This window comes from Anguilla anguilla, chromosome 17 (genome assembly GCF_013347855.1).
Source record: "Anguilla anguilla isolate fAngAng1 chromosome 17, fAngAng1.pri, whole genome shotgun sequence".
Classification (NCBI taxonomy): domain Eukaryota; kingdom Metazoa; phylum Chordata; class Actinopteri; order Anguilliformes; family Anguillidae; genus Anguilla; species Anguilla anguilla.
This window is the reverse complement of record NC_049217.1, coordinates 475,533-619,711: the sequence shown is the minus strand read 5'-3', so window position 1 is coordinate 619,711 and position 144,179 is coordinate 475,533. Positions and strand designations below refer to the sequence as shown.

Below are 144,179 nucleotides of genomic sequence, written 5' to 3'. Positions count from 1 at the left end.
CTCAAATATGATGCACCTAGCATTGTTTTATGCATGAGTCTAATTAAAAGTTTATATTTTCAGCGTCGCCAACATCATATAAAAATGTGCTGTGTGAAGAGCAGAGTACAGGGTCTGTATCACTGTTAGGGATCGCGCTTCACTCCGAGTTTGCACTGCGCACTCCGATGAACTGCTGGAGGTAATGATTCCCTCACTAACTCAGTAGCGCTCATAAAGATAACTGTCTGAGTGCCAAACGATCTTGATGGTCTCTAGAAACACGTTCCCTTCTAAGTGCTCTTCTTACAACGATGGCAGAAAATCTTTATTTTATCCCAAAATGTCAACAAACTAACTGGGTTAACACAGTTAGCCACGTTACGTGAAATGCCCAGGACCCTAATCTATGCAAAGTCCTAGTGCTGCCACATGCCTTCCACTTATTAATGATGATCTTGATTGTGTTCCAAGAGATATTGAAGTCCTTTGAAATCTTTTTATACACATCTCCTGACTTGTGTCTTTATACAACTTTATCTCAGAGTTCTTTTGAAAGCTCCTTGCTGCTCATGGTTGGTTTTTTATTACCCAGCCTACAGAAACAGTGATTCCACTCAATTCAGTTGAAAGTATTCTTTGGTTATCCACTTCAGTGACCTTCTGTGGTCTGTCAGGTTGTTTTGCTATTGCACTTTCACCAGTGCGTTCTTGCTTACTGAAAATGCTTGATTTTGACACACCAAATGTTTTGGCTATGTCTCTGATCCTGTTTTTATTTCAGGGGGATGTTTCCACCCTATGATGGTGCACTTTACTGGCAATGACATTAATTTGGTCCTCCAATGGAGAACACCACGAACGGTGAGAGAGGACAGCAACAGACTCCAAATGCACATTCCACACCGAGCATCAACTCTGTAACTTCTGTTAGCTTTCTTGTGCATGACCTAATGACTGTTCCATTACTTTCGGTTAAATGGGGGACTTTGTATGAAAAGCAATTCCTACATGGATAACCAAATATAGATGTAAATACCCTCAGATTTAAGCAGACAGACTGTACTTCATACTCAATATTCATCGTGTTATTTCAAATCCACTGTGTTGGCTTGTTCCAAGCCAAAACGAAAACTGTGTCATGCATTTCACTGTAGTATGCCAGGCAGATACAGTATAAGTGGGAAAGTGTACAGCCACCAGTGCCAGTTATTTCAAATTAAGTTCCTTCAGGATAAAGCAGCAGCTCATTTTTAAATAACGGACACCGCTGGCCGTACACGGCTCCTTACTTATGTCCAGACTACTCTTAGAATAATTGCCAAGTCCTGTATTTTGTGTCAAAACCAACTCCGGTGTCTACATCTACAAAATACATTTTCATTGGGACAGAATGCCTCTTATCATTGAGGTGTCTTTTGAATTGGAGAATAATGTGTAATGGCAGGGCATATCTATACTTATGAAGTATCGGTCACAATATATAGGACATAACCTAAGGTTTGTATTAGTATAGTCTTATCTGCAGCATGAATTTTCTGAATCCAGTCTCCACAATGGGGGAAGAGGGAAGCATTATAGGTCACATGACTGCTTGGGGTGGGGCTCCGTTCCTTTTATTTTGATTATGTGACACATTACAAATGTGAAAATTGGAAGAAAAAAAAAAAAAAAAAACAATCACAAAAGCTCTAAATCACACAACACAAATCACAGGTGATATGTCCATAGTCTAGAGCAGAGATACTTAATTCTGGCCTTCAAGATCAGTAGTACTAATGGTTATCTTTTCCTGCTGATACTCCATAGTTCAACAATGCCACTGAATGGCTAGAGTTTACACTCACCTGGTGACTCACCACTGATTGGCTAGTTTACACTCACCTGGTTGCTCACCACTGATTGGCTACAGTTTACACTCACCAGGTGCATCAGGTTTAAATCAGATTAGATGATTAGAGAGGATGAAAGAAAATCAGCAGTACTGGCCCCAGGGGCCAGATTTAAATATCTAGAGCTTTATCAAAGTGGTTACCACTTAACAAATTTGAAATTTTTTATAACTGAAGATTAACCTTCAGCAAAGAGGTTTTAGGAGTCAATAATGGAATTAAACATGTATTACTGTACTTTATTCCAAAGTGCTTCCCATTTAAAGCAGTATTTTTCCCTTTGGCCCATCACAGTGAAACCCTGGGTTCAGAGAGTCTGATATTGACTGGGTGTTGCTATATAGAGCCTGTATTTCAGTAGGGTAGCATGTTAGAAGAACAAAAAAGGATGAGTCGTTTGGGTTTCATCCGAAGGAAATGAAATGTAGCTCCACAGTGGATTTCTTTTCTTTCCCCCCTAAAAAACACTATTTCACTCAACGTTTTATTGTAATCTGTCTTGAATACAGCACTGTGGATCAATTGCATCACTTCCCATGGCTGGCGGTGAGAAGCGAGTGAGTGTCCTTTCATATATTCAGTGTGCAAAATGAAAAAGACTCCCTGAGATTCTTCCACTACTGCACATTTCTCCAGCTGCAATATACTAATTGTTGAGGCTTAATCAAGAAGTCAGTTGTTACTGCAAGATTTTCAGCTGATAACACTTCCCATGAAATTGGTGTTTGGGGAAAATGCTAAGCCATGCTCAGCTTATCAGGGGCTTCTTGTTTTAAACAGCTTTAATGGTTAATTAACTCCAGTCTCCTTAATGCATTTCCATGTGACACTGATTTATAAAAGCTGAAACACTTTAAAAAATAATAAACTTAACTGAACGCAAGAAAGACATGAGGAAAAAAGCAGACAGTGCCACATACCAGGTTACACAGGTAAAATGGCAGAGACAACGGCATGACTGACATACATCAAATAACAAACAGCAACTACACAGATGAGGCACTGCAGAATATTCTGGAACGGAGGGGGAAGGTGGGGGTGGGTTAGTCCTCAAATTTCCCCTCCAGGATGCTCTGGAAGGAGAATGGCAAGAACTTGTACCCTTGGCCCACGTAGAACTTGTTCTGAAACTCCACCCTACAGGAAAACGAGAGAGGAGAAACATGCAGATTAACTTAAAATCAGGAAGAGTGAAAGTAAAACTGAGTCCAGGTGGAATTGTTTCATTGCTGTAGTCAGACAGGGACTGTTTTCTTCCACGCCATGCATGTTTAATTCAGGTTTAATGTGACGCAGGTTGTTGGCTAAACGCTGGAACAGTTCAATTCGAAGCAAACATGGATCAGCACACTACCACACATGCTCCCTGGTAGCAAAAGCGCAATATGGATCAATGCACAACATTATCTTCCAAGCGCTGGAGACAACACATACACACGTGTATGTGCTGTTCCTCCAGCCCCATGGTTCCCAAACGCCAGCGCCAGTCCCTGGCAACATGGACGCAGGTCCCCAGCAGGCTCGTCCTGCTCTTAGCAGACACAGATTTAACAATACCGCAGTCTTATCGGCCAGTACCTAGCAACATGGACGCTGGTCCCCAGTAGGCTCGTCCTGCTCTTAGCAGACACAGATTTATCAATACTGCAGTCTTATTGGCCAGTCCCTAGCAACATGGACGCTGGTCCCCAGTAGGCTCGTCCTGCTCTTAGCAGACACAGATTTAACAATACCGCAGTCTTATTGGCCAGTCCCTAGCAACATGGACGCTGGTCCCCAGCAGGCTCGTCCTGCTCTTAGCAGACACAGATTTAACAATACTGCAGTCTTATTGGCCAGCCCCTAGCAACATGTACGCTGGTCCCCAGCAGGCTCGTCCTGCTCTTAGCAGACACAGATTTAACTGCAGTCTTATCGGAGGCCCCGTTAATGGCCTCCTCTGTCACGGCCCACATACGGTGAAGTCTCCCCCCAATCGCTACACCCTTTGCAGGAACTGGAGAACAGCGAGTGCGGTTCAAACAGACAAATCGAAAAAAATAGCTGCATAGCTAGCTAGCCATTGACAGGTAGCTGCTAGGGCTGGCAAAGAAAAAGACATCTGAGTGTGGGGAAAAAAAACATTTGACTATGAAAGAAAAAACACGCCGTGTCTTTGTTGCAGCGGTCTTCCTTTCCACTTGGGTTGTGTTAAACCAAAAATAAATCAAGGATTTTAGCGCCTCCTTTGCAGAGAATGGGCCGCAGGGTCACACAGGTAGTTGCGATGGTGATGACCATGGCCTTTTCATTTCATCCCGGGTTCCTTGCGCGGTGGGCCTGTGGTGTGTGTGTGTGTGTGTGTGTGTGTGTGTGTGTGTGTGTGTGTGTGTGTGTGTGTGTGTGCGCGGTGGGCCTGTGGTGTGTGTGTGTGTGTGTGTGTGTGTATGCTAACAAAGTGGTTGTAAATCTGATATAGTACATAAAAGTTTAAATAAATCTGTCTCGTAGCAGTTAGTGACGCGTTTTCCATCACCCATCAGTGGTTGGTCCGCCAGAGAGGGTAGGCGGAGCTAACGCAACAGGCTTGCTCTTCAACTCAATTGTGAGTGTGAGAGGCGTACTGTTTTTTTTCCGGTGTCTGCTAGCCTTGTGGAATCCTAAAAAGTTTTTGTGTAATATAAGAGGTCATATTATTTGTTGATGTAGATTTCGTATTACATTTGATGAAGTAGTTAATACAACGTTACTAACTTACATAGTTATTTGCACAGCTAACGCTAGCTACCGGACCACATCAAGAAAGGAAACATTAGTTTAGACAACGTTGTGCACAGTCAGTAGCCATCTCTCATATCAGGTAACGTTGCTTTAGCTAGCTAGCTAGCTAATGTAATTAACACAATTTAATGTCAGCTAACAATTAGAAAAAACACTAGCTAACGCTACCGACCGGTACCGACTTCGCAAACCGTCTCTCGAATGCAGTGCTACCTTGTTGCAACGTAGCTAACTGAAGGCCAGTTCAGATCAATGATTCGCAATGAGACTGGATGCAACTTGCAAAATTCCAAGACGTCTTATTGTAAACGTTCTAAAACTGCACTTGGCGATTTGACAAGGTGGGTCTTTTGAGACCCCAGGCAAAGGCTTCAGACGCTCTGCAACTAACCAGTTCACACCGCTGCAATTTTCTCTGCAACATTCTAAAACCGTTTTGTCTCGTTGCGAATTTAATAATTTAAATATATTCTACAGAATCTGTGAAAGTTATTAAAAGTTGCTGTACCCCCTAGAAAGTTTGAGGTCCCCCCACATTTTCCCAGACTCATGTTGGAAACAATGCATTGGGATATTTAGTTTGTTAAATAAATGCCAACATTGATGGGACACTTCTAAGAGCTGTGTTAAAAGTATAAGATTAGTGATAATTATGAAATAAATTCAGGCTCTGAAAATTTTGGGAACCGCTGCCCTAGCCTATCAGAGACATGGGTCAGGGCACACATCTTTTTTACAGCCTATCAGAGACATGGGTCAGTGTACACATCTTTTTTACAGCCTATCAGAGACATGGGTCAGGGTACACATCTTTTTTACAGCCTATCAGAGACATGCGTCAGTGTACACATCTTTTTTACAGCCTATCAGAAACATAAGTACAGTTGAGGTCAAATGTTTACATAAACCTAGGCTAGATATTCAAACTCACTTTTTCACAACTCCGCATATTTCATGTTACCATACATTTCTTTTGATAAGTCAATTAGGGCATCTACTTTATTCATATCAGAAGTCATTTTAAAACAAAGGATTAGAGACAGATTTATTTCAGCTTTAATTCACAATATCAGAATTCCAGTGGGTCAAAAGTTAACATACACCAAGTTGACTGTCTCTTTAAACAGTCTGGAAGATTCCAGAAATTGATGTAATGACTTTATAGAAGCTTCTGATTGGTCAGTTGTCATAATTAGTGAGTTAATTTGGAGTTAATTGGCACCTATGGCTGTATTTAAGGGCCTACCTTTAGAGCTTCCTTTTTGCCCTTGATACCATGGGAAAATCCAAGCAACTAAGCCAGGACCTCAGAAAAAAAATTCTGGACCTCCAAAAGTCAGGTTCCTCCTGAGGAGCAATTTCTAAAAAAAAAAAATGAAGGTACCACGAGCATCTGTACAAACAATTGTATGCAAATATAAAAATCTTGGGACCACACAGACACTGCATTGTTCAGGAAGGAGGCACAAATGAACTCCCAGGGCTGAATTAACTTTGGTCCAAAAGGTTCAACTGAACCCCAAGACAACCACCAAGGAACTGGTGAAGGAGTTTGAGGCATCACGTGCCAAAGTATCTACATCCACCATTATGAGAATCCTACATCGCCATGGCCTGAAAGACTGTCGTACAAGGAAGAAGCCCCTATTCCAAGACCGGCATAAAAAGCCAGAATGTTTTCAGGTGATCACCAGGAAGAAGACCTAACCTTTTGGAGTGTTCTCCAGTCAGATAAAAGAAAAATGTGAATGTTTGGCCATAATGATCAGCGCTATGTATGGAGGAAAAAGGGTGAGGCTTTTAATCCGAAGAACACCATCCCAAATGTGAAGCATGGGGGAGGTAGCATCATGTTGTGGGAGTGTTTGGCTGGAAAAGGGACAGGTGCACTTCAGAAAATAGATGCCAACACGGGGAAGGAGGATTATCCAGAAATACTGAAGCAACACCTCAAGGCATCAGCTAGAAAGTCTAACTTGGTAGCAACTGGGTCTTCCAGCAGGACAATAATCCTAAGCATACCTCCAAAGTTGTACCAAAATGGCTTAAAGACAACAAAGTGAAAGTATGCAAGTGGCCATCACAAAGCCCTGACCTGAATCCCACAGAAAGTTTCTGGACTGAACTGAAAAAGTGTGTCCGAGCAAGGAGGCCCACAAGCTTTACTGAGTTACACCAGTTCTGTCAGGAGGAATGGGCAAAAGATTTCCGGCAAAGTATTGTGAGAAGCTTGTGTAGGTTTTCACTCCAGCCCTAACAAAGCACACCTCATTCAACAGTTAGAAATCTTGTTGAGATAATAATTTGTAGAATCGGGCATGCAAAATTAGGATTGGAATGAAAACTTACAGGACGATAGGTCTCCAGGAGCAGGGTTGGGCAGCCCTGACCTACAGGATGATAGATCTCCAGGAGCAGGGTTGGGCAGCCCTGACCTACAGGATGATAGATCTCCAGGAGCAGGGTTGGGCAGCCCTGACCTACAGGATGATAGATCTCCAGGAACAGGGCTAGGCAGCCCTCATCTAAAGCAGTCTCATGCAGTCACCTTATTTATGGTTATCACTTTTAAACGGAATATGAACAAATATTTGTGCAGGGGTTTAAACAGAAATCTCTTTCTCATGTTGCCTGAAAATTCAGGTCAAGCTGGTTTAAGATGTGTTTTCAACACTTTTAGCTGGTCAACCAGCTGAGCACCCTCTTTGGCCAGCTAGTCCACCAGTTTGACCACCAGCTTACCTTACCAGCTTAACCAGCTTTGTCCAGCCACAGACCAGCTCTGACCAGCCACAGAGTAGCTCTGACCAGCTCAAACCATCTTAAGCCAGCTCAGATTCCCAGCTGGTCTTAGCTGGAATTTTCAACATGGCAGGTAGGTCAGCTCTCAAATTCTCGCCTCCAAGCTGGTCGTTCCCTGTGAGAGACCTGCCGAATGCTCTCCTCAGATCTGGTGTCACATTCCAGGGACTGGAACCCCACAGGCCTTCCCAAATGGGAAGCTGATCCCAGGCTATATTTAGACCTCGCTTCAAACTGCAAAATGACCTTTCATCAAGGAAATGGAAAGCGGTAAGGGAGTCTGTCTGGGAGCGCGGACACCGCCATCACGCGCCAGTGGGGGGCTGCTGGGTCACTTTTTTACATTTTATCTAAATTATGTTTACATTAAACTGAACAAATGAGCAGAGAAACAACAAATCCAGATGCTTCCATACAGATGTACTGCATGATACAATTAACCATGTAACATCATATCATTCTCTGTGGTATGTACAAAAAAGCTGAGGCCAGCTGACTTTGATTTTGGATCAAGACGGCGAGAGAAAAAGTCCACTTTTCCCCTTAGGGAGAAGGGTCACTGCAAATCAATACAAAGTTATTCTAAGCGATCACCTTTTTCCTGTGATGAAACATTTCTATCCTGATAGGAGTGGTCTCTTCCAGGATGACAATGCCCCCATCCGCAGCGAACGAGTGGTCACTGAACGGTTTGATAAGCATGAATATTATGTCAATCATATACTATAGCTTTCGCAGTCACCAAATGTCAACCCAATTGAACACCTATGGGAGATTTTGGACCGAAGTGTTAGACAGCGTTCTCTACCACCACCTTCAGCACACCAAATGAAGGAATATATTTTGGAAGAATGGTGTTCCATCCCTCCAGTAGAGTTCCAGACCCGGCTCTACTCCACCTATACCCCGGCTTTATTCCGATCATTATAATAAATTGATGAACTTCATGGCATGTAAATAATGGTAAAGTTAAGGCCAGTTCAGATCAATGATTCGCAACGAGACAAAACGGTTTTAGAATGTTGCAGAGAAAATTGCAGCGGTGTGAACTGGTTAGTTGCAGAGCGTCTGAAGCCGTTGCCTGGGGTCTCAAAAGACCCACCTTGTCAAATCGCCAAGTGCAGTTTTAGAACGTTTACAATAAGACGTCTTGGAATTTTGCAAGTTGCATCCAGTCTCATTGCGAATCATTGATCTGAACTGGCCTTCAGTTAGCTACGTTGCAACAAGGTAGCACTGCATTCGAGAGACGGTTTGCAAAGTCGGTACCGGTCGGTAGCGTTAGCTAGCGTTTTTTCTAATTGTTAGCTGACATTAGATTATGTAAATTACATTAGCTAGCTAGCTAGCTAAAGCAACGTTACCTGATATGAGAGATGGCTACTGACTGTGCACAACGTTGTCTAAACTAATGTTTCCTTTCTTGATGTGGTCCGGTAGCTAGCGTTAGCTGTGAAAATAACTATGTAATTTAGTAACATTGCATTAACTACTTCATCAAATGTAATACGAAATCTACATCAACAAATAATATGACCTCTTATATTACACAAAAACTTTTTAGGGTTCCACAAGGCTAGCAGACACCGGAAAAAAAACAGTACGCCTCTCACACTCACAATTGAGTTGAAGAGCAAGCCTGTTGCGTTAGCTCCGCCTACCCTCTCTGGCGGATCAATCACTGATGGGTGATGGAAAACACGTCACTAACTGTGCGCCGCTTGTGATTTTTTCCCGGGAACGTTGCCACAGACACCCAGTTCTTTAATCGTAAATTATAATAATAACAATATAAATTAATATAATAATAGGCTCAATCACCATTGTGTTACCTAATTCAGCGATATATAGTGACTTAACAGACATTTATTTTAATGAAAATCTTTGAGATTGCCACTATAAGTCAATCAGGGTATCTACTTTATTTCCATAAGAGGTAATTTCAAAATAATAGCTACGAGACAGATTTATTTAAACTTTTATGTACTATATCAGATTTACAACCACTTTGTTAGCACACACAATAAACACACACCACAGGCCCACCGCGCACCCGCACACACACACACACCACAGGCCCACCGCGCGCACACACACACACACACCACAGGCCCACCACGCACACCCGCACACACACACACACCACAGGCCCACCGCGCACACACACACACACACACACACACACACACCACAAGCCCACCGCGCACACACACTAAACACACACCACAGGCCCACCGCGCACCCGCACACGCACACACCACAGGCCCACCGCGTGCGTGCGCACACATACACACACACACCACAGGCCCACCGCGTGCGCACACACACACGCACACACACACACTAAACACACACCACAGGCCCACCGTGTGCGCACACACACACGCGCACACACACACTAAACACACACCACAGGCCCACCGTACACACACACACACACACCACAGGCCCACCGCGCGCGCACACACACGCGCACACACACACACTAAACACACACCACAGGCCCACCGTACACACACACACTAAGCACACACCACAGGCCCACCGTACACACACACTGAACACCCACCACAGGCCCACCGTACACACACACGCTGAGGACCATATCTATACAAGGAAAACTGAAGAGCACATTTACAGAAACACATTCTTTTCAAAACTGTCTTACAGAAAAACAGCGGTAGTCAGACTGCTGACAGAATTTTCTGGGCAGACCGACTGGAAAAGGTGTTGGCGTTCAGACAGAGGCATTTACAGCGTTATCCGGCTGCAGAAAACCTCCCTGTGGTGACACACCCAGGCCACGTAAGGCCAGGCCATAAACCCAGCTGTTCAAAGTTCTCAACTTCTCCTGCAGGGGGAGCCAGAGAGCTGGAGTCACAGGCATCTGTCAGGAGCAAAATTTATTCTCTGAATAAACTGCAAATCTTTCGTCTCTGTCTGCAAAAGGCCATTTGAAGTGATGATTTCACTGGGAGCCACAGTATTTCCTGCTTCTCAGTGCATTTCAGCAACAGTGATTTATTCAAGCTGCTGATTGGCTACAGATCCACACACCAGGAATGGTGCCTTAACTGGATGAGCCACCCACCAAGCCCCTTGGTCCTTTATTTTAATTTAGAAATCTTTTAATCACAGTTCTTGCTGATTGGCTGTCATATCAATACCCAATAGAGGGTATGCACATGACGTCACAGTAGGTGCAAGTCACTGCGGTTACACACACCGAGTGGCAGAAAGACTACTGAGTGGCAGCGTTAGCGTTCAGCTTGCATGCCGTGAAAACACAAAAAACACATCTAAAATGGGAAAGAGCTGTTGTGCGATTGACTGTACAAATAGATTCAACAAGAAATTGGAGCTATCTTTTTACAGACTGCCGAAAGCTAAAGAAAAGAGAAGCAAATGGATCGCTGCAATTCGCAGAAACAACTGGAATCCAGGCACCAAAACATGGATTTGCGGTTGTCATTTTGTGTCAGGTATGTTGGATTTTTGGGTAAAATCATACCTTACGTTATGTAGGCTAGTGTATTGACAACTCATCAATTAAATATTTAGCATCTTTTATTTATATTCTGTGTAACTGTAAAGTTTTTGTCAGCATTTATTAAAAAACATCCATGATGATGAGCCTTGTGTTTTACAAACAAAGGGGGGATGGTTAGATAGTATTAGCTAGCCAAGCATATAAATTATTAAGGTATTAGTAAGGTATTATTAAGCTCCGATTTCTTGTTGAATGTCCATGGACCACTGGTTCTTTGGTAAGTTGTAAGGATCACTATCAAGTCCAACTGCCTTTAATTTAAGCAGATAATCGTTTGTTCTACTCCCGGTTTTGCAGTTTCCTCTACTAAAGGCAGCCATGTGGCAGCATGTTTTGCCACTCAGTCCGACTGAGGGGGCGTATTCCGGGTGGGAATGTGACGTCAATGCATACCCTCTATACAGATCAGAGATTATGTTTTTTTTCCATGAAATATTTCACGTGGCCTCTGACGTTTGATTGCATACTACCACTGGTACAATAAAAAAAGATGAAAAATAGCCAATACACCACATGGCAGTGATTATTCTTACTACGCTTAAAAAAGACACGATTAGCTATATCGGCAGCCCTAATCTGAACTCAGGAAACTCATGAAATGGCAGTATGAAATGCATCCAGTAAGCTGCCTCTGGCAAAGCCTGATATAGCTCAGTGCTGGGACCATGGTTATTACAATGTTATTACAGCGAACATGTCAACAATCTTATTTTTTACACCTGCAAAAGATAGGCCTAATTCAAAAACACAGAGCTCTTACATGTAATAATTAGAGAGCATTCCAGAGTTTCACCAAATATCAGCAAAACTCTGGAATGTAGGCAAGGAGGATTCCACCCTTGTGTCTTAAGATTGTAAAATGAATCATATATACATGTCAATCAAGCAATTTTGTGTTTCACAGACATAGATTAAACTTAGTTCTGAATAAAAGTTAAGTTTTTGTATGAAGAATCACCACTCAAAATATAATTAAGACTAGGCTTAATTGATGTCTGTGAAACTGGCACTATAAGACATTCTGATAATGCTGGCCCCACACTAGAGGATAATTGGGCCGATTTTGTGCCCGATTCGCTCTTCCCGACAATCGCGGGGGCGTTCCTGATCCAAGACTAATCTGAACCGATTATCTGCCCAAATGATCCTGTAGTGTGAGGGGTTTACAGACATAATCTTAATGTTACCGACTGGATGGGAGTGTCCCCGATCTCGAATCGTAAATATCAAACATGTTTGATATTTACGACTTGAAATCCTGTAGTGTGAAAGGAACAGCGATGGAATATTGAGCAGAAATCCGCAATAGCCAATGAGAGTGAGCTGACCGGGAAGCGCCACCAACCAACTTTTTTTCGGCTTCCCAAAACCGAAGTTCTCTGCGGACGATATTGTTTTATACTCGATGCGGTTAGGCAACTGCACATAGCAACAAAAGTATCAATATTATTGTATTATGTATATATGTAATTATTGTAACGTTGCCAGCAGTGCGGTCTCCATGGAGACGGGGAATCAGCTTGTGGAAATAAAAAAGTCCCTGGAATCGCCACTCTGAAATCGTTTAGTATAAACGCCAAGTGTGTGGTCCTTCCTCTTGACCGAATCGTCTGGTGTGTGCGTTCTTACGATTAAAATATTAAAAATCGGTTAAATCTGGTCTCCCACGTTTTTAAAATCGGTTAAGATTTGAAAATCCTCTAGTGTGCACCAGGCTTAAGTGAACGCAGCCTTTTCCACGTTTCGCTTGCCTTAAGCTCCCATAATTCATTGCAAAAGTCACTGTTTGAGAGATGGTGAAATTCTTGATGGCAAGTGTACTATAAATTTACAAATAGGAAAAAACACAACAGGAGAATTTCAACAGGAGAAACTAAAGGTTTGACCTTTAACACACATGTGAAGCTACATTTGGCATAGATTGTGTCCAGAGTTTTATATAAGTAAGATGGAAGCTGCAGGGCTATCCCAGCCGTTTTACAGGGCTAAGGTTAGGGTTAGCGCTCACCAGTGCAGGCGGAGAGCGTGCAGGAAGGCCGAGAGCCCCTCCATGATCAGCAGGATGCAGACGGTCATGGTGGCGAAGGCCAGGAAGATGAAGGACAGGACGATGAAGCCCAGGAAGCTCCGGAACGACAGGCCGATGTGCATCACCATGGACCATAGCACCTCCGACAGCTCTGTGTTCCCAAACAGACCAGACAAAGCAGTCACTCGCTGATCGTCCAGAAATTTATACCATTCAGCTCAGCTGCTGCGACCCCTGACCCTCTGTAGCGGCAAGAGCTGTGGGGTACACTGACAAATGACCAAGCAGCGCATCCAATCACCACACGCTAGACACCAGACACAGGACAGGGGAAACTGCAGCACAATGGGACAGAGGACAGGGGCAACTGCAGCACAGCGGGACAGAGGACAGGGGCAACTGCAGCACAGTGGGACAGAGGACAGGGGCAACTGCAGCACAGTGGGACAGAGGACAGGGGCAACTGCAGCACAGCAGGACAGAGGACAGGGGACGGGGGCAACTGCAGCACCACCCAACGCAGAGCAGCCCCCACCTGGGAGATGCATGGCAGACATTGTGTGCCAGGGTGGTCATCAGCACATCAGCACTGGTGGAGAGGGAGGGAATCGACCAGCCAGTTACACTGAGGCTCGACTCAGTGGCAGGCTGTGAATTTGAGTAGAACACCAGGGACCACCCCTATTACTTATAATACTGTGCCCTGGGATCTTTAGTGACTGCAGTCCTTCTGCGTTTCCCACAGTGCAGTGCCTGCAGAGTAGAGGACTCACGTGCGTGGGCCAGGCTCAGAGCCCAGAGCCGCAGGTAGGAGGCGGTGTTGGAGATGCAGCCCAGGCAGTACTCAATGGTGTGGATGGCCTGATGCACCGCCACGTCTCCAAAGTTAAACTGCAGAACAGAAGTAATACAGTCAGTACTGGGTCCCTGCCGAAACAGAGCAGACATCAGTACTGGGTCCCTGCTGAAACAGAGCAGACATCAGTACTGGGTCCCTGCTGAAACAGAGCAGACATCAGTACTGGGTCCCTGCTGAAACAGAGCAGACATCAGTACTGGGTCCCTGCTGAAACAGAGCAGACATCAGTACTGGGTCCCTGCTGAAACAGAGCAGACATCAGTACTGGGTCCCTGCTGAAACAGAGCAGACATCAGTACTGGGTCCCTGCTGAAACAGAGCAGACATCAGTACTGGGTCCCTGCTGAAACAGAGCAGACATCAGTACTGGGTCCCTGCTGAAACAGAGCAGACATCAGTACTGGGTCCCTGCTGGAACAGAGCAGACATCAGTACTGGGTCCCTGCTGAAACAGAGCAGACATCAGTACTGGGTCCCTGCTGAAACAGAGCAGACATCAGTACTGTCAGCACTGGGCACCTGCTGAAATGAAATGGCAGATACTACTCTATAGCCCCTATAGCCCTGTCCACTGCACAAAACAGTTCAGGAACAATCCGGGCTCAGAACTATCGGGACCCTTGGTAATTATCTCCGCCAGGCGGAGCCTGGAGTGGGTCATGCATTTGGTTGCGTGTGTTTGTGCGCGTGTGTGTGTGTGTGTGTTTGTGTCTCTGTCCAAAGCGAATCTCGCATACTACTGGGCTGATCATTTGTTGTGCATGCTGACAGCAGGCCAAGGACCTGAATTCTCGAATATTTTGCAAATTGGTCAACGACAAGTATTTTATTTAAATTAATTTCCATCATTGTTGTCCATTGAAATAGATTGAGTGCTAACTCCTAACCGGCCGCTAGGGGCCGCAAGTGATCAACAACTGCTTCCGTTTGGAATGCCTGGCGAAGATCTGCACTCTACTGAGTGCACTCTTCTAGTTCTCAGAATGCATCTGGTTTGTTTCCATTGAACTACAAGAATTGTGACAATGGGAATTTGGAAGGAAGTGGCAAGCCTGGCTACGTTCGATACTGGGTAAAAATCCAGCTCAGATGACTTAGCAGGGTTTTTTAAATAAGTACACGATAGCATCAAATTGCAAGCAACAACATCACAGGTTTTACATAAGTTATGGACATGGGTTTACATTTTGTTCCCTGCAAGTTTACAGCTGTGGTGTTACTGACATATCTAAGGCACCACTTAAACCAATGTGTCAAATGCATTAACATTTGCTAGCTTCAAAGAAATCTCTGTACACTGAGTTCTTTCCTGAATTAGCCTACCTGCTAAAGCAGCATACGACTGACTGAATGATAGCAAACAGTAGTCAAGTTATTTTTCTCCCTACGATCATTTACAATAGTAATTTAGTAAAGTTAGGTACTGGTAACAAAATGCAACAAAAACACAGGCATGTCCATACTATATAGCAGTGTTTTTCAACCCTGGTCCTGGGGACCCATTGCCCTGCATGTTTTAGATGTCTCCCTGCTTCAACACACCTGATTCAAATGAATGGGTCGTCATGAGGCTTCTGCAGAGCTTGATGATGACCCATTCATTTGAATCAGGTGTGTTGGAGCAGGGAAACATCTAAAACATGCAGGGCAATGGGTCCCCAGGACCAGGGTTGAAATACACTGCTATACAGACATGTTTGAACTTTGCTGGAATAATATTTTAACCAGCCATAGCATAATGTCTGAATAAATGGTTTCTGTTTTCCGGACACGTACCTCAGACAAAACTGGTTCTGTTGCATATCCTTAAAGCAGACCATTGAATGTTTTAAAGCACCAAAAGGGCCACCTATTCTGCTATATTTCTTTGCATACAAAGTCCGTATTTGTGACATCCCCAACGTTATTGACTATACCGTGCAAAAGCTTACTTTGATTGTTGGTGATCATGTCAAGTCATATTTGTATGTTTCATTTTGTAAGCCTGTCCTAAATTTATTTCTTTCAGATTTGTCAAATAATTTGTAGCTACTGGTTATTTTAAAATGGCGGTTGGTTTCCTTGGATTCACAGGAAGTCTGCTTTTCACACATCTATGTACAGGACCGCTAGATCCACCCTAGTTCCTGGTATATTTTTTGGTACCTCTCTAGATCGGCAGTGAAATTTAGTTCCAAGAACTCATTTACAGTACACTTCTGCAGGAAAAACCCATCCAGAACCCCTGATCATGGGTTCATGGTACAGTACGGTATGGTATGGTACGGTACGGCAGGGGAAAAGGGGGCTTGTGGGGTTTCAGGTTCAGGTTACCTACACTATGACGGAGGTCTCAACATCACAGGACTAGAAGACTGGAAAGGACTGGAGTATGACACAGGACATGTCATGGCACAACGAAGCTGTCTTTGCTTTTTCATAATAAACAAAACCTTCAAGAAATATTTTTGTGTAAAAAAATTAATTCAAAATTGAGGGAATCCCTTTCTCTCAGATAACATTAGGCTCAAACACTACCAATTCAACAATTTAATTAGTCTAATTAATTATTTCTTCCAGACCACTGCTTGAAATTAGCATCAAACATACAATTGAAAGAAAAACTTGAACAAAACAATTGTATGTAGATAAAACTTCGATAAAATTGAGTCTTCAACCCAACAGACAGTCAGATCTGGAGAGCTAGCTGAAGCTGGAGGTAAGCTTTGACAGGCAGGGAGCTGAACGGTTCTTACAGGGGGCGAGGGCACACAGCATGACTAATTCAGGAACTGCACCCCTCACCCCCACCACCCCCAACTGTCAGGCTCATGCCGGCGTCTGGCAGTGAAGACAGATTCCACGTTCCATTCAGTGCTTCTCTCACAAACACTCTTTGGGCTAAATATGAGACCTCAGAAAGGTCAGAGTCAACAGAGTTAACCCTACATACACAGTACCTCTATCACCAGCTCAGAGCTATGACTCCACACTCTCCACACTCTCCACACTCTCCACACTCATCACACTCATCACACTCACCACAATCTCCACACTCACCACTCATCACACTCACGCTCTTCACACTCATCACAATCTCCACACTCATCACACTCAACACAATCTCCACACTCATCACACTCACCACTCTCATCACACTCACCACAATCTCCTCACTCTTCACACTCTCCACAATCTCCACACTCATCACACTCACCAAACTCATCACACTCTCCACACTCACAACACTCTCCACAATCTCCACACTCACAACACTCACAACACTCTCCACAATCACAACACTATACTGCATCAGGAGCCGTTTTAGGTGTAACATTCACTGCCAGCTGCCATTTTATATGATATCTTGGATATGAGAGGTGGGTAGCTCCAAGAACAGGTCAGTATAGCTGTGGTTCTGTCTGCTGGCTGCAGGGGGCGCACTGTATCTAAACATCCATGTACCACAGGCCAAATTCACCCACAGACTATACAAAAATATGGACAAAGTCACAGTGAAGTCACCCATTGACTCTCCATGGGCTAGGTGAAAAGGGTTTTGAAGCCTGGGAAATGTAGTTCGTGGGTGCCGCCATAATATACAAAGTGGAGCCAGACACGGCGCAGTAGGGACTTGAAGTCCAGTCGTCCGCTAAGCGTGCGAGATACAGTGACTCGGTAGTAGGGATGTGACGGTACTCTCAACTGACGGTATGGTTCGTATCATGATACAGAGCACACGGTACGGTACAATCTCGTCCCCAGAGGGCATGGCTTCGTTCCTCTTGCTGGTAGCAAATGCAAGAAGTGAGGAGTCTCTGGGGAGGCGAGTGGGTACGGTTCGTAATAATGGATAATAATCAAACATTTAAGTGTGCTGTTTATTTTCAACAAGACATTTTTTTTTTTTTTACATGTCTCAAAGAAGTACTATTTTATCGACTACATTTTATGAGAAAACGATGTATCTACTTAGCCAATGTATATCAGATAGCACTTTCTCTTTCAAGCAGCCATTAGAACAAGTCACGGTAAAGAAATCAGCATCCAGGGCTAAAACAACCCATTTTGGGAAATTTAGTAAAATAAAATTGCCATATCAAACACATTCTTTCAAACTAAATGGCTTAGAATAAAATTGAAACAAAAACATTTTATTAAAAATAGGGAAAGAAAGTGCTTGGTTCTTTGGCTATTAAAAAGGCTGCTCTATGACAAGTTTTTTTTTAAGAAACAACAATATTTCCACGTTTTCAGGAGGAGCTGAGACCTTTTAGCTGAAACGATGTCCCGCAGCTGAGAAAACTTGTTAGCTTGGAATTGAAGTGGCTGGAATAGATAGAAAAGCTTCTGCGAGTGGGACAAGCAGTGGGAACTTTCCGCTGTTGTCTCTCCACAATTGTAGCGGACTTTTGTCTAGAGGGAGAGCAACGCCTTCCCCGTACCGACTAACTTCTTCGTTGATTGCGTTGTCGCGGTCTTCTACTTGTACTATTTCTCCGTGGCAAAATTCTCTGTCTATAGCCTACTTTGAAGCTGGAAAACTAAATGCAATTAAAATAAAATAATGTGCTAATATGAACTGCGGTTTGCCTGTTTTCAATTTCGGTACGAACCGTCAGCTGTTTTCGGTACGATTTTTCGGTACACAGGATTTTTTCACACCCTTACTCAATACTGATGCAAACTGTCCCTGATTCAAATAGAACAATAACTTAACAAAACGGCATATGGGGAGACAATATGGCCACTGGGGGAAACGCAGGCTGGTTTTGGCCGCTGAGTGAAACGCAGGCCAGTTTTGGCCGCTGGGTGAAACGCAGGCCGGTTTTGGCCATGGGGGAAACGCAGGCCGGTTTTGGCCATGGGGGAAACGCAGGCCGGTTTTGGCCATGGGTGAAACGCAGGCCGGTTTTGGCCGCTGGGGGAAACGCAGGCCAGTTTTGGCCGCTGAGTGAAACGCAGGCCGGTTTTGGCCATGAGGGAAACGCAGGCCGGTTTTGGCCATGGGGGAAACGCAGGCCAGTTTTGGCCATGAGGGAAACGCAGGCAGGTTTTGCTCGCTTGGACTCACCTCCTCCTCCTCCTCAGAGGGCTCAGACAGCTGGTCGTGCTGGATAATCTCAGCCTCGTCATCCGTAGGCCCGTTCCCGACCCGTATCCCGCCGAAATTCTGAGTGCCCTGTCGCACAGAGACAGGCTTGTACACCCAGCAGTCACAACCCGCTTTCATACCCGCTTACGACCTAAACATTTTCACCCCAGGTTTAAAAATGCAACAAACTTTTATTTACAAAAGCAGGTACTGAAACAAAGCTTCAGCAAGGCATGAGATGTTATTTTCATGAGCCTTGTATTCAGAGTTCAGAACTGAACAATGTCAAAAACTGTTACAGGCTTGAGAAGGTGCAATATAAATCCCGAAATTCCAACTGCAGTAAATTAATAATAACAACAACAATAATAATATAATAATAATAATAATAATAATAATAATAATAATAATAAATAAAACAACAACAACAACAATAATAATAATAATAATAAAACAATACTACTAATAATAATAAGAAGAAGGAATGTGTGTGGGGTGCCGTTGAATGTACCAGACGCTTCTTCCAGAGGTGCTGCCGTCGAAGCAGAAGTGGCTTCACTATGAGCATGCAGGGAACGCAGGCCAAAGCAATCACCACCAGCAAACACTGTATCGCCACCTAGAAGTAAAGAGAGCAATTACACATCCACACCATCCATTCCGCACGACCTCAGCTGTGATTAGTGCGCCCAATTCTTACAGAAGCCATAAACCTATCTGGTTTCATAATTAAATCTGGCCCACAAGCAAAGTCAATGAGCTGCACTCTGGATAAATAAGTGTGTTTGATGGGAATTTCTGAAAACAACGAAACGACGGCCAGGACAGATGGGCGCGGCCTTAGGCGGGCCTCACAGGCGCTCGTTATGGATGCGACGGAGGATAGCTCAGGTGCACCTGTATGAAAACGCTCTGCATCACAACATGTACCTTTAAGCTGTCCATCTCCCCTTGTCTCATAATAACTCCAGACGAGACGTGCAACCCCATCAAATAACGCACTTGGCAATTATTTGGCATTCTGATGTAGGGTGTTGTTGCATCCTTAAAGACACAGTGCAGCATCGCTTTTCACTTCATCTCGTAACTGCTTGGAACGCTTGCGGTTCTTTGGCTATCTGATATGAAAAACACATCTCTGCTCTGAACCAAACGTGGGCCAGAGGAACGGGAAGGGAAGAAGCCTCGGGGAGCCCACCTGCCCCTTGTAGAGCGGCTTATTGGTGGGATCGCTGTAGTTGAAGAGGAACATGTTGATGAAGGCGATGAGCAGACTCGGGGCATCCTTGGAGGTGGCGGCGGAGTAGGCGCCCCACTTGTAGAAGACGAGTAGGACCAGGTACCCGAAAAGGCTCGACATGAAGACAATCTCAGGAATGAATCCCAGGAAGATGTTGAGAGACTTCTTGAAGTATCTGCAGGGCAACAGAGCAGAGTCAGGCTCCTCTCAAAACCCAGGCAGCCAGTCAGATCTGGAAATATCTCCAGTCCTTCAGGCCTTACAGTCTGGGAGCAGCACTTACTGCACCAGAGATGAGCTCAGGCCTTACAGTCTGGGGACAGCACTTACTGTACCAGAGATGAGCTCAGGCCTTACAGTCTGGGGACAACACTTACTGTACCAGAGATGAGCTCAGGCCTCACGTCATTGCCTCGTCATATAGTGTGTGCACAATTAAGACAGCAGGATGAGAATAATGGTCGGTACATGCAAGATGACCTGGGATGCAAGACATAAAACGTTGTGTGGTGTACATCTGGTCTTAGCTTATGCGCCAAGGAACCAAATATTGGTTCAGTATCAAAAAGCCGATCCATGGATCACAATGACAGACTGGCACCAGAGACGCCCAGCTTGGGCAGGTAAGACTAGGGTTTGGTCAACAGTAGAGCAGGGAGGGGGCAGATGGGTAAAACAGCCTGGGCAGGTAAGTTTGGTCAACAGTAGAGGAGTAAGGCTGCATTCACACCAGATCAGCTTGCAGCAGGGTTGTGCGGCAAAAACGGCAGTCTTCCCATTCATTTGAATGGGGGTAGTGCGTTTAGGCTGCAGCAGTGGTTGACCGCATGGGGTGCCGAAAAAAAAAACGCAGCAGCCTGCGGCAAGAAAGTTGAACCAAAATCAACTTTTGCCGGAACGCAACCCGACGTCACGCTGCAGTGGCCAATCACGTATGTTGTTTAAATTACTATGTAGCAGTCCGCCGTTTACTGAGCAAATGTCAGATGAATTACTGACGCGATTCATTTCCTAAGATTTGATTTTATTATCGTCATCGTGATTTGACAGTACCGGGTAATGGGACGAGTACCGAAACAATAATTGTGCTACTAGCTAAATATCAATTCCATTACATTTACATTACATTACAGGCATTTGGCAGACGCTATTATCCAGAGCGACGTAAAACAAAGTGTACGTCGGAATTAAGCTGTATAAAGATTCGCTATTTAGCAGTTCTTGCATGTTAGTTTATTGTACCTAGCACTATGGAGTTCATGGACCAAACAATGATACTCTCCCAGTTGTGTCCTCGCTTGGTTTATTTTGTGTACCCAGCTTCAATGTCTGCGTCTGGCTGGCAGTCTACGCTGCAAAATAACGATAGCAAGAAGCTTTCTTCGGTTTGCGTTTTTGTCCATTCTTTTTTTTTTTTGAGTTAGCGGACAGGAAATGGAGGGGGGGGGGGTTAAAGTTCACAACATGACGTCACACAAATGGGCCACGTAGTGACACGCCCACACCGCCACACAACCCTGCGGCAAGGTGCTGCATTGCCTGATTTGGTGTGAATGCAGCCTAAGAGAGGGAGCAGATGGGTAAAACAGCCTGGGCAGGTAAGACTAGGGTTTGGTCAACAGTAGAGCAGGGAGGGGGCAGATGGGTAAAACAGCCTGGGCGGTGACACCTACAGGTGGTTGAACAAGCTGAGGGTGACCCCAAACAGCATGTGAACGACCCCCAGTATGACAGACATCTTCATCTTGAAGGAGTTCAGGAAGGTCAGCTTGTTATTGGCGAGGTTCCAAATCTGCAAAACAAACCAGCAAAAAAATCATTGTAATCCTCATGTTCATTTGGGTCAAATAGACCCGGTTTAAACTTTTAGTATGAGAGGAATGACACTTTTGAGAGATGTAGTTCATAACCTGTCACTACACCAGAGTAAATCTGATCATAGTTTGAGTTTTTATTTGTTGATCATCATCTGTATTTGCTTTGTCCGTTGTTCTGTGGTTTCTTTGAATATAACGGGATAAAGATTAAAAATATTTGAGAATGTCCATTCAAAACGATAAATATCAATAATCTACTACATGAAAACTTCACTTCCTTTTAATTTAATTTTTCATAGATAAACATGATTTATGCACCCTTGACTTCATTATAGTGGACTATAGTGGTATAAATCTTCATCAAAAAATGAGTAACACTCATTATGAAATGTGACCTAGCAGAGGTCAATGGAAACCATTAGCCATATATTTTGCTCATATTGATAGGAATTGAGAGAAAGATAATATTGAGTATTTTTGCATAAATTTTATTTTTAGTATTACTTCTGAACTTCCCAAAGGAACTGTATTAGTAGTAACAAAAATGATACTGTTTTAGAAACCGTTGCCCTCGCCACCTGCCATTAGGTTTTCCATTTCTGGAAGCCACTTTCTTGCACATTCGTGTAAATAACATTTGCATGTTTAAGGGGTTCTGCTGTAAACATCACTGAAAACTCACCGGGTCAATGCCCAAAGGATAAGGCCCACTGAAAACTCCTTTCACTGCTGGATCCAACTGTAGAAATCTGGTTGTGTTGAGAAGCCCTTCCCTGAAGATAGAACTTAGTTTATTCCCAGAGTCAGCTGCATGTTTACAGTCTGTGACCAGAGGGTAGAACTGAGCGATAACGAACAGCCACCCAAACAAACAAGCAGAATGTATAAACACGAACTTACGACCAGTTGCCCTCGCCGCTCCTAAACATGGGTCTGACGCTCCACCCGGAGCCGAACACATTAAGAGACTTGGAGAAGCAGTCATTGTAGATGATCCCCGTGTAGACGGAGAAGATGCCCATCAGCAGGATAATGTAACGTCCCGAAAACACCATGCTGAACATCTGAACCACAAACACAAAGCGTGAATTTAAAAGGCCCAGAAGACAAATCATTCAAATCTCTCTCAACATAAATGGGTTTAATAAGGACAACCAATTAGTTTCTCAAAGAATATCTCAAGGTTTCTTTTAAATGGGGAAGCCAGGAAGACGCTAATTATTCAAGCACTGGATGAGAGATCAGGGATTTATTACTTCCTTCGGTCCATTTGCTGCTAATGTCTACAGCTTGGACATGCTCCACAGCTCCAAGATGCCTGAAGGCCCAATCAAACTTACAGAAACATTCCAGAATGAGATCCGATATGATCTCTGGGACTGATCTTTTCATTCGTTTGATTATGTGATGTAAATACCCCATTTGCATCCAAACTGAGAAAAGGCTCAAAAAACACAATTTGGGAGGTGTACCTGATGTCTGTCTCAAAATCAAACATTTTGGCAAAAATAAAGAAAAGACCAACTGAAGTGATGTTACCATTAGGATTTACTTCCCTTATCATTTCAGTAATTGGAGCCATCTTTTAAACTGGAGAATATTGTTAGATAATGGAAATATAAACACAATTATATTTCTGAAGTCAAATCATTATATTTAAGACATATCTGAAGCATGGAGTCTAGTTTTAGTTTGATCTGAACAGCCTCGACTAAATTTTCTGAATCCATTCTCTTGAGCCACCATTCTCCTCAATGCCTTTCCCTTGCGCTTGTGCGAATGCGACTCGGGTTGTCCCATACCTCGTTGTCATTCTTCTGGGCGAGAAGCCGGCTCTCCCTCAGAACCAAGTAGAGGGCAGCACAAGTCATGAGCAACCCGTGGCCAAGGTCCCCGAACATGACCGCAAAAAGGAAGGGAAAGGTGATGATGGTGTAGGGGGCTGCAGAAGGAATCAAAGAGAGAGACAAATCACACACCTGGTTTGTTACACAGAGACTAACAGGGGAAACCTCACATAGACTCAAACGGACCTGCTCCACAGAGACTAACAGGGGAAACCTCACGGAGAGTGAACCGGACCTATTACACAGAGACTAACAGGGGAAACCTCACATAGACTCAAACGGACCTGCTCCACAGAGACTAACAGGGGAAACCTCACGGAGACTCAAACGGACCTGTTACACAGAGACTAACAGGGGAAACCTCACAGAGACTCAAACGGACCTGTTACACAGAGACTAACAGGGGAAACCTCACATAGACTCAAACGGACCTGCTCCACAGAGACTAACAGGGGAAACCTCACGGAGAGTGAACCGGACCTATTACACAGAGACTAACAGGGGAAACCTCACATAGACTCAAACGGACCTGCTCCACAGAGACTAACAGGGGAAACCTCACGGAGACTCAAACGGACCTGTTACACAGAGACTAACAGGGGAAACCTCACAGAGACTCAAACGGACCTGTTACACAGAGACTAACAGGGGAAACCTCACATAGACTCAAACGGACCTGCTCCACAGAGACTAACGGGAAACCTCACAGAGACTCAAACGGACCTGTTACACAGAGACTAACAGGGGAAACCTCACAGAGACTCAACCGGACCTGTTACACAAAGATTACCAGGGGAACCCAGAGACAGAACAAGACATACCACACTGACGGTGAAGCCACACTGCAACGCTGCTGCGCGGTGATACTGCCTCCATTCATTTTGAATGAGAGGTGGCAGCCAGACCCCGCAAGGCATGTTGGGATTGCCGGTGGTGCAGCAAGAGGCGGCGAGGGAGATGGCCAAAGTTAAACTTTGACTTTAGTTCCACGTTGTATAGTTCCACAAGGGAGGACCTAACTCATAATTGCCGTATCGGGTTTCCAAACTTAATACGATCTCCTACAGAGACACCGATAAGAGGAACGCAGCGTGGAGAAAAGTCTCTGAAATTGTTGGTGGCCCTGCTATGTAGTTATAGCCGTTACTATTAGTTATCACTGTCCGGTCAGAATAAAAATCATTTTTGCAGTAACCTACCTCTGAAAAATGTTAATCAGCTCTACCAGCCAGCTAGCTAGCTAACCAGATATAACTTTGTTGGCATTAGCTGGCTAATTAGCCAGACAGTGTTTTTGTTGTTGGTTGTAACTCACTAGATAGACATTAGACAGCCTAGCTAGGCAGCTGACTAACATCTTTCAGATCTAGGTTACTGCAAAAATTATTTTTATTCAGACAGGACAATGAATATGAAACACGACATTAAACCCGGTCATCATTTAACGAACACAACTGTCTGTCAAAAATAGGCGACGCCCACAAACAGCCGATTGTGGGGATGCGGCCTGGCGCCAGGCGGCGGTTGCCGCATACAGTGTGGCTTCACCGTGAGAATGTTTGTATTTCCATCAACTAAGAGTGAGTTGATCAACTTGTGAAAGAGCGGCATCATATTCCTCCGGCAGAATTCCAGACAGTGGCAGAGTCTATGTTACCATGCAGTCTAGCAGATGATGGCTCAATGACTAGTTGACTGTATTGGTGCTTCTAGGTCCATTTTAGAAGCATTATCTGGTGCACAATACACATGAATTTGGGTTTCTCCCTGAAGGCATTACCTGGGTTCATCTCCCGGTAGGTTCCGATCCCATACGCATCTACGATGTTCTGGAAGCCAGAGGTGAACTTGTTGGTCTTATTGTAGGTAGGTGGGGTTTGCTTGGTCTGCATCCTGTTGAGGATGGAGGGGACAGTGGAGCCGCTTCGCTCCTAAGGACCAGAAGAACACAGTCACACCATCCTCTCCTCCTCAGTGATCCTATCTACTCTCCTCCTCCTTCTATCTACAGTCCCCACAGCCCCCCCCCCCCCCCCCCCCCCCCCACAGTCACACCAGTCTGCTGTGCTATACAGTATACTACAGAAACAAGGATGGTCATACAATGGTCTCCTTCACCAGTTTCTACTATAGGTAATATAGTACCAATTCCACGGTCACACTATGGTCTATTTGGCCACTATTCGCACAATGACAGTTAGAATGCTCAAGACCATTCCAGTCCTAAAAATAACCAGTTAAAATACGTTAAATGATTGTGCCAATAGAGTAGCTGCAAAATAAATTTTGAATGGGTCAAAGGTGCCATAAAATGTCTAGAGGAGCTGGAAAATGAGGAAAAATTGCACATGAAAAAAACCTTTGCATGACCGCCAAGATCATCTCAGTATTGGCACATGCTTATATCTAAATATTGGCTGATTACTAAGAACATGAAAATTCACACTCCACCAGTACTTCCTGTGAAATGAACATTCAGAGCTAATGGAAAAACACCTGCTTTAAACTGAGGAAAATCGTATGGTGCAACAGCACATACTTGGCCATACATGGCAGTAAAAATAGCACGGGGATACATAAAACAGAAAGTGGATTCCGTGCATGATGGCACTAAGCCCTGTGGCATGTGCTCCCAAGGGCCTGTCCCAGCTGAGCAGTCTACCTCACCCAGCACATGCTACAGGTTTCACCACTCCCCATACACCATTACCCTACTATTCACCACTCCCCATACACCATTACCCTACTATTCACCATCCTACTATACACCATTCCCCATACACCATTACCCTACCATTCACCACTCCCCATACACCATTACCCTACCATTCACCCCCCAACAATACACCACTCTCCATACACCATTCCCCTACCATTCACCACCCTACTATACACCACCTCTCATACACCATTACCCTACCATTCACCCCCCAACAATACACCACTCTCCATACACCATTCCCCTATCATTCACCACCCTACTATACACCACCTCTCATACACCATTACCCTACCATTCACTCCCCTACTATACACCACCATACTATACTCCATCTGCACCCTGCCCTTTACCCCTCTCTCCCTGAATCAGTGCACTACCAGACTGCTGATGAAAACACGCCAGGCAATGTACACGGTCAGAGACACGCGACCTGGAAAATTCCTCATGAGCCAGTTAACTGTTGCATGACAATTCTGGTGACCTTTTCTTGCCCTGACCCGAGACATTTGCATTGCAGTAGACCCCGCTGTGCACTGTGGAATCCAGCCCCCACATGGATTTTACCATGAGGGGGCTGGCTCTTGGAGGGGACTATAGGGTAGCACCAGACCCCCCTTTTAAGGGGAATAAATTCAGCATATCTGGCATGGCCGTAGGATTAGTCAACATTGTTAAAACATGTTTTAAAACAATACTGGCACTGCGCTCCAGAATACAGCCATGCTTTGGTTCAGACCTTGGTTGACTCAGTTGGTGTACGTCGGTAGAAAGTAGTTGAAACTGCACCACAAGGTCTGTGGATGTTTGTGAGTAACAGCAGCATTACATTTGGAAAGAGACTTGAGTTGCTGTTGAGTTTTTCGAATGCAAGTTTTTTGCACTTTGAGTGCCACAAACATTGGTCTCGTCTGCTGTATCAGGCTGTGCTCCAGCAGATATCCAAAGAACTCATCAAAGCTCAGCGAAACTAGCAGGATAGCAATCCAGAGATGTGGAGGGTTATTTTGTGCCCCTTTAAGATAAAGTAATCAGGCTAAGTACACAAGATTACAAGATGGTTAATAGAAAACATGTTTTCTGCCATGTATCGACCAAAAGATTTGCTGGCTGTCTCATTATCGTTACATATGTTGGTGTCGGTATTTGAGTACAGTGAGGTGTTTGGCTGTGATTGGTGGATATTTCAGCACAGTGTGGTGTTTGGCTGTGATTGGTACAGATATTTCAGCACAGTGAGCTGTTTGGCTGTGATTGGTGTGGATATTTCAGCAGTGAGGTGTTTGGCTGTGATTGGTGTGGATATTTGAGCTCAGTGAGGTGTTTGGTTGTGATTGGTGTGGATATTTGAGCACAGTGAGGTGTTTGGCTGTGATTGGTACAAATATTTGAGAACAGTGAGGTGTTAGGCTGTGATTGGTACAGATATTTCAGCACAGTGAGGTGTTTGGCTATGATTGGTACAGATATTTCAGCACAGTGAGGTGTTTGGCTATGATTGGTACAGATATTTCAGCACAGTGAGGTGTTTGGCTGTGATTGGTCATGGCTCACTCACCGTTCCCCTGCGAAGGGCAAACTGGATGGAATCCATGTCTGAAACGGGGCACCAGACCTCGGCAATCAGACACTTCTGCGTGACGTCAATGTTGCAGAGGTTGAGGGTGTGGTAGATGGCCTTCATCTTCCTCACCTTGATGAACCACACTCGCACATTCTTGGCTGCGGCCTGAAGAACTCTCTGCCGGTGGTCCTCCGTCTGGTTAAGCACCTGGGGACCCAAAGGGGGTGGGGTCACTACAGGGAGGAGGGACTCCAGAGAAACAGTGGCTAAGTATCCGCTGGCGGAGCTCCAGGTGTTTCCCGGACCGTTACCAGGGCCCTGAGCGTGGGCCACTCAACTTCCCGTTTACACAAACCACCTTATGCAGAAGTTCCTAAAGGAATGAGTTTTAATAAATTCATGTTTTCAGTTAGAAAGGAAAAAACCAAAACTGATCAGTAATGCCTAGGTGGCTAGTAACACATTCTGATAGAAGACAATGTAACAATGTAAAACAATGACAGTAAGTCTATTTTGTGGGCAACTTGGGAAGACGTTGGTAATAGCTGGAAGTGGGTATCTAGGTCTGCCGTTCTAAATTTCACCTCTGGTTCCTTTGGACTATTTTACTGTCTTTTGGTTTCTGCATTTTGGATTACTAAGGGACAAAAGCTGTGGTTTGGTATCTTCTCCCTTTCGTTTCTTGTGTGACTGTCCATGTCTGTAACCTTTGTTAATTGTTTTAAGGTAGTTGAACCTCATCTTTACGTTAGATGTGTACACTTGTTGTAACTTAATAAATTTCTCAATTTTTCACTGGTTGTGAGTTGTGCATTTTGATACCGAACTTGTGTTCGGTATTCAGAGCCGGACGTCAAACAAGGGTGTTAACAGTTAAAACTACTCGGTTCGGAAAATTAAACATATTTCAATGAATCCCCACCTTGCTGACAATACTGAAAGACAGTATTTGCAACCAGGATTTTAATTGAAAAAGTGTTGTCCTTCTCCTTGGAATGCACAAGCATTAAACTAAGGATCCAGCACCAGCATTAGAAAATTAAAGACGAGCATGCTTGAACCTTCATATTGACTCGTTAGCCAATCAATGCCTTCAATTAAGCAATTAAGTTCTGATGTACACCAAAAACCAGCAAGCACTGCGGCCTTCCAGCACTGAAGTATGAGATCACGGCATTAATATATTCATCAGTATAAAGGTATTACTTCCCAATACTACAGCAGTTGTAAAATACTGCCTGTTTGATAAGATGGGTGTGATTTCGGGTGTACTGTGGTGGGGGCTACTGAAAGCAGTCTCAGTCTCTCTGGTGTGTGATGCAGACTCAGTCTCTGGTGTGTGAGGCTGACTCAGTCTCTCTGGTGTGTGGTGCAGACTCAGTCTCTCTGGTGTGTGATGCAGTCTCAGTCTCTCTGGTGTGTGATGCAGTCTCAGTCTCTCTGGTGTGTGATGCAGACTCAGTCTCTCTGGTGTGTGATGCAGTCTCAGTCTCTCTGGTGTGTGATGCAGACTCAGTCTCTCTGGTGCGTGATGCAGACTCAGTCTCTCTGGTGTGTGATGCAGTCTCAGTCTCTCTGGTGCGTGATGCAGACTCAGTCTCTCTGGTGCGTGATGCAGACTCAGTCTCTCTGGTGTGTGATGCAGTCTCAGTCTCTCTGGTGTGTGATGCAGTCTCAGTCTCTCTGGTGTGTGATGCAGTCTCAGTCTCTCTGGTGCGTGATGCAGACTCAGTCTCTGGTGTGTGATGCAGACTCAGTCTCTCTGGTGTGTGAGGCAGACTCAGTCTCTCTGGTGTGTGATGCAGTCTCAGTCTCTCTGGTGTGTGATGCAGTCTCAGTCTCTCTGGTGTGTGATGCAGTCTCAGTCTCTCTGGTGCGTGATGCAGTCTCAGTCTCTCTGGTGTGTGATGCAGTCTCAGTCTCTCTGGTGCGTGATGCAGACTCAGTCTCTGGTGTGTGAGGCAGACTCAGTCTCTCTGGTGTGTGATGCAGTCTCAGTCTCTCTGGTGTGTGATGCAGACTCAGTCTCTCTGGTATGTGATGCAGTCTCAGTCTCTCTGGTGTGTGGTGCAGTCTCAGTCTCTGGTGTGTGATGCAGACTCAGTCTCTCTGGTGTGTGGTGCAGTCTCAGTCTCTGGTGTGTGATGCAGACTCAGTCTCTCTGGTGTGTGATGCAGACTCAGTCTCTCTGGTGTGTGATGCAGTCTCAGTCTCTCTGGTGTGTGATGCAGTCTCAGTCTCTCTGGTGTGTGATGCAGTCTCAGTCTCTGGTGTGTGATGCAGTCTCAGTCTCTGGTGTGTGATGCAGACTCAGACTCTCTGGTGTGTGATTGGAAAACAGTACAAAGCATTAGCTATAACCATCTCTACTGGATCTTACAAAGCATTATAACAATCTCTACTAGCTTCTACAAAGCATTATAACCACCTCTACCAGCTCTTACAAAGCATTATAACCACCTCTATTAGCTATTACAAAGCATTATAACAACCTCTACTAGCTCTTACGAAGCATTATAACAACCTCTACTAGCTCTTACAAAGCATTATAAGCACCTTCACCAGCTCTTACAAAGCATTACAACAACCTCTACTAGCTCTTACAAAGCATTATAAGCACCTTTAGCAGCTCTTACAAAGCATTATAACAACCTCTGCTAGCTCTTACAAAGCATTATAACCACCTCTACCAGCTCTTACAAAGCATTATAACCACCTCTACTAGCTCTTCCATGCATTATAACAACCTCTACTAGCTCTTATAAAGCATTATATGCACCTTTACCAGCTCAAACAAATCATTAGTCACATATATTAGCTATTTTAAAGCATCAATTGTTCAGCACACAGGCCAGACCTTACATCTGCTCTGATCTCTCCAACTCATCTGCGCAGATCCACTGTCCAACTTACTGCTCTAGCCCAGCATCTGCGCAGCTCCACTGTCCAACTCACTGCTCTAGCCCAGCATCTGCACAGCTCTACTGTCCAACTCACTGCTCTAGCCCAGCAACTGCACAGATCTGTCAAACTCACTGCTCTAGTCCAGCATCTGCGCAGATCCACTGTCCAACTCACTGCTCTAGCCCAGCATCTGCGCAGCTCCACTGTCCAACTCACTGCTCTAGCCCAGCATCTGCACAGCTCTACTGTCCAACTCACTGCTCTAGCCCAGCATCTGCACAGCTCTACTGTCCAACTGACTGCTCTAGTCCAGCATCTGCGCAGATCCACTGTCCAACTCACTGCTCTAGCCCAGCATCTGTGCAGCTCCACTGTCCAACTCACTGCTCTAGCCCAGCATCTGCACAGCTCTACTGTCCAACTCACTGCTCTAGCCCAGCATCTGCACAGCTCTACTGTCCAACTCACTGTTCTAGCCCAACATCTGTGCAGATCCACTGTTCAACTCACTGCTCTAGCCCAGCAACTGTGCAGATCCACTGTTCAACTCACTGCTCTAGCCCAGCAACTGTGCAGATCTACTGTTCAAATCACAGGTTCCCCTGTGCGGTCACATGTGGTGTGTCCACTATAAAAGAGAACAGAAGGACACTGGACACCAGAGGTGAGACTGTCTGAGGGCCAAGGGGCAGATGGTTGACCTGTGCCATGTTAACCTGTGTGAGCGTGAAACCGTCTGTAGAACACTCCGTAAAATAACGCAGGGGAAGGGCGTGGCCCCGTTCTGGGCGTGGCAGACCATACCATCTGAAGGTCGTCGATCCGAGTGTTGACCCCCGCCGCCATATCCCTTCTCTCCTGTGGAGTGTCGGGACAGGGGTAGAGCGAGGCCCGGAAGCTGAAAGAGGGAGGGAGGAGGACAGTAAAAATAAATCCCGCCCACTTCCCCAGGCAGGGCGCCAGTTCTCAGTCCTACAGCTTCGCTGCACATCACATGCTGGGACACAATGAAAGGCCTCCCTCCGACTCCGTTCTGTGTGAGCTGAGCTGCAGTCCGCAGTGTGAAAAGAAGCTGTAGATGTCTACACCCTCTCAAATCCCCAGTGGGCTTTGCAGCATGAACATGGCCATTGGGGTGTGAATATGTGCCATATTTATATTTAAAAATTATATATATATATACACACACACACACAATTACAAAAGCACCCGTGATTTAATATGCCGATCCTCACCAGCCTCAACCCAAATAATGTCACTACAGAGAATGCATTCAGAAAATTTAGGAGGCTGCAGTTCAGATTAAACAAAAAGATGACAACAAACTTCAGTCCTAAATATCGTGCTTTGGGCCTCAGAAATAGAGAGAAGACAATGAATGTGTCCACATTATACAGTATTCTCCAATTCAAGAAGGCACCTCTGTTCATTTAACTGGTAAGAAGTGGAGTTCTATACCAATGTCATCATCTTTTTTCAGGCACAGGTGAATGATTCTGTTTAGGAATGTGAAATACAGGTTAGTCTCAGGATAAATCAAAAAAATAAAATTATGATTACTGGGTTCCCTTTTAACTCCCCCACACCCCACTTCCTCAGTCCGACCCCTTACCCCTCACAGATCTTTTTCACCCTGTTCTTCAGCTGGTCTCCTTGGAAGAAGATAATGAACACAGATTTGTGAACTTGGTCTCCCTGTGAAAGAAAAACAGGAAGTGATGTCACAATGAGAGAAGAGAAGGTCTGTGGGCAGGTCTGTCTGTGAGCAGGTCTGTGGGCAGGTCTGAGAGAAGGTCTGTCTGTGAGCAGGTCTGTGGGCAGGTCTGAGAGAAGGTCTGTCTGTGAGCAGATTTGTAGGCGTGTCTGCGAGAAGGTCTGTCTGTGAGCAGGTCTGTGGGGAGGTCTGAGAGAAGGTCTGTCTGTGCGCAGGTCTGTGGGCAGGTCTGAGAGAAGGTCTGTCTGTGGGAAGGTCTGTGGGCAGGTCTGAGAGAAGGTCTGTCTGTGAGCAGGTCTGTGGGGAGGTCTGAGAGAAGGTCTGTCTGTGGGCAGGTCTGAGAGAAGGTCTGTCTGTGGGCAGGTCTGAGAGAAGGTCTGTCTGTGATCAGGTCTGTGGGCAGGTCTGAAAGAAGGGCTGTCTGTGAGCAGGTCTGTGGGCAGGTCTGAGACAAGGTCTGTCTGTGGGCAGGTACGTGGGCAGGTCTGAGAGAAGGTCTGTCTGTAGGCAGGTCTGAGAGAAGGGCTGTCTGTGAGCAGGTCTGTGGGCAGGTCTGAAAGAAGGGCTGTCTGTGAGCAGGTCTGTGGGCAGGTCTGAAAGAAGGGATGTCTGTGAGCAGGTCTGCGGGCAGGTCTGAGACAAGGTCTGTCTGTGAGCAGGTCTGTGGGCAGGTCTGAGAGAAGGTCTGTCTGTGAGCAGGTCTGTGGGCAGGTCTGAGAGAAGGTCTGTCTGTGAGCAGGTCTGTAGGCGTGTCTGCGAGAAGGTCTGTCTGTGAGCAGGTCTGTGGGCAGGTCTGAGAGAAGGTCTGTCTGTGGGCAGGTATGTGGGCAGGTCTGAGAGAAGGTCTGTCTGTGGGCAGGTCTGAGAGAAGGGCTGTCTGTGAGCAGGTCTGTGGGCAGGTCTGAAAGAAGGGCTGTCTGTGAGCAGGTCTGTGGGCAGGTCTGAAAGAATGGCTGTCTGTGAGCAGGTCTGCGGGCAGGTCTGAGACAAGGTCTGTCTGTGAGCAGGTCTGTGGGCAGGTCTGAGAGAAGGTCTGTCTGTGAGCAGGTCTGTGGGCAGGTCTGAGAGAAGGTCTGTCTGTGAGCAGGTCTGTAGGCGTGTCTGCGAGAAGGTCTGTCTGTGAGCAGGTCTGTGGGCAGGTCTGTGGGCAGATCTATCTGTGAGCAGAGATGCCCTGAGGAGGATAATGGTGCAGTGATCATATGGGCATGTCCGTGGAGGGCAGTGGGCGGTGCAGTGATCATGTGGGCGTGTCCGTGATAGGCAGTGATCATGTGGGCGTGTCCATGGCGGGCAGAGGCCGGTGCAGTGATCATGTGGGCGTGTCCGTGGTGGGCAGAGGGCAGTGCAGTGATCATGTGGGCGTGTCCATGGTGGGCAGTGGCGGTGCAGTGATCATGTGGGCGTGTCCCTGGTGGGCAGAGGGCGGTGCAGTGATAGTGCGGGCGTGTCCGTGTTGGGCAAAGGGCGGTGCAGTGATCATGTGGGCGTGTCCGTGGCGGGCAGAGGGCGGTGCAGTGATCAAGTGGGCGTGTCCGTGGCGGGCAGAGGGCGGTGCAGTGATCATGTGGGCATGTCCGCGGCGGGCAGAGGGCGGTACTGACAGAGGTGGGGTCCTCCAGGGGGTCCTCTATGTCGGCCTGGCGCAGGAAGACGTTCCCGCGACACACCCTCCACAGCATTCGCTCAAACGTGGGGATCCTCTCTCTGCCGATTACCCCGGCAACAAACCTGCCGACAGCAACCACGGTCAGACACTTGTTCCTATATGCTCAAATCATCCCTCCCCAGCAAGAGGTGTACTGAGGGAACAAAGCTAGACAGCAGAAGATTGCAGGTTAAAAATCTGGTTAGGCAACAGAGGTAACAGGTCAGATGATGGGTGTGACAGGTCAGGTGATGGGTGTGACAGGTCAGGTGATGGGTGTGACAGGTCAGGTGATGGGGTGATAGGTCAGGTAATGGGGGTGACAGGTCAGGCGATGGGGGTGACAGGTCAGGTGATGGGGGTGACAGGTCAGGTGATGGCGATGACAGGTCAGGTGATGGCGATGACTGGTCAGGTACCTTTCTTTCACTTGCTGTCTCTCTTGGGACTACATTTTACCCCTCTAGGGTACTTGTGTTGGCCCTGAAAGTCACTCTGGAAGTGACTCTCAAAGCAAGTGATAAATGAAGGGGGTGATGGGGGGGGGGGACAGACAGCAGATATGGGGGCTCACCCGATCCTCAGTGGAGCCACTCGTCCCACCTCGTTGGGGTCCAGTAGGATGGATGACTCCTCCAGCAGATGGGGGTCCTCCATCTGCTGATGATGATGGAATTGAGCCTGGATTCACAAAGTGATCACACAACTAATGACCCGCGTTAGAGGCGCGTGGCAGGGCGGGGGCGGGGGCAGGGGAGAGGGCGGGGCGAGGGTGCAAAAGACAGATTCACAAAGGGCCCAACAGAGAAAGAGGAAAAAAGCACAAAGGCGTACAGCATTAACTAACACACAGGCTGGCTTGAAAAGGTGTAAGCATGCAGTACCTGTCTGAGAAGCTTAAACAGACTACAGCTCAGTTAACCCCAGGCTGGAGGTCCAGAGCTTTTATACATAGCTGGGTAAGTGCTGGAGGCTACTTTACTCTGCTGTGTGTTTGGCACCATCAGCCATGCACTCCCCCCCAGGGCACATTTTCAAAGCTAAATTACTAACTACAAAATCACTTCTGATTTTGGATTTCAAGTTCAATAATCAGCGCTCAGTACGATGAGCGATAGGCCAGCCATAGGCTCATAGGCCTCTGAATTGTCCGAATTGCAAACAAGCATACTAAGGAAGGGCAGCAGTTGCCCTACACTTCACACGGAAGGTAGCAATAAATATATATCAAATTTCCAACTACTGAACAAGCTTACGGTCACATTTATAATTTTAACATGTTTCAGTTTCTCCATTTTATGGGTTTCTGGAAGTCCCATTTCTCAACACAATCCACAATGAAGGGCTCTATTTTCCAGAATCAGTGTCGCACGGCGCATGGGTGCAGTCAGTGGCGCGGTGCACGGGCGCACTGGGCGTGGCTACGGAATGCTGGTATTCTAGAGACCAGGGGCGAGGAGCGCACGTGCAAAACGCATGCCACACCTGGAAACAGGGCTGGGCTATACTGAATATATTATCAGTGGGTGCGGTGCAGCTGGATTTATGTTAGCGCAAACACAGAGCATACTGTTAACTTCTGCGCACAAACGGAGCACGTGGTTAACGTTAGCGCAAACAGAGCGTGTACAGTGGATGCTAGCGCACACAGACAGCGCATGTTCTCCTCCAAAAAGCACACTTTGGGGAAAAAGAAAGAGAGGGTTGAGGAGAAAGCTATGGGTACGGTTGATCCCGGGGGTGGGGGGGGGGTGGGGGGGTAATGGGTGAGCCACTTGCCACTAACGGGTATTTTTCCCACCATCTACTACCAGGACACCAGTCCCCTAAAGCTGCCTATATCCTTAAAAGGGAACCCCAACCACTAAATAATAACAGTAATGTGATCAGTGATCTTTCAGTGATCTGACGCAGGGATACATGGAAAATAACACTTCACCATCTGAAGTAAATGACAAGAAAATGCCAATGAGCCAAACCAGCGAAATTAAGAGTTAAATAAGTTTAAGGGGGAAAAAAACATTGGTAGAACATGAACACACATTTTCTGACGAAATTAGCAGTAACAAACACCAGCACTGACAGTGGATCCCAAAGACAGTGAAGCGCTGAAGGCTGAACACAGCTGGGAGTGTCACAGCACCACACAAAGCCTCGTCTGCACTGTATAATTACAGACTAAACGCCCTGCTGGCTGCAGAATAAAGGTCAATGATTCTCAGTGAAGCAACACACTGCACAATGATTTACCTAAATTTGAGTGGGTAAGGACTGGTAAAGGGGATGTTATGATTTACAGTTCAAGCGGCTGTGCTTAAGAATGCAGCATGTCAGATCAGATTGGGGTCAAAGGTCGCCAGCAGACAAGCCGCTCAATAGCATTAGGAGAGGCAGTCAGCGCCCAGGGAACCCAATATGGGATTTTAAAGGAGCACTGGTACTCCGTTTCAAAAGCAAATTTACCTCATTATAATTTGGTAGCTTTGAAATATGAAGATATGTTGCTTAGGGTTAGGAAGGTCATGTGAGATTCCATTCCATTTTGTGTGTATGTTGGTGTGTGTGCTGGTGCGTGTGTTTGTGTTGGTGTGTGTGCCGGTGTGTGTATGTGTGTGCTGGTATGTGTGTTTGTGTGTATGTTGGTGTGTGTGTGTGTGTGTGTGTGTGTGTGTGTTTGTGTGTTTGTGTGTGTGTGTGTGTGTGTGTGTGTGTGTGTGTGTGTGTTTATTTGTTTGTGTGTGTGTGTTTATGCTGGTGTGTGTGCTGGAATGTGTGTGTGTGCAAAGATGCAAGCTAATGCAGAACTGACACACACTGGGAAGTTGACGGCTTGTTTTGTACAGAAACGTCAACTTGTCAGATCACACATGAATAGTTGAACTGTGAAGTCTTTTTTCAAAAAAACAGCAAATTTCTCTGAAACTTTGGAGTAGGAAAGCCATAATTAAAACCCAAAGTGTTTTTCAGTGTCAAAATGACTCAAGATGATGGAGCAGGTCTGTTAGTCACGCCATACTTTATACAAAATCTGACGCTGGACGCAATTTTTATCAGTGGGATGACAGTGACTAGCACTGGGTCATATGGCCTAAAATTGATGTCACAATATTTTCTTAAATTTTACTTACTTTTAGGTTCTCCGTAATACAATGTAATCATGTTTTTTTATTGTTGGAAAACTGATGTCAAGTTGGTGGCTTTAAAAAGATCTTGATACCTATGGTTCAGCACCCAGCCAGATACAATGGTTAACCCAGTGTGCCATGCTTACAGAGGTAGTGCAAGCAGGATCATTGATCTATACCATTTTGCCATGATTGTGTCTTTTTATTTGGTGGCTTGGTGTTAGGTCTTATCATTTTGTATATAAAGGGGAACATGCAGTGGTTCGGGGAGACTCTTCAACACAGTCTCCTGCGCATGTAAGCTATTTACACGTATAGCCATTTCACCACTCACATTTTGCACCACTGTATATTGTCATTATTACTGAACACACTGAACAATAAACTGCATTCATTTTAGCCTGGTATTCCTCTTTGACTCTTACCGCTGCACACCTAGCAGTTTTAAGGTCCTAGCACACACACAGAACTCAGGATATCTGCACCCCGTAGTCACTCGCCTATACGCTAGTGTCGTAGCAGGATACGCAACTATTTATGCAGGCTACACAAGCCAAAGACATGTCCGCATCAACCAAGATAGATAGTGATTCTTATGAAGCCACACTACAGGTGGACAGCAGTTTCCTCCATCTATGCATAACCATTAGCAGAGAGGAAAGGTTAAAACCTGCAGTCAGATAACATGAAACGAACCCCGCTCCACGAGCACCGGGTAAGACGATGTTCCTCCGCCACTCAGATACTGCTGCTGTTTGGTTTGCGGACGGTTTCTTACAGTCGACCTGACAAGTTTTGGTTTCTTGCTGTTGGTGACCTCGACGCACCGTTTGGTGTATCTATTGGTTACTTGCAGTAACCCGGCAGCACGAAAGAGGGAAACGATATGGTGAAAGTGTGCAAGGCTCCAGAAGCCACATCTTAACTATTTAAGGCAACAAAGGGCTGTCTCGGAAATTCAGCCTATTTGTGACTGTTGTGGGAATAAGACAAACGTTTGTCCTATTTATAAATATTTTTTATGTTTGCAATTTGAACTTTTTTTTGTTGCACTGCTTTTTGATACAAATTCTATTTTCTGATGCTTTTGTATTGTTCAGTTTTTTACATGTAAAATAAACAGTAATTACACCAAGAATTTTATACCTTGACTGTTTTAGGAGCCAATTTAGGATAGTTCATTACTAACAATCTGCGATGACCCTATGCACAATGGTAAGTGCTGGCCCACTGATGAGGAGCACCAAAGACCCTTTTCATGCCAGGAAAAACCCTGATCTACATAAAGCCAATCAGGCAGCCGTCACCAGGCAGCCAGTGGCCAATGAGAGTTTGGAAAGGACCCGACCTCGTCAAAGAATTGCTGGGTGCGCCTCAGGATGTGCTTGAGCTCAGTCAGTTCCAGAAAGTTCTTCTTCAGAGCTTCCTGGTTGGTGTTGATCTCCTTCAGCTCGTTCTCCAGCTTCTCAAAGGTGGCCTGTAGAGGAAAAAACAGCCGGCAGCCATATTTGCTTATTTTAGAGCCAAAAATATTAATTCAGGCTATTCATTTATCAGGGACATTCTTTGCTTTGTGAAAAAACAAGCTTTTACAGAGCTGTAACAGAGTGCTGCACAGTAATCGCTCTGCACAAACTGCAGTTAATGAAGAATGTGTGGTTAATTTCTGACTGCAGGCACGTTTGCTTGAACTGGGAAATACCTCCAGATCAATCATGTCCCGAGGGAAGGGAACTTCTGGATTCTCTCCAGTGTCCACGATGGGAATGTTGGCTCTCTTTATCTCCTTCTCCACAAACCCTGTGAACAAAACAATGAGCGGGACTCCATGAAACACTGATGTTTGCTTTTCAGCATTTAGAATACAGTCCTATCCACAGTGACTTACACAGACTGCACTTGTAATCAATTTATACAGCTGGATATTTCCTGAAGCACTTCAGCTTAAGTACCATGCTCTAGGGTACAATGGCAGTGCCCAACCTGGTAACCATGCCCACAAACTTTCAGTTACAAGCCCATTTCCCCAACCATTACACTATGCTTGCCACCCCAACAAACACAGGAAGTACAGCAGCTTCTCCAAAAAATGTAATTGATCTTATTCAGCAATTTGATGCAGAGTTTGACACAGATATCTTGTAATTGCTGGCAAAATATAATATTTCCATGATAAACTACATCAATTACATAGTAAGAGCATTAGGTATACTTATGGGTCAGACATTTATGAGGTGACATTTTGGAGATGCAGTTCTTTGACACAATTGATTCTCTAGCTCAGGAACAAGTGAATCTTATCTAATGAAATTGCATTCTTGAGTTTAAAGGTATACCGTGTTAGGCTTAGGCCCTTCTAGGCCCATCTTCTGTGTTTGTAATTAAAGAAGTCTCCTCCTCCGTCCTCAATCTACCCACACCTCCTCCGTCCTCAATCTACCCACACCTCCTCCGTCCTCAATCTACCCACACCTCCTCCGTCCTCAATCTACCCACACCTCCTCCGTCCTCAATCTACCCACACCTCCTCCGTCCTCAAACCACCCACACCTCCTCCGTCCTCAAACCACCCACACCTCCTCCGTCCCCAAACCATCCACACCTCCTCCATCCTCAAACCACCCACACCTCCTCCGTCCCCAAACCATCCACACCTCCTCCAACCCCAAACCACGCACACCTCCTCCATCCTCAAACCCCCCCACACCTTCTCCATCCTCAAACCACCCACACCTCCTCCGTCCCCAAACCATCCACACCTCCTCCGTCCTCAAACCATCCACACCTCCTCCAACCTCAAACCACGCACACCTCCTCCATCCTCAAACCCCCCCACACCTTCTCCATCCCCAAACCATCCACACTGCCTCCATCCCCAAACCACCCACAACTCATTACATTACAGGCGTTTAGCAGACACTCTTATCCAGAGCGACTTACATTGTATCCAATTATACAGCTGGATATATACTGGAGCAATGCAGGTTAAGGACCTTGCTCAAGGTTACAACAGCAGTGTCCTATCAGGGAATCGAACATGCAACCTTTAGGTTATAAGACCAACTCCTTAGCCATTATACTACACTGCCGCCCACACCTCCACACCTCCTCCAACCCCAAACCACCCACACCCCCTCCGTCTCAAAACCACCCACACCTCCTCCATCCCCAAACTACCCAGACCGCCCCAATCCCCAAACTACCCACACCTTCTGCATCCCCAAACCACCCACACCTCCTATTGTCCCCAAATCACCCACACCTCTTCCGATATTGAAAATAGCATAGGAACATGAATAATTCCACATAGATGCTAAGAGTAATTAGGCCATTTTTTCAAAGTGAAACCACAAAGTGAAACAAAAATGAGGAACTACGAGAGAGCTTATCCTCTTGAGGCACTGTTCTAGTAAATGGATGGGCTCCTCAGTCTGATGTCTGTTACATAATAAGGTTAAGGCAGAGCTTGTCTGCTGCTCCTCAAAAATCAACAACAAAGGTTGCAGTGAACCTTGCAGCTTGGGCATGATGAGCCAAATGTAGGAGAAAAGCATAAAAAGGCATGTGAAGACACAGCACAAGACACTGGGAAATACTGGGTCTTTTTTACTCCAACAAAAATGAGCAAAACCAACAGCTCCTCAACATGCTAGCAGAGGCACAGTACAAATAAACCACTGAGAAGAACGGTAGCATACTAGCAAGGAATGAGAAGCACACCCCAAACACGTCAGCACTGAAGGGCATGGAACAAGAGGTGGGCTCAGCATTATCATTAACACCAGTCCAGCCTTCCACTCTAGTCTCCAAGTAAATTAGGGGAAAAAATAAGCTCAAAGTTTATTTTCATAAGCAGTCTTGGCAGTACTGACACAGATTAGACCCATGTAGCACTGTGATAAGTGATAAGCTTTATGGAGGCAAGTTGGGTTATAAATGCCCCTTTTATCATCATGAAAGTCAAATGACAGAAAAGTGTAGAGCGAGGGATAAATTTGGTAAAAGTCAAAATGTCAACATATCACAAATGATAACACACACATATATACATGTCATGGCCAAATTGGTGGACACGCCAATATGAAGTCACTCGGTAGGACGTTGGGCACGTGCCACCAGAACAGCTTGAATCCACAATGCATACCAGCGTCTGGAATTTTCCAAGAGGGATGCAGCAAAGTCAATCTTAGTTTGAAAGGTGAAAAAAATAAATGTCTCTCATAAATGCTTGATTGGGTTCATATGTGGTAACTGGGAAGGCCGTAGCATATAGATAACATCGTTGTCACGCTTAGAACCATTGAGTGGCTGCATATGCATAACTAGAGAGGGAGACCAGTTTGTTCATACCTGTTGTTCAGGATTGCTTTGAGATTGGCACTATGAGCCTAGCAGTCTCAAAAGCAGTTTCATAGTGCTGTAGACAGCTGCAAAGTGCTGATCGTTTGCTATATTGTCCATATATCGGTAAATATATATCGACTGTATATCGCTGACTGGCTCAGGTCTTCAACCTCCCCAGACACTCCCACGTCACTCCCTTGCTCACTACTCTCCACTGGCTGCCTGTTATAGCTCGCATCAAATTTAAAACATTGGTCCTAGCATACCAGGCAGTCAAGGGATCAGCCCCAGCATACCTCCACAAGATATTCAAACCCTACATGCCAGCCAGACCCCTCCGTTCTGCTACCTCAGGACGCCTAGGACCTCCCCCTCTTCGCACCTGTGCTTCCCGAACACGTCTCCTGTCTGTTCTGGCCCCACGATGGTGGAATGACCTCCCGGTGGAGGTCAGAACAGCTGAGACACTGACTCACTTCAAGCGACGACTGAAGACTCACCTCTTCAGGCTGCACCTCTCCCCATCCCTCCCTACCTCCCTGTAATCTCTTAAATGACTGTAAGGTTAGGGTTGTAACTAGGTAGCTGTTTCGTAGGTGACTTAGTTAATGCACCAGTCTTAACTATTGCTTGTATTTTTGCATAGACTGCGTTGTTGCTGTTCTCGTTTGTGTTAGTGTTAATCAGTTTAACCTTCAGGGTCCAAGTTGAACTATGCAGTTGTTCCCTGCACTTGGACCGGTACTTCTCTCTAGGGTTTTCGACATACTTGTTCCTGGTTATGGTTATACACTTTGTTGTACGTCGCTCTGGATAAGAGCGTCTGCCAAATGTCTGTAATGTAATGTAATGTAATGTAGTAATGTAATATAGTCATTAATGTAATGTAATGACTATATCGCCGGATATGGGAATATCAATATTCCTGTTCTCCGAGATATTGGAATCAGTATCAGCCTTGAAAAATGAATATCGGTCGACCTCTATTAAAGACACTCACTGAGTTTGCGGTCCATCTCCTCACAACGGCGCACTTCGTTCACAAACTTTCGCTGGAACACATTCACATCTGGGTTCAGCTGCAGGCAAACAAAAATGTACTTTCTTAGTTTTAACAATTCAATTTTCACATTTACGATCATTATTATTGCATCCATTCCCAATGTTTTTGTAGTCCTATAACAGCGTTTCCCAATGTTTGTGTAGTCCTATAACAGCGTTTCCCAGTGTGTCTGTAGTCCTATAACAGTGTTTCCCAATGTTTGTGTAGTCCTATAACAGCATTTCCCAGTGTGTCTGTAGTCCTATAACAGTGTTTCCCAAAGTATTTGTAGTCCTATAACAGCATTTCCCAGTGTTTTTGTAGTCCTATAACAGTGTTTCCCAATGTATTTGTAGTCCTATAACAGCATTTCCCAATGTTTTATTAGTCCTATAACAGTGTTTCCCAATGTTTTTGTAGTCCTATAACAGTGTTTCCCACCCAGTGTGCCACGAAACGCTGGTGGGCTGTCAGGCGAGGTCAGGTGTGCTGTGTGAAAACTCTTCTTCTTTTTATTTCGAATGAATTTAAGAAACTTAAATGGAGAAAAAATTCCATTCACAAAATAATTAAATAAATGTCACTAAAATTCATATTGCTTAATTAAAACCCTGAAAGAGCATTTAGGCCTACTATTGACACATCACAGCAGTGCAAGATGAGATTCTCTAAATTTGGAAAGTGTACCACGGAAGGAAAAATGTTGGGAAAAGCTGCCCTATAAGACTGCAGTTGTAGGCTTTCCCAATCTCACCAAGGTCAGCCCATTTACTCAGGATCAGTGGTGAATAAACAGCCTGGTAGACACAAAAACACACCTAAATATTTGCAGTCCCAACTGCTGTAAACGTATTCACTCAAAGCCAAACATAAGAGGGGGAACAGCGGTGCACATGGGGCGCAGGGACTTACATCACGAAACTGGACCATTCCCAACTCTCCCAATTCGCTGACACAGCAGTAGGCCGCCTCTGATTGGAGGAAAAGCTGAGCCAGGGTCATCTCCTCACTTCTGAAGAGCTCCCCCATGGTTCCAGTTTCCTAATCTCTGATCCTGGTGGGAAAAAGTCATGACAACCAACCAAATCATTTTACATACATGAGAAAAACACACTGCTTGTGCACTACAGCACAATGGAAAAGTGCTGCACTTGTGTAGGCAGAATGTTCTATTGATCATTACATTACAGGCATTTAGCAGATGCTCTTATCCAGAGCGACTTACACAACTCTTACATAGCACTTACATTGCATCCATTTATACAGCAGGATATATACTGAAGCAATGCAGGTTAAGTACCTTGCTCAAGGGTACAACGGCAGCATCCTACCCGGGAATCAAACCTGCGACCTTTAGGTTACAGGACCAGTTCCTTACCCATTATACCACATTGATCACAAAGCTGTAACTGATAAACTGACTGGTTCCAAACTCATACCCAATTGGTGCCCATCACTCACAAGTCATTTAACTCATCAAAGCAAAGGCACGGACAAATTCACAGAGATTCCACATTCTCCTTAGAAAACTCATGTGGAAGATTGGTGCTAATTGGTTACTAAGCGTAACATGGCCTCCATTAGACAAGTGTGAAACTTCATACCACCATATGAAAGCATGAACTGGAACAAACGGGAAGTAGGGAAACCGACCCCACTGACATGGAGGCAGTTAGAACACAGACATGAAATAAACGTGATACAATTCCATTCATTCATTATGCATATTTATGCTTTGAAAATCTTACACCAACACCATTCCAAGAGCACCAAATCTCTTCAACTCACCTACCTTCCTAAATTCCTTCAGTGTAACTGAGCTAACAATTTGAAAGCAAACATTTAAGGGAACTAAATTTCAAGTCACATCCACAATACATAAATGAGTTACCAAAAAGACCAAATACTGAGCGGTTTTAAACTGTAACAGTTTCGTTTGAAAACACTTATGCACATAAAGTATGTGAGAAGAGTTAAGACTCAAGCAAAGGCATCCTACACTAGAGCTTAAGGATTAAACTGCAGAACCATGTGACTCAATTCGAGGAAAATGTCTGCTTTATCACACCAGTCTTTTTACCTGGAATTCGTGGACCTGCGATCTCTGCTCTATTGTCGGTTAACAGTCACTGTGCCTCGCCCCTCCTCTGTATTTGTGATCACACACGTTCCACGGAGTTGACTGAAGTTTGAAGCTTACTCCAGAAACAAGCTTCAACATTTGTGTTTATGACAAACTATAACGGCTGGCTATAAAAGCTTTTTTGTGACTGACAAGTTGCTGTTGATTTGAAGTTCATGAAAACTGAGCCTGTTTCATGTTTTTTTATTATTATTATTTATTTATTGTAAGCTACTGTACTGTATTTCATGTTGTCCGCTGTTAGCTCCAGAAAAGCTATCTCAGTGGAACTCATCTTGATGGATGGCTGTATAGAAGTGTCCCATCATCATTGTGCGTGTGTTAAGGGTTTCTCAGTTAGTCAATGGCTCTCAGAGCTAGAAAATTAAAGCCAAGGCGTCACTAAGGAAGTTCTGATTACTGTTGGGAATTGGACAAGATGCAGTGCAACACAGACATACAGATAGATTCCAACAAGAAATAATAATAGCCTGAAGAAAACAATTCGGTTGTACCCGCATTCTACAGAACTAACAAATAAAATGCGTATAAAAAGACCGCAGTCAATACCAACTACTAAAGCTAAATATTTCGAATATGGTCATATAGCTGTAACTATATTAAATCACGTTTTACCTTACCACGACCATTTACTTTTTGTTACGTAGCCAGGACCAATGGATAAGATATTCGCACACAACCTATTAACACACATAAAAATGCAACCGTAGTAAGATGAAATAATAGTAGCTTTTTCTTGCTAACAACTGGACAGTTCATATTCACAAATGTATTTTTCTCCCGTGCCTAACATAACTAAACGTGCAAAAACAAACAGCCAGCGAGCTAGCAAACCACAGGAAATTGCCTCTTCAGAAAAAGTCTCTTCAGGTGACAGACAAAAAGTGTCATAGTTTAGCTAGCTAGCTATCGATAAACAGTTTCGTTTAGCTAACCAGCTGGCTAGCTGTCTTTCACACAACGCCGGGTTAATTTACGCAGTTAGTAGTCTAAAGCATAAAAATACTATTCTTCCGTTTGAAAGACCAAACGATCTGGGGCATGGCAACTGACGCTAGCTAACTACTATAACTTCCAAGTGCCATAACTCGCTAACACCTCATCTCAGTTACATAGCGAAGTCAGTTCCACAAACTAAACCAAAATTGGATTGTGGTAGTTAACTAGAACGCTGGCTAGATTAAGTTAAAGTGCGTGCTAATGTTATGCTAGTGTCAGTAGCTACTGTTAAAGTTAGTTGGATATGCAATAATACTCGATCACGCTGAAATAAAGTCAGAAAGCTAATTTTGATACCGCCAGTGCTTCCTGGTTAGCTAGTTGCTATATCGCTAACCAGTTAAAACGCTATTGCATACGATTCATTTGAACAAACAATTAACTAGCAAACAATTTATTCCTAGACCACTAGACTACAGCTAATACTACCTGGCTAACTTAGATAGACTATAGCTATAGGCTAGCAAGACTATAAACTAGACTCTAGACCTACACTACAGCATTAAAGTTTACTTGACTATAGCTGGCGAAAATCATTGTTGTGATGACTAAAATTGCCTGATCTGTGTAACTAATTATATTTTCATCACATTTTAAATCTTTAAACAATATTTCAGCTACTGTAGCGTGAAGACACATTAATATGCTTATATTTAAACTTACTGTAGTATTCTGAGTTCCAACCAACTTCGCGTACTCCGGCTCTACTGGAAATATCAGCTGACTGGTCCTCGCACTCGGACGTGACGTGAAGAAAACAGGGAGTCTGATTACGTGACGACAGCACGAAAGCTGGAATGTTTAACATGGTGATGAAAATGTCAGTGGGGTGGCCCAAAATGCGACAGGTCTGTAAATGTAGAATGCAAGAAAGTATGGGGAGAAGTGTGAATGAAGGTGTTCCCATGTATAGTCTTGTACGGTTGTATCCAGGTTTCATCTCTGAGATGATGCCATCTCGACCATTAAAAGCGTTTCGAATGTATGGTCGTCTCTTCTCTCCTCTCTCTATTAGCAAACCACGTCCCTTCTGCCCATGTCACAATTTCACATTGATTCTTTTTGGGTGCTTGTGCTTTTTTCGTTTGCATGCAGGCACCACGAGCAGTTCTGGATCGGTTCAGTTTTGGGCCGCTGGGCAGAGGTGGGTACCCCGGCTTCAAAGAGTAAAAAGACTGACCATGTATTTGCTCTGCCAGCCTGCACTAAACCAGCTGAATACAATAATTAGTTCTCCTATCATGCTGAAGAGTTATGCTAATTAGAATCAGCTGGTTTAGTGCTTGGTGGTGGAGCAAATACATGGTCTGTCTTTTTACTCTTTGAAGCCAGGTTACCCACCTCTGCCGCTGGGCCACTTTATGTCCGCAATCACAATATCCCGCCGTCCGTCAGTGAGTGGCCCAGTCAAATGTCAAAACCGAATTATGTTAGTGTCCTGTCAGGCTTTTACCTGTATGTTTGTGTATAGGTGAGTTCTTGTCTAAATGATGACCAAAATCTTCAGTAGGCCTACACACATTTTATTTTTATCTAGCAACTCTGAGTAAGTCAGTGGTAGCAAAATTAACTTGATCTTTGAATCCTCAATAAACCAATAAATACTTTCAGTCACCTATACCGCCATAATCCCACTTATGCTCAGTATGAATTTGAAAGTGCAGTACCTTTTGTATTTTCAATACAACCATATTGGCACTGGCCTGCATGTAGGCCTTTGTTACGATACTGTACTAATTTTTTTCTGAATGTAAGACACCATCAGTAGGGGTGGGTGATATGGCCAAAATATCATATCACATTTTTTTAAAATGGTGCTGTAAGTAGCACTGTGATGGACCGGCAAACTGTCCAGGGTTCATGATGACATTTTAATTGTTCAGGATCTAAGATTGTAGTATTGCATACCCCTAATCACATATTAATGTCTGCCATGGCAGAAAATAACTTTCTGGAAACTTATCTGGTAAAAATACAGGGACAATGCAACCCATACCCAGTAAAACTCTCTCGGTCTGTGTTTAGGTCCTGTGACTTTAAGGACCCAGTTCTTTTCTTGCATGTATCTGATGTAAGGTCATTAGCAGGGATGGAACTGGAATCTGGCACTGATGTTGTAATTGCATGAATGTATATTTAGCAACAGGCAAGATCTTTGAAATGGCTTGCACTGCTAAAACTGCAGACAATATTAGAAAGAGTGCCATCTGATGGAGACTTTAAAAACATCTCTCTCTCTCCCTCTCTCTCTCAAATTGCTTTTTTGGCATGGCACAATTTTCATTTGTATTGCCGAAGCTTGGCTAGAAATAGCTGTACAAAATAAGTATTGTACCTTACTGAACCTGTGTTTAGCAGTTGTCTATGACCATGAAATGCACTTTTGTATGTCGCTATGGATAAAAGCGTCTGCCAAATAAATGTAATGTAATGATGGTAAGGAACATGTTGTGGCGATCTCGCCTCCGTTATTGTAGCTAGCTGTAAATATTTGTAAATACATGATCGTGTTTGTGTTGTTATTAAATGTGCGTAGCCTGTTAATAGTCGCTTATGTAGCGCTAGCTAACTTCGTTGTATTTGTGTTCGTTGGACCCTTATGCTTTTGTACAGTAGTGTTGTTAATGTCGCTGTGAATACCGCTGTAAGTAATGCTAGTTTTGTGTTCTTGTTGTTGTGTGCTTGCCGTTGCGATTGGCTCTCGCTAATGTCCGGTGATTGGTGCATCGAGGACAGCGAATTAAGCCAATCAGGGCGTCCCAGGGCTATAAAATGGTTGTTCGCCTGATCCAACGGGTCAGATCTTGAAAACTGTGAAGAAGAAGCAATGTGTACAATAAAGCGAAGCTCCGCTGGGGTGATTCGAGAACGGCCAACCCGGTCTCCACCTCTGTTATCCAAGGTGGCAATAAATGAAGCTTTTAATGGGCTTAACAAATGAGCCTCAAACCACCGTGCTGCTGCCAGATATGCAGTAGATACTACAAGCATTGTTTCTCTGGAATATTTTTTCCATTGAGTTCAACAGGAAAATTAATCAGGAGAAACAATGCTTGTAGTATCTACTGCATATCTGACAGCAGCACAGTGTTTTGAGGCTCATTTGATACCTTGGACCCTTGATGACTTAAAGCCATTTACCCAACAAATGTTTTCCATACTGTATCAGCATAATTCACAGCTGAATCTAGTCCTACCCCCAATTCCCATAGAGATCCATTCAAATGCAAAGAGTTTTTGTATCGCTTGTAGGACAACCTGAAAATAAGATATCCAGACTGATGATATTGATAGGTCACAGACATCATAAAGTCATGGCATGCAAATGAAATGCAACCAAATACAAAACATGACTCATGACTTAGTTTGACTACTATATAAGTGAATTTCCATGTTTCTTGCTTTTCCCCAAACAGTTCACTGCAGCAAAAGTAAACAAGCAAATGGTGGCACAGGAGGTCTCAGGAGTGCATTTGTTTAATTCTTGCTAATTTTCTAACCAATGATTTGTTGTTAAGACCATTAAAAGCTTAATATTTTGTCATTTTGGGCCATTTTTTCCCAGGGGTGTATATATATATATATATATATATATATATATAGCCAAGATAACAAAACCGTTATTGATTCTAAGTGCGTGTGATTGTGTTTGTGTATCTGCATGTATGTATGTATGTATGCATGTCACTGTGCGTGTGAGTGTGCATGTGTGTGTGTGTGTGTGTGTGAACTGTAGTATTGTGTGATGAAGTTTGTTTTGTCACTCACTGTCACTGTCATATTTTGCTGCAATATGTGCTGTTGGTCCCTCCCCCAGAAATACAGGCAATTTGTTGCTCTCCTCTACATTCAGGAGGTTGGGAGTATGTTTTTCAATTTCTTAAAATATTTCCCTCTAATTTTGTCATATTTCTGGCAATACATTGTGGTCATTGAGCTTGTACTTGGTAAGGACTCATCTCTGCTTCATATCCCAGACGGTAACAATATATTCAGCTAATTTATATTCTCGATTTAGGGCCAGGTAGCAATTAAGCTTGTTTTGCGTTTTGGTTTGGCTGTTCCAATGCTCCAGATAAATCATTTTATTTTGTTTAACAGTTTGGTTTATTCTGATTTGTGTTTGTGAAGCAGTGCTGGCCTGGGATATGTTATTGTTAGGTGTGAGATGATTAGTTAGTCTCAGTACCAGCTGACTTAGTGGACTCTTTTCAGGGTTCAGCTCTTGGGTTTGAAGTGCATGAAACTGCAGCTTTGTTTTGGGGCTTGATTTGAGATGCATCCAGAATTTGAGCCCTGCATGCATTATTAGGTGTTTTTCTTTGGATGTCTAAGATTGTTCTGCATAGTTCTGTAGGCAGGCCTACAATTGGATGCTTTTCCCATGTAGTCATGGTGACCGAGTGGACCCCATACTTTACTTCCATATAAAGCGTGCTGCTGATCCAGATGCTGCTGTAGCCCCTGTTCAGTGGGTGACAGCAGCACCAGGTCATCAGCATAGAGGAGGAATTTAATTTCCATATTATTTATTTTTAGTCCAGGGGCTGTAGATTGTTCCAATAACACGGCTAACTTGTTTATAGATGTTCAATAGAGTAGGGAACAAGTTATATCCCTGTCTAACACCTCACCCTTGTGTGAAGAGATCAGTTCTTTTATTGCCAATTTTTACTCCGCATTTATAATTTGTATACATTGATTTAATTATGTGGGCGGCATGGTGGTGCAGTGGGTATCACTGTCGCCTCACAGCAAGAAGGTTGTGGGTTGGAATCTCGGCCTGGGGCCTTTCTATGTGCAGTTTGCATGTTCTGCCCGTGTCCGTGTGGGTTTCCCCCGGGTACTCCGGTTTCCTCCCACAGTCCAAAGACATGCAGGTAGGCTGATTGGAGGCCCTAAATTGCCCATAGGTATGAGTGAATGGTGTGTGTGCCCTGCGATAGATTGGCGGCCTGTCCAGGGTGTATTCATGCCTCTTGCCCAATGAACACTGGGATAGGCTCCAGCACCCCCCGGGACCTTGCTCAGAATAAGCAGCTATAGATAATGGATGGATTTAATTATGTCACAGATTTTATCCCCTACACCACTTTGGAGAATCTTATAGAATAAACCTTCTTGCCAAAGCAAAATCAAATGCTTCTTTAAAATCAATAAAGCATGTCCATGTTGATTAATTAAAGTGTGTAGGCTGTAAATGTGATCACTGGTGCATTGATTTGGTAGAAAGCCAATTTGTTTGTTACTCAAAACATTCAGTAAGGAAGGCTAGTATTCAGGCGTTAACAATACTGCAGAAAACCTTCCCCAGATTATTGCTTATGCCAATGCCTCGATAGTTGTTAGGGTCTAATTTGTCTCCTCTTGTGTATTGGGGAAATAAGCCTCCAGCTCCAGTTCTCAGGGAAGCAGCCAGCTTGGAGAACTAGATTAAACAACTTGAGCAGGGCTTGTCGTCATGGCCACAAGTTTTTCAAGGTTTTGTGATTTGGTTTTGTAATTCTTTCATTGAGATTTGGCAGTCAAGTGGGTTCTGATTGTTTTTGATAGTTGACCATAGAATTTGTTTAATTTTTTCTTGGATTTTTCTTTGTTCCAAATTCAGACTGTTTGGTGATATTTGTTTTCAATATAAGTTTTCAAAATGGGTTTTCCAGATATTACACTTTTGTATGGCCAGATTTTGTGCACTTCTCTTGCTCAATTTTTTCCATTGTTCCCAGAACTGATTTTGGTCAATATGATCCTCAATTTCTCTGAGGTTTTGATTATAATGACTACGTTTTTGTGTCTTAAAATCTCTTTATACTCTCTCAGTGTTTCAGCATACTTTTGACGAATTTCAGTATTCTGCTGTTCATGGTGTTTTTGATTAGACAGGTGTCTCAGTTGTCTTAAGACACTTTCGCAGTCTTCATTAAACCATTTTTCTTTTTGGGGTCTCCGGTGAGATTTGTTACTTATTTTTTGAGACCTGCTTTATTGGCTGATTTATAATCTATTTTGTTGATTTGTGTTACAGCCACATTTAGGCCTATGTCTAACTGGTTTGGTGGAAATAGGTTTTTTTCTCTCTCAATATTCCTCTATTTAATAAAAATCATTCAAAAGCTAATGGAATGTAATTGGGATGGCAGGTATGATATCCCGCCAAGATACGGCTTGGCAGGGCGGCATGCCCCTTACCTATACAGCACCAAGAGTTTTGCACTTTTCAAGGTTTCCAACAGAAATAATCACAATGACCACAGACTCTTAGCCCGTCAGAACATTAACTTCTATACCTTCTGACCTCAAGTAAACAGAATTCACAAACAAAGTAAAGGCCCAAATTTAGGTGATTTTGCTTTTTTTTTCCTGGCAGTTACATCATCACAAATGCTCCAGTACCACAATCAATAATCCACCGGTGGACATTTAGTTGAATCAGATAATAATAATTTTGAATCTTAAAAGTACTCATTTGCTAGCAGGATACTCAGATACATATGCAAGATGGACATATAGGAATGGAAAGGAAGTGCACTAAAAACTTTGTGGTCACCATCTTGGTTTGGTGTGGAAGCTACCCTGCTTGCTAACTAATAATTGCCCAAAAAATTAAAACTGTTGTTTTTACAGCTGTATAATCTTTGTGGGAAGCTAATTTATATTTCTTTAAATGCATTCTCTGTCATTTCACATGCAAACTCCACATAATATCACTTCATGACTCAGCTAGCTACATGACTACAAGGCAGGCTATAAAACCTCAAACTGAATTTGTAGCCATTAGACAACTCTTAACCAAAACATGGTGTAGCCAGCTACATAGCCACATTTGTTTCCTTCATACGGCTGGCTGGGTACTTAGCCACACAGCTTCATTAACCAGCTGTATGATTAGCTAGCTTGCTAACTTCAGCACAGTTGAATGGCTCCTGCCTGAGCCATCCATGCTTGCATGTAAAAACCTCTGGAGGGTGGTGATTAGTGGAGGGGACCTGTTATCCTGTGGGGGGGGGGGGGGGGGAGAGGGGCGGAGAAATGGGAGGCGCTGAGGGGTACAGGGGTGGGGAGGAATGAGAAAGCTGGAAGCGAGTTTGACTGGGTGCTCTGACAGGGTCCTGTGGCATTTGGGTATGTGCGCTCTGTAGCTGTAGCCGTTAGTGCTGTCTGATCCCGTTGGCTGGCCAGCATCTCAGGACTTAAGTGCAGAAAGTGTGGGAGAGAAAGGGGAGGGATATAAAAAAAGCAAAGTAGACTTGAAGTAGAAGAGAAAGCAAGAGAAGGAAGAGGTAAAGAAGAAGTGAAGGGCTTGGAATCGGGTCTTTGGGGTGCCATTAAAGAGCTTGTTTTTCCGTTTTGTGTGTGTGTGACTTCTTGCACTTGCTGAGGCGTTGACAGCCATGGCAGATTCGAGCGCACAGCTGGACCGGGTGCCCCTCACCGAGGCGTTGGATGACGACGAGGAGGTTGCCCTGGCCAACCCAGGGGCCGCAGGCAAGCACAAGGAAGAGGAGGACGAGGCGGGGTCTGGGGGGAAAGGGGTGAAGAGCGAAGCCCAGATAAATGGAGTGATGGTCCTCGCCCTGCTGGATAAGATCATCGGCGTGGTGGACCAAATCCAGCAGACCCAGAATGGGCTGGAGGCACGGCAGGATGACATGGAGCGCTCGGTGAGTGGCATCCACGGCGAGCTCACCAAGCTGACCAAGAGCTATGGCACGACCAGCGGCACCGTCAACAAGATGCTGGACAAAGTGCGCAAGGTCAGCGTCAACATCAAGTCTGTGCGCTCCGACCTGGAGAAGCAGGCTGGCCAGATCAAGCGCCTGGAGAGCAACGAGCACGAGCTTCTGAAGAGACGCAACTTCAAAGTCATGATCTACCAGGTGAGGCGCAGCTGCACGAGATTCGGGCAGGGGTGGGCTATGATCATTCTTTGCCTGATTTTTAACCTGATTTAATTTTACTCCATGACAACGTCAAAAATCATCCGTGCAATCCATATTGCCACAGCAATTGTGGCATCACGCCAATGCTGTCATTTGGTTGGCTGTGGATTGTTCCTGCAACTGCTCCCTGTGCATCATAAAGGTCCTGCTGTTTATACATTATCTGAGCTATTGTTGGTCCCCTCTTTAGTTTAATGCATAATTGTGTAGGGAATGTCCTTCAAGTAGAAACTGGGAGTTCTTCCCTTGGCAGAGACCAATGGGCTGTTTTCATGAGCTGTTGCTAGCCAGAGATGCTGAACAGCATTTCAACTGCAGCATTTTAACTGCAGCACATGATTACTAAATAAATTCTAAATAAAGAAAAAAACTACAGTTGAAAAATGAAACTGCCTTGATTTACTGTGCGGGTCAGAATATCGCATTCCATGCAATAAAGCCAAAAACTCACAAATGATATTTTAATGACAGTAAACCGGCATGCAGGATGGGGCCAGAATGAGACGTATCCTTTCATCTCTGAACCAAAGATTTCAGCAGAGTCAATCCATAAAATACGAGCAGGAGACTGAAAGAGAGGCACTGGTATTGTGCATAGTTCACCATGCAGAATTATCCAATTCTTTATAAGTACACATATTATTTGTAAAATGTCTTATGCAATTTCCTCAATATGATCTCATCAAGTGATACCTCATTTTGTAGCTCTGATTCTGTACTTTAAAATCAAACGTTGAAACATTATCCAAAGTATGTATCTGTTCACATGTCATGTTTTCATTCAGACAGATGGGAAATCATGTCAATTCAACACCCACGATGAAATGAACAAATAAAAATGTATTTGAAGACATTATGAAAAATTAATTTGAGTTGAAAATAAGCAAAATACATACAACTCTATATAGTCTTATGCATATAAAGTGAAATGTACAAATTCTAAATGCATCATTTTTTTCACTAAGACAGATGGAAAATCATGTTAGTCAACACTCACATAAATAGATAGATGCCAGGTAAATGCCTGAAATGTAATGCAATATATTGCTATTAATGGTTCAGTTAGGAACATTTCTAAATGGTCTCTATAGCCATCGACATTGTGAGTGTGTTAAGGGTTTCTCAGTTAGTCAATGACTCTCAGAGCTTGAAATTGCAGCCAAGGCGTCACTAAGGAAGTTCTGATTCCTGTTGAGAATTTGAAAAGATACACTGGCAGTGCAATACCTTTACAAGATTGAGTCAGGAGACAGATAGACGGACAGACATATGCAGTGGATAGATGCAGGGCACAGAGAGCATTCTACCAGTGACTGGCACTTTTGGAAAGGGCCCGCTCCCTCGATGCCCTTTTTAGCATGGCGTGCTGAAATGTGTAGCAGCTTGTGAGCCGGTGGAATGGCGCGCGATAGTGAAATATCTCCCCCCGGCTCGCGGGTGCTTCGGGCAGACTCAGTCCAAATTTAACTTTCCTAGGGCTCCTCAGCCAGAGCAATCGACACGGGACTGAGGGGCTGTTCACAGGGCTGGGCTAAATGCACAAAAAGTATTTGGTGTAGGTGGCAGGTGCTACAGACCTATACCGTTTAAAGAGGCCAGCGACGCCTGCTACATATGAAAAGCTTGAGTGCGTGTATGTGAAACACTGCTTAGTGCTGCCTCTCTGAAGGCACACCTCTTCTCTTTCTTTCTTTAAGCCATACTAACCACAGCTGCTTTAGGGCTGCAACTGTTTGCAGGGTTATGGTATTGAAATAAGAATATAAGAAATAAGAGTCGGGATTTCAGTACGTTGCAGGTACGCCTATCTTTACGGAAGAATCAACTGTCAGCTGTGGCTACTCTTGTGGAAAGAGAACGTACTCTGATATACTGAAATAAAATACATTATCACTGTCAGAGGGGATATTGTAGCACTGTGCCACACCGTAAAGCATACAGTGTAAACTCTAACAGAGTACATATGAATACAATAGGGTCCATATGCACTCTGTAAGTCGATAACACTGTACATTTTACTGTGCACATGTATTAACAAACGTACAATTATTACTCTTTTCAGATATTGCAAAATATTTTTTAAGACACATTGTTGTGAATGTATATTAATCATATTTTCTGAAGAGTCCAAATTTTCACAATGGATTGCAACATATCCTATTTGCATAAAGATAGCTAGATGAACAGCTCATACATTTCTCTTGTCAGAAATCCAGTTGGTAACAGTTTTTTTCCACTATTGCTTCAGTGTTAGTGTCGGTGCAAGAAAAGTCACAAGATGCTCATGACTGTATGCTCAAGTTGTGTCAAATCTGACCTCAACAAGCCACCAATTTCACTCACGTTGTCGGAATTATATCGCTTTTCCTTGTCGCGGTGCATTTTAGTCGGATGGCTCTGTGACCTGTGAGGTGCATTTCTGATGTGTAGCATTAATCCGATTAAGGGGGGGAGCAAATATTGCGGAAGGAACACTTCCACTGTGTGGACAGCCAGCAGAGAAGCCGAGGCCGCCCACGGCAGGGCGGGGCAGGCTGAGACTTCTATGTTGTTCCTGTTAAAGGCGCTCTATTTTTACCAAAGGCTGCACGGTGTCAGGTTCATTGACACCAAAGCAGAGCCGGTGACAAACCCGCCGCTCACATCTGGCCCCGAGCCAGTATCTGTGCAGTACTCACGCTCGGCGATGCAGAGGCCCTAAAGCCAGTATCTGTGCAGTACTCACGATCAGCGATGCAGGGACACAGGGGCCCTAAAGCCAGTATCTGTGCAGTACTCACGCTCAGCGATGCAGGGGCCCTAAAGCCAGTATCTGTGCAGTACTCACGATCAGCGATGCAGGGACACAGGGGCCCTAAAGCCAGTATCTGTGCAGTACTCATGCTCAGCGATGCAGGGGCCCTAAAGCCAGTATCTGTGCAGTACTCACGATCTGCGATGCAGGGGCCCTAAAGCCAGTATCTGTGCAGTACTCACGATCTGCGATGCAGGGGCCCTAAAGCCAGTATCTGTGCAGTACTCATGCTCAGCGATGCAGGGGCCCTAAAGCCAGTATCTGTGCAGTACTCACGCTCGGCGATGCAGAGACACAGGGGCCCTAAAGCCAGTATCTGTGCAGTACTCACGATCAGCGATGCAGGGACACAGGGGCCCTAAAGCCAGTATCTGTGCAGTACTTACGCTCGGCGATGCAGAGACACAGGGGCCCTAAAGCCAGTATCTGTGCAGTACTCACGCTCAGCGATGCAGAGACACAGGGGCCCTAAAGCCAGTATCTGTGCAGTACTCACGCTCAGCGATGCAGAGACACAGGGGCCCTAAAGCCAGTATCTGTGCAGTACTCACGCTCAGCGATACAGGGACACAGGGGCCCTAAAGCCAGTATCTGTGCAGTACTCACGCTCAGCGATGCAGAGACACAGGGGCCCTAAAGCCAGTATCTGTGCAGTACTCACGCTCAGCGATACAGGGACACAGGGGCCCTAAAGCCAGTATCTGTGCAGTACTCACGCTCAGTGATGCAGGGACACAGGGGCCCTAAAGCCAGTATCTGTGCAGTACTCACGCTCAGCGATGCAGAGACACAGGGGCCCTAAAGCCAGTATCTGTGCCGTATGGGATCAGCCTGGTTGCGTTTTGAAGCAGGCAAATTTCCCAGGTAAAGTCCATTTGTCAGAGGAGTGGCTTTCACTGCAAGTACAGCAGGAGAATGTATTCCCTCATTTACCATGCTATGCGTCTCTGCCCCAGCACGTGCTAATAATGGCCACATGTTTTCACATTACTAGCTGAAGGGAGGGGGTTTGACGGCGCTATATTTTTATAATTAAATCAGATCACACAGAGAACACATGATCCTGCTACATCTCTTAGGTGGGTAATGGCACAATGGGCACAACAGTGTGGCACAATGGGCACAGCTGATTCCCAGCGGTGTTCCTTTCATTATATCCTTGACCATGTGACCCTGAGCACTGGCATGGTGCAGATTCGATCTGAGGCCGTGAGGCTCGTCCACACACCACAGTGTGTTGCCTTAACCCAACGAGCCATCCAGCATCCCCCAGCTGGTGATTTTAAGGTAAAAACAAAACAACAAGTAGTGCAGAGGTATAAGCACTCGCCCACCACCGCAGACACCCGGGTTCAATCCCCAGCAGCGGTACTTCCGGCTTGGTCAGACGTTCCTACGAACACAATTGGCAGTGTTTGAGGGTGGGAAGCCGGTGAGGGTATAAGTCCTGATCGGTGCATTAGCGACTCCTAATGGTTGGTCGGGGCGCCTGTTCAACGGGGAGGGGGGATCTGGGAGAGATAGCGCGAACCTCCGCACGCGTTACTCTCTCCCAGTGAAACTCCTCGCTGTCAGGTGAAAAGAAGCAGCTGGCGACTCCACATGTATCGGAGGAGGCATGTGGTAGTCTACACCCTCCCCAGACTGACAGAGCATAGCGCATCGACCAGGACCGTGATACACACAGGGAATTAGTATAACGCCTAAATTGGGAAGAAAATGGGAGAAAATGGCAAAAAAAACAACAGCCACACCCTGCAGGTCTCTAGGACCAGGGGTGCACAGCATGCTGGGATGCAGACCAGCTTCCTGTAGCTGGGGAGTGTCCACCAGCTGAAGGCCAGCAAGCCATGTCTGACACCCCCCTGAGGCTTGCCCCCCGCGAGGGGGGAGCCGCACAGCCTGCGGGATCTGTGCGAGAGCTGGTTCTGGGACAGGCAGGCCCCGAGCAGGAATTCGGCAGCTGTCTGCGGGGAACAGGAGCTCCCTGTGCCGGGCGCTGAGGCGGGTGCGTGCGTTTGGGAGGGACGGCAGAGCAGACTTAGCTCTGTGATTCATGCCCCAGGCATTCCTCCACCCAACAGCCATCATTCACTCTACTGTTTCTCCCCATGCGTGTTCACCTCCCAAAACTGTGCACACTCTCTCCCCCAATCCCACCCCCACTTCCCCCAATCCCACCCCACTAATCCCCACTCTCCCTCTATCTAACCCCCACTTCCCCCAATCCCACCCCCACTAACCCCCTACTCTCCCCCTATCCCACCCCCACTAACCCCCTACTCTCCCCCATCCCACCCCCACTATATTACATTACAGGCATTTGGCAGACGCTCTTATCCAGAATGACTAACCCCCCCTACTCTCCCCCTATCCCACCCCCACTAACTCCCCACTCTCCCACTATCCCACCCCCACTAACCCCCCCACTCTCCCCCTATCCCACCCCCACTAACCCTCCCACTCTCCCCCTGTCCCACCCCCACTAACCCCCATACTCCTACTCTATCCCACCCCCACTAGCCCCCTACTCTCCCCCAATCCCACCCCACTAACCCCCACTCTCCCTCTATCTCACTCCCACTTCCCCTATCCCACCCCCACTAACCCCCACTCTCCCTCTATCTCACCCCCACTTTCCCTATCCCACCCCCACTAACCCTACCACTCTCCCCCTATCCCACCCCACTAACCCCCACTCTCCCTCTATCTCACCCCCACTTTCCCTATCCCACCCCCACTAACCCTACCACTCTCCCCCTATCCCACCCCCACTAACCCCCACACTCCTCCTCTATCCCACCCCCACTAACCCCCCACTCTCCCCATCTCACCCCCACTAACCCCCTACTCTTCCCCAATCCCACCCCCACTAATCCTCACACTCCTCTGCTATCCCACCCCCACTAAACCCCTAATTCTTGCCCAGTCCCACCCCACTAACCCCCACTCTCCCTCCATCCCACCCCCACTAACCCCCCACTCTCCCCCTATCCCACCCCCACTAACCCCCCACTCTCCCTCTATCCCACCCCCACTAACCCCCCCACTCTCCCTCTATCCCACCCCCACTAACCCCCCCACTCTCCCTCTATCCCACCCCCACTAACCCCCCCACTCTCCCTCTATCCCACCCCCACTAACCCCCCACTCTCCCTCTATCCCACCCCCACTAACCCCCCCACTCTCCCTCTATCCCACCCCCACCAACCCCCCACTCTCCCTCTATCCCACCCCCACTAACCCCCCCACTCTCCCTCTATCCCACCCCCACTAACCCCCCCACTCTCCCTCTACCCCACCCCTACTAACCCCCCCACTCTCCCCCTATCCCACCCCCACTAACCCCCCCACTCTCCCCCTATCCCACCCCCACTAACCCCCCCTAATTTGGATTCATGTCGATAAATATGAGTGGGCAGGAGGGTGAGCGTGAGCAACTATTCTTTATATTCTTTATATTCACCTCTTGGCATTTCAGGGCTTTGTAATGATAGCAGTGGGGGTCACTTATTTTTAAATTTTTCCAAAATTTGATGGCTCTTTTCTGAATATTAATTAGTAGTGGATATTGGCCTAATTCTGCCCTGCATGCATTATTTGTAGTTTTCCTCTGAACCAGTAGGATACTTTTACAGAACTCTGCATGCAGGGTCTCAACTGGATGTTTGTCCCATTTTGCAAATTTGTGTTGTGTGAGTGGACCTCACACCTCACTGCCATAATGTGCAATTAGGTCAATTACTGATTTGAACATTTTTTGCCAAATGCCAAATGGAATTTCTATTTGAATTGACTTTTTAATGGCATAGAAAGCCCACTCCCCCTGTCCCAGCACACCCCTCCCCCCACTTTCCCCCTGTCCCACCAGTACACTCTCCCTGTCCCAGCAGCACACCCCCCCACTCTCCCCCCTCCCCCCCCACTTTCCCCCTGTCCCACCAGCACACCGCCCCCCCACTCTCCCCCCTCCCCCACACTTTCCCCCTGTCCCACCAGCACTTTCCCCATCCCACCAGTACACTCCCCCTGTCCCAGCACACCCCTCCCCCACACTTTCCCCCTGTCCCACCAGCACTTTCCCCCTGTCCCACCAGTACACTCCCCCTGCCCCAGCACACCCCCCCACCCACTTTCCCCCTGTCCCACCAGCACTTTCCCCTGTCCCACCAGTACACTCCCCCTGTCTCAGCACACCCCTCCCCCACACTTTCCCCCTGTCCCACCAGCACTTTCTCCCTGTCCCACCAGTACACTCCTCCTGTCCCAGCACACCCCTCCCCCACACTTTCCCCCTGTCCCACCAGCACTTTCCCCCTGTCCCACCAGTACACTCCCCCTGCCCCAGCACACCCACCCACCCACTTTCCCCCTGTCCCACCAGCACTTTCTCCCTGTCCCACCAGTACACTCCCTCTGTCCCAGCGCACCCCTCCCCCCTCACCCCTTCCACACTTGGCCGCAGGCCCGCTGTCTGGCAGATTCAGCACTTCTGTGCTGCGTGTCACCGTCTGTGCAGCAGGCCTGCTGAAGGCATCAGCTTCTGCTCCTCTCAATCACAGCCGCCCCCTGCATATCATGTTCATGGTAAATAACTTACTTACATGGTACAGATTGCAGGGCTAGCCCTTTGGACTAGATTTACATGCTGAGGTGGTCTGTCTTTTTGAAAGAGGTGTGTGTTAGGGAGCACACACATGCACATGAGCGTGCTGTTGCAGATCTCAGATAAGTATTCAAAAGATGTTCAATTTGCTATTCTGTTTGTTTCCCTATTCCCTGAAAATAGTGATGTGTATGTTACATTTCACACACACACAACACATGCACACACCTTTCAATGCACAAGGATTTATCATAATTTCTGACCATATATCACTTCCAGAAAAATTATATAAAAATACATATACCTTATATGTCAATCTCAAGCAAATATTTCTATATTTGCCCGCACAGTGTTGTAAATATACTGTATGTGTGCAGTACCTTCATAATATAATTTCAATATAGTTTGGTATTCCATTTCTATAAGGGTAAAAGAGTAGGAATTCTTTTTATAGCCAGTGTAACTGAGAGAACATGCTGGTGTTTGTTCCCCGGTGAATGCATGAGACATTTAGAGGACTCTGAGAAGAGGGGGAGCATTTATCTGCAGATTGAAAGGAAGGAAGAGAGCAAAAGAGAGAGGAATGCAGCCAGGTCCCTTCAGGGTCTCACCAGTGATGGAAGAATACAGGGAAACCAGGGGGATCAGAAACCTTCTATACTGTGAGGGAGTGAGAGAGACAGGGAAACCAGGGGGATCAGAAACCTTCTATACTGTAAGGGAGTGAGAGACACTGGCCAGGGTAGTTACATTAGAGTATCTGATGCATGCTGTTCTATATTTGGGCTGGGATTAGATGCTCTCCTCAAGCCAGACCCTGACAACACAGGGACACTGTGTGTGTGTGTGTGTGTGTATCTGTATGGTGTATGTGTGTATAATGTATGTTTGTGCATGTTTGTGTGAGCTTGTTTGCATGCACATGTCTATGTGTGCAAATGTGGCGTCTGTATGTATGTGCATGAGCGGGAATATATATATATATGTATATGTGTGTGTATATGTTTGCGTTTGTGTTGTGTGCTTGTGTGCACATGTACTGTATGTACATGGATACGTCTGTGCATGTTTGTACGTGTGTGTACGCATGCACACGTGGACTTGTGCGTTTGCATAACGTATGTGTGTAAATTCTACATGCATGCATGTTTGTGTGTTTGTGTAAACTGTGTGTGCGTGTAAACTATGTATGTTTGTGGGTATAAACTGTATGTATATGGGCGCGTGAAAACTGTGTGTGTGTACAGTATGTCTGTGTGTGTGCATGCGGCGTGTGTGTGTGTGTGTGTGTGTACAGTATGTCTGTGTGTGTGTGCATGTGGCGTGTGTGTGTATGCATGTGTGTGTGGTGTATGTGTGTGTGTGTATGCATGTGTGTGTGTGGTGTATATGTGTGTGCGTGTAAACTATGTATATTTGTGGGTATAAACTGTATGTATATGGGGGCGTGAAAACTGTGTATGTGTACAGTATGTCTGTGTGTGTGCATGCGGCGTGTGTGTGTGCGTACAGTATTTCTGTGTGTGTGTGTGTGTGTGCATGCGGTGTGTGTGTGTCTGTCTGCATGCGGTGTGTGTGTGTGCGTATATCTGTGTGGGTGTGTGTGTGCATGTGGCGTGTGTGTGCGTGTGTGTGTGGTGTATGTGTGTGTGTGTGTGTGTTTGTGGCGTATGTGTGTGTGCGAGTGTGTGTGCATGTGTGTGTGTGTGGCGTATGTGTGTTTGTGCGTGTGTGTGTGTGTGTGTGTGTGTGCGAGTGTGTGTGCATGTGTGTGTGTGGCGTATGTGTGTGTGTGTGTGTCGTATGTTTGTGTGTGTGTGTGTCTGTGTGTGTTTGTGTGTGCGTGTGTGTGTGTGCACAGAGAACCAGGAGCAAGTGTGACTATTTTAGTGACTGCTTGTTTATGTGTCTGACAGAAGGTGTTAATATAGTGCCGTCATTTGGATTTCTAATGAAATACTCTTCTCAGATTTTTTTGGGTGTAAATTTCCACTGGCTGGTATGAGGTGTATGGACTGGAGGAGCACTGCATTGTGTCATTTTGATTAAGGAATGCCTAAAGATATATTTCAGTTTCCTGTAGCCATTAACAAATCCCATTCACCAATGGGAATCAACAGAGCCCCAATGGACACTCATACCTGATAGTCACCATGTGCTCTCTGAACTCTACTGTTGGCCCTGCCCCACCGCACCTAGCTGACCTGTGCCTGAGGAGCATTAAAACACACACATTTACCCAGCACTCTAACACTAAAACTCACACATTTACCCAGCACTCTAACACTAAAACACACACGTTTACCCAGCACTCTAACATTAAAACACACACACTTACCCAGCACTCTAACACTAAAACACACACATTTACCCAGCGCTCAAACACACACACACTTACCCAGCACTCTAGCATTAAAACACACACATTTACCCAGCACTCTAACATTATAACACACACATTTACCCAGCGCTTTAACACTAAAACTCACACATTTACCCAGCACTTTAACACTAAAATACACACGTTTACCCAGCACTCTAACATTAAAACACACACACTTACCCAGCACTCTAACATTAAAACACACACATTTACCCAGCGCTCAAACACACACACACTTACCCAGCACTCTAGCATTAAAACACACACATTTACCCAGCACTCTAACATTAAAACACACACATTTACCCAGCGCTTTAACACTAAAACTCACACATTTACCCAGCGCTCTAACATTAAAACACACACATTTACCCAGCACTCTAACAATAAAATACGCACATCTACCCAGCACTCTAATATTAAAATACGCACATCTACCCAGCACTCTAATATTAAAACACACACATTTACCCAGCACTCTAACATTAAAACACACACATTTACCCAGCACTCTAACATTAAAACACACACATTTACCCAGCACTCTAACATTAAAACACACACATTTACCCAGCACTCTAACATTAAAACACACACGTTTACCCAGCACTCTAACATTAAAACACACATGTTTACCCAGCATTCTAACACTAAAACACACACATTTACCCAGCACTCTAACATTAAAACACACACGTTTACCCAGCATTCTAACATTAAAACACACACATTTACACAGGGCTCTGCGCTAACAGGAGCACACTAATGCATCCCAATTAGTACTTGTTTTCCTAAATGCATTTTCCAGTTAGCACACATCAGGTTTCAGGGAAATGTGTGCAGCGTGGAGCCCTACATTTTCCCTATGATCTGTAACTAAGCTCACAAAAACAGTCCAGACTGCTGCAGCATATAAACAGGAATTTCACTTTCATTATAAATACGCCTGAGACAGGGAGGGGAATGGCCGTGGGGTCATGTTTCATTAAGAAGGGCTGAATTTAGCTGTCTGTCACAGAGATTGGTGGATTACACACCCTGAATATGTATGCCGTATATATCTTTGTATTTATAAAGTGCCAGCATTGCAGTTCCAGGTATGACTGCCACCAAAGGCATATTTGCTCACGTGGCAGTCAATAGTGAATGTACAGCTCAGGAAAACATGAAGAGACCACCCCATATTTTTAGCTGTGACCTCAGCTCTATAGCTCTGTCTGTTGGTCAGTCGGTTGGTTGGTCGGTTGGTCGGTTGGTTAGTTGGTCCACAAAAATTGTCCCACCCCGTAGCGGCCACAGTTTTCGCCCCAGGAAGCTGAAATTTGGCGTGGCCATTGGTCACAACCGAAGGTAGAGCTGAGTAACTTTAAAGGCCAATTGACCAAGAGGGGGTGTGGCGATGGGCGCGGCCTATCACTAAAAGGCGAATAACTCCCGAATAGATTCACAGATTTGTACAAGATTTTGTGGAAAGGTTGGCCATGACCCAAAGAAGCTGTCACGTGTTTGTGTGAGGCTGCGTGCATGGATGCATGCACACATGGATGTATGCGCATGTGCTGTCGCAGCTATTGCGGATTCGCACTTGTTTCAAGAGAAATCAAATATTGATTGTTGAACGCTTTTTAAGCAATGACATTATTTTTTAAAATTATTTATTTATGTGTATAAACTTGCTTAGTTTTTATAATTCAATGTGTAAAAACACTGTGTTCTTTAGTATTTTGACCACTTGTCATTTTCTGCAAATAAATGTTCTGAATGACAATATTTTAGTTTGGAATTAAAATTGAATGTGGTAAACAATTCATTATAGAATATCAACAGTTAGATTTTACACTGATACATATTCATTAACTTTGACACTGAAAAATCGATGTGGTCTTCTAATTGTTTCCAGAGCTGCATGGTCTCTTTAGTCACTTGAAACAGCTTTGAACCAACTGCAGAAAGACCTGGCATTAGTTGTGAGAAAGAAAACAGTGTGAGGAGCACTCCACAGGTTACTAAGGAAGCAAGCCGTCTCAGACAGTGTGAGGAGTGCTCTACAGGTTACTAAGGAAGCAAGCTGTCTCAGTGTGAGGGATGCTCTACAGGTTACTAAGGAGGCAAGCTGTCTCAGTGTGAGGAGCGCTTTACAGGTTACTAAGGAAGCAAGCTGTCTCAGTGTGAGGGGTGCTCTACAGGTTACTAAGGAAGCAAGCTGTCTCAGTGTGAGGAACGCTCTACAGGCTACTAAGGAAGCAAGCTGTCTCAGTGTGAGGGACACTCTACAGGTTACTAAGGAGGCAAGCCTTCTCAGTGTGAGGAGCGCTTTACAGGTTACTAAGGAAGCAAGCTGTCTCAGTGTGAGGAGCGCTCTACAGGTTACTAAGGAAGCAAGCTGTCTCAGTGTGAGGGATGCTCTACAGGTTACTAAGGAAGCAAGCTGTCTCAGTGTGAGGAGCGCTCCACAGGTTACTAAGGAAGCAAGCTGTCTCAGTGTGAGGAGCGCTCCACAGGTTACTAAGGAAGCAAGCTGTCTCAGTGTGAGGGATGCTCTACAGGTTACTAAGGAAGCAAGCTGTCTCAGTGTGAGGAGCGCTCTACAGGTTACTAAGGAAGCAAGCTGTCTCAGTGTGAGGAGCGCTCTACAGGTTACTAAGGAAGCAAGCTGTCTCAGTGTGAGGGGCGCTCTACAGGTTACTAAGGAAGCAAGCTGTCTCTACAGGTTACTAAGGAAGCAAGTAGTTTCAGACAGTGTGAGGGGCGCTCTACAGGTTACTAAGGAAGCAAGCTGTCTCAGTGTGAGGAGCGCTTTACAGGTTACTAAGGAAGCAAGCTGTTTCAGTGTGAGGAGCGCTCTACAGGTTACTAAGGAAGCAAGCTGTCTCAGTGTGAGGAGCGCTCTACAGGTTACTAAGGAGGCAAGCTGTCTCTACAGGTTACTAAGGAAGCAAGTAGTTTCAGACAGTGTGAGGGGCGCTCTACAGGTTACTAAGGAAGCAAGCTGTCTCAGTGTGAGGAGCGCTTTACAGGTTACTAAGGAAGCAAGCTGTCTCAGTGTGAGGAGCGCTCTACAGGTTACTAAGGAAGCAAGCTGTCTCAGTGTGAGGGACACTCTACAGGTTACTAAGGAGGCAAGCTGTCTCAGTGTGAGGGATGCTCTACAGGTTACTAAGGAAGCAAGCTGTCTCAGTGTGAGGGGCGCTCTACAGGTTATTAAGGAAGCAAGCTGTCTCAGTGTGAGGGGCGCTCCACAGGTTACTAAGGAAGCAAGCTGTCTCTACAGGTTACTAAGGAAGCAAGTAGTTTCAGACAGTGTGAGGGGCGCTCTACAGGTTACTAAGGAAGCAAGCTGTCTCAGACAGTGCCTCCAGCAGTTACACATGCAATAAGTATCAATCAAATTAATGAATGGTCAGAGGAAATGTATGGCACTTGAGTCTGCTTCTAAGAACAACTAAAAACAAAATAGGGTTGAAAGTATTTTCAAACTCAGAAACTGAACTTAAATAATTCAAATGGTGGAAATTTTTAAAAACAATTGAAAAGATATCAGGTTATGATGCATAGATAAAGAGAACATGAACTAGCTGTTAATGCGAGTCCTGTTCTTAGGGTTGGAGCTAGCCTGTCATATATATTGGTCCAAGGCTTGATGACTAGGCTATGAAGAATGTAATTAAATGAAGTCTTTGTGATGAAGAATAGAGTAAGAAACCATGTAGTGAAACAGCTGGATTGCAGATGTGTGTGTGTGTGTGTGTGTGTATGTGCGGGGAATAGCGTGCTGTTTCATGACCTTAGGCTTGGTTAGTGTTCACTGCTTTGCTAAAAGAACAGGGTGAAACCTCTCTCTCATTTCCCATTATTTCTTATGGTGTTAAATGCCTGTTATATGTCCCAAGAGGACATGAAACTAAAACATTGGAATGCAACCCCTCTGATTTACATGAATTCTTATGGGAGAAAATTGCCTTTTATATGTCGTTTCCTATAACATCAGGTTTTTTTGGAATGTAACTGAAATATACATCAAGGACCCCCTGTACAAAAGCTGCTCCCCAGCCGAGAACTGAACCTATAACCTCTGAGTTATGTCCAGTCCAGTCCTGTTCAGTCCTGTCCAGTCCTGTTCAGTCCTGTCCAGTTCAGACTCCCAGCCATTAAGATAGGAGTATACTGGATAAGAACGAAATCAAACCGCAGCTGAACACGGAACCGCATGCAAACATGTGTATACGCACTGTGGCTTTGTACTCTAGAGGATAAATATGGCTGTGATAAAGGAGCAGGAACTTTGAGAGATGGATTATTTAAAAGTTGCTGTAGTTTATTTAGCACTGCGAAAAATATAAGGAAGAAAGAGACAATGGTCTGTTTGTCTGCTCAATCAGATGAAGAGATGGATACAGCCACACATGTAACACGTTGCTGTGTCCCTGCAGCTGGTGTGTGTGTGTGTATGTTACACCTCGCTGTGTCCCTGCAGCTGGTGTGTGTGTGTGTGTGTGTGTTACACCTCGCTGTGTCCCTGCAGCTGGTATGTGTGTGTGTGTGTGTGTGTGTGTAACACCTCGCTGTGTCCCTGCAGCTGGTGTGTGTGTGTGTGTGTGTGTGTGTTACACCTAGCTGTGTTCCTGCAGCTGGCGTGTGTGTGTGTGTTACACCTCGCTGTGTCCCTGCAGCTGGTGTGTGTGTGTGTGTGTGTTACACCTAGCTGTGTTCCTGCAGCTGGCGTGTGTGTGTGTGTTACACTTCACTGTGACCCTGCAGCTGGTGTGTGTGTGTGTGTGTGTGTGTGTGTGTTACACCTCACTGTGACCCTGCAGCTGGTGTGTGTGTGTGTGTGTGTGTGTGTTACACCTCGCTGTGTCCCTGCAGCTGGTGTGTGTGTGTGTGTGTGTGTGTGTGTGTGTTACACCTTGCTGTGACCCTGCAGCTGGCGTGTGTGTGTGTGTTACACCTTGCTGTGTCCCTGCAACTGGTGTGTGTGTGTGTGTGTGTGTAACACCTCGCTGTGTCCCTGCAGCTGGTGTGTGTGTGTGTGTGTGTGTGTGTGTGTGTTACACCTCAATGTGACCCTGCAGCTGGTGTGTGTGTGTGTAACACCTCGCTGTGACCCTGCAGCTGGTGTGTGTGTGTGTGTGTGTGTGTTACACCTCGCTGTGACCCTGCAGCTGGTGTGTGTGTGTGTGTGTGTGTGTAACACCTCGCTGTGACCCTGCAGCTGGTGTGTGTGTGTGTGTGTGTGTGTTACACCTCACTGTGACCCTGCAGCTGGTGTGTGTGTGTGTGTGTGTGTGTTACACCTCACTGTGACCCTGCAGCTGGTGTGTGTGTGTGTGTGTGTGTGTTACACCTCACTGTGACCCTGCAGCTGGTGTGTGTGTGTGTGTGTGTGTGTGTGTGTGTGTTACACCTCACTGTGACCCTGCAGCTTGTGCTTGTGTTTCAGGGGACACATTTTAGGAGAAAACAATGTTTAAAATTGGCTTTGCACAGCTTTTAAGCATTTGCAGACTTAAGTAATGCATTTTTCAGGCCTACTATTTTTTGTCCAGGTACTGGTTCCTTCAGCCAGTAGTGATGTGCAAGCAGCAGTGCCTGTAGTCATAATATGGAGCTATTTTTGTAGCAGAAGTCACAAATCTGTAGAATGGATTCACAAATCTTATAATTGTTTCACAAATCTGTAGAATGGATTCACAAATTCGTTAATGGTCTCATAAATCTGTAGAAACATTTCACAAATCTGTAAATTAAAGTGAGAATACACGCAAGAACAAACTCTTACAACTACAGCAAAGACAACTCAATACTTATGAGCTCTCAAATCTGCGATTGCAACTTCTGAAATGCTATGCTGTGTATCATTTGGTGCAAAAGTGATTTTTACCTTTGTGTCTTCAGCTAGTTGCAAAAGTTAAATCAAAGCTGATTTAAATGGAATACCATGTCCTAGATTCCAAATTATTGCTACAGCCAGGTCATGGTAAATCATTTGAATGCAGCATGAATTAAAATTGTTCTATATTGGTTGTTGCATGTATTGTTGATGTTTATGTTGTTATCCGTTACATTGTTCTTAGTAGAAATATGACAGAATATGGTGGTTATCCGATGGTGAGTTCCTTGCGTTTTTTGTTTTTTATTTCAGGATTTGGTCAAAAATGACAAGTTCAGTTTTAAAAGTAAAGTAATGGCTGTACAGCATCATCCCAAATCCGCTTGTCTGATTGGTTGGAAGAACAGGCATTGACCTCCCCATTCTACAGTTACGAATGCCATTATACAAGTTTGCTAATCTTTTGCTCAAAGTTCACTGCAAAATTTTAAAATGGCAGATTTGACAGGGTGTAATTAATGACTTGTCTTTGCTGTAGTTGTAAAAGTTTGCAATTGTTCTTGCATGCATTCTCACAGTAATTTACACATTTGTGAATCCATTCTACAGATTTGTGAAACCATTTACACATTTGTGACCTTTGCCACAAAAATACCTCCATATTATGGTTCATTTGGCCTGGTCCTCATTAACTTGCAAAGTCAAATTTTTCTGTGTTTACCAAAAGGAAGTTGCATTTGAACGGCCAACAAAGTTTTAAACACCAGGTGCAAACTTGGGTAAGTTCCATGATACCTGAGTTGTGACGTGTCATTGACCTCACCCTATTGTCAATGTTTCCTGGACAATGTACACAGTAAAATGTTACTTCAATTTAGAAGACATTTGGTCCGACTCTGGACCAGGCTAGATATACAGTATATTGTCTTATCTCAGTGTTATTTAACAAATAGGATGACTTCATTATTTGTGCACACAATGCAATCCAGTGAAGGCTGGTGGAAGGCATCCTTCACATATCCTTGTGATGTAGAGAAACTCAATTTAAGTGTCACTTATTGGGGTGTTGGGTCACCATGTGGGACCAGGGTGGGCGGGACTCTCTGTGGCAGCAGGATTACAACACCACTCTTCCACTGGGAAAGTCAATCAATTCACCCGGAATTTTGCAGTAGGAATATGACACCACTTTTCTACTGGGAAATTCAATCAATTCACCCTTTCAGAAGTGGATGGAAGAGGTAAACGCTGCCTCAGACACCATTCCAGAATATCCCATAAACACTTGTTTGACCAGGTCTGGTGACGAAGAAGGCTATGTCATATGGAAAATGTCAGTGCTGTGCTCCCCGCACTACTGGGTAAATGCTTGTGCTGTGTGGATGGGGATACTGTCATCCTGAAAAACAGCCCTCCCTGCAGGGATGGAATGCTTTAACATGGGGTAATGTTGACCACTCAGTACCAGAATGCTTTAACATGGGGTAATGTTGACCACTCAGTACCAGAATGCTTTAACATGGGGTAATGTTGACCACTCAGTACCAGAATGCTTTAACATGGGGTAATGTTGACCACTCAGTACCAGAATGCTTTAACATGGGGTAGTGTTGACCACTCAGTACCAGAATGCTTTAACATGGGGTAATGTTGATCACTCAATACCATTCAGTCTTGCCTTCTAAGGGTATGAGGATACGCGGACCATAATGACCACGACCCTTCACTGTTGGAATGCTGTTGTGTTTCTGCTTTTTGTTCAGTACCTGTTTATACCATGATATCATCGGTCAGAACTGAAAACCATCGAAAAGCACTTGTTTGACAACTAAAGTAGAATAGAATTCCGCAGAATTGAATGGTATCTCATTTATGTAAAGCAGGGGTTCCCAGTCTTATCCGGAAAGGGCTAGTGTGGGTGCAGGTTTTTGTTTTAGCCCAGCACTACAACACGTCTTTCAGCTAATAATAGTCTTGAATCAAGACATTGATAAGTAGAATCAGTGGTCTTAGTTCTGGGCTAAAACGAAAGCCTGCTCCCACTATGGCCCATTTTGAACAAGATTGGACACCCCTGATGAGAAGCTTTGTAATCAAAAATGGCATTCAAAATGGCGGTACACACTGGAATGCTTTTATTGTCACAGATAAAATAACATGCATTTTAATATTAACATTTTTGAGGTGGCTCCTCAGGAATAGAACTATCCCAATTCAGGAGCACTATTTGAATATACACCAGTGCCTGGATGACTTAATCACATTACAGAACAATTGGGATAGTTCTTGAGCAAATTCAAGAATGTTCATATTAAAATGTATGTTATTTTATCTGTGACAATAAAAGCATTCCAGTGTGTAATGCCATTTTGAATGCCATTTTTTTTTCAAAGCTTCCCATCAGGGGTGTCCAATCTTACTGGTGTGTATTCAAGTATTGCTAGTGAGGATACAGTGGACCCCAGCCCACATTTTGGGTGCCTTGTGTGCAAGAAGGGACCCCCTGAAATGCACCATTACTGCATAGTTCTGTCTGAGGCGAGATGTGACTCCAGCCTAATCCTGTTTCACCCCAAACAGTAGGAGACACCCCCTGAGCTGAGTTTTAATCTTAGAGGAAGGCTGCAAACCCATACCCAGCTGTTCTCACCCTACACTCAAACAGCACGCCTGAGATTCATGTGACCACTCCTTCACGCAGTCCTCTCATAGCGTAATCCTACACGCCCCGCTCTCTTAGGGGCACACAGTCACAGATCAAAGAGGAAAACGCCTGAAACCCGAGTCACACACGCACGCCTGCTGGTCAATCCCATAATACCACAATGAAAGGTGTTGTGTTCATTCATAAGCATTTCATTAGCAACGGATGTTTTCTAGCCTTTTCTAAGATTTAGCATATGTACTCTAGTACATCTTCCTTTCAGTCAGAGGAAAGCAATACATCATACATTATAGCCTGATAGAGGTGTACAAATCCAGTCCGGTGTTTGTTTCACTTTTAAAACACTTTTTAGCACAGCTGTAACTTTAAAAAAATACCAGATCAAATAAATCACTGGTCTAATGAAATAATTAAGAGAAGATGTTGTCATGAAATTCAGAAGCTGGTTGGTCCTCATTGTGCTCCCCTGGATAATGACTATACATTAATTTTACTGTAACTGCAAAAAGGTTTTGTCAGTATAAACTGACTGCACTCACTAAAACTACAGTCACTCATGAAGCCTGAATTGCTGTGGCTTTTGGTGGTTTGGCCCTTATGAATATTTACACAGTAGAACTACGTCTCTACACTTTCATCATGTGTGACGGTACGGGTGCTGGGACCCAGGCGCAGAGTGGGGGAAAAAAAACACGAAACTCAAAAAGGGAAAATTAACAAAGATTTTACTCACACATGATAAACAAAAAAAAAAAAAGGCAAACACAACCAGGGAACAGGCAAGGCCACAAAGGGCAAAACAACAAACTCAAAACATTAAGAACAAAACACAGAACAGAACACAGGCAGGCAGGCAGGGTACAGGCAGGTGGAACACACAGGCAAACACATAAAAGAAACACCAGAAAATACATACGGGTCAGGAACAAACACAAGTCAGAAGCAAACACAGGTAGGAAACAAACAAGTCAGGAACAAAACACAAACGGGTAAAAAACGCAGGCAGGTACAATGGGTCTGAAAATTCATAGGCAATAAACACAAGGAAGAACAAACGCAAGGAACCAGCACCCGAGTCAAGGGAACAGAGAACTTAAATAGACAAGGGGTAACAAGACACAGGTGAACTCAAAAAACAATCAAACCAGAAGGAGGGGATAACAAGACACAGGTGGGAACAATGATGGGATAACGGGACAGACAATAATACAATTAACAGGGGGGGAGCAGGACACAAAACAGAAGTGCCGCCATCTGGCGGCCCAACAGGGGAAACACAGACAGGAAAACAGGACCATGACATCATGTCTACATCTCTACACCTTCATCATGCCTACATCTCTACACCTTTTCATGTCTACACCTCTACACCTTACATCTCTAAACCTTCATGTCATTCACACCTATTTATGATTTTGAAGGTAGAGATCAGGAATGAAAGGGGTGGAGCTTCTGCTGGACAGGGCTTTAGGGTCCCCATCGCTGTCCTATTCTAATCAATTTTTCTGCCTTTAACAGGTCAAAGAGTCAAGTCAGGTTAGGTAATTTGCCAAGACCATTATAATCATGTATTAAATCACCTGTCAGATAATCTTACTGATGTTGTTTTGTCAACTGTCTTCCCAAAACTTTGAAAAAACTTCCATGTGTCAGGCTATGGATTATTATATGATTACATATTTTAAGTATGTCTCGTAAAGCATTTGTAAACTTTTTATGACCTTGAAATGCACTGTATTCACTTGGCCAGTGTGGCAGGGCGTCTTTGCAGAGAATAATGAACTCTTCTAGAATGTATTGATCATCGAATAGTAGCGGCTTCTGATGTGTGTGCTTGTCATGAATGAATGCTCACGTCAGCTGTGAGGGAGAAACCTAAGTTTATGTCCCAATCTATGATACATCTGGCATTTTAGCACACATTAAAGCTCAGTAGAACAACATTGGGTGATGGATTATACTTCTTAGAATTATTGTTAATCTATAATGGGTCTGAAAGTGTAGGATCTGGCCAGAGCTTTTGAGAGACTTTAGATGAATTCATATATTATTTGGTATAGGCCACATGTTTTGTCAATGCTGAACATAAGCAGCATTCTCTCCATAACAAGTCCTCATTGTTGAGTGGTCACCCATTAGCCTGACAGCCAGACCAGTGATACTGGAGCATAGCTAAGCAGCTACTTGGTATGGTAATACTCTGTTTGGATCCCATTGAAACTCACTGTAAGTAGCATAAATGGGCAAAATGAAGTTGGGCATGCTAATTGGTTATAACATGGCAATTTTTTAAATCCCGGGGGGCCAAATCTACTAGCATAAAACAAGAGCTATGATTTTGTTTGTTCGGTATGACTCACTGTGTGGTGCAGTGCCAGGGCTGACCCCAGGTCAGTGGCAGTCCATTCCCTCCCTGTGCGGTGCGGTGCAGTGCCAGGGCTGACGCCAGGTCAGTGGCAGTCCATTCCCTCCCTGTGCGGTGCAGTGCCAGGGCTGACCCCAGGTCAGTTTCAGTCCACTCCCTCCCTGTGCGGTGCAGCGCCGGGGCTGACCCCAGGTCAGTGGCTCTCAGTGGGGAGGGTGGAGGGGGCACATGGTCTTCTGGACCGGTTCCCTGCTGGAGATGGGAGCAGAGCAGGGGGAGCTACATGCACATGCACTGAGATTAATGCCAAAGCTGTGGTATTGTCTGGTTTCTGCAATCGTAGGAACTGAAACTGGCTTGATATCACAGAGACTGTTGCCTTAGCAGCATTGCAAAGCAAGAACACTCAGACCCTCTAAAGAGTCCATTAGAAAAAGGCCTGCATTCAATCAACATTTATTCTTTACTTTGACAAGGAAATGCAAGAATTAGTTTGGCAAGTAAATTTTGGTGATTACTGAACTCCAAAATGTGATTATGAATAAATAATAATTCTTGCTTTTAATTGGTAGTTAAATTTGAGGGCAAATATTGATTGAAACCCAGTCAAAGACTCACTATTAAACACTGCTGGTAATCGCCATAATAGAGAGAGGCACTAGTGCAAAATAAGTTTGGATCTAATATGGAAAAGGGAAAAAACCCAGTTGTACAGCATATAAACAAGGGTATGTGTGTGTGTGTGTGTGTGTGTGTGTCTGTAGGCATCTGTGTGTGTGTGTGTGTGTGTGTGTGTATGTGCGCACGTCTGTGCATGGAATAAACAAAGCATTCCTAGGACAGGTGGTGTATTTTCTAAGCCTTGGCAACCGTGTTTATTTTAACAGCTAAACTAAAACTAAAACTAAAACGAAACTAACGCTTGCAGAAACCATTTCCGTTTTGTTGCTTAGTGCTGTGCAGCAGATATCACCGGACCCCTGTGACGTTCCCCTTTGGGAGTTAGCTGTTCTGAAGCTAAAGCATGGACGGAGAGTGGATGCTGGAGTTCTTACAGGCATAGCAGCTGTACACATGTAGGTCTGAGCCAGTGGTGCATTGGAAATCAGCAAGGTGCTGCTATGACTCAGGAACAAGTGGCAAAAACAGATGATTATTTAAGTGTTCTATCAGGTCAGAAATGGATCATCTTAGACCATACTGACAGCAGGAAACACCGGAGCCCAATGAGGTTCTGCTCCATCTTACCTTCGTACAGTCACTGCATTTCACATTTACATTATAGGCATTTAGCTGATGCTTTAATCCAGAGCGACTTACAGTTAGTGTAACATCATACATAATAATGTCATACATACATGTAGTGTAACACTACATGCACTCCAAGCAGACCTCTCCATAATGTCTCCTCATGCCTGCCTGCTCCGTCTCTTCTCCTCTGCCTTCTTTCACGGATCTTGTGGCCCCTGGATGGTGCCACTGATTTGATTGTCATTGTAATCTCGCTCTTGCGGTATTTCCTTACCAAGTTAGATGCAATTTTATAAGTCACGCTGGCTAAAACAATCTGCAAAAATTTTTACAGCGTAAATTGTAGCTCAGCGGACAATGAGCACTTTCTTTTTCCCTACCACAGCGCACCATGTGATCATTTTTAGATCGCCCTACCACAGGGCACCATGTGGTCATTCTCAGGGCGGCCTACTACAGCGCACTATGTGGTCATTCTCAGGGCGGCCTACCACAGCGCACCATGTGGTCATTCTCAGGGCGGCCTACCACAGCGCACCATGTGGTCATTCTCAGGGCGGCCTACTACAGCGCACTATGTGGTCATTCTCAGGGCGGCCTACCACAGCGCACCATGTGGTCATTCTCAGGGCGGCCTACTACAGCGCACTATGTGGTCATTCTCAGAACTTATGTGGTAAGATCTCAAGAGATCTGGAGACTTTACCACTTTTCACCTTCCCCACCTTCACTCGGCTGATGTTAATGCTTAGAAAATATTGGTCTTTACTGAGGAAGGTGGGAGGGTGTAAGGGTCTGTAGGGGGAAGGTGGGAGGTCTTTACTGGGGAAGATGGGAAGTCTTTACTGGGGAATGTGGGGTGTCTTCACTGAGGAAGCTGGGAGGTCTTTACTGGGGAAGGTGGGAGGTCTTTACTGGGGAAGGTGGGAGTTCTTTACTGGGGAATGTGGCAGGCCTTTACTGAGGAAGGTGGTAGGTCTTTACTGGGGAAGGTGGGAGGTCTTTACTGGGGAAGGTGGGAGGTCTTTAATGGGAAAGGTGGGAGGTCTTTATTGGGGAAGGTGGGAGGTCTTTACTGGGGAAGGTGGGATGTCTTTACTGGGGAAGGTGGTAGGTCTTTACTGGGGAAGGTGGGAGGTCTTTACTGGGGAAGGTGGTATGTCTTTACTGGGGAAGGTGGGATGTCTTTACTGGGGAAGGTGGTAGGTCTTTACTGGGGAAGGTGGGAGGTCTTTACTGGGGAAGGTGGGAGGTCTTTACTGGGGAAGGTGGGAGGTCATTACTGGGGAAGGTGAGAGGTCTTTACTGGGGAAGGTGGGAGGTCATTACTGGGGAAGGTGGGAGGTCTTTACTGGGGAAGGTGGTATGTCTTTACTGGGGAAGGTGGGAGGTCTTTACTGGGGAAGGTGGGAGGCCTTTACTGGGGAAGGTGGGAGGTCTTTATTGGGGAAGGTGGGAGGTCTTTACTGGGGAAGGTGGTATGTCTTTACTGGGGAAGGTGGGAGGTCTTTACTGGGGAAGGTGGGAGGCCTTTACTGGGGAAGGTGGGAGGTCTTTACTGGGGAAGGTGGGAGGGTGTAAGGGTTTGTAGGGGGACACATCCCTTGCATGCAAAGCTAGGCCCAGCCCTAGCAGGTGGGCGTGAGGGGAGAGGCCGTATTCTCCACGTTGCCCTGCCCTTTCTCATTCTGCACGCCACAGTGCCAGCATCTTATTTTGAAACTCTGTTGCCCAGGCGACAGGGCACTGTGTATCTGTTGCTGGCACGGCAGGGCAGAATGTGGCAGTGGCCTGTTTCCAGGGAAGGCGGCTGGAATCCTAAGCAGAGAAGAGGCGGGTGAGCCTGAAATAAACTGGGGAGCGGCCAGCGGCCGGCCAACACACCGCTCCAGATAAGGAAGGGGAGCCAGCTTTTATGAGCAGTCTCACAGGGCAGAGTATGGGGGGGGGGAGTGCAGCAGGGTGCAGGGCACACAGGGCTGGGATTGAAGGTACCGCCTGTCTTAAAATCTACAGATGAGGAAACGTCCTCATTTACAAAGAGGTAAAACAGGCAATCCAATCAGAGATTTATGCCACTGTCATTTTAATATGGCTTGTTCAGTGTTTGTCACAATGAAGGTTTCATTCTGCTGGCATAGAGCAGATCAGTAGGTCTGTGTGCCACATCCTAAAACCTGCAGTCCTGGGCAAACTACAGTGGCTGTCATTTTATAATACATACATTTGTACAGCTGGTTTTTATCACAGTGTTGCGCTGTTAGAACCTTTCATGGACCGGGGAAGGGGGTTGACCGTCGAAACGCATCTCCAACCAGAGATTGGTTGAGATGTAAATTTGTTACAAACTAATGGTATATTTTTTACTTTTTTCTACTGAGACCAGACATTAAATTGTCTGGTCGAGACCACAAACTGGACCTGTAAAAATAATTTGAAAACCATCTGTGAAGCCTACTGCAGAGAGACTCGATTGTTCAGAAAATGTTTGACCTCAGAGTGCTGCAGCTGGTCATAAGTCACCCAAAATATGTTAGTATGTTTCTCCTTCCTTTTGAGTGAAATTCAAGAATTTGGTGTTAGCAAAATGCCATAAAATCTAGTATCTTGTTAAAAAAAACACTAAACACCTCCCGAATAAATGTATGAACTAAAATAAAATGGTGGAGGTGTAGTTTGATTTGTAGGTGCTGCAGAGGTGTAAACTATACAAAAATAATAATATAATATAAATAATAATGTATAATAAAATGGGCAAATACATACATGGAAACACATACTTTCAAATACATGAAATAGTGCCAGTCCTTGCTGGTGATATAGTATCTCAGTAGCAGGTTACAGCTGCTGTTATCTTGAGTCATACTGAATTACAGTCTCCATACCTGCACAATGCATATCCTGAACTGTTTTTCTCCTCATATGCCCCCTAGTGGTGGACTGCAGTCACTGCTTTTTCATCTTCCATACAAGTTCAGACTTAACCTTAAGTAGGTTCCCTGACCTACACACAACAGCATCCAAATCCTCACTAATGAATTCTTCCATCACAGCTCTTCCTGTCGTTTTTTTAATGCAGTTACACAATGTAAGTTAATTTTGCTCTGAGAAATTATTTTAAACCATGTAAACAACAAGTCACATTAGTCTGATGCAATGATGCTTCAGGTTCATTTTTAGGTTCTGCAGCTCCTGTTACATTATTATTGCCTTGTCATAATTTCACGGGATCTCTCCAGCCCTGTCCCTCGGTTCGTGGTCATGGACTGCTTCAGTCCTGTCCCTCCCCTGCCCATGCCTTGATGCAGTCTGGAGCTCTAGATCCATCACCCGGCTCCTCTAAATGACCCTATACTGAACTATACCATTTGGTCTATTATTCCTGTTAGCTATCACCTCAACTGTAACCTGCTTAACCCATTTAATTTGCTATCTGCTACTTCACACCAGGCTGGCCAGTGGAGGATGGGCTCCCCCTCTATAGCTATGTTCCTCTCCAGATTTCTTCCCATTGCAGAGTTTTTTTCTCACCAGCATTTGAGGGGTTTCTCTCCACAGGGAGTTTTTTTTTTACCTTATATATTTGCTATTTTTTTGGCCTGGTGTTTGCTCTGTTTGCTCTTTTTGCTCTGTTTCTTGCCTTGAATTGAATAATGGCTAGGGCGGCAAGGTTGTGGGTTCGAATTTCAGCTTGGGCCTTTCTGTGTGGACTTTGCATGTTCTCCCTGTGTCCGTGTGGGTTTCCTCCCACAGTCCAAAGACATGCAGGTAGGCTAATTAGAGACTTTAAATTGCCTCTTGCCCAATGCATGCTGGGATAGGCTCCATGACCCTGCTCAGGATAAGTGGGTTTTGATAATGGATGGATGAATAATGGCTACTTATTGTAATTCTCTCAATTGTGACAAACAGAGATGACATTTTACATACAATTTATGTATACAGCAGGATATTCATTGAAGCAATACAGGTTTAGTGCCTCGCTCAAGGGTACAATGGCAGTGCCCCAGCTGGGAATTGAACCCACAACATGTGAGTTACAAGCCCAGTATCCTAACCATAATAGTACATTGTTGACACATATAATAGTATTTCCACATATGACAGTGGAGAGAGTGGTCAAAACAGGTCTGGCTTATAACAGCAACCACCAAGAGTCATAAATTTTAGTTAGAACTCAGAGAGTGGTGAGGCTTGGTTCTGGGAGCACAGATGGATGAAGAATAGGGTTTTTAAGGTGCAAGATCATGTGATTAGAATGTTCTTAACTGAACATTATAATGCTGATGTAACAATCACTATTGGTAATTGAAAGCATTACAGTTCTACACTGACTGAACACTGACTGAAATAATTGAGGAGTCACAGGCCGAGTGAATCAAACGAATGCAGCGGCCGGCAGCAGATAGACAACATCAAGAAGGCTCTCTCCAAGGAGACAATGGAGAAGACCAGGCAGAAGACTAAGAAGAACACGGAGAAGACCAGACAGAAGACCAAGGAGAACCTGGAGAAGACCAGGCAGAAGACAAAGAAGAACATGGAGAAGACCAGACATAAGACCAAGGAGAACCTGGAGAAGACCAGGCAGAAGACCAAGGAGAACATGGAGAAGACCAGGCAGAAGACCAAGGAGAACCTGGAGAAGACCAGACAGAAGACCAATGAGAACATGGAGAAGACCAGGCAGAAGACTAAGAAGAACACGGAGAAGACCAGACAGAAGACCAAGGATAACCTGGAGAAGACCAGGCAGAAGACTAAGAAGAACATGGAGAAGACCAGACATAAGACCAAGGAGAACCTGGAGAAGACCAAGCAGAAGACCAATGAGAACCTGGAGAAGACCAGGCAGAAGACATAGAAGAACATGGAGAAGACCAGACATAAGACCAAGGAGAACCTGGAGAAGACCAGGCAGAAGACCAAGGAGAACATGGAGAAGACCAGACAGAAGACCAAGGAGAACCTGGAGAAGACCAGGCAGAATACTAAGGAGAACATGGAGAAGACCAGGCAGAACACCAAGGAGAACCTGGAGAAGACCAGGCAGAATACTAAGGAGAACATGAAGAAGACCAGGCAGAACACCAAGGAGAACATGGAGAAGACCAGGCAGAAGACCAAGAAGAACCTGGAGAAGACCAGGCAGAAGACTAAGAAGAACATGGAGAAGACCAGACAGAAGACCAAGGAGAACCTGGAGAAGACCAGGCAGAAGACAAAGAAAAACATGGAGAAGACCAGAGAGAATACCAAAGAGAACCTGGAGAAGACCAGGCAGAAGACCAAGGAGAACATGGAGAAGACCAGGCAGAACACCAAGGAGAACATGGAGAAGACCAGGTAGAACACCAAGGAGAACATGGAGAAGACCAGGCAGAAGACCAAGGAGAACCTGGAGAAGACCAGGCAGAACACCAAGGAGAGCATGGAGAAGACCAGGCAGAGAACACTTGAGAATATGGAGAAGACCAGGCAGAAAATGCTTGAGAACATGGAGAAGACCAGCAGAGAATGCTTGAGAACATGGAGAAGACCAGGCAAAGAACATCTGAAAATGCTTGAGAATGCCATTTGACTGTAGTGATGGCCAAAAATGATCATAACAAGAACCAGTGCAGCAACATACATCTAGCATATACATATCTTACAGTATTTGACGGGTGTAGAGCCAGACTCCCATGTTCCTCGTGTCTCTCATTCATGTAGCTTACATGGATTAACTCCATACAGGTACATTGCCTAAATAACCAACATTGGACTGCATAACTGAACATAGCTTGTGTATAAAATAGGCAAAGTGAAATAAAATATTTCTTGCATCTGTGTTATGTGTGCATGCATTCATATGTGCAACGTATTGATAATGTCAGCAAAATAATACAGTGTGGCAGCGTTTAAGTATAAACCTGGTCTGGGTTGATTTAAAATCCAAACGCATTATTGTGCATCAAACTTGCACAGCGTCAAATTTTTATAGGACACGCCTCCTATTGTAGCATCCAACCCCTGCTGATACGATCCAAACTGCAGACCATGAAACTGCCAAACCCGCTGAAGGCAACAAATATTTGGTTTGCAGGAGAGAAAACTAGCAATTTCACCTCTGCCCAAATGTGTTTGAACTTATGCCATCATGAACATCACAAACCCTTACAGTCTCACAAAATGGAAGGATGCCAGAGAATCGTTTTCAGAAATCGCATCCAGTATATTAGTCAATAAAATACCAATAAATGTTTGTTTTTAACTATAGTTTCCATTGAAAATACTGTACAGTTGAGGGTATAAACATATTCAACAGCTGGAACAAGCACTGGAGGAAAAAGGTTCACTGGTAGGCGGTACCGCATGCATCCTGACTGTACCATGGTTTTTATACTTTAATCACACGCACAAGTATGATCACTCACACACTCACTCTCTCATATACACACACACACATACACACACACATGCACGCACACAGCGCAACCCCAGCTACCAAGCTCCTATTGAACAGCCACCTACCAACACTATTTAAATCAGCACTACAATGGTCTGCCAGCATCAGGACTATTTACCAACTATTGTGTGGTCTTTTTACTGTTTGCCTGAATTACCCACTAGTGGGCCCATGCATGTTTGTTGCCATAAGCATCGTGTTTAGTTAGTATTTAGTTTACTTTATGTTGTGTGCTCAGTATCATGAAGTGCACTAAAAGTTGCTTTGGATTCTACCACTGTAAAATATAGCCAGAAAATATCCACCAATCACTGTCGCTGTTGTTGTTTCTTATGTTTGATGGTTGTTGGAGCTCTTGTCTGATTTCAGCGTGAAAAGTGGGACAGCCTGCCTCAGCCCTATTATACTACCCTGATTTCTGTACCATGTAGTACCAGGACCCACAGGCTTGAAATTGAAAATGTAAACTTTTAATTTTAAAAGCCCACATGTGTAAGAGGACACTATTTGCAGCTGGTGTATTTATGGCACCTCCTTAAAATGGCCATATTCTTCAGTATTGTCTTATAAAATATATATATTTTATTAATGTTTTTTATTTTGTTCTGGTAAAAAAAACACACATACATACATTATTGTGATTGCACAGCAACTGTAGCCTATATCCAGGCTAGTTAATAGATCAGATTATTACAAAGGATAATTAGGGAGAAATGTTGTTAGAAACATAAAAACAAAACAATCAAATAAATGAATAAGCAAGTGAACAGATAGCTAAACAGCTGGAGGATGAGAAGCAATCACATTATTGCTGCCCTTAGAGAATACATACTTAATATAAAATCATGTGATAATTCTGAGATATAAGGCTCTTTTTCAGCATTTACTTACATTTGAGTTTGTTTTGTTCCTCCTCTCTTTCCCTGTGCTGCAGGAGGAAGGGAAAGCCGCAGCAAAAGTGGATGCGTCCAAGCCGGCGAAGGGTGTGGACATAGTGGCCGAGGGTGGGCAAGGAGAGGGGGAGGCTGAGACAAAGGAGGGGGGAGAGGAGGCGCGCACAGGTGCGTCCTCGGATGAGGAGGTGGAGATTGAAGAGATCATTGAGGAGTCGCGGGCCGAGCGAATCAAACGCAGCGGCCGGCAGCAGATAGACAACATCAAGAAGGCCTTCTCCAAGGAGAACATGGAGAAGACCAGGCAGAAGACTAAGAAGAACATGGAGAAAACCAGACAGAAGACCAAGGAGAACCTGGAGAAGACCAGGCAGAAGACCAAGGAGAACATGGAGAAGACCAGACAGAACCTGGGGAAAACGATGGAGCAGCTTGGTAACCGCATAACCATTAAGCCTGAGCACAAGGAGAAGCTGGAGACCTCACCGAAGAAGGTGAAGAAGGCCTCCAACCCCTCCGTCTACAAGGTGCCACCCTTCACCTTCCACGTGAAGAAGTACCCTGAGGGGGCTGAGGAGGAGGTGGTGCTTGGCACCGAGGGCGAGGAACAGGAGGAGACAGCCAAGATGAAGCCTGTGGAGGAGGGTCTGGAGGAGGCGCTAGTGGAGGTGTCGGAGGAGCTGAGTGGGCCGGAGGTGAAGACCCTGCTGAAGGTGGCCGAGGACTCAGAGCTGGTGCTGGTGGAGCTCAACCACAAGAAGGATGGGAAATAACCAGGGGTCCTGGAGCAGAATGAGTGTGAAAGCAGGAGGAGGAAGGAAGGGAAGGAATGCAAAAAGGGGAGGGTAGAAGAGGAGAACAAGTGACAACGCTGGAAGAGAATGTGAAAGTGGAAGATATACAATCTGCACTGGTGTGAAAAAAGGACGTGTGTTGGCTTGAATGGGTTACTTTTATCATCCATATCTTTAGAGAATATTTTGGTTTTTTCTCTTTTGATTTTTAACATTGTAACCACTGAATTTGTTTTAGACCCTTCAGTCAGCCAGAGATGACAGGTAAAACGTATATCGTCTTTACTGTCCATTTTGTATGTTTTTCTTTGTTTTCAAGTTTACTTCATGAGTGACTATTGCTTATAATGTTCATTTAGTATTTTTCAAGGCAGTATTTCTGATGTATTTCCTGATCAGTTTTTAACTTAAAGAGAATTTGGCAGTTCAGTGAAACAGTTACTCATACATATTCTATAATGCTAAGGTCATGTGGATGCTATTATTTGGAGGTTTAAGGTCATGCAATATGGGTGTTAGCAGAGTAATGCCTGGGTTAACGAACATGAGAAATGAACAGATGGTTTGTATTATGGGTGAGGAGGGTTTCTAACATACCACATGACACATACTACATTTTATTGACATAAATCATTTTGCAAGCTTATATAAATTCTAAGAAAATCCATAAAACAAAGATTTTTATGTAAAATTGCCTTTCAAACAAATTGCCTTGCTGCTAATGAGAAAAAACACACATACACCTACCCACACACAGATATTAGGACAACAATGCAAAAATGAATGTAATTTCAATCAATGATGTGTGAGCTTCCAGTTTGATATACAGCTGCTAAGGAAATTACAGACGGCTGGCTGGAACAGGGCCCCGATGAAGAGTCAACGACGTCATAAAGGTCCCACTCCACTGTGTTTGTGATGCAGTCGGTGTCAGAATGGATTTAGCCTCTGATTTGCGCTCATCGGGTATAAAGTGATGCTTGGTATGATCGGTGGCTATAGCATTGCCTCTAATTTTACTGTAAATATGTCTGCATCCCCACAATTTCATCAGAAAGTTATGTAAATATGCTTATAGATAAATATTCAATATCTGTATCTGTTGTTCTGCAAGAGCTTACATGGAACTAATAATTTCATAGCTGTACTACCCTAACTGATCGTCAGCATTAACTGGATTCCCTCCCCACCCCCACTGCAGAGGTAAAGACCTGTGCAATACATTTTAGAACTTCAGTAATGGCAGATGATTTTATAACGTTTTGCATGACACATACTGAAATGTTATTACTATGCAAATTCCTTTTTTGTATCAGATCAGATTATGCGCTTTATAGGTAGAGATCAATGTGCCTGGACCTATTAGCAAAAACAGGATTCTCTGCACGGTGACTGTGGATTTGAGCCGGTCCAATTAATGGTGCTTTTTGAGGAGCTTTTTGAGGAGTAGGCCATAATGAGGTAGACAAGTCAATGTAGGTACTGCATACATACAGGTAAATGCCTTTCATCTGAGGTGAAAGCACAATAATAATTGGTCAAATGAATACTTCAGGTTTTACTTTTTATGTTCATGTTTTACATTAAGTGTGCATACAAATGACATGCAGAATACATGCATGTAAAAAAAACTGTAAACTTTTTTTCAGTTATCTAACTCTTTGTTTTTATCAGTTCCTATTTCTAATTAGTATCTACATCTAAGGACATTTATTCTACCTTGCACTCAAATCTGGCTAGAATATGAAATACCAAATTGACTAATTTAATGCCTGAAATCTCACCATGTCACTGATATTTTAACTGAATGGGTTGTTCAGATTTGTCATAACCCCCCCCCCCCAGCATTTACATTTTTTGACATAATACAAGGTTATTGGGTGACAAAAACATGTTGCAGTAAACATATTTTCAAAAACTTTTTTTCTATTTATTTATGTTGAATATTCCTTGTAGTGCAGGTTTCAGTATAGAAAAGTATATGGTCCTTGAAATTAAGACCAGAGACTTATGTCCCCCACAGGGGACAAAATGAATTTCCGGGCCTTGGGAGGATATCACTGATAACTGTTACTGTTACTGCGGATGATTCGTTTGTCTTATTTTGTTCTGTGGCTGTACATTTATAGACAGTTATAATGTATGCCTTAATTCATTGATAAACTACATACTGACCTTGAATTCTCATTTAATGGTTTAGTTGTGGGTTTGGCAAAGGATGGGAGGAAGCTAAGATCCTTTATGAATTTTGGGTGGAGTGCTGTTGTGCTGCTTGCTAAACATGCCTGATTCTATTTAAGATGCTTTTATGTGTTATTCTCAGTAAGCAAAAATGCTACAGACAAACACATACCAGCACAAACCGTGAGAAAGAAATGTGTCTTCTCTTTTTGATTGTTGAGTTTTAGCAATTTAACTATGCTTAAATAGCCATACTTATATCGACCACATTGTTTCAGATTCTGTCTCTCAGTTTTTTTCACATTGCCAAATAAAAACAGCATTTCAATAAAAAGTATTTCAATAAATGAAACCTGATCCACACCAGTCATTTCATTTTTTCACAGAACTACCAGACAAATCCAGAGGGTGCCCAAATCTAAAGGTAAATCTAACTCTAACCTATTAGGTCTGCTGTTGGTCTATTGACAGAATTGACAGAAGCAATTTTTCATTTCCCTTGCTTGAAGTCAGTACATCGTAAGTAAGTTTGCTTAGTACATGTATATGAACATGTGTGCCTGATACATGCACCCCAAACATAATTTGTCTAAAATGCATTTGTGTAGAATGTAAAGCAAAGCTGTTTAAAAGTGTAATGATGAAGAGTGCAGTTAGGGTTGCCAGTTTCCCTCAATACACATAACTTTGGTGTGACAAGATGGCAGGAAGCTCAAGACATTTCCAAAACTAGGATAGTGAAACAGAACGAATATATTTAAGTGTTTTGAGCTTTAATTATACAGCTTATTTATAAAAAGTAATGCCCGGCTATGTATGTCAAAAATGGAAAAAGACAATATGGAAGCTGTAATGTTATCTGACAACATGATTTTAAAGTCATAATGAATGGTGCAACCCATTCAAATATCTTATGAAATTAGAGGTTAATTTGTAAATTAAAGACCGTGACATCAATTGTCCAATGCATGCATGGAAATACCTTATTTTGAGCCTTTTGAGCTTGGAACTGAGCCCCAACTTAAAATGGCAGCCAAATAGTACACCCTTTATAAAATGTACATTTTTTTACAATCATAAATCTTACCAGAGTTGCGCACAATGAAGCTTCACAGCGATGAAGAGGCTTGTTCCATTTACACACTTTATACATTATATTGCCAAAGGTATGCGGACACCCCTTTGTCTGGAGCTGTTACCTTAGTTCCAGTACAGGCAAATCTTAATGCAATGACATTCTAGATGATTCTGTGCTTTCAACTTTGTGGCAACAGTTTGGTGAAGGCCCTTTCCTGTTTCAGCATGACGATGCCCCCGGGCACACAGCGAGGTCCAAATAGAAATGGTTTTGTCAAGGTCGGTCTGGAAGAACTGGAATAGCTTGCACAGAGCCCTGACCTCAACCCCATCCAGCATCTTTGGGATGAATTGGAAAGCCAACTACGAGCTAGGCCTAAACGCCCAAACAGTGTCCGGCCTCACTAATGCTCCTCTGGCTGAATGGAAGCAAATTCCTGCAGACATTCTTCAATATCTACTATAAAGCCTTCCCAGAAGAGTGGAGGTTGTTATAGCAGTAAAGAGTGGACCAACTCCATATTAATGCCAGTAATTTTGGATGATATGTTTGATGCCAGGTGTCCACATACTTTTGGCCATGCAGTGTACCTGGTCACGCTATCATGATGACTTTTCATTCAGTTTTTAAAATAATTTTATTAATTAAAACAGTGCTTCGCAGAAGTCCTACACTTGGTTCTACATTCACATACACAAAGCCAGCTGTGCAGTGATGATCATGCACTTGATGGTTCTGTGACAGTTTAATTAATTTAATTTTTACAAAAATGGGTTTTTGGAACACTGTTTCAGTGCCTCACTACAGCAATACAACAGTTCACTGAAATTCAATTTCCCAAGTCAATAGCATATCACAGAGTTCTCCAAATTGAGAGACGTCTTCTCCACACAAGGAATTTAGACTGCAGGACCCACAGGACCTGCTATTCCAATTGCATTCATTTGTTTTTGTTACCTTTTTATTCAGCTATATTTATTTTGGTTGTGCATGTTTGAGCTAATCACACAGGTCACATTTCAATATTCTCCCATGAAAGTACTAACAAGTTTCACATTCGTTTTCAGATATTTTTGTTTCTGAGATGTGAGTTGCACGAGTTATATCAATCATGTCAGTTCCCAGTTGGGGAAGTGAAAGAACACAAAAACTAAAGGTTACTTAAGTTGGGCAAATCCAAGTCGTGTGTCTGAATTGACTGCCGCAGCAACCTGGAAACTACAGTGTCTAATTCTCAGGGTGAGTAACCGAGAGAAATTCACATTTTTCACAAAGGATGTGTTCATCCTGGAAGAAAGATATAATTTAACTATCAAACTGGCCGCCTCAGTGAGGAAAAGGCTTTAGAAAGGGAATATACTGAGAACATATTTGGCACACATTGTCAAACTTGTTTCCATATGTAAGCCATCATGCTTAAGCTGTTGAATATTGTGAGGTTGCAGGGCCATCCACTGAGGAGCGTGGCACAGCTCTGTCCGCCCTGCCTCCTGTGTGAGGAGCTATCTCAGACCAACAGAATTTCACCAGATGATGATGTGATGAAATTGCAAAATATTCAATTTATTTTTAGAAATTAGGTCAGCAGTTCGTAAGTCCAGCAAATAGAGACTGGGTCACTTGTTTCCTGTAAAGTATTGAGCAGTACTTTTATTTTGAGTGTTTGTTGAATACTGCAGTGATTACACCCGTCAGATAATGTGACATCACAAGGAAGAGTATTGTAGCAGGACATATTGACTTGGCAGTGTGTCAGGTGGCTAGTTTAACCAGCCGGACACAAAGCTGTGCTGTGGCCTTTCGATTCCGTTTTGCCGAAGTCTCACCTCTTCTGTGGTATCTCAGTTCTGCGTCATCTTACATAACTCACGGGCAGGGAGCTCAGAATTTGGCTAATGTCATTGCACTGCAGAATGAGAGAACAGGGCTTGGTTCCCATGCTGGACAACTATGCTCGCTAAAATCATATAAAAGATCCCTTCCTAAAAAGCAGAGGGCTTTTATTTACAAACTGGATATATAATATGAAATGATTCATGAAATCCCAGAAGAATCTATCGTCCTCTGTGGCAAAATATCCAGAGCAAAACTTCTAAGTATTAAGTATCTGATACTCTTGTTTAAAGCCGATACGATTAAAGAAATGTTTTAATGATGCATGTGGCGAAATCGTTTCGTAACCAAGATGAAACCGACATGAAATCACAAAACAGAACGCAAAAAGCAACCCGAACTATTTATAGGGATCATTTTTCTTACACTGCTCCAATTTTTCGGAGCCCCACGAAACTTAACGGGCTCTAGCGTTTGTCTTATTAAACTGTTACTGACGTAATCACTGCCAGTAATTCAGATGATTTCTAGCATGGCTTTTCTGAGAAAGCATGTTTCCTCCCTCCGAGAGTGGAACTGTTTATGGGTAATTTCCCCTTGTGAAGCGAGGGGGTTTGTCTTCAAGGGAACAGCGACGGCGTAGGCAGTAAACAGTGCTTGCGGACTCTTTTGCGATGGAACCGCCCCTTTGAAATGTCTGCGCACCGATTGGGCGACATGTAGCAAACTCGTTGTTAGCACAGTGACCGAGGCCCGTTCCGCTCAGCCAACGCTTCACGGAGCTGTCTGTGTTAAATGTGACCTCCCAGGCAGCGTTTCGTTTCGTTTCGTTCACTGCGGACGTGGAGGATTTGTCTGAAATGTAGTTAGCTGAACTGGCTGTAACGTGTTAGGTAGAAAAACAAAAATTTCCCGAGCTTACTAATTCCACCAAATATAATCATAACAGCATTCGTTTGTTGGTTTGGTTGCAGAATAGGTGAAACCATTAAAACAACTTTTTGTCATATAGATTGGATTGACGTTTTGTCGCATAGCTTGCTCGGTGCTTGTCTTTTGCTCTGGGAAGTATAAGGACTCCACCGTTTCCTCTTAATCAGGATTCTCATAAATAGCAAAGGGTAAGTTTTTTGGCTGTCTGTCGACGTGCTGTCTATCTTTACGTCGCAACTGGCTAACTCGCTGCATTTTATCATTGTACGTTCATTATTTGATATGTTTGGAAATGGGTCTGGTAATGCGCGTCATTGTAGCTTGTTGGCATAAGTCATACATGTCGCCCTGTTTACGTAACAGAAGTAGGCCTAACTGCTAGATCGTTATCTAGATGCAGATAATGTGTGTTTCTTTTTTGTTCGTTGCCTGTGTGTCGTTGTTCACTTTTGAATGTAGAAAACATTAAAGCCATTCACAGTCCATGTTTTTTCTTGCATTGCATCTTCGTTGACACTTTGAAATACTAGCTCACTCTAAGTTATCTGCGCCAATTTCTGGTGCATGCAGAACGTAACACCACGGCGGTTATGTTATGTGGAATAGTTGACGTTAGCTAGCCTACTGTCTTGCTTAGATTGCGATATTGGAATGTTTTTGTGTTGCAGAACGTATTAATTTACGTATTAACATAACGTATTATTATTATGATTATGATTATTATTATTAGTAGTAGTAGTAGTAGTAGTAGTAGTAGTAGTAGTATTTCTATACATTGTAACGGTATCGTTCTTGCTCTGTACTCTTACAGACAAGACACATAGTTTTATTTTTGAAGACAAGGTGTTATCAGCCGTGTTTGTTTCGTTTTGTCTAATAAATAATGTTGTATAGGGTTCAGTGACTGTATTTGGTTATACGCATTCCCGTACCGTATCTCATATTTATTATCTATGATAATTATAGCGTTCCTGGTCCAGGCAATGATATTTCTGAGTCAGTATTGTTGGATGGTTGTAAGTGTCACACCTCTGCATCGTCTGCAATGACGTTTGTGCATTTGCGCCAGAGGTACCATACCTTCAGGATGTCTTCTCTGACTTCTGATTGCTCTGCTCCGCCACGTGAAATAAACACTTGTAGCCCTTTTTTTCTTGTAGAATGTCTATACCAATGCACAGTCGTCAAAGCTACAGTAAAGCAATAGTTTATCCACCGTAACATATTAAACGTTATTGTGGACATTACAATGCATCCAACTGAAGTGCATCATTCCATCCACTTGGAAATAAGTCTCCGGTTGATGTTAGAATGTTACGCTGCTCGCCTGCCCTGAATTCTTACAGGGTTGGTAAGCCGTTTAGTTTCGTATAGATTTCATTATTAAAATGTCTTTTGAAGTTGGCATTAATGGCTCCAACATTGCTTTCCGCTGTTTCCATTACCCACCATGCACATCGAGGTGTTGGAGTTCTCTTTGTTTATTAACTCAATGGATCATTGCTTTATAGGTCACCTCAGTGTTGGCTGGCTAACTAGCTAAATACCTTCCATAAACGTGTAGGCTTTGTGTCCTGGTTGTTGCTTCTTTTGTTTTATATTTATCTGTCACATTTATTCAGAATTTTTTATAAATACGATTTTGGTTTATCTTGGGTGTGTAAATTGTTTCTCTGAGAAAAAAGGCTTTTAAAATGTTGTATATGGCTGAATTTAAATGAAAATAGAACTGTGTGCTGTAGGAATGGGTCTGTCGCAGCCACACGCCTTAAGGGGGCGGAGCTTCAAGGTCAGAGGAGTAGGAGGGGGCTGCACGCAGACTGCAGAGGTTGACAGTCTTCTTTGTAAGATCATGCAGGCATGGCTGTGGCCTTTCTGCACCCCTGTGGTGTGCTGGAGATGGAGATTACAGACCCATATGGCTCCTATACCGGGCAGATAGAGCCCTGTGTGTCCTGTGCTGGGCAGATAGAGCCCTGTGTCTCCTGTGCTGGGCAGAGAGAGCCCTGTGTCTCCTGTGCTGGGCAGAGAAAGCCCTGTGTCTCCTGTACTGGGCAGATAGAGCCCCGTGTCTCCTATACTGGGCAGATAGAGCCCCATGTCTCCTATACTGGGCAGATAGAGCCCCGAGTCTCCTATACTGGGCAGATAGAGCCCCGTGTCTCCTATACTGGGCGGATAGAGCCCTGTGTCTCCTGTGCTGGGCAGAGAGAGCCCTGTGTCTCCTGTGCTGGGCAGAGAAAGCCCTGTGTCTCCTGTACTGGGCAGATAGAGCCCCGTGTCTCCTATACTGGGCAGATAGAGCCCCGAGTCTCCTATACTGGGCAGATAGAGCCCTGTGTGTCCTGTGCTGGGCAGATAGAGCCCTGTGTGTCCTATACTGGGCAGATAGAGCCCTGTGTGTCCTATACTGGGCAGATAGAGCCCTGTGTGTCCTGTGCTGGGCAGATAGAGCCCTGTGTGTCCTGTGCTGGGCAGATAGAGCCCTGTGTGTCCTGTGCTGGGCAGATAGAGCCCTGTGTGTCCTGTGCTGGGCAGATAGAGCCCTGTGTCTCCTGTGCTGGGCAGAGAAAGCCCCGTGTCTCCTGTACTGGGCAGATAGAGCCCCATGTCTCCTATACTGGGCAGATAGAGCCCTGTGTGTCCTATACTGGGCAGATAGAGCCCTGTGTCTCCTATACTGGGCAGATAGAGCCCTATGTGTCCTGTGCTGGGCAGATAGAGCCCTGTGTGTCCTATACTGGGCAGATAGAGCCCTATGTGTCCTGTGCTGGGCAGATAGAACCCTGTGTGTCCTGTGCTGGGCAGAGAGAGCCCTGTGTGTCCTGTGCTGGGCAGAGAGAGCCCTGTGTGTCCTGTGCTGGGCAGAGAGAGCCCTGTGTGTCCTGTGCTGGGCAGATAGAGCCCTGTGTGTCCTGTGCTGGGCAGAGAGAGCCCTGTGTGTCCTGTGCTGGGCAGATAGAGCCCTGTGTGTCCTATACTGGGCAGATAGAGCCCTGTGTGTCCTATACTGGGCAGATAGAGCCCTGTGTGTCCTGTGCTGGGCAGATAGAGCCCTGTGTGTCCTGTGCTGGGCAGATAGAGCCCTGTGTGTCCTATACTGGGCAGATAGAGCCCTGTGTGTCCTGTGCTGGGCAGATAGTGCCCTGTGTGTCCTATACTGGGCAGAGAGAGCCCTGTGTGTCCTGTGCTGGGCAGAGAGAGCCCTGTGTTCCCTATACTGGGAAGATAGATAGGGGCGATATCAGAGCACATGGGAAAGAGGGAAAGAGATGGACGACTCTGAACCATAGTGATTCTAGTCAATACTAAATCACTCAATTAATCAATCACTCAATCAATCAATCAATCAATCAGTCTATCAACTCAGATGTTTGAGAAGCACAACTGAATAATCTTTCAATCAATGCTTTTTCTGTATCACAATTTTCAAGCAAGCTTTCTCACAGCGCTTCACACTTAGTCTGATGGGAGCAGTAGTTTTCGGGGCATTAATTAAAGAAAATCATGACTCATTTTAGGTAGGTTTTGATAAAGCCTGAAGACCAAAATAGTTTGTACTTGCTTCACATGGTATGTGGAAGGCCATTCAGAAGGCTTGGAGTCCTGGAACTAAAACATTCTGCTGTTGGTTTTAAGCTTTGACATTTTTACTCCGTGTGGAAGGGGAGAAATGGCTGCCTAGTTTGCTAAAATTTTTGATTGGATTCAAATCCATTTGATTTGTTCAGCGCTTCAACTTTTAGAAAGATGCTTCATAGAGGACACATAGGAAAATTTGGAAAAAAACCAGGCCTGAACCCCAAAATGAGTAAGAAAAAAAGAAGAAAAAAAACTTCCCAGTGGGGCGGTGAAGGAAATAGGAATAGCTGGAGGTGGCAAGTTTTTGTAGGTCTTTGTGCTGCTCCTGGCTCACAGTCTTTACAGAAACTCTTGTCTGGCAGTCTGGGCAGTTATTATTGTGGCAGTGATTGACACACCAGAGATGTGCCACCTTAGACATTGGAGGGAATTGTGTTGTGTGTTCTCTCCCAACATTATGATTGTTGCTATCTCTCCTATGGGAGAGTTTCTGTCTTTCCTCTTTTTTTGACTAGTTGGCCAGCTTGCTTTTTCACTTCTCAACTGGAACCATATCAGCATGTTCCTAGGACCAACTTGCAGTCCCATGTGCAAGCATGCTCTTCCCTAAAGAACAGAAATCCCTCAGACTCCCTCAGAATCCCTCAGGATCCCTCAGACTCTCTCAGACTCCCTCAGAATCCGTCAGGCTCCCCCAGACTCCCCCAGACTCCCCCAGTCTACCTCAGACTCCCTCCCCTAGACTCCCTCAGACTCTCCTAGACTCCCTCAGGCTCCTTCAGACTCTCTCGGGCTCCTTCAGACTCCCTCAGACTCCCTCAGACTCCCTCAGACTCCCTCAGACTCCCTCAGACTCCCTCAGATTCCCTCAGGCTCCCTCAGACTCCTTTAGGCTCCCTCAGACTCCCTCAGACCCCCTCAGGCTCCCTCAGACTCCCTCCGGCTCCCTCAGGCTCCCTCAGACTCCCTCCGGCTCCCTCAGGCTCAGACTCCCTCCGGCTCCCTCAGGCTCAGACTCCCTCAGGTTCCCTCAGAGACGTGCTGCTCCTGGCTCAGTCATGGAAGCGCAGAGTGCTGCAGAGGCTGCTGCTGTCATTGAGAGCTTCCTCCTGGTGGGCTGCACCGGGAGGAATGTTGTGTCTGGCATGTTGTGTCGTTTGAAGGCGAGTCACACCACACCAGCTGCTATATTACAAGCTAATATATTTGGTTTCATCTGACTCGGAAAGTGTCTTTGCTTTCATTATCCGTGTTTTAATGTCAACAAAAGAGTGAAAATATAATTTTAAGGTTTTAACTCCAGCGTCCTGAGACTGCTCATCACAGACATTCAGTGCTCCTGCAACCAAACTATGAGTTGAAAACACAGATTCTGTGTTCTTGCTTTATTAGTAGACGATTCAGGACAACTATGCCGAAGACGGAGTTTCTAAGCGCCACCGTGTTGCACTAGTTGTCCATTTAACACGCACCCCCTCCCTGCAGTCTCATCTGCAACTAGACCCCCCACCCACGACACACTGGACAAGAGTGTCTGCCTGGGAATTCATAAAAACATTTGTTCACCACCAAAAATTTGTATTCCGTCATAGCAACAAGGTAAACCCGACAGAAGAGGAAAACAACAGCACTGATTCTCTGACCCTGTTCAGACCTGCACTTTGTATCCAGATATATCCAGATTGTGTCTAGATTCAGTCGAGACAGATGTCAGTTCACACCTGGTATCAGAATGCGTCTCCACATGCATCTCGAGTGACTACTTGTGATCAGATCTTACTTCCCCGCTCAATATGCAAATAAACACGTACATCATTTCCGTTTGCAAAGACCAAATGCGTTGTTGTTTTTAACCGGCGGGAGGCAGAAATGCACTACCTGTGCCTAGTCTGCCGGAAATTAAAAGAAGAAGAAGAAGAAGTCTGCAAAGACCTTGGCGCGTGAGCAAAATCAAAACAAAAACAGACTGGGTCTATTCCTTGGCGTGTTCCAGGCAAACCAAATCACCCAAGATGTTTGACGCACTCGTAATATGTCTCTATGCGCTTTTCTAAATTTTCAAACATCGTGGACAAAGCCAGCTTACGCGATTTGAGAACCAACTGGAGATGAGAAAAAGGAGGAACAAAAGGAGAGCCGCAGCGCGAATGAGTGCGTACTTCCTCTGTGGCCCAGGGAAGTACGCACTGCTAAAAGAATGTGACCATATGCGACCCAGACCACCTCCACTTGTGATCGGATCACCCAAGACGCATTTTAATGCCAGGTCTGAACAGGGTTTCTGTCTCTGTCTACTGAACACAGATAAGATTTCATCGTCCATAAGTAAGTGTTACTGCTAAAAATATTTTGGTTATATACGTTATTTTTTAAATTGAGTGCTTTAAATAGGTTAGTGGTATTTTATAATAAGGATATTTCACACTGTAACGTAGGCGTTCTTTGGCAGCTTCAGCAGGGTTTGTGTTTCATGCACCAGATGCGATGTGTGCTGGAACATTGACAAAACATGGTGGACGGGTTGAATATTGTTTTAATGAATGTTGTCCCATCCCCATACAAGAAAACATTACATACTGTAGAGTACAGAAAAACATATGAGAGTTACTGATTACACATTTCGGTACTGTACCACATTGTGTGACAATGTTTTTGCATTTTTAAATCTGATATCAGTGTTTCATCTTAAACCTTCACAAGGGGCACATTTATATGCTTTATAATGGACAAAAAGCATTTTATTCATTTTTGGAGAGATTTTGGATATGTTTCTGGACCCCAAGATATTTTAGACTACTGTACTGAAGGGAAGCTTGTAATTCCCACTTGAAAATGATGCAACAGTTTAAGAGTCTAAACAGTTGATTTGTAGTGAAATGCATGACAATGTTGTGATTTACTGCAATGCATAATTCAGACATTTTGGATAGATTTGGAGACACTGGGTACACTGCTTACTTTTTGTTTCATTTAAATTTAGTAGTTCTGCATATCCACCTGTAGATTTTACGCAATTGTGGTCAAGGAGTTTTTTATCCAGGGCATGTATAGTTTAACTTTTTTATATGTGGGATCTCTCAGTATTTCATTGCAAACTAAAAGTCCTGCTTCATTTAAGCCATTGTTCATGTCTCTGTGATGCTTATAACGCTTTAAATAAGGTACCCCCTAAATGGGCAAGGATTTGGCAGATTTTACATGTGTGCGAAGGGGTTAAACGTAAGAAAAGTGCCAGAATTTCACATCGTTTGGAGGTCTAGTTAACTTTGACCTCTGCTCTTATCTGTGGCCCTAGCCCCGTCCATCCTGCTTGCTTCGGCAGTGCTGTGAATGTGCAACAGGAGGCAGAGCTGACAGCTGCCCTGATTGGTTGTTAAGATTCAGGTGCAGTGAAATTTGAAGTGGCTGATTTCAGAGCCTTGGGCAGTCAGAGAGACCGGTTTTATTTATTTTTTTGTTTTTAGGCCTTTTACTTTGTTGATATCTGTTGGGAGGTGAAAGAAATTTGACCAAATATGGACGAAAGTGTTCTACAGCAAACTTACTGCATCTTGGAGAAACGATGGCGAATCTAGGAGACAGGTCCTTGCACAACTGTGCATGCCCCATGTCCTGGTTCTGAGCTGGGGATCGCCTCCAAAGAATGGATGTTTGGCTGTTATGAAGCCTTTCTTTTATTAGCAGCACTGCTGCCACAGCAAACATCTCACTATCGCTACTGCTGTCATCCATTTTCACTATATTAACCTAGATATTAGCCAGATGAGAATTGCAACTAACAAGGAAGCAACTGTAGACGAGGAAGTGGATGGAGTCATTGCTGTGGTAACCGTAAGCAACATCTCATCTCACCACTTTGTGCACAGGTCAGTGTTATAATGTTGCAAACCATGAGTTTTGGAGAGAGGGGATACAATTTGGGGGAGGGGCAATAGTTGGTAATACATGAAAGGCACATAGGTGGAGCCAGCGAGGGGGAAACCAGGGGCTAACTAGATCAAGCTGGCTATCATCATTGCTATTTTATTATTAATGTCAGCAAATTACACTGAATAATTGTTTTCTTAAAGATTAGCAAAGGTATTTTGGCAAAATTAACAGGGTAGGATTAGAGTGCTGTCCTTATGCAGTTACAGAGTGGACTAATGGTCCAAATCAGTGGCCTGAGGGATCATTCCCTGACATTATTTGATCCCCTGGTAAGGCACCACATCATCTAGGCTGCGCTATGATCCATGGCCATGAAATGTGTGCTAATATTAGCTAGCTGACTGTATTAGCTGGTTTCAGTCGAAAGACGAAACAACTGAATCCCACTATAGCTATCTCAGCTAGAAAGGCTCTTTACAATTGGAAAAGGTATGTGCGATATATAAACTGGTATGACTACATAAATCTTAACAACAAACTGTAAAATAGTACTACTATTAATAACTAATAGTAACAAACTACTAAAATGCCAAATGTGGGGCTGAAGAACGATATAAAAATATAACTCAGGGCTCCAGACTAACTTTTTACATTGGTTGCACTGGTGCGGCTAACTTTTTCATTTAGGTGCACCAGCACATAATTTAGGTGCACCCAAAATTTTTCACCACGCCTTTTGGCACTGCAATAATACATTTTAAGCATTACCTTTTTGTCAGTTGCCATACACATTGGTAATTTCTTAACACATTATGTAAATGATTGTAAACAGGAATAAAGGTGCAGATAAATGTTTTTAGTTTATTTTAATCGCAGAACAAACAAGAAATCGCAATAACCTCAATTGTTTAAAAAATAAACTTAAAAAGTGTTGATGTTTAAAGTGCTTGACAAATTTAAATAAATAATTCAAACTCAAATAACTCTAACAAAAGTGTGCACTGCTCCCGGAGGAGCAGTGTTTATATGTTTCACACATACATGCCTAGTTTTTTTCCCCCACCTGCATTCAGTGAAGAAGAATATCAGGGTCATAAAATTTTGAGAAAAAAAAAAAACAATTTTTAGGAAAATATATTACCAGAAACCAACAAAACGGGTGAGAGGACAGTCTGATGGCAGCCTGAGCCTGCAGTTTCCTCAAAGTCTGTGTGGTTCTTTCAGTCAGAATAGACACAGTTTCTTGCAGTCTTTTCAATGTCCTGATACTTATGATAATGTGGTGCTGATGTGCCAAAAGATTAAGTAATTCGTTATTTGTGAAACCTATACTAAAGTATAACTTCACAAGATGCTCCACGTTCCTCATTTTATCGCAGGCAGCAGGCTGCTCTTCTGATATTTCCTCGCTAAAATAACACGTAGCCTAAAATTACGTCTTTATTCTCATAATGTTATGACTTTTTTTCTCGTAAAATTACGACTTTATTCTCATAATATTTTTTATGACTGTATTCTCGTAATATTACGACCTTATTTTTAAAATCTCCGAATTTTTTTTCCCTCAATGTGGCCCTAATAATCTATCGTAACACACAGAGACAGACCTGTGCACCGGTGCGACCAATGAAAATGTTTAGTCGCACTGTGCGACCAAAATGGTCGTACTCTGGAGCTTTGATAATTGGAGCTAGTCCAAAACTAAAAAGGATTTCTATCTAAACTAATATAAAGAGAAATAAATCCCTATCGAGGGTGTCACAACTCGGGGCTGAGCTGGATATTATAGTTTTTCATGCATGGCTATGCATGGCAAATTGTGGTCACTCAGGGACGATCTGAGAGGGCCGTTTGGTAGGACGCATGCGCGAAAGTAGGCGAAACGCGAACATGTTAGGGTTACCTAACGTAACGTTAGGCAAGAAAGCTGTGCTTAAAAATGTCATGCCATTCAAAGTGGTGATTTAGGGAGATGCAGACAGATAAAGGCGTTGCACTAACCTAGTTAGCACGTATGGATCGCCTACTTTAGTTAACCTAGTTCGCGCATACAGATGCTATCCTGCACGCATGAGTAGGAGCTATGGACACACAGCTACAACCACCGATACAGGTGCATGGACACATGGAGGACAACAAATAACATTACAGAGGTGAGGATGTGCCATAGCTAGGATGCTATATAGTACGGAGGGCAAAACGGAGCTTTAGAATATCGCCAGCAGTGTATGCGCATGAGCTCGACAGTACATTTCTCATTGAAAACGTAGTTTGTAGCCTTTTTTTAGTTTGTTACAATGGTGGTAGAAGTGACAAGCAGTAAGTGGTACTGTGCTGTTAGCCTTTATTGATCGCCATACAAGGTTAATGTAAAGTAGGCTACTTAGCACAATCTGACAGCACTAACCCATAAAAATGTACTGTGAATGGTACTTGCTCAATCGAACGGTAAATGTGGAAAACATTCGATTATAGTCAGCGGCACCAAAATTTTCTGTCACACCCTCAATAAACGGCAAAAGTCCCAGTAGAAGATTGAATTAAATCTTTTAAAGTAAAATATTTTCTGCAACGTTATCGATTCCGCTTGGCCACAGTGAGTGAAACTAGGCAATCTGAGCGTATAGTTTCTGTGTAAATTACGTCAAATGGATTCAGCCTTGTTGTTTGCTTAGCTGTAGGTAGGACTCCTCTTCGCTGTTTTGCTTAGCTAGATCACTGACCTTACATGAGAATTTGAGAAGTAGAACAAAACAGTGGAGAATAGCAGAACATATGTAGTATGAGAGAAATGAGGACAAATGATGAAATTGAGTAGTTGAAAACAATATGTTTTAGCAGAATGGGCATGTAGGTGAAGTTTGACATGATCACAGACTATAGTGCAAAGAAAATAAAGTGACCATGAGTGAGATGAGTTTTTCTTATTGAACGGTATATAAAACAGATGGTATTAACAATTACTTGTTAAAATAGTTGTTGAAGTAACACACAAAATTGCGTAACTGTTGTACAAATGTACTTTTCTCACGTTCAGTCGCTAGTAGTTATAATTATGATCGAGTCATGTTTTTAAATGGAATGTTTTAATGGGGTGTTGCTGCCAGTACATACATAGTAATTGTTTGTATGTGGGTAGATCGAGAACAGGGCGATGTGACATAAATGTAGAAACGTGGCGTTTGCTGATAAAAGTTTTCTACAGTATTCAAGTGAAGAAATATGGTTAGTAGAAACGGTGGTCAACTGGTGTTACTTTTTAAGAAAATCAATACATTTCCCATCATGAACTGCATATGGCTGGTTGTGAGTGACTTTTGGTAAACATATGCATTGAAGATTATGATATTCTAATAAGTGTAAAAGCAATAGTTCAAAAGCAATAAACAATTATTGGTTACCAAATATAAGTGTAAGACAATGTTCGTGTAAGATATGAAAAGATCTGCCTGTGTGGGCTAGGCGGTATTCGATCGTCCCAACCTTGCGCTTCTCAGTCAATGACATATTCTGTGTGCCACTGTCAAGTAACTGGACGAAACCAGATTTCTTTTTCCAATTGTACCCCAGGATGTGTACAACACCAGGATAAAAGTTTGGAGTGGAGTGAACTAAGAAGTAAGATTTGATATTTCCCCAAATGTGGGCCCAAAACCTCTCCAAATGGAACCAGACCTCTCCAAATTTGACTATTATGTATGTTTTTTCCCCAGCATTATTCCACTTCTAGATGCTAATTTTATTCAGGATGATACCATCTGGAACCCCACACTACATGTTCTTTATTTAGCCATTCTCTCTTTTTGACTAAGTCCTGTATTTCAGTCAAATGGTGTCCTTTTGAAGAGCTTCTGTGTACAAAATGTGTTCATAATGGTTCCTTATCAAACAAACTAAATTCACATTTTATAAACAATCAGATCACTTGGTTTTACCTTGCTGTGTGATCTGACCTGCATTCAGCTTTCTGGCTCCCTTTAAATCGGGCTTGTAAGCAGTAAGTAAGCTGCTGTAATTTGCATACGGATGAAAGGAGACACAGTGTCCCAGCACCTCTTTTCATTGGCAAAGCTTTCAAAGGAATTTCACAGGGAAGTGTGAAGTGAGGGAGCTCATGGCAGCATTGTAGCACAGTGGGTAAGGAACTGGGCTTGTAACTGAAAGGTCATAGGTTCGATTCCTGGGTAGGACACTGCCGTTGTACCCTTGAGCGAGGTACTTAACCTCAATTGCTTCAGTATATATCCAGCTGTATAAATGGATGCATTGTAAAAAAATTTTTTAAAGTTGTGTAAGTCGCTCTGGATAAGAGTGTCTGCTACATATAATTTAATGTCTTGCACCATCAGCCTCACATGCAGATCTCACCCTGATCACAACAGGGAGGAAAATTACAAAAATATAAAATCAAATCATTACATTACATTACATTACAGGCATTTAGCAGACGCTCTTATCCAGAGCGACTTACACAACTTTTTTTATAAAAAAATCATAAACGATTATATAGCCTAGTACCATTTATCACTACTTAAGTGTTTTTATGCAGACATTTTTCGATAAACATTCTATTTACATACATTGAAATGCTTGTTTTCAAATGCTTCTGAAAACTGCATTCAGCTCAATGGAAATAACGCATGATGAATAATGATAATATACATAATAATAATTTTGCTAGCCATACAAAGAGTAGATTGATTGCTTAGGGATCAGAGAGGGATTTTACTTATATATTTTTTTTAAACTTATATCAGTACCATCACTGTAGTATTAGCAGTTGTTTGACTTGTTGCGGACAGTTATTGGATTATAAAATACCATAATCATCAACCTGAGGTGTCAATGTCAGCCCTCCTTTGGGGAAGGGGACTGCCTTGTTATTTCTTTTGTTAACTGAAGTGGTTTTACCAATCGAGACCTGTGTTTTTTTGCATCGAAGTGTGAGGAATCTATGCTTTACAATGGTGGAGGTGTTACAACAGTACTCCTTGAATTAGGCTAATGACCAATAAAAGCAATCATTTAATAGAATGCTATTTTTAGACACAAGCGTCTAATTGGGGCTATAAGACATTACTACACACCATTTTTTTTCTATTTATTATCCTTGCAAAGCACCTCTACAGAAATGCAGGTGTTTTACACCTTAGATTGGCTTAGGGCATGCTTTCCATTTGTTTGGTTTATCCTTGACCATCTCAGGGGTGTGACTTTTGAACTCAGACTCCACTCCCAACATCCATTGCTATGTTTTAATGTATTATTATTATTTTTATTTATTTGGCACCCAATGTGCAGGTAAGCATCTCCAGTCCCCACCCCAATTTTATATTTTGCATTCATGCAGCCTCGTTTATGCTTCAGACCCCACTACTGATTTGGGAAAGTGTAGACATCCCTGGTTCTTCTTTGAAATGTGTGGTACTGCTAGCTGTTTCTTTTCACATAGCAGACTATAATTAAGCTTGCATAGAGTGGAGTCTGAGGAAGACCTTTCATTCACAGCTTTCTCATGCAGTCCATGCATGCCCGATTTATCGGCTGGGTCACTAGATTGCGTTGAACGTAGATCCATAACTGACTGACTCCTCTCATACCCTGGTGACGCAGTTGGCGATGACATGTCACCCTGTGGAGGTACTGGCAGCAGTTGGCACTGGCACGATCCAGATTTGATCCTAGGTCATGGGGCTCATCCAAATTAGCCATCTGTCAGCCTCTGTGGCTCTCTCTTATGGGGGGTAGTGAATATAATTTGGCAGCCCCGTCAACGGGACACTCAAGAACTTTTGGCATCATATGTTGTGCTCTTGCTATCAGATAAACTTCTAGACTAGGTAGTCTGGTATGGTTGCTGCTGTACATATTATTTTGACTTATCACTAAGGTAAACCTGCCTTCTAATTACTGTGGTCCAAACCTTTATTTAATAACTATTTACACTGAATTTTGTTTTGAGTCAATCATTCAGACTCCTGGATGAAGCTCTTGCACGTTTTTCATGTTGCAGTCTAGCCTTGATTGGCTTGTGGTTTCCACCTCTGTCAGATGTGAGTTTTGCTCCTCTTCTCTGGTTGCATGCTGAGGCATCATCACAACCGCAGGCCTCTGCCGACCGGATGTTATTTTTGCCTCCATTTCTTGGTCGCGTTCGCGCTATAACAGGAACAGGAAGTGCCTGCGCTGGTTGGGGAACAGCCATGGGGTATTTTGAGCCTTTCTGGTGTCAGGTCTTGAGGTTTTTGAGTGTGTGCAGAATAAAGTGAGACTCTTAGGCAGCTACCATCTCTGCAGACGTGCAGCGAATTACATTTTTGCAGGAAAAAACAGGCCTGTTTGTGTACATTACCCCCAAAGAATTCAGGCTAGACAAAGTCAAATAGATTATCACAGTTCTCTTTACTTCTGTGCATTTACCAGAATCTTAGCCAGAAGCACCTAAATTGCTTACTTTTTAAAACACAATGCATTTGTACAGCTGTTTATTTACTGAGGTAATTTGAGGTAAGTACTTCGTTGAAGGGTACAATGGCAGGTTTACACCTGCAGAGTGAGCCTATGACCTTAGTATTTACTAAGCCAGTTAACTGACCACTATATTACACTGGTCCTGACCTCCTTCTCTCTTTTCTCTAGTCTCTGCACATTCAGGAGTCAACTGTCAGAGGTCAGTATGTCCCAGTGGAACCAGTTGCAGCAGCTGGACCCTCGGTACCTGGAACAGCTGTATCACCTGTACAGCGAGAGCTTTCCCATGGAGCTTCGCCAGTTTCTCGCCCCCTGGATTGAGAGCCAGGACTGGTACCTTCAGAGCTTTTATACATTTCATTAGAATTTATTTTAATCTAGTTATCATCTTCTTTGCTAAATCTGATATGAACTGCGTCGGAAATCTGTTTTCGTTTTTCACTTCAGCTTGTGCAAACTTTTTCTACACAAACCTTTTATACTTTTTATGACTGCTTATCAATATTTACAATCTACAGGGCAGGAAATTATAAAGTTGTAAATTGAGATGGGTCCACACTAATCTGTTTGATTTCCTGTATAAAGACAAATGAAAAATAATGTCAGTGGCTGTGGGAAGGCCATCTGACCCTGTTGCCTGTTCAGGGAATGCCTTAGTCTCGGATATGAGCGGTTTCCAAATGGTGGCCCAGCCTGCCATAAATTCCAGCTTTGTGATGCTCACAGTTTTTGTTGTGACTAGGTCACAGAGCTGTTTCAGTTCTGTATTCATTTTTAAGGGCTGTTGTTCTGGGGTGTTTAGGAACTATCCTGTTGTGTCCACCCGTCCCTGTCAGTGATGATCGATTGCTACCCCTGTTCTTTTTGTTGTTGGTTATATGTTACTTTTTCGACACTGTTCCTCTTAAGTACTTTTGAATTTTCTGTGAGTGATGCCCTTGCAATTCAGGCACTGGCTGTTTGGTCACTTTGGAACTTTGGGGCAGTTGCCTTGTGTTGTTTTGGAAAAGTATCTACTGTAAGTGCTGATTATCAGACCCCTTTTAATAGCTGACACATACTGCTGATTGGTATTCAGCTGAATATGACTTTTGTGTAGCTGTTTTTGTCATTGTGAATTAGTTTCTTCAAAGTCATTTTTTGGTATTCTTTGAAGAAGCTACCAGGTGTTTTGATTATAACAAGACTTATGATATTATATACTTAGATTTCCAAAAGCCATTTGATAAGGTACGACTTGTTTGCAAAATGAGGACAATAGGAATTAGAGGATGTATTTCAGAGTGGATTCGGAACTGGCTACAGGGTAGAACACAGACAGTAGTAGGAGGGATATTATCTGAGCAGGGAACTGTTGGAAATGAAGTCCCACAAGGATCGGTGCTGGGACCACTGCTCTTCCTCATATATATCAATGACCTTGACAGGGACATGGGAAGTACATTAATCAAATTTGCAGATGATTCAAAACTGGGAGGCCCAATAGTGAGGAACAAAATTGGAATGCGCTCAATTTGAAAAAGATTTGGGAGTATGGTTCATAAAACCCTTTCACTGTGCACTGTGCTGTACAGTAAAAAGGCCAATAGGATGCTGGGATATATAGCCAAAAGTATTGAGTATAAATCCAATGAAGTTATACTCATTTTATACAAAACATTTGTTAGACCACAAAGTATTGTGTGCGATTCTGGGGACCATACCACAAGAAAGATGGAGAGGCTCTGGAAAAGGTTCAAAGAAGAGCAACTAAACTGATTGCTGGTATGAAACATAAAAGCTATGAGGAAAGACTTAAGATGCTTAAACTCGTCAGGGTTAGTAAAAGGAGACTCGGTTAATTTGATTGAGGCTTTTAAATTGATAAAGGGGGTCAACAAAGTGAACTACAAGAGATTGTTCAGGTTGAGTTCTGTTAGTATAACGACAGGGACATTAATGGAAATTAGCTGAAGGTAAATTCCGTACAGACATTAGGAAGAATTTTTTCAGCAGAGAGTAGTCAATATGTGGAATAGCCTGCCAGGTCACGCAGCAGGGGCAGAAACTCAGGGGATTTTCAAGTCTAGGCTTGATACAGTTTTAAATACTATGTAGTCTGTCGGTAATCAGAGCACTAATTTAGTCAGGAGAATGGCAAGTATTGTCATTATTCTGTCAATCCCATTATTATAAATAATGTTAATGCATTTAATGCAGTTTGTTCTTTCTGTATTAATACGGAATATGAATCATGTGTTAATATATTATGCTATAATGAATGCATGAAATGTGGCCCATTCAGTGTGGTGTGTTCATATTGTGTGTAGTGTATTGTCTTGCTATGTAATGCATGTAAATGTGACCTATTCAGTGTAGTGTGTTCATATTGTGTGTAGTGTATTGTATTGCTATGTAATGCATGTAAATGTGCACACAGGGCCTATGCTGCCAACAAGGAGTCTCACGCAACGCTGGTGTTCCACAACCTGCTGGGAGAGATGGACCAGCAGTACAGCCGCTTCCTACAGGAGAACAACGTGCTGTACCAGCACAACCTGCGGCGCATCAAGCAGCACCTGCAGAGCAAGTTCCTGGAGAAGCCCATGGAGATCGCCCGCATCGTGGCCCGCTGCCTGTGGGAGGAGCAGCGGCTTCTGCAGACCGCCACCAGCGCCGCACAGGTACCCACCCTGACCCGGCCAGTCAGGAGCTGCCAACCTGCTGCCCTGTCTGTAGTCATGATGAAGCTTGGGCTAGCCGAGTGTGAGGATGACTGGGCTAGACAGTTGTAGATTTGTGCTAGATTAGGGTGTTTTCCAGACAGATGGTTTTTTGAGAGGAATCCCTAAACGGGGCTGCACTTGGGATTTGTGCCTGTAGGTGTTTGTCATGTTTTTGTCTAAAGGCTGTCCTCCTCTCCAGGAAGGACAGGCTGCTCATCCCTCAGGTACTGTGGTGACTGAAAAGCAGCAGATCCTGGAACACAACCTGCAGGACGTCAGGAAGCGGGTGCAGGTGAGCTACAAAAAGGCCAAACCTGTAAAAGAGGAGCGGCTGGATATGGCATCTAAGTACATGTTCCTTTAAAGATTAATTGCACATTTAGTTACATCCAACAAAACACAGTTTTGGCATTTTAGGATTACTTTCTCTCAGATCCAGATCTGAACATAAAAAATGGATCGTACCTCTCCCTGTCCTAAGGGCAGAAAGCACTGCTCTGCCTCCTGCCTGCACTCCCTGGCACAGTTGGCCTGAGTCCCTGTCCGTTAGACCACTCTTGTTACATTTGGGGAGCCCTGGCAGGCATTTACTGAAGGTAACGATGGCTTTGTTTGTTTTTACTGCAGGATATGGAACAGAAGATGAAAATGCTGGAGAACCTGCAGGATGACTTCGACTTCAATTACAAGACTCTAAAAAGCCAAGGAGGTGAGCTTTGACCAGAATACATACATCTTTTGGACATCCTGTTGGAAAGGTTGTGTGATTTTGTTGCCTTTGATAAGGGAAAATATGGGTCTGTAAAAAATGTAACTGTCCTCCTGGACGAGGCATGAGTGGGATTTAACATGTGTAAGCTTTCCCACTAAGTGAGAGATTCCCCTTCAAAATGGTAGGAAAAGCAGCTGTACCCTCATGGAAGATGCTTTTCATGTCAGGATAAAATTTGTGATTGCAGAAATACTTTCATTTAATATAGCTCTGGAAAATTGGTAAAATCCCACATTTATGCTAAGTATTTCTGATAAATTAGGATTTTAATTTAAAGCTTTTAAATATTTTTATATTTCCATATTCAATACATGGCCAAAAGTATGAGGACAACGCTTCTAATTAGTGGGTTCGTCTACTTCAGCCACAACCATTGCTAACAGGTGCATAAAATCAAGCATACAGCCATGAAATCTCCGTAGACAAACATTAGCAGTAGAATGGGTCGTACTAAAGAGCTCAATGACTTCCAATGTGGCACTGTCATAGGATGCCACCTTTCCAACAAGTCAATTTGTCAAATATCTGCCCTGCTAGAGCTTCCCCGGTCAACTGCAAGTGCTGTTATTGTGAAGTGGAAATGTCTAGGAGCAACAACAGCTCAGCTGCAAACCGATAGGCCACACAAGCTCTCAGAACGGGACCGCCGAGTGCTGAAGTGTGCAGCGTGTGTGTCCTCAGTTTCAGCGCTCACTACTGTGCCAATCGTCGGCTGGAGTGGTGTGTTGCACACAGCCATTGGACACTGGAGCAGTGGAAACGCTTTCTCTGGAGTGATGAATCACGCTTCACTATCTGGCAGTCTGCCGTACGAATCTGGGTTTGGTGAATGCCAGGAGAACGCTACCTGCCCGAATGCAGTTTGGTGGAGGAGGAATAATGGTCTGGGGCTATTCATGATTTGGGCTAGGCCCCTTAGTTCCAGTGAAGGGAAATCTTAATGCAACAGCATACAATGACATTCTAGAGAATTGTGTGCTTCCAACTTTGTGCCAACAGTTTGGGAAGGCCCTTCCTGTTTCAGAATGATAATGCCCCCATGCACAAAGCAAGGTCCATAAAGAAGTGGTCTGCTGAGTTTGGTTGGGAAGAACGTGATTAGCCTGCACAGAGCCCTGACTTAAATCCCCACCTTTGGGATGAATTGTAATGCCAACTGCGAGCCTGGCCTTATCGCTGAACATCAGTGCCTGACCTCAGTAATGCTCTTGTGGCTGAATTGAAGCAAATCCCCAGAGCCATGTCCCAAAATCTACTGGAAAGCCTTCCCAGAAGAGTGGAAGCTGTTATAGCAGCAAAGGGTTGACTCCATATTAATGCCCGTGGTTTTGGAATGAGATGTTAAGCGCGTGTGATGCTTGTGTGTCCACATACTTTTGGTCATGTAGTGTGTCAAGCCCTGTGAGTTGCGGTCCCAGTTCCCTAACCATGGCTTGTATTGCAGAGCTGTCTCAGGACCTGAATGGGAACAGCCAGGCTGCGGCCACCAGGCAGAAGATGTCTCAGCTGGAGCAAATGCTGACAGCCCTGGACCAGCTCCGAAGGGTAGGCTTTACAGAGCACCCCCTATCAGGTCCTAAGCAAACTGCAGCTATGCACAGTGGCAGTTGTCGGGGCAGTTTTTTCCACCCGACACATCAGGTGCAATTTTCAAGTGACAGCACCCATGTGACTTGCTACCATAGATGCAGTCTTATAACCTAGACAGTCAGGTCTCCTGGGATGTGAGGAAACTGCGCTGGCCACAGCTGCGACAGGCACAGCAGGGATGTGCCATCTTAGACGTGGTCACATTCTGAAGGGGGGGTTCATGGGTTTGCATTCAACCTCACCTCTCACTATGCAGTCACATCCCTGTGTCTCATAGTCTGTCTGAATTTCCACCCTGGATATTCATTGGGAGGGTTTGTGTCGCTGCATTGCACTTCTTTCCTCAGTTTGACCCCTCAGGCATGAGAGGCTTCGTTCACTGTACTGCTAATTAGAGAGGAAACACCATGGGAAATACGGAGCAGGATGAGCCCTAAAATTGAGCTTCTCCTTTCAGCAAATAGTGACTGAAATGGCGGGGCTGCTGTCGGCTATGGACTTTGTGCAGAAGAACCTGATGGACGAGGAGCTGGCGGACTGGAAGAGGAGGCAGCAGATTGCCTGCATTGGAGGACCCCCCAACATCTGCTTGGACCGCCTAGAGACCTGGTACCCCAAATTCGGTGCCCTTATTCCTAATCCCTAACCCGTATCACCTATCCACTAACTGCAACATTTGTCTGGACCTCTTAGTATCCCAAAGTGTGTGCCCTAACCCCTTACCCCTCACCCTGAATCATTAACCTCTGACCCCTACGTCTACCTTGACTGCTTTGAGACCTGGTTCCCCTTATGTCTGTGCTCTAAACCCTGACCCTTGGCTCCTGTTTTTTATTGCCAACATGGCCTGCACTGCCAGGAGGCCTGACATGCCACAACACCTGTGCTCCCTAACTACAGTATAAAATTGCACACTTTTAACTGCGCAAGTAGCAGGCTTTGGGTCAATTCCACATTAATTTATATTGAACTGGGAATATTCGTTGAAATTCAGTTTGTTGAAAAATTCTGAGAAACCTTATTAACATTTTCTAGTTCATTAATTGAACATCAATTTGTGTCCTGAATTGAAGAAATGGAATTGACCCCGACTTTTTAGTGTTGGTTTCCAGTCTTAAGGTTTGTAGCGTCATAGCTTTTAGGAACAGTCAGCTAGTACACAACTACATGTTCCTGAATACAGACTACTTGCCTGTGCTACCTGCAAACCAGCCTTTGTCCATCCATCCATCCATCTTATTCCTGGTCAGAGTCGCTGGAGGGACTGGAGCCTATCCAAACATACATTGAGCGAGAGACAGGAATACACCTTTGATGGGTCATCAATTCATCACAGAGCACACACATCATTCACTCACAAACTCATACCTATGAGCAATTTAGAGTCTCCAATTGGCCTACCTGCATGTCTTTGGACTGTGGGAGGAAACCCACGCAGACACAGGGAGAACATACGTACTCCCACAGAGGAAGGCCCGGTTGGTTAGGGTTAGGGTTAGGGTTAGGTTGGGGTAGATTTGAGTGCGTTTGCTGTTCTCTCGCCCAGGATCACGTCCCTGGCGGAGTCCCAGCTGCAGACCCGCCAGCAGATAAAGAAGCTGGAGGAGCTGCAGCAGAAGGTGTCCTACAAGGGGGACCCCATCATCCAGCACCGGCCCGCCCTGGAGGAGAAGATTGTCGACATCTTCAGGAACCTCATGAAGAGGTAGGGGCTGCCTGTTCGCCCTCGCAAGCGCGTGCCCTCACCCTCGAGGCCCAAGTCCGCACCTCGATCAGAGTTCACCCTCGCAAGCGCGTGCCCTCACTCTCGAGGCCCGAGTCCGCACCTCGATCAGAGTTCACTCTCGCAAGCGCGTGCCCTCACTCTCGAGGCCCGAGTCCGCACCTCGATCAGAGTTCACCCTCGCAAGCGTGCGCCCTCACCCTCGCAAGCGCGTGCCCTCACTCTCGAGGCCTGAGTCCGCACCTCGATCAGAGTTCACCCTCGCAAGCGCGCGCCCTCACTCTCGAGGCCCGAGTCCCCACCTTGATCAGAGTTCACCCTCGCAAGCGCGTGCCCTCACTCTCGAGGCCCGAATCCGCAACACAATCAGAGCTCACCCTCGCAAGCGTGCGCCCTCACCCTCGCAAGCACGTGCCCTCACCCTCGAGGCCCAAGTCCGCACCTCGATCAGAGCTCACCCCCACAAGCGCGCGCCCTCACTCTCGAGGCCCGAGTCCCCACCTTGATCAGAGTTCACCCTCGCAAGCGCGTGCCCTCACTCTCGAGGCCCGAATCCGCAACACAATCAGAGCTCACCCTCGCAAGCGTGCGCCCTCACCCTCGCAAGCACGTGCCCTCACCCTCGAGGCCCAAGTCCGCACCTCGATCAGAGTTCACCCTCGCAAGCGCGCGCCCTCACTCTCGAGGCCCGAATCCGCAACACAATCAGAGCTGCGGTCAGTGTGTTTCATGTCAGTCAATCATTGAAACGGAATTTTAATTAATTTTGTTGTTGATATTTTTACTCTTAAAGGACTGTTCTCAATTCATGAACTGAATATCAGTTCGTTTCCTATATTTACTGAGCCCTCTCCCTAAATGAGATGCCTTTTTTGCATATTTGTGTATTCTCTGCTTATAACCCCACTGTTTTCAGTTAAGGTTTTAATCCTTGTTATTGTGTTCTTGCTTCTTGTGGTTCCTCTTAGCACTTAATGGGTTTAATAAGGTAGAGAAAGCTGTGTTTTCAGTGATTGCTTGTGAGCGATGTGGTGGCAGTCTTTAATGCTCTCCCTGCTGTTTGGCCCTGGTATTGCAGCGCATTCGTGGTGGAGCGCCAGCCGTGCATGCCAATGCACCCAGACAGGCCTCTTGTCATCAAAACTGGAGTGCAGTTCACCACCAAAGTCAGGTAAACCGGTCCCTTCTAACGCCTGTCCACCTCTTCTGCATCTTACCTGTGTGTTTCCTACACACGTGAATGTTAGCTCAGACTCATAATTGTTCTTCATTTTACCTTAATAATGAGGAAGTGATGGTTTTTCAGGCCCTAAGTATCTCAAACAGAGACAGGACTTGGGTGTGTCTCCGTTTGACACGTCAACAGCTTTACACCTCTGACAGCTGATCACAGGAGAGTATGTTATTATAATAGTGGTCCCAGAGACCTTAGGGTCTGAAAATCAGTGTTTTCTGGGGAAAAGGCATCCCTGTGCTTCTGTTCATGGATGATTTTCTGTACATTACATTACAGGCATTTGGCAGATGCTTTTATCCAGAGCGACGTACAACAAAGTGTATAACCAAGACCAGGAACAACTGTGTTGAAAACCCTAGAGGGAAATTCAGTTCCAAGTGCAGGGAACGACCGCATAGTTTAACTTGGACCATGTAGGTTAATCTGATTAACACAACAAAAACAGCAACTAAGCAGTCTATGAAAATAAAACAAGCAATAGTTAATTAGGCACAAGTGCAATAACTAAGTCAACTAAGATAAACAGCTTACCTAGCTACAACCCTAAGATTACAAAGACAATTAGAGACTACAGGGAGGTAGGGAGGGATGGGGAGAGGTGCTGCCTGAAGAGGTGAGTCTTCAGTCGTTTGAAGGTGGTCAGGGTCTCAGCTGTTCTGACTTCCACGGGAAGGTCATTCCACCATCGTGGAGCCAAAACAGACAGGAGATGTGACCGGGAAGCGCAAGTGCGAAGAGGGGGAGGTGCCTGGCGTCCTGAGGTAGCGGAACAGAGGGGTCTGGCTGGCATGTAGGGGTTGAAGATATTGTGGAGGTATGCTGCGGCTGATCCCTTGGCTGCCTGGTATGCTAGGACCAATGTTTTGAATTTGATGCGAGCCATAACAGGCAGCCAGTGGAGGGTAGTGAGCAGGGGAGTGACGTGGGAGTGTCTGGGAAGGTTGAAGACCAGACGAGCTGCAGCATTCTGAATGAGTTGCAGGGGTCTGATGGCAGATGCCAACAGGCCAACCAGAAGAGAGTTGCAGTAGTCCAGGCGGGATAGTACCATTGCTTGGACCTGGAGCTGGGTTGAGTAGGTGGTGAGAAAGGGGCGGAATCTCCGGATGTTGTACAGGAAGGATCTGCACGCCCGGCTGAAGCTGTTGCCTGGGGCCTCAAAAGACCCACCTTGTCAAATCGCCAAGTGCAGTTAGAACGTTTACAATCAGACGTCTTGGAATTTTGCAAGTTGCATCCAGTCTCGTAGCGAATCATTGATCTGAACTGACCTTTAGTTAGCTACGTCGCAACAAGGTAGCATTGCATTTGAGAGACGTTTTGCGAGGTCGGTACCAGTCAGTAGCATTAGCTAGCGTTTTTTCTAATTGTTAGCTGACATTAAATTGTGTTAATTACATTAGCTAGCTAGCTAACGCAACGTTACCTGATATGAGAGATGGATACTGTGCGCAACGTTGTCTAAACTAATGTTGCCTTTCTTGACATGGTCCGGTAGCTAGCGTTAACTGTGCAAATAGCTAGGCTATGTAATTTAGTAACGTTACATTGTCATCAAATGTAATACGAAATCTACATCAAGAAATAATATGACCTCTCATGTTACACAAAAACTTTTTAGCGTTCCAAACCTCCCCCCCCCCCCATGCGCCGCTTGTGATTTTTTTCCCGGGAATGTCGCCACAGACACCCAGTTCTTTAATCATAAATTATTATATTAATAATAATATAAATGAATATAATAATAGGCTCAATCACCATTATGTTACCTAATTCGGCGATAGATAGTGACTTAACAGACATTTATTTTTATGAAAATCTTCGAGATTATTACTTTAACTGTCTGATTTCAAAAATATCTGGAGTTTAATTTGTGTTACTTAAAATACAGGATACGTTTTTTTCTCTCTTTTAATGTGAAATCTGTCCCAAAAGATTTAACCTGTGTAAGGGAGGCCACATTCTGCATTGTAATGTAATTGCTGTTTCACAGATAAAGATTACCAACCACAATCCATAACTGAAGTTTCAAAGGGAAGAACAAACTGTTTAAAGAAGATAAGACCTCCTCTCTGGGTTGTATGTGTACCAGGTTGTGTATAACTTGTGCAGTCGAGCACAATTTAGTAACTCGTGCACAAGCTTTGCTAGTTCATGGGCAGGAATTAACTTGCTGTTTACAAAGTCCTGAGCACACTTGAGCCACTTTTACTAAATGATTTGTGAAGTCATGGGTATAATAGCTAAACACGGCCAACTTGTGTTGCAGTCTTGTGACTGAGTCTTCCGCACGTTTCACTGAGCCGTGCGCATTTCCTGTTTCCTGCTTTAATGCTTTCTCCTGTGTGTATCTTTGATTGATGAAAATGCTGCTTTCTGTTCACAGGTTACTGGTGAAGTTTCCTGAACTGAATTACCAGCTGAAGATCAAAGTGTGTATTGATAAGTGAGTTCTGAATCCTTCGCCTCTGCTGCTGAAAACCATTTTTAATGCCCGTTTGTAGTGCTGTCTGGCAGTTATGTGTGTCCATTATTGTTATTCCTGTAACTTGTGTATTTTAATGTGTGTTCCTGTATTAGCCTTATAAGCAATTTTAGTCAAGTGTAAATACAGTAGGTGTGAATATTGGGTGCCAGTGTTGAGAGATTTGTGCCAGTGCTGCACTGATACCACTCTCTGCCCTCTGTTTTTACAGGGAATCAGGGGATGTGGCCGCCCTGCGAGGGTAAGGGGTCACATGCTTGACGTACAGATAGCAACATGTGTGGATGACAGATTTTATGAGCACCAGTAAGAGTTATTTTGGCATCTGAGATCCTGTGTGCTCTGGTGTTCTAGGTCCCGCAAGTTTAACATCCTAGGCACCAACACCAAGGTGATGAACATGGAGGAGTCCAATAATGGCAGTCTGTCTGCAGAGTTCAAACACCTGGTGAGTGCAGGGAATTGTGGGCCACTTCCTGGTTTCCTCAGGTCATATACTGTACTGTACACCAGTAGAAGTTTCATAAGGAGATTATGACGCAAGTCTTCTGTTGCCCTCTGTTTGAACATTTAGATAAAAAAGTCTGCTTTTTCAGTGTGGTTTATATTTGTGCTGGTGTGGATTTATTTAGCTCCTATGTGTGTGTGCGTGCTTATGTGCGTGCGTGTGCGCATGTGCATGCATGTGCGTGTGTGCGTGTGTGTGTGTGTTTGCGTGCGTGCGTGCGTGTGCTCGTGTGTGTGTGCGCATGTGTTAAACCTAATGGCTCTTGTTTTCTCCCAGACTCTGAGAGAGCAGAGATGTGGGAACGGGGGCAGGACTAACAGTGATGTGAGTATGGGGTGGGGGCAGGAAGTTGAGGTTACTTAAAGAACAGGTTACAATTGAAACAGTTGTTGACAATTAAGGTCCAGTTGTCATAGTGATTGCATCTGACCTCTGACCTCTATTCATCCCAAGGCTTCCCTCATTGTGACTGAGGAGCTCCACCTCATCACCTTTGAGACAGAGGTCTACCACCAGGGGCTCAAGATGGACTTGGAGGTGAGGGCCCACTGCCGCAGTGCCTGAAAGCACAGTCTATATTATGACCGCACCTCATGCTCAAATAGATACATGTAAAAAAGGACCCCCCCCCCCAGGTATCATCATTTGTTATACTCTGTGTAAGATTACCCTTTAATGTGTCCAAATCCAAGTCTTCGACCTCCTCCAAAGGAGACCAGATGGTTTTCTGTGATCTATTGTCCCTAATGTCCAAATCTGAAGCCCTGTCCATGACCTCCCTGCTTTGATGCTTGTGGTGGGGAGACCAGGCCACATTCCCTCTCTAAGGCCATAATCGAAAAAGACTAGATATCTGTCAATGTCAAAACAGTTGATTCATAGTTAAATATGTGATTATGTCCTGATGTGCGGCAATGCACAATTTAGACAAATTTGGGTGGATTTGGAGACACTGAAGGACACCAGGATGCATTTTGCTTCATAGATCTTTAGTTGTTCCGCATATCACTCTCAGATTTTGCACACTTATGGTCAAAGAGTGAATGATCCAGGACATGTCTACTTTTGCCTATGTGATCTCTCAGCATTTTATTTCAAACTAAAGGAGAACTTCATTTTTGCATTTTTCGCCAAGATAATTGCATTTTTTTCATTTTATTAATAGTACAAATGTCTTGAAGCTATTTTCCAACTATCTGTGATCCTCACATCTAGAGTTATAAATCTTTAAACAGAACACCCCTCGAGTGGTTGAGGCTTGGCCAGGTCTGGCATCTGCATGTTTGGTCACCTGACAACCTGTAATTGTCTTGACATGATCGATGTTTTATAGTGTTGATCTGTGAAGGTCTTGTAGTTTTGTGACTTTCCAGGAAGAGGGATGAGTAGCATATATGCATGAGGTGTATTGTGATGTAGGCATGTAAGTTGTAAATTATATTAGGAAAATATATTTTGTTCCAGTTTCTGTTCTGCTACTTGCAGTGTCAAATGTTGGTGGGACAGGTACGACTGCTAATGCCTGTGTATGTGCTGTCTGTGTCTGTCTACCTGTCTGTCTGCGCCATTGTCTGTCTTGTTTTAGACTCACTCCCTGCCAGTGGTTGTGATCTCTAACATTTGTCAGATGCCCAATGCCTGGGCCTCCATCCTGTGGTACAACATGCTCACCAATCACCCCAAGGTAACACGGCGCCCCCTGGTGTATCCACTGTACTCCACTCCAATGATGGGAGACAAAGGTTTGACGAACACCTTAATGAATGGAACTACAGTTAACTGGCCATTGTTGGCTTGTTTGAATTAATCAAATAATTTAGCAAAATGGCATTAATCCTCATCCCCCAATCACTATTCGCAGTCTGCTGCTGTGTATTTTTGGTTTGGGTTTTGGGATGTATTTCTGCATAGCTGAAGGTCTGGGTGGAGCTGTAAGTGCTGTTTGGTGTGTGTGGTAAAGGGAGCCATTTCTCTCCCCCCCCCCCCCCCCAGAATGTGAACTTCTTCACCAAGCCTCCGGTCGGCACCTGGGACCAGGTGGCTGAGGTGCTGAGCTGGCAGTTCTCCTCCACCACCAAGAGAGGCCTGACCATCGACCAGCTGACCACACTGGCCGAGAAACTGCTGGGTGAGGACGGGCCTAGAATATGAAAAAACCGCCGCCTAGCCACCGGAATTAAAAACCCCACCGTCTACCCTCCGGAATTAAAAACCCCACCGTCTAGCCACCGGATTTAAAAACCCCACCGCCTAGCCTCCGGAATTAAAAACCCCACCGCCTAGCCACCGGAATTAAAAACCCCACCGCCTAGCCACCGGAATTAAAAGCACCACCGCCTAGCCACCAGAATTAAAAACCCCACCGCCTAGCCACCGGAATAAAAAAGAAACCCATTCATAAAACTCAAATGCTTCATACCACACTGTAGACAAGATACAATGATACAATACCGTAACCTCCATGTTCATTTGGATGGTGGACTTTAATGGGGGGAATTGCTTAATGCCTAACGTTGGTGGTATGAATACAATTAAAGATGAATACAATTAAAAGTCCGGCAAACCAAAAAATAAAATAATGAGTGAATTCTTTGCTGATGTGTTGTTTTCATATTTTTTTGCATTTGCAAGTGGGCCAGAAATATTTTTGAATGGTCCTTTCCAGTGCTCCCGTTTATTTCAAACACCGGCTAGCTTGTAACAAGTTAAAGTTGTGCCATATTGGATAAGGTGATTTAAGGCTTCTTTAACATATTTTTAAATGATTGCAGAATATGGCAGAATTCAAAAACTCCACAGTGGAATTTAAACTTGTTGGCATAAACACCTAGCGCCCATGACGCCGGTGTCCTGAGATTGCTCAACTCAGACATTCAGTGCTCCTGCAACCAAATTATGAGTTGAAAACACAAACTGTGTGTTATAGTAGACGATTCAGGACAACTATGCCGAAGACGAGAGTTTCCATTGTCGCTCTGGTCGTGCATTTACCAAGCACCCCCTCCCTGCAGTCTCATCTGCAACTACACCGCCCATGCATGACACACTGGACAGTTTCTATCTGGACATACATGAAAACTTTCTTTTACCACTAAAAAATTGTATTCCATTGTAGCAACAAGATAAACCTGACAATAGCCGAAGGTATGCCAGTACGGCTGTGAAAAACGCTGCTCACTGAAACACTGAAATAAGCAAGAGGAATCTTTCAAAAATTATAATTATTCTTGATTAATTTATTTCTGTACGTATATCTTTTCATATTTATTTCTTGATTCATTTATTTCCATATTTATTTCCAGCTGAGAGACCCAACGCAAACAGATTGTCATTGTAGCTGGAATTGTCCTGAACCTTTATCTAAGGGAAAACAAAATTAGTTTTACGTTCCACTAACTACATAACTAGCCACTAGGTCAGATCCTTTTTAAAATTGTCACCAGATTATCATGTGATGTTTCTGTATGTTTGCTGGATAACCAAGTTAAGGCTATGTTAGGTTGTTCTATTGGAAAGTAACGTGTTTATGAGCAAGTTAGCTGGCTAGATCAGGGAAAACTCACTGAGGCTTAAAGACATTAAATACGTTATGCCAGTGTATTAAATAATTCAAATGTGCTTTTAGATATAACTACAACAAATGATCAAGTTCAATGTATGTTCATAATCCCACCGCTTCGCTGGTTTAAACCGGCATTAATTTGACCGAAGTGAGAAGACGGAGGTAATCGCAAAGACCTATGGGATGCAAAGACCTATGGGATGCATTGGATGTGTGATGGACCGTAGGATATAATGGGTTAGTCACATAATACTGCAGAGTAAGAACGAACTAACAAACTAATAAACCAACTGAACTGACAGGGACCGAACCATAGCCCCTCCATAATATCGTTCTTCAAACTTGGTTTCCCAGTGACTTAGCCACCGGAAAACATGTACACTGGCAACAGGTTGCTGGCTGTGGCATACTATTCTAGCAGCTGGGAATTTGGAATCCAGAAGGTGGGGCATGTCTCCTTTTCACCATAATTTAAAAAACACCCATTCTTAAAACCGAAATGCTTTATACCACACTGTAGATAAGATCCTGGCGAGGGTGAACATGTAAAATATTGTTGTTCAAACTAGGTTTGGCTGTTTAGCCATGTCAGAAAACATTTTATATCGCCTCTTTACTGGCATAACTTGAACAAATTTAATAATCTGGATGATGTCAAGACAGTGGTTGGCCACTATCTAAATTGCATTTCATTTCACCACTACAAAATCCCTTCTGGGGTTATTTTGAATAAGATAGTGAGTGCCTTTTTTTTGTGCTATGTTGCTTCTGAAAAGTCCCTCAGAACACTGGCAGCTGTAACGTTTGTAGGACACCTAAATATATGATGAACTTATGAATAAATAACCAGACAATAATCTAAAACATTTCAGAGTAAGTTTTGTCTTGTAATAAAATGTGTTATAATTCCTTCACCGTGGTTATATTTTTTGTAATTACCCCATTGATTTCGGTGAAGCGTTAAGTCCAGTTACAAATGCTCATAAACAGTCAAATGAGCATTTTTTTGCAATTTTTTTTATTGTCTTGAAGCACTTTTTAACTTTCTTTTCAAACGTGTTATAGTCCATATTTGTTTTATGTTTGTGTGGAACGCCCATTGTGATTACATTGCGGACAGAACATTTGACATCTCTATCATTACATCCCTGTTTCTGCAGGACCGTGTGTCAACTACTCTGGATGCCAGATCACCTGGGCCAAGTTCTGCAAGGTATGTACTGCTGACAGAGACATCCATGGCCTTGAGTGCCTATTCTTTTAATACTGCTCATATTTGAGTTTAAATGGAATCTCCCCCTAAACCTCATAATTTGGTATGTTCTGTCTTGCCCTCCTATTAAATGCTGTGACCTGTTATATTTATAATTTGTCAAAAGCAAATTCCTTATTTATATTTGCAAAAGCCCTTTTGAAGTAATGGTAATTGGGATACAACTGCACCTCTTCTCATCATTGAAATGAATGGAGGTATCTTTTGATTTGGAGAATATGGTGTAATGGCAACAAATCCATTTTCTATATTTCATCAGTCAGTATTTAGGACATAACTTTGGTTATGAGGTTTGGAGTCTTAGTGTTAGTTTCAGCTGTACTAATCCTTTCACTACAATGGGGGGAAAGGGAGGGAGGTGTGACATAATTGTTTGTGGTGGGACTTTGTGCATTTCTTTGGTTGTGAACTAAAGTATTATATGTGACCCTTCAGAAATGAATCCTTAAGGCAGGGCCCAGTATATTAATGATTTTTGGAATTCCCCTCATTCCCCTGGAATTCCCCGGACTTCTCCTTTTCCTCAATCCAGGAAAACATGGCAGGGAAAGGCTTCTCCTTCTGGGTGTGGCTGGACAACATCATTGACTTGGTGAAGAAGTATATCCTGGCACTTTGGAATGAAGGGTGAGGGGGCACAGGGGTCACAGGGGTCACATAGTGCTATGCGGTGGATTCTATTGGACAGGGGTCACCAAATGACCTGCAGAATGAGTAAATACATCTTCTACATTCTATGGAAATATAGCCTGGATTATTTACTTATGTACAAATGACTGTAATTATACTGTAACAAGTGCAGTGCATTTAAGGCCATACCATGCCTGATTTGGCTGATGTGAAGGTCAGTGGAGAATATGCTGTATGTAGTAGAATAGGGACCCCCAGCAGATCTCGTGGCCCATCAGGACCAGGGTTGGAGACCCCAGCAGAGCCATTGGCCCTCCAGGGTCAGGTTTAGGATCCCCTGATTTGTGTCATATGTGGTAGATCATGTGCCCCTCTTCTTCTGGTGGTGGCAGTGTAGCACAGTGGGTAAGGAACTGGGCTTGTAACCGAAAGGTCATAGGTTCGATTCCTGGGTAGGACACTGCCGTTGTACCCTTGAGCAAGGTACTTAACCTGAATTGCTTCAGTGTATATATCCAGCTGTATAAATGGGTACAATGTAAAATGCTATGTAAAAGTTGTGTAAGTCGCTCTGGATAAGAGCTTCTGCTAAATGCCTGTAATGTAATGTAATGTAATGTTCTGTCTGCAGATACATAATGGGGTTCATCAGTAAGGAGCGCGAGAGGGCCATCCTGAGCCCCAAGCCCCCTGGGACCTTCTTGCTGCGCTTCAGCGAGAGCAGCAAAGAGGGAGGGATCACCTTCACCTGGGTGGAGAAGGACATCAGCGGTACGGCCCCCTCACCTACATCACCCACACCACCCTCTCAGCCCATATACACCACCCACACCACCCCTGCAGCTCACCTACACCACCTTCTCAGCTCACCTACACCACCCCTGCTGCTCACCTACACCACCCTCTCAGCTCACCTACACCCACCCTCTCAGCCCTCCTACACCACCCCCTCAGCCCACCTACACCACCCCCACAGCTCACCTACACCCACCCTCTCAGCTCACCTACACCACCCTCTCAGCTCACCCACACCACCCCCTCAGCCCACCTACACCACCCACACCACCCCTGCAGCTCACCTACACCACCCTCTCAGCTCACCCACACCACCCCCTCAGCCCACCTACACCACCCACACCACCCCTGCAGCTCACCTACACCACCCTCTCAGCTCACCTACACCCACCCTCTCAGCCCTCCTACACCACCCCCTCAGCCCACCTACACCACCCCCTCAGCCCACACACACCACCCCTGCAGCTCACCCACACCACCCCCTTAGCCCACTTACACCACCCTCTCAGCTCACCTACACCATCCCCTCAGCTCACCCTCACCACCCCCTCAGCTCACCCCCACTACCCCCACAGCTCACCTACACCACTCTCTCAGCTCACCTATACCACCCCCTCAGCCCACCTACACCACCCCCTCAGCCCACCTGCACCGCCACGCCTGTCTCTCTGGCCCCTCCTGCAGGTCACCAGATGTTGTTGCTTTATCTTAATTTCTCTCTTTTTTCTCTCACACACACCATACACACACTCTGTCACACACTCTCTCTTGCACACATGCGTGCACACACACAGGTAAGACCCAGATCCAGTCGGTGGAGCCATACACCAAGCAGCAGCTGAACAGCATGTCCTTTGCGGAGATCATCATGGGCTACAAGATCATGGATGCCACCAACATCCTGGTGTCTCCACTGGTCTACCTCTACCCTGAGATCCCCAAAGAGGAGGCCTTCGGCAAGTACTGCCGGGCCGAAGCCATGGAACAGCCCGACCTCACCGATCCAGGTAGTAGTTGATTTTCCTGAACGGTCAAAACCACTAGCTTGATATCTGCCATGTAGAAATATATATATTCGCTATATGATATCGGCCCGACCAAAAACGTTTGGGAACCACTGGATTACAGCAAGCCTATGCCTGAGAAGTTAAATACGACTCTCAACAGTCGTATTGTGTGGAAATCCACACTAGCTGCTTGCCATTGCTTTGCCATTACTAGTTCATTCGAAAAGTCCTTGTACATGATATATTTGAGATTTTGGCAAAACACTTGGTATTGTATTGCATGACAAATCAGAAAACCAATTTTGTCAAATGCAGCAGAATTTTTAAAAAGGTTTGATTCATAATGTATGAAAATGAATCAACCTACACCTGGTTTAGATTGCAGCTGCAGTGAACTTGGTGGCAGTGTAGTATAATGGCTAAGGAGTTGGTCTTGTAACCTAAAGGTGGCAGGTTTGATTCCCCGGTAGGACGTTGTATACTTGAGCAAGGTACTTAACCTGCATTGCTCCAGTATATATCCAGCTGTATAATTGGATACAATGTAAGTCGCTCTGGATAAAAGCATCTGCTAAATGCCTGTAATGTAATGTAACTTAAGTAAGAACATACGGATTAAACTACTGTAAGTGCGGTGAGGAGTCTTTGTTGTCTTTGTGAAACTTGGCAGTTATTCTGCTGTTCTAACCATTCAAATTTCTGTTCCACATTTTCCTACAGCCACAGTCCCATATTTGAAGACTAAGTTCATCTGCGTTACCCCGTAAGTATCTTTTGGACATATCCCTAATATGACTTTAGAAAATCCACATTTGTGGCACTGCTTTTTAAAAGCTACCATTTTTTTATCACCATGGAATCTGAGAGATCATTGCTGGTTTAGAAATAGAAATAAACCTAGAAATGACTTCAGTGATTAATTTCTCTATAGAATCCTTTTGTTCCCACCTGGTTTTAGTTTCCATGAGATGCTGAAACTCCATAAAGCGCATTAACCTGCTAGTTCTGCCTAGTTTCTCATCATTTTGGACCAGAAGCTTTTTGGCAGTTAGCTGTTGGGTTTTTTATCACTCAAACGTGAATATTGATTGGTATTTGAAAGGGTTTTAAAGGGTATTTGAATAGTGTTGCTCACTTCCTTTTCTGTCGCCTCACACATGCCACAGTTTGTACACTTGGATACATTTTTCCTTGCTGTGAATTTTGGCCCAGTGGTTTCATGTGAGGAAGCCAGGGATGGGGCAGTTCCATCAGCCAGTTCCAGAAGTGTGAAGTGAGCAGATTGAGCTAGACTTGACACGGGCCTGGGTGTGAAGTGAGCTGGACTTGACCTGGGCCTGGGTGTGAAGTGAGCAGGTTGAGCTGGACTTGACCTGGGCCTGGGTGTGAAGTGAGCAGGTTGAGCTGGACTTGACCTGGGCCTGGGTGTGAAGTGAGCAGATTGAGCTGGACTTGACCTGGGCCTGGATGTGAAGTGAGCAGATTGAGCTGGAGTTGACCCGGGCCTGGGTGGAGCCCTGAGTGAGAAACTGACCTGTTTCCGTAGGTGTCCCTCCATGTTCATGGACTTGCCGGACAGCGAGATGTTGGGCGGATTCCCTGGGTAGGGCAGGGGGTGGGGCATGGCATGGAGAATGGTGATGAGAGTGAGGGCGGAGCTTGTGCGAGATGGGCACTTGAGTGGGCTGGTGACTCTGCCCCCTGGTCCTGCCCCTGTAATCTCTACCTTTCCTACTCACTGACACAGCGTCGACCTTAAACCAGGGGCAGCCACGCCTCTGTGACCTTTGCATTTCTCTAACCTTTAACACAGACTCCCATGACCTTCACATATACATTCTGCCTGCATCTGGCCCTCAGCATTATGTTCTGTTCTGTGTATGTGTAACATGTGCATATAACCTGTGTCTATATCCTGTGCATATAACTTGTGCATATAGCCTGTGTATATAACCTGCTCCTGCTGGGGCTCTGTGGAAATGGTTGGGCTACACAGTTTTAGCTTATGTTTGTGCATCCTGATTGGGTTTCTGAAGCAAGGGCGTAGCTAGGAATTCAGGGCCCCCGGAAAGAATATTTGGCCCTCTTTTTTTGATAAAACAAATTACTTTTTTTTTTTTTTTTTTTTTTAAAAGCTGTGGGGCCCCTAGAATCGTCACCATCTTTCACCCCACTAGCAGTGGGCCAGTTCAGAAGGATGGTCGGTGGGAGGTTGTGGAGCTGCTCAATTAGAAATGCAATGCACTGTTTTGGCCAGAAATTTCATTAGTGAAATGGTGTTGTATGTTAATGTCAGCCTTCTATAGCTAACTTTCTATAGCGAACTTTGTAGCATCAGCACAGGCTAGCGCAGAGCCAGAGACATAGCCAAGGGAGCCTTTGGGCTTTCAGCCCTCAGTCTCATCATTGGCTTGAAGACTGTAACATTTTTGTTGGAGGATTAAACACAGATTTGGGTTAAAGTTCTGAACTGAAGAACGAGAACTTGTGGCAAAATCCATAGGGACAACTCACAACCCATATATGAACCCCCCCATGTCACTGGGTGTATTTAAAGTCGATGGCACTTTATGTACTGTGGTCCAATCCCTCTGTCACCCTCTCTGCTTTCCACCGGTCTGGATAAAGCGAGAAAAGTCATCAGGAGAGTGAATTATACTCTTTCAAAAAGATTGCAGTTAAGCTGCAGTTGTGTATTTTAATATTTGAGAACTAGAAAATAATTGCTGATTGTGAACACGTGCGTTTTGGCTAGCATTGTGCACCACTGTCTCTCTTATCTGCTGAATGTTAGGGCCAGGACTTTTTAATCCTGCTGCACTAACACACAGGCCTGTCACTAACACACAGGTCACTAACACACAGGCCTGTCACTAACACACAGGTCACTAACACGCAGTTCTGTCACTAACACACAGGCCTGTCACTAACACACAGTTCTATCACTAACACACAGGCCTGTCAATAACACACAGGCCTGTCACTAACACACAGGTCACTAACACACAGGCCTGTCACTAACACACAGGTCACTAACACACAGGCCTGTCACTAACACACAGGTCACTAACACACAGGCCTGTCACTAACCTGCAGGTCCCTAACAATTTCAGTTCCTCTGCACAGTGGTCATGAGATGCATTGACAAGCATGGGATGTGTAGAATCTACTGCATCAAGGAGCACAGTTCACTGATTTATTTATAGAAATGTTACTGCACTTGCTTTATTTCAAAGCTTTGAATTCTCAAGTTCTATCTGAATATTTGATCAAAACGAGTTCCTAACATGGGAATGGTGTTTGTGTTCTGTACAGTTGAATAACACCTGAAATTACCTTTTAAATATGTTAAAACCTGGCTATGGTATGGGACATTTTGCGAGCTGTATGCAATCTTAAAACCTGTGAACCCCATAATTCTGAGCTTGTTGATAAAGTAGATGCAGCTACAGATCTCGATACGTGTGTGTGTGTGTGTGTGTGTGGTGTATGTTTGTGCGATGTGTGTGTTTGCATGTGATGCTTATGGTGTATGTGTGTGTGTGTGTGCGTGTGTACTTGTGTGTGGTGCGTGTTGTGCGTGCATGTGGTGTGTGTTGTATGTGCGTGTGTGGTGTGTGTGTGTACTTGTGTGTGCATGTGCCCCCTCTCATTGCTTTTTTATTTCTTTCTCAGCACCAACTCTGGCAACACCAGTGACCTGTTTCCCATGTCCCCTCGAACCCTGGACTCACTAATGCATAACGAGGGGGCGGAGGCCAACCCTGGAGGCCCGCTGGGTAAGCAGGAGCTGCTCCCCAGCTGAATGTGTGATCAGTTTACCCATCTCACCTTTACAGCTGTGCTGTAATCAACCAGTCATGCTGTTTCTGCTATGGAGCTAGACTGCGGGTCACCCCTCCGGCAATTTAACTTCAGTTCCGATCAACCTGCTGCCCTCTGATTTTCTGATTCGTCCATTGTAATGCAGCAGTGCATGATGGGAGGTCTGCAAACCAGTCGGTTTTTGATCATTTGAAATGAAATTTATCAGAAAGATTGTTTATTCTAACGGAGAGTCATCCAGCGGTCCTATATTGTGAGTACTGGGACATCCTCTTTGTCTCAGTGTTCTCTCTCACACACCTGGTTTTACCAGCTTCAAATAAAACAGTCCAAACAAAACCTGCTGTATTTCTACTGCTGTATTTTTATTGCTGTATTTTAAGCCGCGTTTCCACCGCAGGAACTATACCCCGGAACTAGGAACCTTTTGAGGAACTGCGTTTCCACCGCAGGGACTAGGGTCTAAATTTAGTTCTGGGGGCTTTGTTTTACCCCCCAAAACGTTCCTGCTCGGGGGGTAGTACTTTCCGAAAGTACAGGAACCTTTTGGGTGGAGCTTGCAGCGCTGAACATTTCTGATTGGTCGAGTACTCGTAGCATTTGTGTTGTATTTATTTTCCGCCATTACCCGCCATGTTTGAAAATATGCAGCGGCAAACCAATTTATTTTCATAATAACTTCAAATCAAACTTGTATGTTATGCGGCGCAGTAGCCTACTTTTGGTTATAGCCTGTCAACGTCTTGGAATTATAACGTGTGCTCTTCTGTTCTTTTCTTGCTTTAGTATTCGTTTTATAAAATGCTAAGCATTCGTGCTGGGACAGCATATTACGTAGGCTACCAAAACATTCAAACGGATTAATTCGGTTGCTGAATATTTTCTTCCGGATTTTCTTTGTTAGCCCGTTGTAATTGACTCAAAACGTTTGATACAGTTATGTGAGGTATGCGGTAGTTCTGCATAATTAACATTGGTGATACAGTACAAGCAAACTGGAAATCACCTTCCGCACTTTTTATCCAAGTAAAATAACAGGTTAATTCTAGTAATCTTCCCTTTAGCTTTTTCAGACTGCCGTAATTTTACTCAATTTTACTGCCATTTTTCAATTCCACGAAAAGACCAGGAAGACTATGGACTCATTTATGGTGCATGGTTCGCATCTGGAGGGCACACTTCGCTGCTCGGCTAGCAGTAACTTCGAAGGAAAGCAAACGGTGGCTGTACCACTACTAATTTACATTTTCACGCAAGTCCGAGTTTTCGTTCTATTCTTGTCATTTTGCAATTAGCCTATATGGAATTGACGACGAGAAAGTAATAAAACAGCAAATTGTTTACAACGTGTGCATGTTTTCTGCTGTTAATGAATGTGTTTGAGAGGATATATGAAAATCAATAAATACAAAAGTAACCATATATAGTCATTGTTGGTAACCCGTTGTATATAAGTGGAATAAACCCCTCCGGGCTGTCCCGGTTATTAGAAAATAATATAGGCTACTTCGGTGGTAGTATGGGGTTACAGAAGAAATCATATGACAGATGGACCGACGACAACGTCAGTGGGCTAATTTGCCTAATCTTCACGGTACTTTAGACCCCGGTGGAAACGCAGACAACCATTGGCTGAAGGAACCTTTTAGTTCCTGGTAAAGTAGTTCCTGGGACTGAAAGTTCCGGGTAATTTTGGTGGAAACGCGGCTTTAGACAGGGTGTGATATTCAGGGAAGAGAGATAACCAAGTGAACAGATGTCTGATTCATGGTGTTCTGTCACATTCTGCTTCCCAGAATCCCTTACTCTGGACATGGAGTTCAGCTCAGATGTGGCGTCGCCGATGTGAGGAGTCCCTCTCCACGGAGGAAGCCCATTGGCCCGCACTTCGGACAGGCCCACCATTTGCATCTCAGTCACGGCTCTTCCAAACCCACCCACTGGGCTGTCTGACGGGAAGGAATCTCAGCCGCCAATCATAATATTACTATTGTTTTTATTTTATTTTTTTATTTGAGCATCAGCACTTTGTAGGAGTACCACCATTCCATGTCACGAGCGATGTCATTTTTCTGCTCAATGCTGATTGGCTGCACTGACAGGTTGGATCATTTTGTTTCCAGGCAGAACAGGTTGATCTGTGTCTGCTTCTCCCAGCAGTGTTTATCTTTCTTGTACTGATAAAAAAAATAATCCATTATTAAAGCATTGTATTTTTTATATAGTGAATGTCATTAATATTGTATTAGTGTATCACTTAACCTGTGTGTTTTGGATGGGTTTCTAAAATATCATGTGATTTATGACAGTTTCTTTTGAACATTGTGACACAGAAATTGCTTTTCAGGCTGTTGTGAGGGATATGTATATATATATATATATATATACACTCACCGGCCACTTCTTTAGGTGACAGGAATGGCACCCGGTGTGTCTTCTGCTGCTGTAGCCCATCTGCTTCAAGGTTTGACGTGGTGTGCGTTCAGAGATGCCCTTCTGCATACCTTGGTTGTATCGAGTGGTTATTTGAGTTACTGTTGCCTTTTTATCAGCTCGAACCAGTCTGGCCATTCTCCTCTGACCTCTGCCATCAACAAGGCATTTTTGCCAAGAGAATTGCCGCTCACTGGATATTTTCTCTTTTTTGGACCATTCTGTGTAAACCCTAGAGATGGTTGTGCGTGAAAATCCCAGTAGATCAGCAGTTTCTGAAATACTCCAACCAGCCCATACGGCACCAACAACCATAACTAAATAACCTTTCTTCCCCATTCCGATGCTTGGTTTGAACTTCAGTAGATCGTCTTGACCATGTCTACATGCCTAAATGCATTGAGTTGCTGCCACGTGATTGGCTGATTAGATATTTGCGTTAACGGGTGCAGTTTGCAGTTGAACAGGTGTACCTAATGAAGTGGCCGGTGAGTGTATATAGCGATATATATATATATATATATATATATATATATATATGCATACATACATACATACATACATACATACCTACTCTTCAAATGGCGCAATTCAGCTCTTGTTTTTTAAATGCAGTTTGTTTAATGTAATTGTGTGTGTTGTGTGCTAGCCAAGGTTGTCCCTTATCACTATTTGGTTTGTGTAATGTATACAAGAACCCCTGTGACATTATTTGATATAAGAACCTTTTCAGCTGTGCTAGGCAGTTGGGCAGGAACTTCGTCAGCTTATTGTGGGTAGTTCGGTCATTATCGGCAAACGCCTGATTAAAGTGAACGATATTGGCACCAAATAACATGTAACCTAGTAAGTTGACAAAGTGTGGGGGGGGGGGGGGGGGGGGGGAGAAATTGCGTTCACGTTTTAAAAATGTAAATCATTTTTACAGTGTAAAGAACTTATAGTTCCCTATAGATTTTCCTTTTCTGAAAGCATTCAGTGCTGTCTTGTGCTCAGTGGTGCTTGTAGAGCTGCATACCAGACCCACGCTATAGGCCAGCTGACTCCCATGAAGTGTGTGAAGTTTGTGTCTCTTCATATTGATTTCAGGGTTGTACTATACCAAAAGCTGAACCATTATTACAAAGGTTGGTCCTACTATTGTCATGTATACTGCACTGTACTACATTGTACAGTGCATCTTCAGCAGTGCCTTGAATTAAACAGTTTCTGTCTCAGATGTGTGTGGTTTTATTTTCATTCATTTGGCTTTTATAACAACAGCGCAGATGGTACAAGGAGGGCATAGGTGGAAAATGGCAAAATGTAACTTCCACACAAATTTTAGGAAGTATTTATTCATAAATGGAGTTTTCAGTGTGTGATACCGTTAAATGATTCATGCAGTACATCGTACAGCCGGAGAGCTGTTTGAGGTCCAGGCTTGATGCAGTTCCATGATACTCTCAAATGGTGATCCTAGACAGGCTGAGTCTCCTCATTATGTCTTCTTGTGTTCTTATGATATGAATTCTGCCATAATATTGAACAATAGTTTTCTTTATGAATGATTTCCATTATGGAGTTAGGTATTTTAAACCCAAATGAATATGCACTTAAAAAAAACTCCCAAGTTTGGAATGTAACCCTGATACAATTTATGATACATGAGATGTTAGATAGTTATGATTAACTTATTACCAGTAAGAGCTCTTAACAGAGGCTTTTGTTTTCAGAAGGAACAGACCAGGCTTTGCTTCAAAATGCAGTGGTCCCCAGACAAAAATACACTGAAATGTTTTTTTTTCTTATAAAATAAAAAACCCAAAACCACTCCAAAACCAACGGGCCTCATTCACCAACCGTTCTTAAGAAGAATTTTCTTCTTAAAACTTACGCAGTTTTCACGAAGATTCTGACATTCACCAATGTTTTCTTATTTGGGATTTGTTCTTAGGTAAAAACAGAATCTACGCACACTCAAGAGCACACTTACGCACATTTTGAGTGCTGACATGTTTGTGAAAAATAATTGGTTATTGCGTTTTCTTCAATTCTACAGTTGTATAATATTATAGGATTTAAATTACAATAATATTTTTATCATTTATAATATTTTTTAATAATTATTTTCATTATTTTACAAAGAATTAAGGTGCCAGGTGGTTGCATTAAGGTGCCTCAGAGGGTGGTTGCCTCAGCGGGAGTAAATGATAAAAATCAAACCATTGTAGTGACCTTTTATTTTTGGGGGTTTCAATTATGCAATGTTTGGTCTATACTGTACAAGCAAATGTTTAAATTTTGAATACAAACTAAGCACTTAAGTAATACTTTTTAAACACATGGACATGTTAAAGAAGAGAACGTCACTAGGGGGGTGACACCAAAATGACTGGCAATAAATTTTTTGTGACGCGTTCTGTGCAGCGACGGGTTTACTCCGACGCAGTTTACTGCCGGTTGATTTAATTGGCGGTATTAATGTGACGAGAAGCGCTTTGTCGTTTGAATGCATAACACGCAATTGCTTGCGCCCACCCCCACCAGTATTTTTTTTTTTTACCTCAGATTTGACATCAAACCATTTTTTTACTTAATCAGTTGTGTGCCCTTCTCCGGATACAGCGTTCACTGAACGAGTAATATAATCCCGTGCATCTTTTTTGTGTTATTTTATATCCACTACTGACGCTACTAAATATGACAGGTCGTTTGCTGTTCACTTCCCACAGCAAAACCTCCACTTCAGAACTACTGTTTTTCTTACGTTTGGAGTCCGGTGCTCCACCGTCTTTAGATTTTCGTTTGAGCATTATTGACTTTGTTCGCTCTCAACTTTTCTTTTCGATTTCTGTGTGCACACGGCCCTGCAGTCTCATGCCCTTTTATGGGGATTGGCGGGGCATTTACCTATGCTAATTAGGAACAACTGGCATGCGCTTTACACTTACGAGGACAATGGGGTTAATCATTTTAAGAACACGTGCGAACAATTCTGCAGTTTAAGAACACGTCGTGAATCTGACGTAGACTTTTCTTAGGACCTTTCTCAAGAACAAATTTAAGAAAAAACTTAGGAAGATATTGGTGAATGAGGCCCAATGTTAGTATAAATACTAAAGTGTGATATCACTAAGAAAGCACAGAGGGCCTATTCATAATCACCCATTCATAATCAATAGGTGAAGTTAGCTAAACAAACCAATCAGTACTGTAAACAAAAGTAAAAGCCATGGGGCATGGCTAGCCTATCTTGGTACAAAAAGAGGACTGGAAATGGGGCCATTTCTAAATGTGTTTATTTGTAGTAAATTAGTTATTTGTGTTTCGGATATCTCATTTCTGAATTCTGAGATTTACCATCATGCCATTGGCGCACTTGCTGTTTTCAGGGGAACAAAGCCTTAATTACACACACTCTGTAAAGCGGAGCATGTCAGATTCTCCAGTGTTAGTAACAGACAGCGCTCCTCCTCTGACTGTACAGGCGGCTCCTAAGCAAAGATTTTGCCTGATGCTGTAGAACTGATTGCCAAACCAATTCTGCCGTCATTTGATTTGATTGATTTGATTTCAGAGGAATAAAAACGATGTTTAAAAGAACAAACATAGTCTCGGGCCCAACTCAGACAATCTGCTTCTCAGTGGGATCCTGCCTACAGAGAGAGGAAAGGGATAAACCTGAGTTTAGGGAAGAGGAGGACAAAGAGGAGAAAGAAAGAGAAATTGCAGCAAAACTATAATTAAAAAAAGAGAAGACGAGGGGGAGTTAGGAAGAATACATTTGAGAGAAAAAAATATATAGATATGAAGATGAAGAGGAAGAAAAATATAGATACATACATACATAAACTATATTCATATACACCTATAAAACAAGGATTGATTGGTCGAAACTAGTGGTTACATGTTTGGCTGGGCAGTAGGTGTTAGTATTTTAACAGATGTTAAAAAGTGTTCATGGATGTGGATGTTATAAGGGATTGTGAGAGGGAGTTACAAATAGGAGTGTTCTGATTGAAGAATGTTTTTTTGCTGTAATTGTTTGCCACACGAAGGCTGGTTTCGATCGGTAACGCCACCACTCATTCAAAATGGCCACCATGGCTGCCATCTTGAATTTGGTGCCTGTTCATTTAACAGAAAACGCCTTTGTCGATCAGGCAGATTTCTTGGTGGTGAATTGGACTTTACCACACAAAGGCTGGTTTCGATCGGTGATGCCACCACTCATCCAATATGGCTGCCTTCATGTGGTTGACCATGTGCAGTCAGGGGCATATGCCATACTTTGCAGTTTCAAGTTCAGGCTGACTTTACAAGATGTAAGTAGTCCATTGCCTGGTGATTTATCAGTAAACAATGCACTATTTTTACAGCATATGTTTACTTTGTCATTTTGATGTGAAAATAAGATATTACACACCGTTGATGCGTCTCCAAGAGAGGAGATGATTCACCTCATATCAACTTGCGGGCCACATTTCCGATGTCACTTTGAAGTTGAGCATGACCTCCCTCATGGTGGAGAACAACAGAGACCATATAAAGATGATATTACTCCTCCAAGGTGTTGCCCATGTAAAATAGAGGGGCTGGCATTAGAGGGCTTGTGATCTGATTAAAATGCATGCGTCATGGTTTGAGTGTGGTGTTAAAAAATTTTGGGCGATTTGTAGTGCAAAAATTCAGTTTGGAACCCAAAATAAACATATTAACACTGAAAACTTTTCTGAATGCTTAAAATAACTCTAGAGGACCCTACGGTCGGGGGAATATGCCACGCTCTGCGGTGGTCGTTTTAAAATTTTGAAACGGGGCTATTTTGTTGGGTTATGGACCTAGTGAGTTGGTGCAACAGATGAGAGTATTTTTATGAGTTTCGTTATATAGCCAAGTTATGGGATCCAGTGTGTCTTGAAGTTAGAGGCCAGTAAGCAATGGAAAAAGAATTGAGAATTGAGTTTAGGTAGGTATATGAGGCTGAATGAGGAAGAAACAGCCATACTTTCTTGAAGATGCAATTTTTTTGACTGAGTTGCTTTGTTAGTTTCTTAATATGCGTTTTGAATGTCAGATGAGTGTAAAGAGTGAGGCCTAGGTATTTGTATTCATGAGTAACTGCCAACAGTTGGTAGGCTGAGATGATGGGATCAGGTGTGGAAAGCTGCTACATTGCTTTCAGTTTCAGAGTGGGGTGTCAGACCAAAGCAGAAGAGTGGTGAAAGAAACTCTGATGCACCATACAGAGGGAGGAGTCAGACCAAAGCAGCAGAGTGGTGAAAGCAACTCTGAAATGCGAGAAAACCGCTGTGCTCCATACAGAGGGAGGAGTCAGACCAAAGCAGCAGAGTGGTGAAAGCAACTCTGAAATGCGAGAAAACCGCTGTGCTCCGTACAGAGGGAGGAGTCAGACCAAAGCAGAAGAGTGGTGATGTTTCATACAAGGTTTTATTCAGATTATGGCACAGTTGCCAGTGTTTTTCTCATCATGAACACAGCCCAAGCTTTAGACTGTTTTGCAGTAAGCCTGGATTTGGTGATTTTTTCTAGATTTTGCTTACCCTGAGCTCCTGATCCAGTCATGTAATTAGTTACCCAAAGAAATGATGCAAGGGGGTGTTATACTGGTCCTCCTCAGGATCTCATTGAATGCCCACACTTACCTGTGTAAGCTCAGTATAATAACTGATTAAAATGAAGGTATTTAATAGCCCTCCTGGATCTGGGCTGCCGGCCGTAGTGCCAGACCCACCGCAGGAGCAGCATGTTTAAATTTCCAGGTTTCAGTGCACCACAATTGACTAGATTGATATTTCCATCTTTCACTTCCTATTTCTCTGCTATGGCTGCTGTGCTTGCATCCTTGTCTTGCTCAGCAGCAGAAGATGGAAACTTCCTCTCAGCCGTCTTCCTCAAATGTCTCCTGTTTCTTCTGAACATCCTTCTCTCAGGTGTATGAACCACAAAGGATCCTTGTTGTTTGTGCTCTCTCAGAATGACTGCTGGCTTCCACTCGTCTCCACACTGCATCCGGACATTTTCTCCAGCGTGCAGCTCAGGTAAGTGTTTTGTTTGGCAATCATAGTAGTTTTTTTGTTTTTCTTGCTTTTCTTTTAGCTTTCTGTGCACACTGAGTGCCCCTTCAGAGGTGAGTAGTGAAGTGGAGGCCGGCAGTTTTGTCTTCAACTGACCCCACATTAGCATCTATGCAGGTGACAATCCTACACCCTCCATTAGTGTGTTCCGATTCTACAGAAGACCCTATCCCTACAAAGCTTTTCAAGGAGATACTACCAGTGATTGGAACACCAATGTTACATATTGTCAATGCGTCTTTAGCATCTGGACACATAACACAGACTCTTAAACTTGCAGTCACCAAACCCCTTCTTAAGAAGCCAAACTTGGATGTGAATGATCTGTCTAACTACAGGCCTATCTCGAACCTCCCGTTCCTTTCTAAAATACTAGAAAAGGCCATTTCAAAACAACTTGGTTCATTTTTGCACTCCAATCATGTATTGCAAGTTTTTCAATCTGGTTTTAGACCCTCTCACAGCACTGAAACAGCCCTGGTCAAAGTACTCAATGACCTACTCCTCGCTACCGACAATGGCTGCATCTCTGTACTTGTGCTTTTAGACTTAAGTGCAGCATTTGACACAGTTGATCACCTCATCCTTCTGGATACACTTGAAAATCTTGTAGGCCTCAGTGGACAGGGACTCTCTTGGTTCAGATCATGCCATATCAGAACGATATCAATTTGTGCATTTTAATGATTCCTCTTATCAATCCAGGGTTAGATATGGAGTACCACAAGGATCTGTGCTTGGGCCTTCTTCTCTCTTTATATGCTCCCCCTGGGACAAGTTATTCACAAACGTGGCATTAATTTCCACTGCTATACAGATTACAGCCAGTTGTATCTATCAGTTAAACCTGATGAAGTTGTCCAGCTGTCAAAGATCAAAGCCTGTCTTATAGACATAAAGAAATGGATGACCCAAAATTTTCTCTTGCTAAACTCCGATAGTGGTAGTGGGGCCCAAGTCCCTCAGATGCAAACTATCTGACTATATGCTTAACATTGATGGAATCTCCATTACTTCAAGTGCTGTAATCAAAGATTTTGGTGTTACCTTTGATCCAGATCTTGCATTTGATATACATATTAAAAACATCTCTAGGGTTGCTTTTTATCACTTGAGAAATAGTTCAAAAATTTGGAAAATTACTGTCCTTACATGATGCAGAAAAGCTAGTTCATGCTTTTGTTACTTCAAGATTAGATTACTGCAATGCTCTTTTGTCTGGATGTGCAAATTCCTCTCTGAAAGGGCTCCAGCTAAGTCAAAATGCAGCAGCTCGTATTCTCACTAGAACAAGGAGATTCGAGCACATCAGCCCAGTGTTAGCATCACTTCACTGGTTGCCAGTTAAATTCCAAATAGACTATGAGATACTACTTCTTACCTGTAAAGCCTTACATGGGCGTGCCCCTTTGTACTTAAATGATTTACTTCTTCTTTATATTCCCTCATGAACGCTCCATTCGCAGGGTGCAGGCCTCCTTGTTACTCCTAGAATAGCTAAAAGTACCATAGGTGGTAGAGCCTTCTCCTATCGTGCTCCCCTCCTGTGGAACAAGTTGCCTGCCCATGTTTGGGGTGCAGACACTATCACCTTATTTAAAGCTAGGCTCAAAACATATCTTTTTAGTCTCTCCTATATTTGTCGGGTAGGAGTGGGTGGCAGGCATAGCTATAGAGTCTCTGGTAGACTGAGCGGTTAGTGCTGTCACTGGATTATCATTGGTAGTGCTGTGTTAAGCTGAACTGGTCATGGTCTGGTGATGACTGTCTCATGGCTGCGTTGGCCCCTGCCTCTGTTTCCATTAGCTATGCTGCCATAGCCTTATTCTGCCAGGGTTTTCCTTATTGCACGCAGGCACCTCTTCTGCTCTGCTTGCTAATCTACCATTTGAACCCCCTAACAATGCTTCATTTCTTGTTTTCCTCGGCACCTGCCCAGAGCTCTAGCCCAAGTTTGCTAAGCACCCCCCCCTTGGCCCGGAGCTCCAGCCCTAGACCAGCTAGACCAGCTGGGCACCCCCGCCTCCTGCCACTGTTGATTTTCCATAACAAACCGGTGCCTGCCCACAGCAGATGGGTTCCCCCTCTGAGTCCAGTTCTGCTCAAGGTTTCTTCCTGCTATCAGTCAGGGAGTTTTTCCATGCCACTGTTGCCCTAGGCTTACTCTTTGGGGGCCGGTTCTCTGTAAAGCTGCTATGTGACAAAGCTCCTTTGTTAAAAGTGCTATACAAATAAAAAATGATTGATTGATTGATTGATTGATTGATATGTAAGGGTCACCAGTGTTATCTCAAGACTTCTTAAGCAACTTCTTGACTTTCTGCACAGTCCTTTCTCCTTTCAGGACTGGATGTGATATGACCGAAGTCCCGATCCTCTGCAAAACCTCTGAATTCCGCACTGGAATACTGTGGACCATTGTCCGAAATTACCACATCAGGAATTCCATGCCTCGCAAAAATGGATTTCATGGCAGTTATTACACCATTACTGGTTGTGTCGCTCAGCCTCGTGATCTCTGGGTATTTTGAGAAATAGTCAACACATAGCAGAAAATCTGAGCCATTACTGTGCAACAGATCTGTGCCAACATTTTCCCATGGCCTATTTGGTAGGGGGTGCGACATCAGTGGCTCCTTTTGATTGCTATTCCTGTTCTCATTGCAGACAGCACATTGCGCTACCACTTGTTCAATCTGTGTGAACATGCCTGGCCAATAAAGAACATCCCTGGCTCTGTCTTTATATTTGACTACACCTAAGTGTGACTTGTGTATTTTGCTAAACATCTGTGGTCTCAGTTGCTGTGGTAAAATTAGTTTCTCTGCTTTGAATAGCAGCCCTGACGCGGAACTGACCTCATCTCTGAACGTCCAGAAAGGCTGTATGCCTTCTGACACCGCAGACCTGTCTTTTAGCCATCCGTTCATTGTCATGTTCTTCAGTTCCTGCATCACTGGGTCTTGTGCTGTTGCATTTCTGAACATCTGCAGCTTTTCCTCTGAGATGGGTAACTGCGGCGTAATCCAGTTCACCTGCAGTTCCTCCTCCAGAAGATCCTCCTTTTGCTCATGAAGATAAGCAGGACTCAATGCGCCTGCAATGTGGAACTCTTTTCCTGGCTTGTATGTCAGGGATGTTGTACTTCTGAAGGCGTAGCAGCATCCATTGCAGCCTCATGGGAGCCTGATGTAGCGGCTTCTTAAAGAGGCTTTCTAGTGGTTTGTGATCACTTTCCACCTGGATCTCCCTGCCATACACATATTGATGGAACTTTTCACAGCCGTATACAATGGCTACCAGCTCTTTCTCGATCTGAGCGTACCTGCGTTGACAATCCGTGAGTGCTCTTGAGCCATATGCCACAGGGTGTCCATCCTGCACTATTACTGCCCTGATGCTCTCCGAACTGGCATCCACGGACAGCGTCACATCCTGGTTGACATAGTATTTCAGAGTTGGAGCTTCGGTGATTAGCTGCTTCAAGCTTTCAAAGCTCTGTTGTTGAGCCTCCTCCCAGTGCCATTCTGTCTCTCCCTGTAACAGCTTCCTTAAAGGAGCAAATACCTCTGAGAGATTTGAAATAAATTTGGCTAGATATTGGAACATCCCCATGAACCTTGCTTGTCAGCAGGTGGGGGTATTTGAACAATCTTCTCTTCATCTGGCCTCAGCCCGTCTGCACTGAGTTTATGGCCTATGTACTTGACCTCTGTCATCCTGAATTTGCATTTTCTTTTGTTCAGCTTCAGGCTATATTCATCTGCTCTCTGTAGCAGCTTCACCAACCTCTGATCACATTGTTCCAACGAGTCTCCCCATTCCAGCAGGTCATCAATTATGTTAACCACTCCATCCAGTCCTTCGATCATTTGGGCCACAGCTCTCTGAAATACCTTGCTTGCTGATGAGATGCCAAAGGGAAGTCGCTTAAAACGGTATCTTCCAATGGGTGTGTTAAACGTGCACAGCTTTGATCTGTCTTAATCCAGTTTTATTTGATAAAACCCTTGGTTTGCATCTAACACAGAGAAGTATTTTGCATTGGGCATGCGTGATACCACTTCCTCCACCGTGAGTAGTGGATAGTGCTCTTGTCTAATCGCTGTGTTTAGGTCCTTAGAATCCATGCAAATCCTAATCTTTTTTTGAGTGACCACCGTCACCATGCTGTTCACCCACTGTGTTAGCTCAGACTGTTTTGTAATTACTCCTGACTGCTCCGTTTTGTGAAGCTGTCCTATTACTCTGTCCCTGAGAGCCACTGGGATCCTACTAGGCGCATGTATCACCGGCCTTACTTCGGGATCTAGCTTTATGCTGTGCTTACCTGGTAAGCAGCCAAGTCCAGAAAAGAGATGCTCAAAATCTTTCAGGATGTTATTTTCTTTGGTAAATGATAAATGGACTGCATTTATATAGCGCTTTTATCCAAAGCACTTTAAAATTGATGCCTCTCATTCGCCAGAGCAGCTAGGGGTTAGGTGTCTTGCTCAAGGACACTTCGACATGCCCAGGGCGGGGTTTGAACCGACAACCCTCCGACTGCCAGACAATCAGTCCTACCTCCTGAGCTATGTCGCCCCATAATCTTTTGCCATGTTGTATAGCCTTTTCATCATTCCTAATTCCTAATTCCTGGCACGCTGCTCTCCCTAGTATTGCTGGAGCATCTTTTTCTATTTCTGTGTTTTTGACCTTTGTATAAAGGGTATGCACATGACGTCACAGTAGGTGGAAGTCACTGCGGTTACACCCACTGAGTGGCAGAAAGACTACTGAGTGATAGCGTTAGCGTTCATACCGTGAAAACACAAAAAACACATATAAAATGGGAAAAAGCTGTTGTGCGATTGACTGTACAAATAGATTCAACAAGAAATCGGAGCTATCTTTTTTACAGACTGCCGAAAGGTAAAGAAAAGAGAAGCAAATGGATCGCTGCAATTCGCAGAAACAACTGGAATCCAGGCACCGAAACGTGGATTTGCGGTTGTCATTTTGTGTCAGGTATGTTGGATTCTTCGGTAAAATCATACCTTAAGTTATGTAGGCTACTGTATTGACTACTCATCAATTAAATATTTAGCATCTTTCATTTATATTCTGTGTAACTCTGTGTCAGTGTAACATGGTTAATAATGATTACACTTGCCATTGTACTAGAGGTGTATGTGTGTATCTTGGGTCTAGTGTTCTGTCACTTTAAAATACTTGTGTAGTTGCCTTTAAGGGAATGACGCACGTTACGTTCTTCCCAGTTTAACTTGCCCATGCAAGCGGTAGGTCACGTTTTAACATCGTGCCAATTATTTTAAGAGATTGTTCATATTTGTTCACAATTATATCGTTATATCAATGCATATGTACCTAAAGGAGTTTAAATATGGACAAAGGCTTTTGTGCATTTGTAGATTTGTATATCCACTATATCTGTTCTACGAACTGCGACGAACGGCATGTAGGCTATGTTGCTAGCTAAGTTAGTCACTTACCAGGCCGTGTGTGTGTGTGGCAACATGAGTGTTTCTACATTTTTAGATCACCATTGCTGAAGATACATGTTGAGAACAGTCCAGTGATCACACTGTTTGTCTGTTATCAGGCACATATGTATGCTGTAATTGATATTGTTGGTTATATTGCCCAGTTTAACTTGCCCATGCAAGCGATCACCATTGCTGAAGATACATGTTGAGAACAGTCCAGTGATCGCACTGTTTGTCTATTATCAGGTACATATGTATGCTGTAATTGATATGGTTGGTTATATTGCCCAGTTTAACTTGCCCATGCAAGCGATCACCATTGCTGAAGATACATGTTGAGAACAGTCCAGTGATCGCACTGTTTGTCTGTTATCAGAATAAATCAGCTCAACTGGGAATCCTGGTTTGTGGTGATTTTACACAACACAACGCAAGATCACGCCTGTTACATCAGCATTTATCAAAAAACATCCATGATGATGAGCCTTGTGTTCTACAAACAAAGGGGGGATGGTTAAATAGTATTAGCTAGCCAAGCATATAAATTAACGTATAATTTTACCCAAAAATCCAACATACCTGACACAAAATAACAACCGCAAATCCACGTTTCGGTGCCTGGATTCCAGTTGTTTCTGCGAATTGCAGCGATGCATCGCTTCTCTTTTCTTTAGCTTTCGGCAATCTGTAAAAAGATAGCTCCAATTTCTTGTTGAATGTCCATGGACCACTGGTTCTTTGGTAAGTTGTAAGAATCACTGTTGAGTCCGACTGCCTTTAATTTAAGCAGATAATCATTTGTTTTACTCCCAGTTTTGCAGTTTCCTATACTAAAGGCAGCCATGTGGTAGCATGTTTTTGTCATGGTTCTGGGGTGTAGTGGCCTTGTGCTGCCACTAGAGGGCCTGGCCTTTGAGAATTTCTTAATGGGTTCCAGGTGTCTGATTTCTCAATTATTTTCACCTGGGGAGGTGCCTTTATAAGCACTGCCAGAACACCCATCTGCGCTTCTGTGTAAAACCTCATTATCACAAAGCCGGTACAACATTGGTATAGGTGCTCGTTGGACGAGTTACAGAATTGTGTTGTGGGTTGGTTCTGTGTCCTGGGTTAAGGCGATTCAGTCTCTTAGCGCTGTGTGCGCATTCTGACGCCTTAAGAGTATTCATACTTTTCTTTTGAGCTCGTGTGAGCCGGTGGGTATTGGGACGTTGTCCCTGGTGTGTATTTTGTTTGCGTTTTTCTGAGCTGCGTCTCAGGTTTTTCTTTCGCTGAGTAAGTTTTGCGACTCAGTTGTCTATTTTCTTTGTAGACCAGTTTTGGGTTTGGTACCAGAGCCTCGCCTCTGTACCACTGGTCCTCTTCTTTTTTCGCCCTGGTTTTTACGGGTCGCTTTGGTTTCACAAGCCAGTTTTACGGCTGGACAAGGTGGTCCTTCGGAGTGGCTTTTTACTCCGTGTTTTTGGTTCTTGTTTTTGATCCTTTGTGTGCGGGAGCTACTCTCCCTAGGATCTTATTTGTTTTGTGATTTACTTGTGGGTGTTCCCTTTCCCTTTCCCTTTGTCCTTCCGGACTTTGTGGCTAAACGCTTCCGGTAGCGTTAGCTTTTCGTTCCCCTATATTAGTCGCTTCTGGTTCTCCAACACCCCCACACCATTATAGTACACAGAAGCCTTATGGAGATACCAGCGACCGATATTGTGGTGGAAATGGACGCTAATACTCTTGAGAGGGCGGTAGCCGCCCAGCAAGCGGCCATTTCTAACCATGGACAGGGGTTACAGCTGCTCAAGGCACAGCAGGTAGCTACGGCTGAGCAGCAGGCACTGATCTTCCGTAGACAGGAAGAAATGTTGGAGCGATTGAGCAGACAACAGGAAGTATTAATAGGGCTCGCAGACAGCTTTCGCCAGTTGGTGAGCGAGTCCCGCTCCCCGACGGCGCCAGTACCGTCACCAGTGGCACAAGCACTGTCACCCACCACACTCCCCCAACCAGGGTTACCGAATGCTAGGGAGCCTAAATTACAGCTTCCGTTGCGCTACAGTGGGGAGGCAGGAAAGTGCAGAGGCTTCCTGTCTCAATGTCTAATTTTTTTAAAGTCACAACCCTCCCGTTTTACTACCGAGGATGCTCGGGTGGCGTTCATTTTATCTCTACTTACCGGGACTGCTCTGGCGTGGGCTGATCCTTTAATTCGCGCACAGGCACCAGTTATGAACGATTCCCAGCTCCTGATGCTCGAGATGGCCCAGGTCTTTGACCATGACATCTCGGGCAGAGAGGCGGCTACCCGGTTGACCCGGATCAAGCAGGGAGGCCAAAGTGTGGCCGAGTTTTCGATTCATTTTCGGGCATTGGCAGGGGAGACGGGGTGGGCAGAGGAACCACTCATGACCCTGTTCATAAACGCCCTGTCCGACCCGGTAAGGGACGCCTTGGCCACTCTAGAACCACCGGTTAGTTTGGGGTCACTAATTTCTACAGCAATCCGCATAGACAACCGGGTAAGGGAACGGGAGAGAGAGAAGGCGGACAGAAAAGATCGAGTGACCTTTTTTGCTCCATCACTTCCGGGCCGGGATGCCAATGCGGGGCTCAATCAGGTTGCTCATAAGGGGGAGGAGCCGATGCAAATAGACAGCTCGGCTCTTGGGCGGACCAGGAGAGATAAGTCACGGAGAGGGCGGTGTTTCTTCTGCAAACAGCCGGGGCACATGGTCAAGAATTGCCCGAAGTTGACCGTAAAAGACCAGTCTCACTAGTGGAGCGGAAGTCACCAGTGAGACATAATAAAGTTACAGACTTTCGCACCTTTTTATCTGTGGAACTGGCATGGAGAGGGGCTGAAGTCCAGGCGGAAGCCTTTTTAGATTCTGGGGCGGTTGATAATTTTATCGATCGCAGGTGGGCTCAGAACCTGAATCTGCCAGTCCGTTCCATGTCCCATCCCCAATCCCTCATAGCACTTGACGGCCGCCCGTTGGGCACGGGTACGGTGAGGCAAGTAACTGAGTTGGTTTCGATGCGTATTCCATTCCAGGGGCACGTGGAGCGCATTCGATTCTTTTTAGTGGAATCCCCCGCGTACCCACTGGTATTGGGACATTCGTGGCTGGTGGAACACCAGCCCCATATTAATTGGGGTAACAAAATTAATCCTATCGCGCAGTGGGGGTCTCGGTGTGATGACCACTGTGCGCTCTCCTTCCTCCTCTCCTCTCAACGAGACCGATATGGGGTCTGAGTTGGACGAGAGGGAGACTGGGTCGGGTTGCAGTCCGGCATTGTTTCCTGCGGTCTCTGAGGAGCCAGAGGAGAGTCTAGCTTGGGACTCGGTTTGTGACTGGAATCCGCCGGCAGACGAGTGGGATGGTAGTTTTAATTCCGATTTAGAGGAGGAGTTTTTATCACAGTCTTCCGGTGGTGAAGATGAGGCGCAAATTTTAGGAGCGGTTTCCGTTCCCCTTCCTCCCAATGTGCCGGAGGATTACAGAGAATTAGCGGAAGTGTTCAGCAAAAAAAGGGCCACCACACTGCCGCCGCACCGACCATATGACTGCGCCATAGACCTCTATCCGGGTACTGTGCCTCCTAGGGGTTCGCTATATTCATTGTCGATTCCCGAGGGCGAGGCTATGAGGAGGTACATTCAAGAAGCATTAGATAGTGGGTTTATTAGACCCTCAACCTCACCGGCAGGGGCCGGATTCTTTTTTGTAGGAAAGCAAGACGGTAGCCTGAGACCGTGTATTGATTACAGAGGTCTCAATACGATCACAATAAAGAATCGGTACCCGTTGCCCCTTATGAATTCGGCATTTGAGCGCCTCCAATCGGCAGCTGTATTTTCTAAGCTCGACCTCCGTAATGCGTACAATCTAGTGCGCATACGTGAGGGCGATGAATGGAAGACAGCTTTTAATACTCACACTGGCCATTATGAGTATTTAGTGATGCCGTTTGGCCTCACTAACGCCCCTTCTGTGTTTCAGGCGCTCGTTAATGATGTGCTCAGGGAGATGCTGGAGAAGTTCGTATTTGTCTACCTGGATGACATCTTAATCTTCTCCACCAATCTCTCTGAGCACATCAAA

At 44.4% G+C, this 144,179-nt stretch overlaps 3 protein-coding genes and 1 long non-coding RNA gene across 9 annotated transcripts; 3 read left to right on the top strand and 1 right to left on the bottom strand.

Moving 5' to 3' along the window:
• Positions 1-1,794: 1,794 nt before the first annotated feature.
• On the bottom strand, positions 1,795-46,866 carry LOC118216658 (V-type proton ATPase 116 kDa subunit a1-like). 2 transcript variants are annotated; one of them, XM_035398032.1, is made up of 21 exons: positions 46,715-46,866; positions 43,822-43,963; positions 42,868-42,946; positions 39,226-39,323; positions 38,872-39,000; positions 34,973-35,079; positions 34,355-34,481; positions 32,649-32,731; positions 31,841-31,934; positions 28,127-28,339; positions 25,630-25,780; positions 23,805-23,944; positions 22,903-23,066; positions 22,685-22,775; positions 21,859-21,977; positions 20,144-20,360; positions 19,457-19,564; positions 18,925-19,032; positions 13,786-13,903; positions 12,992-13,163; positions 1,795-3,008 (listed from the first exon to the last, which is right to left on the bottom strand). In XM_035398032.1, exons 2-21 carry the CDS (start codon positions 43,936-43,938, stop codon positions 2,915-2,917), a joined length of 2,529 nt encoding a protein of 842 aa, XP_035253923.1. In that variant the 5' UTR covers positions 43,939-43,963; positions 46,715-46,866; the 3' UTR covers positions 1,795-2,914. The 2 variants fall into 2 exon arrangements, with proteins under 2 accessions (XP_035253923.1, XP_035253924.1); XM_035398033.1 differs by having other exon boundaries at positions 34,973-35,055.
• LOC118216660 lies at positions 33,359-33,878 on the top strand. The gene is made up of 3 exons (XR_004763051.1): positions 33,359-33,477; positions 33,530-33,557; positions 33,758-33,878. It is a non-coding gene; the product is annotated as an uncharacterized LOC118216660 (long non-coding RNA).
• Positions 46,867-53,146: 6,280 nt separating the features above from the next.
• Positions 53,147-86,553, top strand: LOC118216487 (caveolae-associated protein 1-like). Its single transcript, XM_035397669.1, has 2 exons — positions 53,147-53,928; positions 83,268-86,553. The coding sequence occupies exons 1-2, from the start codon at positions 53,443-53,445 to the stop codon at positions 83,997-83,999; spliced, it is 1,218 nt and encodes a 405-aa protein (XP_035253560.1). The 5' UTR covers positions 53,147-53,442; the 3' UTR covers positions 84,000-86,553.
• Positions 86,554-88,496: 1,943 nt separating this feature from the next.
• Positions 88,497-128,300, top strand: LOC118216486 (signal transducer and activator of transcription 3). 5 transcript variants are annotated; one of them, XM_035397664.1, is made up of 24 exons: positions 88,497-88,518; positions 104,137-104,301; positions 106,388-106,631; positions 106,873-106,965; positions 107,301-107,382; positions 108,890-108,990; positions 109,493-109,644; positions 110,582-110,740; positions 111,837-111,929; positions 114,382-114,441; positions 114,692-114,721; positions 114,835-114,928; positions 115,265-115,312; positions 115,442-115,525; positions 116,574-116,672; positions 116,981-117,116; positions 119,711-119,763; positions 120,356-120,450; positions 121,085-121,224; positions 122,043-122,258; positions 122,976-123,018; positions 123,802-123,858; positions 125,931-126,034; positions 127,877-128,300. In XM_035397664.1, exons 2-24 carry the CDS (start codon positions 104,174-104,176, stop codon positions 127,927-127,929), a joined length of 2,364 nt encoding a protein of 787 aa, XP_035253555.1. In that variant the 5' UTR covers positions 88,497-88,518; positions 104,137-104,173; the 3' UTR covers positions 127,930-128,300. The 5 variants fall into 5 exon arrangements, with proteins under 5 accessions (XP_035253555.1, XP_035253557.1, XP_035253554.1 ...); XM_035397666.1 differs by lacking the exon at positions 88,497-88,518 and adding an exon at positions 89,837-90,233 and having other exon boundaries at positions 122,043-122,255; XM_035397663.1 differs by lacking the exon at positions 88,497-88,518 and adding an exon at positions 89,838-90,233.
• The last annotated feature ends 15,879 nt before the right edge of the window (positions 128,301-144,179 follow it).

Coding starts and splice junctions, on each gene's coding strand:
- LOC118216658 (XM_035398032.1), bottom strand. CDS start 43,938: ATGGGGGAGCTCTTCAGAAGTGAGGAGATGACCCTGGCTCAGCTTTTC. Junction 19,565..20,143: donor AGCCGCTCTACAAGGGGCAG/GTGGGCTCCCCG, acceptor CTTTACTTCTAG/GTGGCGATACAGTGTTTGCT. Junction 3,009..12,991: donor CACGCTCTCCGCCTGCACTG/GTGAGCGCTAAC, acceptor GTTTTCCTGTAG/GGTGGAGTTTCAGAACAAGT.
- LOC118216487 (XM_035397669.1), top strand. CDS start 53,443: ATGGCAGATTCGAGCGCACAGCTGGACCGGGTGCCCCTCACCGAGGCG. Junction 53,929..83,267: donor TCAAAGTCATGATCTACCAG/GTGAGGCGCAGC, acceptor CCTGTGCTGCAG/GAGGAAGGGAAAGCCGCAGC.
- LOC118216486 (XM_035397664.1), top strand. CDS start 104,174: ATGTCCCAGTGGAACCAGTTGCAGCAGCTGGACCCTCGGTACCTGGAA. Junction 110,741..111,836: donor TTCAGGAACCTCATGAAGAG/GTAGGGGCTGCC, acceptor CTGGTATTGCAG/CGCATTCGTGGTGGAGCGCC. Junction 123,019..123,801: donor AAGTTCATCTGCGTTACCCC/GTAAGTATCTTT, acceptor CTGTTTCCGTAG/GTGTCCCTCCATGTTCATGG.